The sequence below is a fragment of the Ptychodera flava genome, chromosome 13 (genome assembly GCF_041260155.1).
Source record: "Ptychodera flava strain L36383 chromosome 13, AS_Pfla_20210202, whole genome shotgun sequence".
Taxonomy (NCBI): Eukaryota; Metazoa; Hemichordata; class Enteropneusta; family Ptychoderidae; genus Ptychodera; species Ptychodera flava.
Genome location: NC_091940.1, coordinates 19,152,641 through 19,296,819, shown reverse-complemented (window position 1 = coordinate 19,296,819; position 144,179 = coordinate 19,152,641). Strand labels below are relative to the sequence as shown.

Here is a 144,179-nt window from a genome sequence, read left to right as displayed (position 1 = left end):
GAGAGGTAAAAAGGATAATTTATATAGCGAATAATGATAAAAAATGACAATCATTACCATATTTCGCAAATAGAATCAAAGATCCTCAAAGTTATTTGACTATATGGGTATGCAAAGTATTAAAGAACCTTGATATAGGATACGGAAATTTGTACGTTCAGAAGCGCACATTTGGATTTAACCTGACGATCGCTTTTGAAGTGAATTTAGAGGTCTGATCGTATTTTAACCACTATGGGCGACGTTCTTAAGTGTTGGCGTCGATAGACCGAAGAGCAGTACATATCATACATCCAGCTGGTTATATTCCTTCACAATTACGCCTACCGCAGTGCAACGTACATCGGCTTACTAAAATTCCGACTGTAATCGGAAAGTTTTTCGTGAGAAAAAAAATCAGGTCATTGCCTTCGAAAACAGTTTAAATCAACGTAATTATCCTTCTCTTGTTTCTTGGTCCACTTCAAAACCGAGGATCGTACAGCGAAGCTTGACCTTGCGACCACTTCCGTCTTCATTTGTTCATCGACCATTTTGAGTTGAGCTAACGACGGCCGACAGGTGTAGTATGCACGTTTTCATTACCGTATATAAAGGTCACCAAATAGGAATCAGCAATTCAGGTAGCCAATAGAATCGTAAATTGCAATTCCGATTTTTATTGAGGCAGTATACGCAAGACCGTGCTGCATCGTAGTACAAGGCGATCGTAGTAGTCGCTCGTCTTCTAAATTTTGTTTCACATAAAAGCCGTTGAAAAGTTTGATTACACAGCTAGTGAAACTTGTCCGTATCATTTCAGAAGGTAAAAAAATTTTAGCTATGAAAGAGTTCAAATTTCCAAAAAAGTAGCCGGCGAAATCGTGAGAGTAACCGGTCAATTTCGCCGGCTGCCGGCTCTTAATGAAACCCCTGTAATTGGGGAGTGGAAAATTTTCGAAAAAAAAAATTCCCCACAAATTTCAATAAAAATAATCAGCCAAAGAAACTTGAGAAAAACAGATGACGCACTTAGGAAAAAGAAAAAAAAATTCCGTCAAAAGTTACTTTCTGAAACACATTTTATTTTAGTCTGCATCAGATATACTATGATTCTTTGGCCAAGAGGAGGGGGGGGGGGGGCGATCTGAAGGGTATAATCGTGGCCAGTAAATGAAGTAACTTTTTTATTTTATAACTTTTTGTTCTGTTTATCACATTTTTTCTTTCACTGAAGTTTGGCATCGTAAAGTAATTCGAGATATAAGATAATATAAAAATCATATCTGTGATATCGATTGTTAACAACTGTATTGTGGGTCTTTACACTATGATTAATTAACAAGAATCAACAATTTAGGCAGCTTGCATCGGTACATAAAATGGGAAATATTCACCAACCATATGACAAACAATCAGTTTCCCACCACAGCCCTGCTGACCGCCATAGGCAAAACCAACCACTGGTTGCAACGCGCAGTTTCTCCACCGAAAACAATCGGTTTTTTCACCCAAAATCGTGATCGATCTCCTATTTTGAGCACGCTCAACTTGTCTAGATGCACGATGAGCTAAGCTGTGCTTTTGAACTTACACAAAGCCCACTTTCATCTCTCTATGCGATGGGACCATATCCGTATCAGACGCCATATAGTAAGGGGAGAACCATTTGATTTCTGGGGGGGGATATGGAGGATTTTGAGGAAAAAAAATTGTCACCAGGTGAGAGAGAAGAAAAAAAAATTGATCCTGTCATGGCCTGAGAAAAAAAATTGTCATAACAGACAGAAGAGAAAAAAAAAATTGTCACAATGCACCAGAAATAAGCAAAATTTGGAAACCTTATTCTCATGTATTCTTTGCCGGCGCGCCGCCATAGGCGGCGCAAATGTTTTACCACATGCAATTCTTATGTTTCTTTCCCCAGCACTTATGATATAAGCATGCACTACATAGGTCTACTTTACACCTCAGTACACTCAATGTTTTCCTTCCTTTTCTGACCCAAGAAATCATATTTCAGGATTTCTGTTGCAATATCTCAATGGCATAGGCACTATCTAAAGGGGACTATTTGACTTCTGTAAATTGTGAAAATTTAAAACACAAGACAGGAGTCGATAAACTAAGTGTTAAAACCAATATATTATTTTCTCAATATAAATTTGTCAGAAAGATGTACCTTGACAATGAAAAATTGAGGAACAACAAATATAATGAAATACAATGTGTGAGCCTTGTTTTTCTTACCACAAACACCGGATCGCAAACATATCATATTCAGGTTTTCATTAGAACCTGGCAGCTGGAGAAATGACACAAGAAGGTCACAGATTTTCTGTTCCTGTATATTCATTTGTCTTCAGTCTCTGGCAAACAGAACTGTTTTTCACAAATGTATTGTCATTGTTTGGTTGTTGAATATTGTGACTCAAAAACTGATCATGCATAAAATGTAAAAAAATATTGCAGTGTTCAATGTCATTTTCAAACAGTTTTACTGAGTGCAAAATAAACGAGTGCAAAACAAACTGAAACTCCTCTCAGATTGCACTATTAAACACATCAATTTCTCAAATTTCCAATACGAGAGGGGAACCCCTCTCTTGCTCTCCCCCTTGGGTATTCTAACAGTTTCACTTAGTAAAAAAATTAAAAAACACCTCTCAGATTGCACCAGACTGCACCATTGCACACATCAATATCTTAAAAATTTCCATGCAAGATAGGGGAAAGCCCCTGTGACACTTTCCCCCTAAGCCTCTCTCATGTTCTCCCCGTGTACTTTCAAATTCTGCCCGGTCAGATATCCTAGTGAAAACCCTGTCATAATATCCATCCAAATTAAACAATATACTATATGATTAGATACTGCGTGATCTTTTATATCTTTATTTTATTGTGACTTTGAATTTCATTTTGATGTGTTCACCTTTTTTGAACCATCATGAGATAACTGATGATAGTCTAGCAGGGTACATCAGGATTTGAAAGGTCTTAAAAAAAGACTTTACTGTTGCTGTATTTTGTAAATTTTACAATTTCATGTATTGGTATTTAACTTTTCTAAGTGGGGGATCAGTCAAAATTTCAGAGTTAGAGAGGGAGGTTACTCAAATTCATCATGGTTGGCGAGGGGGGAGGGGTCACTCGAAATTTCGGAGTTTCAGGCCGTAAATAATGACAGCTCCCTTATATACAACGCATTACAAACTTGATGACCAATAAAAAAAAATTTGCACTGCTACTCCATTTGAAAAAAAAAAGAAATTGATGCAGGTCTGACAGTAGAAAAAAGAAATTGCTGTCACTCTGACAGGAAAAAAAACTTTGCTCCCATACCCACTTCCTCCATACCCCCCCCCCCAGAAATCAAATGGTTCTCCCCTAAATTTCTTTCACGATAAGCCTCCCACGCACGGTGCACCATAGACAAAACTGCTGATTGCAGCGCGCAGTTTCTTTTCCAAAAACAGCCAATTTTTAATTTAAAATCGTGATCGATCCTAGTTTTCGAGCACGCTCATCTTGTTTAGATACACAATGTGCTGCTGGTCTTGTGCAAAGTTCGCATTTCTCTCTCTGTGCGAGGGGACCATTTCACGTCCGCCATTTTGAATCTTGTTCGATAGCCAGTAACACTGCCCTGCTCCGCAGAGCTAGGTTTAGAATGGGATGTTGAGTTGTGAAATAGGATTTGGAATGGCATGATGTGTTGTCAAATGAAATTCGGAAGAGCATGTTGAGTTGTGAAATAGGAGTATGTGTTGTCAAATGAAATTCGGAAGAGCATGTTGAGTTGTGAAATAGGATTTGGAATGGCATGTTGTGTTGTCAAATGAAATTCGGAAGAGCATGTTGTGTTGTCAAATGAAATTCAGAAGAGCATGTTGAATTGTAAAATAGAATTCGGAATGGCATGTTGTGTTGTGAAATAGCATGTTGAATTGTAAAATAGAATTCGGAAGAGCATGTTGTGTTGTGAAATGAAATTCAGAACAGCATGTTGAATTGTAAATAGAATTCGGAATGGCATGTTGTGTTGTGAAATAGCATGTTGAATTGTAAAATAGAATTCGGAATGGCATGTTGTGTTGTAAAATCAAAGTAGTAATTTTGGCATGGATTGGACACCATAGAGTGACCACCTATGAGTCAGGCCTGCTCCCGAAAAGATTCTATATCCATGCGAATGGGGAAATACAAGTATAACGTACAAATTGTTTTTTATCACAGTATTAAAACGTCAGCCTTCGTTCCACTTGCATTGAGCGCGTCAGGAGGAATGCGTGAGAGCATGGATGTAAAAAAGAAACACCAATAGTGAGAGCGACGTTCACATTACAAAGTTTAGGTTGTGCCTGCAGCGACGTCGATAGGTGATTGAAAGGTGGGAGATTCAAGTACAGTGAGAACGCGGACAAGGTAGTTCCTATCATACACTTGCGCTTGACCCAGATGCGGCTCTTGGAAGGAGTTTGAAGCTAGCACCTGTGGCGATAATTGGTAATCAAACCTTTCTATTATTATTACTGTTTTGTAGAATGTTCCACGTTACTGATATGCATCCCACTCTTGTCCAGGGATTGGTTGGTGGAGAAATCAGTGGTAAGTGATTTTCACAAAAACGCCGGAAGGTGCCACTGGGGGACGGCCCGTAACTTTTTTCAGTGGTCTAGACTTACTTCACAGTTCGTAGATTCTTTTAGTCAATATTTAAAATGTGCAATGAAGCGCTCAAAGTAGTGCACACTGCACAGTCGTATATTTTAGGTAAAATTGTCGTGTAAAACATGCTAGTCTGCTACATTTGAACCCGGTTAAAAAAGATATGTGTGGTTCGATAAAAGATAGAACTATACTCCGAGCCCGAAACTTTGAGTAAAAGACACTTCACAGTATCTTCCCCAATCCATGGATTTCTATCTCAATCAACAGATAATCTGGACGGGATAAATGTCTGGGAAGCAATTTCGACGGGGGCAGATTCTCCTCGAACAGAATTTCTCATCACTGTTGACACTGAGTATGCCGATCGGCCGAAAGACGACAAGATGGGTGCAAACATCAGCGCAATAAGGTAAGTGTTTCTGCCTACCATGGCATAACGACGGCCCGATCAGTGGGGTATCACTGTAAGTAGTGGCGGGCTGCGCAAACTTTACCCTTCCCGCTCGTCAGTCGACTTTGTGGTTAGATCGGTAACCGTGCCGGGAACAGGAAATGCGTTACACTGCGTACACCATCGAGTTTTTAATGATGTAAATGTATAGGGGAAATCAGTCTCAGCCAAAGTGCACGCGTAGGTGTAAATACAACAAGATTGAAGTTAAGGTAGAACGCGCCTCGGGGATAGATATTCGGACTCTCAGACTTTTACAATTCTTTTCTGATCTGACACTTGTGGGGGCGCATTTTAAAGCTCTTATAGTGTAAGAAAAAATTCCACCGTCTTAGCTTTTCGAAAATCGAAAATTTTATTTTTCTCCATACAGTAAACACTGGGATGGCGGCCATTTTGAATTTCAAATATCGGTAAATCTTGGCAAATTTGTCTAGCGCCAAAATTTACACACTCAATGATCACTGATTTTTATTCTTTATTTGGTAAGAAAACGGTTGAAAGTTTCATTGGGGAAAGTTTGAGTAAAAGTTTAAGTCTTTCACTTTCGAGGCGCATACTACAAAACAAACTTGTAGATGTCGCAAACATCTGGTCAGCCCCTTTTCGTTGCTAAATCTCACAACTTCTCTTACGACAGAGCATTATCTGAAGGAAACCGTTTACAACTCCAAAAAATATATGATTTTAAGGCATGGAACTAACCGTAGACTGTGCAGTAACAGCCAGTTCATTTTGCTATCACAGGACAGCACGACATTCTACATTAAAAAATTTGTAAGATATCAAATATATATATAGCATTTAGTATCGATACCAGAATATCGGTATCGATATTAAAGTCTAGTATACAGTATAAGGCAATTACATACAATGCTATAGATAATATGATACACAACTAGTATCGGATATTATGGTACTACAGCCTACGTTTTCAATACTACACTATTTGTACAGTCGTCTCTAATCTAAAGATGCCCATATATGGTCAAATGGGCGTTCCTTGGCATTCGAAATGCTCATGTGAGGTCGCAGTTTTTAAAAAGCGGCCACCCGCTTAAAATCTGTGATTGGTTAGATTTTCTCTTTCCATGGTAACTGTGGCAAAATTGGAACAGGTGACAGTATACCTTTAACTTAGTCTGTATCCGGACAATGTCGCACTTCAAAAATAACTTATAGTATCAAATCACGTCGGCAGTGTGATGTAGGCGACATTTTATCACAACTTTGGCTGGTCCTAACAATGTTACACCTCAAAAATGCCTGATGATATCTTTCCGATACGTATCATCTGGTATCGCCTACGGTTTCAAACTTGACGGTGTCCTATCACAGCCTTGCTTAGATCCCGACATTGTCGAAGCTCAAAAATATCCCGAAATATCGGATACAATCGATAATATCGTTTCGTACGGTCTTAAGTTTTTAGTCAAATAAACTAGAAGATACTAGATAGTAATATCGACAGTATCCGATAATATCGGATATTTATTGGCAGCACGTCATAGGAAATATCAGTCTTTCATTTTTAAAATTCAAAATGAGATGCATCGGGTTAATCAGTTCAATTTGCATTTCACTGATTTCAGAGTCGGTGACTACAAACTCATGGTAGGATTCCCGTCATTCTCATACGTCACACAGACTTGTAAGTAGGAGAGAGAGAGAGAGAGAGAGAGAGAGAGAGAGAGAGAGAGAGAGAGAGAGAGAGAGAGAGAGAGAGAGAGAGAGAGAGAGAGAGAGAGAGAGAGTACGGGGGGGGGGATTTGCGATTTTTGAACTAGACGATTACCGTACGACCAGGTCATCATCAGAAGTTGGAATCTCCACATGGTATGTAATCGTATAGACTGAGTCGTGTACTCTAATTTATCTTTACTTTTATTTACATAAATAGACGATGGCGATATTTCCACTGACTTAGATATGTTTTCTTAATAGCAAGTCTCTCTCTCTCTCTCTCTCTCTCTCTCTCTCTCTCTCTCTCTCTCTCTCTCTCTCTCTCTAGATCTCTCTCTCTCTACTGATCTCTCTCTCTCTCTCTCTCTCTCAGGCTCACCATGTTCGGCCGATGATGTTAGGCTGCACTCACACAAACTGGTTTGGGGAGCTGGAAGAATTCAGGGGGATTCGTAAATTCTGGAGGGGTGGGGGGTAGTCGAGGGCCCTATAGGGGGAGCTGAAAATATTTTGATTCGCAACATTTTGATATCATCCAATTGTTCTAATGTTAGTAATAATTTAACAAAGTCAGAACCCTTTTGTCTCATTTTATGACTTAAATCTCGAAAAAATCTAAAAATGTATGGATGCCATTTAAGTTCATAAAAACAACAAGTTAGCCTTGTAACGTGGCAGAACGTGCAACTGTTGATGATTGTTTTAAATATTTCTATGCAATGTATAAAATACTGTTTCTTGCTTTCTCTCTACAGCACGCTGAAACACACAATATTCAGTTTGCCAACAAAGCCTGTGTACTTCTAAATGTTGGTGACAACTGAATTAGAGTCCAGACTGGAAGTCATTTGTCGATGATACAAATGCACAGTACATCTACACAGGTTGTGTTTGCAAGCTGAATACTGGACAGTTCAACATGCTGAAGGGAGTAAAACAAGAACGCAGTTGTATAAACTGAACAAAAATATTGTCAAAATACAAAGTTGATACAGCTACAGCTACTGGCCTGCTACTGCCTATGGGCAGTGTCACTGCCATTGCATACTGGCAGTGACAGTGATAGCTCTGATGTAGTTGAAGACAACTGGGTCATATAGACAGTCGATTGACAGTGAACATACATGTACACAAGACCAGAGAGCAACGCATGGAAGACTATGAGACTTAACAGTTACCAGGGATTTTTGAATTATGGCATATGAGAATAATCAAATATTAGAGAAAAAGATGGGGTCACCATGTTTGATTTTCTTCAAAAGTACGATGAAAAATCACGTTTTTTCAAGAAAATCACTTAAAATCAATATATAAAGTCATTCCTTTCAAGTTCATGCAGTGAATGAAATTTTCACATCTCACCGTACAATGACACGAAAGTGAAACTTTGGACAGTAAAACAGACTAATTTAAATAAAAAAATATGTGACTAAACGGAATCATTTGTTTTCACCGAATTTGCCATTATTACACCCAATGTTTATTTGATGGAATATTTTAAGCTTCTAATATTGTCAATTTTGTAAAATATTTATAAGTAGCATCTAAGTCGTTTATCATGTCTGGTGCTATTGAAAAAAAATTCGGTAGGTAACTGTCCTGAATTTTTCACAATTTGGCAAAATGTAGCCAGGAATTCACAATTTGCATACTCTCTCATGACTGTAATTTTTGTGTGCTCTTCAGCTAGTGCCATTGACCTGGCCAGAGTTGGATTAACTCAAGTCAGGTTAAACTGATAATTCAAAAAGTCAATTGATGCATTTAAAAATAGATCAATTTCAGAACTTGCCTCGGGAATATGGCTCTACAATCTACTGATAAGATGTAGTGTTGAACATCTGCGTGCAGAACTACGCAATACATGTTTATTTTACTCTGCGCGCATACCTAATACATATGCGGCTATGGGGGACTTGAAAAATTTTGATCATAAGCTTATAGACGGGGGGCTTGAAAAAGTTTGAGGGTATTGAGGGGGGGGGGTCGTACGACAAAAAATAAGATTTAGATCGCGATTCCTCCAGCCGCCCCCCAACCATTTTTGTGAACGCAGCCTTATTGGATCTCAACAGCAACGAACGGAGGTTATTTAAACATACTGTTTCGCAGTAAAACCTAACATGCGCTAATGTGACACGAACGTGAACAGAGTTGTTTCGTGTTATATCTGTATAGACACCAATGCTATTGCAATAGCGCTGAATTGATCACATGCAAGTTTCGTTACATTGCAGTCGGTTGGTACCCACCGCTGAACACGGAAATTCCAACAGTGATACCGCCACCTGCCGGAGAGAAGGGAGCGGATGTTTTCTTATACAATCTCGCAGGTCAGTGGAATTTATTAAAAAAAAACACAGCAGATGAAATATATTTATTTTATTTATTTACAATGAAGGATTTCCCATTTACAATCACAAATCGGAAAAAATGACCCAATAAGGTTGTAATCTTCAATGGAGTCCTTTAAACAATAACAGCAAAAAATAAAAGTTAAAGTCTAAAAAACTGTAAGAACTAAAAATAATACAACTGCGAATAAAGCATCACGGAAAAGTTATTTTTCTACATTTGCCACCATAAAAGTTTTCAATTGGCTTTTAAAAACATTAAAATTAGTGCTACATCTTAAAGTGTCTGGTAATGAATTCCTGTGTTCTGCTGCAGGCATAGCAAACGTTCTCTGCCCACTTAAAGTACCGAATTTCGGAAGAAACAATTTTCTGTTCAATTCAAATACTTTTTCAATTCTTTTATTTAAAGTCAGTTTTAAAATTTAGCCAGAGACTAATATCACTGAAAAAGCAAAATAAATACATCCAAAAACATTTACAGAAAAACAGTTAATCTATCTCGATACAATGTAGATTTACACAAAGAACCCGTCCATGATTGTACCATAGTTTTGAAATCAGGTAAATCAGTACAATTTTTCATGTTTTGGGGTAGTGAGTTCCAAAACCTTGCACCGTAATTTGAAAAAGACTGTAGTCCATCCCACAGTTCTTGAGTTTTTCATGCATCGTCATAGTTGTGATTTGTTTCTTAAATTATACTTAACATGTTTGGTTTAAACAAATCCAACATAAAACAAGGAGACAATTTATTAACAATTTTAAAACTTCAGTGATGATCGAGCGCTTCCTTGATAATTCTACTTTCGCTAAAGCGGCCTTTTGTAATAAGGTACTAGAGCTTGAAGTAAAATCGTTGAAGACAAATTTCAAAGCCCTGTGTGGAAGCTGCACGTGTGTAATAAGCGTGATCATTTCTGAGTGGAACGATTGCTTCTATAGGATAAGATGGCGCTAAATTTATGATACACAGATTGAAATATCATCCCAAACCTTGTAGACCTAATGTGGGTGATTGATATCTCCAATGGTCAAATGACACAAATGAAAACCACTCTAGAATATTTGTATTTCCTTTCCAGACGACCCCTATGAGGGAACTAATTTAGCTTCCGAAATGCCGGACAAAGTTGCCGAACTTCGTGAGAAGCTCCTGCCCTACGAAGCTAGCGCGTGGACCTTTTGGCCCGAGGCAACAGATGCCGCCGACCCCGATAATTTCAACAACTTTTGGGACGTCGGCTGGTGTTAAAGCCGCTGATCAACTTGTCGTAGACCAGAGACGAGGCTAATTGACGACTCGACACGAGAATCCCGAATACAATACATCGATACATGAACATTTCGTTTTATGATAATCATGCGTGCTCCCAGCTATTCTCACTATCCTGTGTAGAAGACAAACGTATGGCACAAATTATTGACGTTGCCCAGCTGTGTGTTTAACGTAGTGGTGACGGTTTAGAATTACATTGTTTATTCCTCTTTGATGTTGAAGAGATCACGAAATAAACGACCACATTTATCAAGCAGCATATATTTTGTCATCAACTTTATAACCACCTACATCTCCTGAAAAAATAGGTTTGAAAATTTTCTCACCAGAACTCACCCAAGTGCCCAATCACTCCACTAACTAAAATATATCAACGGTCTGTTCCCAAAGGCACCGCCGTAGTTGACAAATCTTTTTAAATAGTGTAGTAGAAAGGGCCTTTCTGCTACACTAAAAGCGCTGTCAACGACAGCGGCCCCTTTATCTGTTCCCTACAGACAAGCACGTCTTTGAAGTCTGCCAAGATTCTGAAAACGTTAACATCAATGGCAATGCAGTCACAACACGACAACCCGGTTGAATCTTCTCTTTTCACGAAAGCAAACTATCGATGAGTGCCCTGTCTAAACTCTGCAGCGACCAAAACAGTTTTCCGTTTGGTAAACATAAAATTACCATGATAGTAGACTGCCACTCTTACCCACAGGCGAACTAGGAGTAAATAGTATATGAAACATAATATTGTTTTCGCAATTGTTAAAAGATTATATCATGACTAGGAAATATTCATATCAATGAAATGGTATCAGCATTTCATCAGGATTGAGCTTTCTTTGTGCTTATCAGCATTCGGATAAGATCGCTTAACGTGTATGCATTACTAGTGTGTGACATGGGCCGGGTCGTCCAATACACGGTGAAAGTATCCTGTGATATTATCAGTGATTTTATCGAGTACTGTCAGGCAGAAAGGACCCTAGGCCTGATGAAATACAAAGACAGTTTTTATATCGATATTTCATAATCATGATTATCATTTTAATACTAACAAATAATGGAATATTTCTAACTTAGACTATTTACTTCTATTTCGCCAGTGTGTAACAGCCCTCGAGGAGGTACCCGTTTACTTAGACGTACGGTAATTGCATATATACGTGTAAAAATGGTGAGTTTTACCCAAAAACGGGTCAAGAAACAACGACTGTAGAAAGTAGATACTTAAATGAAAGGTTACTATACGTAGCAGAAAGTATTCTTCCCATTCACAATTCCAGTTTTTTTACCGAGACATTGGTGGCGCCCGAAGAAAAATTCGTTGGGAAAGGACGTTCTGAAGTTGTCTTCAATAAAAGTTGTTCGCAACTGGCATCATTCTGCAATTTGCATTATGCCTGTTCCCCTCTCCCAACCCTCACCAGGAAATCAGGTCCCGTTTATCACTTTCCCATAACAAAAGTTTTCAATTATCTTTTCCCCGCACTCTCCATCGCTCTCTCCCCGCAATAAATTCCCTGTCCGTAGAGTTCTTTCCAACTTATCCACTTGGCAAGAGAATACATTTCCCTGTCCGCTGATGATAAATACTATTGCTCATCGCCCTTTTCCAACCTGCTGCGACGAATAAGAAACATTTGCCCTCTGCTCTGAAGCCATTGGTGAAAACAGTTTACGGTGTAACTAGCTCTGTCGGCCGCTCGCCATTCGTTTGTGAAATAGAAACGTGTATGCCATCACCATTCTCAAATAACTGCACACATAATAGATATAGTGTGTGCTATATTGCATAGTCATCCCCAACAGGTTCTAGCAGATTACACAGCCAAACTTGCTTCCCCGTAGGGAGGATATATGCTTATCTGAAAAGAAATTCACAAGATTTATCGTGCATATTTTTTTCAAGAACGACGTTCAGGTGAAGCCTGCGCATTTTATCCAGCATGTACTTCATTGAACACGTTATACAATACCACTGCGAGCTTCATTTATGTTCCTAAAACTGGTTATTAAGCCATATTTAGGAATACCTGTACAATTAGTTGACCTTTTGTCATTTCACAAATATCTGACAACAGATGTTTACATTGAATAGTTTGTCTGGTGCTGCATAGTAAAATTTATTCTTCTCCCTTGGTGCCCTACTTACAAACCCGCATATTTACAAACCTGTATTGCATATCATTGGCTAATATAACTTTTCTCCCTGAAATTACAAGCTGTCCATTACTCGATTTCCTCGGGCAAAATGCGCCAATCCCAAAGAGTCATAGTGGTTTTGATGAAAAATAGAACGAAAAATATAAGCTTTGGGATTTAATAATATCCTTCTCTATATAAATCATAGCTACGTACAGGTTCCACTTATTTTCACCAGCTCTTTATACAAGTTTGAATGGACTAACTCTTTTAGGACACCAGAGGGCTCTTTTACATCTTCTGGGCTTTCTCATTCAAGATGGCACAAGACGAAGCCAGGGCGCAACACTGGAATGAAAAAGTGCGTTTTCCATTGAACTTTCTTGATTAACGTCATACCTATCCGTACATAAATTATCTCAGATGCTGAAATATCCCGGATGTTGCGAGAGTTCAAGGGGTTGATATATTATCAAACTCTCCACTCCGCTTTCCACTGGGTTTCCTGTAAACAATGATATTTATCTTCCGTCAGGTCAAAAAACTACATCCATGCGTTATGTTCAGTCAGGCGTTCTTTTATAACGAAGTAGATTTTACATAGAATGTGGGTCTCCATAACATTTGCCGCATGTCGAGACACCGGTAAAATCATTCGACTGCTTTTCCCGTCATGCAAATATCCGTTAATAATTAGGAGTTTGCTTGAAAATGAATCGTAATATTGAATCCTTTCGTTTCATTCCTATGCAGCATATTTAAGACAGTTTTCAGCCAAATGTTTATATACATGAGCCATACAAATTTTGCGTACGTGTGTCTCCTGTCTGTTGACTCCAGCTGATATCTGATTAGATTGTCAATTGATGAAATCTGTAATGTAGATGCATTATGGTATTATAGTTAGATCTCATCAGATTTTAACAGCCCATGGCTAGCCTGATAGTGTAGTTATTAACAATGAAGGGTTTTTACGATAATAGCCCTATGGGTAGAATTTGAGACCACTGCCTTTGCACCTCAGGGGTATCTACTGCGTTTGCACTGTAGCGGACATGTTTTTACATTGATCAAGTATGGCGGCCTATAGCGGCTATATGTTTTTTTTTTATTTCCGCGGCCATTACTCAGACATATGAAAGGCAATTTTATTCAAAGATGGTGCAAAGACAATTTACGGTGACACTGAAATAAGTTGGCTTTGCAATTTGATCTAGCCATTTCTTTCCGTTCTTCTGATGTTTGGAACCATCTCTCAGACATGCTTTAGCCGACTGCTCAAAAACCGGTCTCGGTTACCCAGACTGCTCTGCGGGGTTCTCATCCGGGCGCCCGCCGGATGAAAGGATGAAAGGCCCGTATTGCAGCCAGGGTAACCAAGACTAGTCAAAGCATAAGAAACACCAAGTATGGCGCACACTTGCATGTCTATTCAATTTGTGGTATGATCCGATATGACCGCCCACAAAATGTTTTACGTCACAGTTTTTTTTATATCAAAGTCAAATATCAGGGTCAACAATCGGTCAAAAATAACTCGTCAGCCAGTGATTTCACACAAAGTTCACGACAGACAACTTACAATACAGAAAAATACAACATTTTAACAGAAACCTACAACATAAAAACATGTTGACGACAACATATATCTATCTCTCAATCTAGTAAACACAATATGAACAGTATCTTGAACACAATAAAACAAAATCCTTGCATCCAGGATGAAAGAAAAAACTTCCAGTGGGACAACATAGGAATACATACAATCTGCCTATTATTCCACACAAATTTTCCACTGAAGACAGTGAAGATGAACTTGAGGCGACTGATGAAGAAAGTCTGGCAAAAATTCGAAACAGCGTTCAAGAATCGTAGAGTTGTAAGCAGTCTCTCCACTCTGGAGTACAGACTGGCACGCACATACAGTCGAGTCTCGCCGTGCCTCATAGGTTCCATACGCAAGACAGTGAAACAAAAAATACTCTACATACTACCATACATTAAACGCAAACAACCAATATATGAACAGTGTGTTGGGTTGCTTTCCCTTAATAGCTAAAAATGAGATAATGGCAGCACCGATTCCGTTCAAAGTTTTTACCAAAACATATAGCATGATAGAAATGTCAACTTAATTTATAAGATGTTCGCATGATACTTCAACGCCGCAGCATATTCCATTTTCCATTTTCGGTCATCAGTACACGTGTACGTTTCTGTTGATTGATGAAAACATTGCACAATAAACTGTGACGTATGTATGTCAATCAATTTTAGTAAGAACGTATAGCCGGCAGATGGTCATTTTCTTACACATTGATTTATGTATAGGAAATTTGATATGTATTATTGTTAATGTTTTCTTCAACAACGCGCCGCTACGACGCGCGCAAAAGTCTACCAGTGTCAGCGGTTGTCAGAACCCGCTTATAAAATATGCCTTTTGTTTACAGTGATAATCAAATCCCGTCACTCAGATCTCACCATAATCCACGGAAAAACAAGCCCTTTCCATTCAACTTTCTCGTGAAATATCACCGTTGAAAAATATTCAATTCGCATTTACATTATCCTAATCATCTAAAGTTATGGGCAATTTTTCTCTGTCAACAAAATGGGCGCTGATTCCCCTTGTGCAATTTATACTGCATAATGACGAAAAATATACTTTGATTATGGAGACTGGAGTCTTCTATGTTGTCTGTTGAGATAAGTTATTTTGTTATCTCCGACAAAGTGAGACGAATATTTTACCTAACTCTTGGAACATTCTGTTAAGCTTTCTCCTTGGTAAAGTATAGGTTGTTTTGTTTCAGCAGCTTTGGCGGCTTTTACGTGTGGGTCTGTGGCAACACCTGTTACGATGTCGACGCTGATAAGGTTTGCAGATGAAATGTCTTTTTTCTCGACCTAAAACAGAGTATGGCTCAACTGCGAAAAGGCTGAGGATAAAGTGGAAAGACCTGTCGACATCGTTGAAGTTTTATTCAAAAAGAGTGTGACTCGCATTTTAAAATAGTGACGATGACAGATGTTGCAAAGAATCTTTTTAGATGAGCAAGTACCAGGGAAAATACGAGTTTTGTAATTGCTGTTCGGCGAAGTGTCGGAAAACGTCGTGCCGCGTCGGCTTTAGTACCGACGTTGAAGGAATCATTCGATCAAAAGTCTGAATGATGAAGATATACAGTATTTTCAAACGTTGAGAGACATCCCCATGCTTCGTTCTCAGGGCGGCCTTGTATCTATACTTACCCTTTGTACACGTATACTTGAGATGTACAGATAGCTCCTAGTGTTGTTCGTAGCGTGGTTTGGTAATAGCGGATGAATAAAATTGCACACGTCTACTGATCTGCTTGTATATTTTCTGTTTATTCTGTCTGTAATTTTGATACAACGTTTCGTCCTAAAAGTAGGACTTCATCAGGTTGAAGGAGAATACAGACAAATACAGAACAATGTAAGGCTAGTGTTGATCCTAATTAATTTAGGATCAACACTAGCCTTACTAGCCAAACTGCTTTACTTCGCATGTAGATTTTGCCGTCAGTTTTTGCTGCATTCAGTGTGTCTGTGTGTTGAAAATGTGAGCCTTTCAAACATCACCCTGTGTTGGCGATACGCAGGTGAGAAATGTAGGTGTTCAACATCTTTCTAACATCATTGCGATGGTTGAATAAAACATGAGTTCTCAACAACGGCGAGGCAAATACCAAATACTGGGCAAATACTGAGAAAAAACTAACTTATGCGACTTCATATCGACTTACACACATATACATATGCCATAGAATGCCAGTTGATGAAAAAAATCATCAAACGATGAACATGATGGAACTCCAAACGCATAAATAAATAAATAAAAAGATAAATATATAATGACATGAATATTGAGAAGCAATACCAAATACAATATACGTTTGCCATGTCACCTGTCATGATGTGTCCTTTTTCTTGTATCGGACTGGATCATCATTCATATTGAATGTCGACGGCAAACTTTTTCCGTTTTATAGTTGATGTAAGGTCTCAAATAAGACGACTTGTGAAATATGCTATTTGAATGCTAGGGTTTATGTTGAACAGTTTTCGTATATGTCTTGCCTCATTTTTACAAAACGATTCCCAGTCGATGAAGGGCGATAAACGATGCCACGTCGAGAACTTCTGCGTTCCTAATTCACAAATCAATCGAAATAAAAGTGGTATACAAATTAAAGATTTAAAAAAGTAGTTTGCGGTTGTTTTCATCACACACCTTAGATGGCATCATAAGCGTCATTTCACGTCATTACCGCGTTTCGTGTTTTTAATTCCTGGTCCTCGCAAAGGTTAGTAATTTGTACACTTTTACGACCCTCGCAACGATCTGAGTATGGAAAAGAATAGCTGATAAATTTCACGTTTGAAAACGCTAAAAATACATCTTGCGACAAACTAAATAAAAAATTCCCTCATAAAATTAGAATGTGCCAGGTTAATGGACTTTAAAATTATCTGAACACTTTCGGAAGTGCTTTTTAAGGTTTTTGTACAATTTGAAGGGCAGTTCATAAGGTTGCATGATTTTGAAGGGTCTGTCTTTATCTCTCTGTCTAGTGAAGATTAATCAGACAGAAGTCAACTCCTTGTCAAGGACGAACGTGCCATGCCTTTGACCAACCCGCGTTTTACGCTATGTGGCGAAAACGTTTTTCAGAAGTCGGAAACGACGTATGCAAATCATAGTAAAATTTAGAAAGTGCAGAGCTATGCAGACTTTATGCAAATAAGTTGATTCTGGATCGTTCTTAAACAGCGGTCGCGGTAGAAGATCGGCACAGCTCCTCCGGGAACTCCGAACCCCACAGAGAAGATTCAACGTCAGGTAGGTAGACCATTGTCAGTTGCCCTTCGCTGCTGCACAGACAAGCGGATGTCACGTACGCGTGAACAAAGAGAAACTGTCGACTTTGGAAAGTCACCCGTTCGGAAATCCAGTTGTTATTGCGTATTACATTGGACGATGCGTTTTCAAAAAAGTAAGGCTATCGCTCTTACACTAAAATATTTACACTATTTTTTCAAATGTGTAAATAGATAACAACCCATTGATAGGACCAAGTGCCGTTAATGCCACATATTTGGATTCTTCTTCAAAGTTCACCTCCGGGAGAAATCGCTTTGCTGACAGATTCTATGAAAATCATCCAGAACGGATAGAAACTTAATGCCACAAGAATTATTGAGTATACAGTTGCGGGCTTTTTTTCGAACCATTTTTGTTTCAGCACTGTTTTTTTTCTTCCCCTATAAGATCTTATTCTACACACCGTCGGCCGAGAAAATTCACCATGCGGGTGCTATTGGTTTTCCTGTTATCCGTGAGCATTCAACAATGTAAGAATAATTTAGTTGACTGTCGTCTTTTTATGCGAATTTTTTTTCAAAAAACTGTTTACATTACCTTAACTTAAAATTTTCGTATTAACATCTTTTTGTCCCAGTTACTCGTTTGATCATTTACCAATTTGCAAATATCGTTTTCTTCAAATTTCCAGGCTTATGCGACACACCCCATATCATATACCTGCTCGCTGACGATTTAGGTAAGTTGAAATATTTCTTTTCAGGAAAATAAATCTAAAATGTGACGACCATTTGACTTGTGGATTCAGCAGTTGCTTAACTGTTTGTTTTCCTCCTTTCCCACACATTTCGTCATTCTTCACTTTTTTATGCCTCTTCTCTGTTTCTCTTTCCATTGTAGGTGATTTTTCTGTTTTTGTGCATTGCTCTTTTCCTTTGTCGTTATTTTGCTGTTTTCTTCCCTCCCTTACCAATCTCTGTTTGTCTGTCTATCTGTCTGTCTATGTCCGCCTGTCCTTTTGTTTGCCCGTCTGTCTGTCAGTCTCTGTCTGTCTGTGTCTGTCTGTCTGTCTGTCTGTCTGTCTGTCTATCTATGTCCGCCTGTCCTTTTGTTTGCCTGTCTGCATGTCTGTCAGTCTGTCTGTCTTTCTGTGTCTGTCTGTCTGTCTGTCTGTCCCTGTTTGTCTGTCTCCCTCCCTCCCTCCCTCCTTCTCCCTCCCTCTCTCTGTCTCTCTGTCTCTCTCCCTCCTTCCCCAGGCAGTCTCTGCCTGTTCTGCAGTAACTCACTCTTACTCTTCATGTCTATCTGTATGTCCTTGCTGTATGTAGTAACATGCAAATCGTTGCCATAACCCTAATCGATTGCAACAAATAGTCAAACCTGTGTTTCCCTTCGCCTAGGATACAACGACGTGAGTTGGCAGGACGAAACCATCCAAACCCCAAACCTGCAAGATCTTGCCGATAAAGGTGTCATCTTGAAAAACTTATACGGCATGTCCGCATGCAGTCCGTGAGTATTGATGGTTTGAGTTCATTTTTAAATCAATCTCTTTTTCACCGATCGACACAAAACTTGACACGTAGTCTGTAGTTTTTAAAGATCTATCCATTCGATTTGTTTATAAAATTTGCAAGCTTTTGAATTGTCACGTAATATTTCAAATTTTCATTTAGATATTGCACGTTTGATTCGTGGAAAATGTAGAACATCTAATGCAAGTCCGTGTTTATCGTCTAATTCCAGGACCCGTTCTTCATTGCTGACCGGAAAGTACGCTTCCAGCATTGGCTCACAGGTACATAGTCTCATTCATCGCTGGTTCATAAGACTCTGCTGTCAATACCAGAAAACTTCTTGATCAGCCTTTGAGATTTTCTTTTCCCAAACTACCCGTATCAAGTTAAGTGAGCGTCCATGCAGCTTGAGCGGACCTGTGAAATATCACAGAAAGAAGTTGTGTAGATTGTTGAGAGCTTTGCATACAGCGTTTTCCTTTATGATTCACTACAGTATACTTGAAGTCACTTTATGAAACATACGATAAACTAAATAGACTAGTGTTCTTTATACATCAAATGGTCTTATTTGTCTTACCTCGTCTTGCACTACCGAAAAGTGGTTCATACTGTCCTGTTGGTAATTTGGGTGTTCCATTTTGCTCGTGCAAAAGTGTTCTGAGATGTCGCATTAAGCAAAACGTCATTTGAAGTCAGAGATTTTCTTCTGTACAACACCGCTGCAAATATTATGGAATTTCACTATATACAAAACATAGGCTTACGCCAAAACGTGTCGGGAGAATGTAACAGAGTAAAATGAGTGTTCTCGGTATGGTTTCATCATCTTTACCTTATTTTCAACTCATTGATGGAACGTGTTCTGTTCGTTCATAGCATCTGGTATTCATGGGTAACGTCCCCCACGGTGTGCCCACAGACCTACCATATTTACCGAAGAGACTGAAGGACAACGGCTATGCAACATACGGAGTCGGAAAGTATGTAACACTGAATGTTTTGAGTGTGCAAATATTTATAAAACATTAGTCTACAATAAATCAATCATCCATTTTTCTCACGACGCTCACAATGCCAGTAAGTGTTTACCTGTCATGAGTTCATATGCTACCTCAGGTCTTTCGCACAAAATGTACATAAAGTAGAATGCCATTCGCATTGCATTGCAGCACGATTGCCTGACACTGTTAAAGAAAAACCTAGAATCTGTTCAGGTTTTGTTCCCCAACATGCTCCTCGAATCTCGCAAAGGGTAACGTCAAAGTAAATTAACATATACCATTGATTGTATTACTGTCGTATTAATAAAGCCTAACCAAGACTAACTTGATGTGCCATTTACGTCTGTCCACTGTACACGTGAAATAAATCTGATGAACACGACTCAAAGATATGCTATGACTTTTTGGTCTTGAGGATACCGATAAATGACTTCTCTTTACCAGATGGCATCAGGGATTCTGTAATGAGTCATTCATACCGACGGGAGAAATGCGTGGGTTTGATCACTACTATGGATTCTACCAAGGAGGCGCTTACTACTATTCCCACACCACTTCAGAAGTCGGTAAGAACTAAGTTCTTGTATTCCATTTTCTGACAGTTGGTGCTTATTTTGTCTAGCAAATTTGAAAGACATCAGGCAATTGGGCGAAGGAAAAATATTACATAAGTTGGTCGACGTTCCCGATTTTCAACAACGGTTTAACGACACCTTTTGTAGGCGCTAATAGTATATTGAGGGTGTTTATGATATTCCGCATATTTTGACATCGTGTACGTTAACAGGATTCCGCACACGTGTCTGCAAACGCCACGACGATTTCACCGTTTTGTCCACCACGTTCAGCAAAGCACCGGTGGCCCCTTAACTGAACTGTATCCTCGACATCCAACAACAACCGACAACTATACAATCTTCTTCAAATGTATCATAACGTTCACTACAGGCTACAACTGTATGGTGACGACCGCCATCACTCCCGTCTGCATGCCACAATATCGCCCTCAAGTCTGACAACCGCCATTATTTTTAAATATCCGTTTACGCCGCTTCTCTTTAATACTTTATTTTACTACAATTACCATAATATCTGACTAGTACCATCTGAAGTGTCACTGAAATCTAACTAGTAATAACTCCATATTATTTGACAACTGCTAAATGAGTTGACTACCAGCAAATCTATGAAAGCAACAGTTACTGTTGCTGTGGTATTAAACAGCTACCGACCGCCACTCTCACATTCAAAATCTCGAATTTTCTTTCTGCTAAGGTCCAAAGAGAGATGGTATTAAAATGTTCGGATTTGACTTGCACGATGATGGCGAACCAGTAGACAATGCCGAAGATGCCTGTATTTACACTTCCGTAAGTATCTTTCTTTTCTTTCAGGGAGTCGGCTCTTACTAATAAAAACACTGCGCTTCATGTCTTCTTACACCAAAGCTTGCTTGGACATAAAAGCTCCACACAGGCGCCGATATGTTAGGAAAGAATTAGGCCTATGTGCGACAGGGTAATTCGCGCCTCGAGATTGAAAGACTTTAGCTTTTGTTAAAACTTTTCTCAAGGAAACTTTAAACCATTCCCTTTCGAAAGTAAGGATAAAATCAGAGGTCACCGTGCAAAATTTAGTACCAGAGAAGCAAGTTGCCCAATATTTATCGACACTTGAAATTCAAATGGCCGCCATCCCGGTGTTATCTCTATGGGGAAAATAAAATTTCGACTTTCACAAAATTAAGCTGTTGAAAACTTTATTCACTCCATTAGCTTTAGAATGAGCCCCTACAAGGGGTGGACCAAATTTTTATTGTTACAGTAAAAGTTTGAGAGAACGAATATTTGTCCCTGGGGGCGCATTCTACCTTAATTCTAGACACAGTCCCTCCACTGGGACTGTGAGGGCACTGTGTTCTAGACAATCGCAGTTCTTATTTGACACGGTTTGTATGGGTTCACAACTCGACAACTTCTATTGGACAGCTGCTTCGTTATCTGTAGCTTCGGCCCATTTCAAATGATTTCTGACTTCTCTTTGGAAATAAAGTGGTTGTTCCTGTCGAAATGCCCTTGAAAAGGTATTCGGACTCTTAATTTTTACAATCCTCTTCGGAGTACCACTTGTCTTAGTTTTGACGAAAATTGAAAATAATGCACAGGGTATAGCGGCCATTGCGAATTTGAAATATTGGTGACCCCCCTGATTAATATTCTTAATTTCGTAAGAGAATGGTTGAAAAAGTTTCACCGAGGAAAGTTTGAGCAAAAAGTCTAAATCTTTCACTTTATAGGTGCGTACTACTTTAATGTATGTCTTTTGAAACCATGAGGTACTCAGTCATAAATCATAATTCCTTCCCTCTTTTTGTGTACAGTCTCCATCCGGGTACTTGAACGACCTTTACTAGTGTCCGACTGCTCTACTATTAATCTTGTATGTAATTTCACGTCTCCAAGAAAACTTCTAAATGAACTTTTTGTAACGAACCAAACATTTGTTCTTTAATCATTTAGGCATTGTTTGAGAGGGAGATGCTTGCGAATATCAACAATCATGATCCATCCATTCCCATGTTCCAGTACTGTGCCTTCCAGCTGCCACACGCCCCAAGAGACGTAAGAACTGTCTTTTATTTTGCCACAAGTGAACACACCTTTGTTATCAAAACGATTCACTCTGTTTGTCAACATATACGGCGCCCTTCATATTCCATAAGCCTGGAATGACCGAGGTCGGTATGCCGAGGAATGTTTACAAAATCAAATGGAGGGACCACTAAGGGATCGCTACAACGACCCTACACAACTCAAACGTTGAAGGGTTGCGGTCTCGTCTCAGTTTGATTTTGCATGCTCACGCAAGCGACTCTGCTCTGCGGCTCTCCCGATCATGTTCATGATATCTTTTACTTTTCCAAACTCATATGTTTTAATCACAGTCACAAGATGGCATGTGGTTCAAATCAGATGGGGACTAGGGGGGGGGGGGGCGCTTGTACCTTGCTTGTTATCAAACCTTGTGATTCACTTGTATTGCCAACATGGCACAGCTAGAACATACGAAAATATATTGAAACACCAATGTTTGTAAATTTCTACTTTTATATTTCTTTGCCCTTTATTTGAGCTGGGCTCACTCCAGGTATGTAAAACAATTTTGTCATTCATATTGATAATTTTGATTTTATTTTATGACGCAGGTACCAAAGATGTATTATGACATGTATCCGACTATTGTTGATAACAACCGAAGGACTTACTACGGTACAAGTTTAATCTATTTTATTCTTCGTACTCTGTGTAACCTTTTCTGGTCCTTTAACGATTTCCTCTTTATAAAGCTTATTTGAGCTTTTGGTGTAAAGACGCATTTCATCCGACCACGTTCACGTTTGTACTCATTGGTCACATAGACAAGATAGTCACATTCACCGTTTAGGTACATGTAATTACTTGATCACCGAAAAAGTATTATTTTGACAATAAGTCGTACACAACGGCCTCAGTAAATCTCATTGCATGTCTGCCTCTTTGGTGTGTGAGCTTCTATAATACGCCTTTCTCCCCTTTGTTAAATATCGGTAACTTTCTGCGCATGTGTTTTGTTTGTCGAACGAAAACAAGGGACAGATGATGATGTAGAAGTGATAGAAGATAAAATAAAATTTCATTTGCATTATGCAGGACAAATTACCTACATGGATACGATCGTTGGCAACATTGTTGACGCGCTGACTGAAAAGGGAATGTTGGACAACACTTTATTTATCTTCCATTCCGATGTAAGTCGTCAAAAATTATTACTCTCTTCTCACAAGCGCTCAGTTCAAAGGACGGCCCACTAACAATATCCTTTTAGTGATATTGTAAATTATTGTTACCGTGTATTTAAACGACGGAAAGAGGAAACGAGCTCTTGGTAGTAAAACAAGAGCCCCTTCAGGTGCCTTTAATTTCGCATGCATATTCCATAATTGTATCGAAATGGAGCCTATCCATTTTACAATGATCCGTTTTTAGATGTCAGACTGATAATCAATATAAAAATGACGTTTTATTCTTCTCGATGACGATAATAATACTAATCTTAAGGTAGTTTTTGCCTCGAAAATGAAACATTTTAACTTTTTGCTCAACCTTTCCTTGGGTCAATTTTCAACCACTTTCTTAAAGCATCAAGAATGATAATCAGGGGTGCAAAATGTGGTACTAGAAAAACAAATTACCCAATATTTACCGATATTTGAAACTCAAAATGGCCATCATCCCCTTGTTAAGTCTATGGGGAAAATTAAATTCCTAATGTTCACAAAGCTAAGCTGTATTTACTCCATAAGCTTCAAAATGAGCCTCCACAAACGATAGACCAAAAGAATAAGCTTATTGTAAATGTTTGAGAGTCTGAATATCTGCTCTGAGACTCGAGCATGTCGAGGCGCACTCTACCTGAAGCTTACAGTCCGACGATGAGCACTCTCCTTTCCACTTATTCATGTACAAGTTTCACAACCACTGGGTATCCCAATGTTCTCCATGCCCACAGGGACGTGTATTCTTTCGAGTGTCGCCACATTTACATGATTTACGCGGATACGTTACGGCGATACGTGATTGATGACGAATGTTGGTACTATGACTATCAGTACTCACTTTCAAGCTCTATGACGGGATCTTTTACGACAGTTATTTTCAACGTTTGCGTGTTCATAATAGCATATTAATTATAATTAAATGTTCATATTTCCATCTGGTGGTAAAAAATAATATTTCAAGATTAAGTGTATTGCCGCTGTTCTTATATAAAATGCTCTTATGAGTAAGAGTGTGTGTACAACTATTCATAGTACCCAAATTCGTCAGAGGTTGCAGCGCCCGCGCCTGACAGAACTCGGAAGATAACGCGTCCCTATGCCCATGCTCTTCGTCACTGTTTAGCCCCTCCTGACGATATCTTTGTCTGGTTCAAAATCGTTTAGAACGGAGGTGACACCAGTGAAGGATGTTCCAATCATCCATACAGAGGAAACAAAGGCACATACTTCGACGGTGGAATTAGACTGCAAGGATTTGTCTCCGGCTATGGCATACAGAAGACTGGATACACCCATGAGGGGTAAGGAACGATTCAGAATTTACTTCCAGGGGGAGGGTGGAGGATTTTCTATTTTCTGGTGATTTTTTTCCACGACCCCCCCCCTAGTAAATTATAGAAAAAATCTATGGCCCCCCTCATCTTTCCTGGGTTTTTTCCATGCCCCCCTAATATATACATGCATGCTTACACACCATAGACATATCCAGTCTAACTTGTTGCAGGAACTGTAGTGGACATTTAATAGATGATCAGATATAACAAATCATTTCAGGGTTATGTGACTATAAAAAGAATGATTTGCAGGGACTGCAAGAAATCGGGTGATTTGCGTACGTTTGCATAAATTAACACTTCTTTATCACACAACTTTCAACTGCTTTACAAGCTACAAGGTAAACCCAACCTTAAAAAGACATTTGCTGTAATTTTTAGCATTTGTTCAATGTTCATCTCTGTGTATCAGCATTTGTTTGTTATTCTATCACTACATAGAACACCCAATGCTGTATTTAGCAACATACCATTGTGAACATAAATGACCATTGTTATTGTTGACACATTAATTCTTGTCTGGACTTGATCTGAGATCTCTTTTCAACAAAAACAACCCTGACTGTTCACTGTATGGTTTGTGTTGACATGTTAAATACTGGACATATTATGACGCTTCAGGGAGGAGAACAAGATACTGCAGTAGATGCATAAAACAAACCACTGTGAATATTACCGAATTTGGCAGCTAAACATGTTGAGTTTATCTATCACCCAGGTAGCGTCTATGGTTCTCTTTTGTAGAGATCAGAAATTCTGGGCAAATATTGAATTGATGTTTTTTTTCCTTGTCCCCCCTAAAAGATTGTGATATTTTTGTCTGCCCCCCCCTAATTTTTTCTTGAGAAAAATGGTTGGCCCCCCCCTGAAAATCCTCCACCCCCTGGAAGTAAATTCTGAACCGTCCCCAATGTCGTTTTTACCATTAAAATAAGTGTTGCTTAAGAGTATGTATGTATGTATGTATGTATGTATGTATGTATGTATGTATGTATGTATGTATGTATGTATGTATGTATGTATGTATGTACATGCGTGCGTGCGTTGCTTGAGTTGTTGTTTTATTGAACAGACATTCTGTCTCGTTTTCAGCATGTTCCATGTAACTGATATGTATCCTACCCTCGTCCAAGGAGTTGTTGGAGGAGAAGTTGGTGGTACGTATGTCCATCTTTCTTTGGTGAACATTTCGCACAAATGCTAGTGGGGTAGTTTTCTTATGCTTGCCTTTTGTGTTTTCAATGCATAAGACTAATAAATCACGTCTGGAAGCTTACCAAAACGAAAACGGTATTTCTTCAGGTGAATAGTTATGGATACGATTGATCACGTAAATTGGACACATTTGGGATGTTTGAATTGGACACAACCATGGTACAGCCATGGTTTCTTAACAGTAGATTGATATATATATATATATATATATATATATATATATATATATATATATATATATATATATATATATATATATATATATATAATATACACACACAAAATGTATACAATGTGCCCTCCCGGTTATCACCATAATGGCTTTATGGCAACCTCTGAACTTGGGCACCTCGAGTACAAACAGAGACTCTAGAAAGATTTTATTCTTGGTTGGAAAGGGAATGCTTAAGTTTGATGAAAACTTTAAATCTTACAATTCGAGGGGCGTTCTACTCATCTAATTGACGAATGCAATATCTCAATTACAGATATTGATGGCATGAACGTCTGGGAATCATTTTCGACGGGTGCAGATTCTCCTCGCACTGAATTTCTCATCGTTGTCGACACTGACTTTGCCGATTTGCCGAGGGATAACGGAATGGGTGCCAACATCAGTGCAATCAGGTAAGTCGTTCTGTCAGCCTGTCAAAGTGGGTGCACGATGAACACTTCTGTGTACACGAAGTCCGGAATTACCTGCGGGGCTCGGCTGTCGTGAGTGAAACAACCGTCAGTAAATCCCTGTGATGCAACTTTGTATGCAAACAACTGCATGCATCGTTTAGTGCACAGTGATAAATGCTTCGGCATTCTTTGGTAAGATTTGGTGCGAACTTGAATGCAGGCAGATATGTGGACCTACCATCAAGGTAGTATTGCTGTAATGTTCATGGTGAGAATAAACCATGCAATCTATGCCGGAAGAAAAACTAATTCTGTGTTCTCGCAAACATTTGATTGTCATTGATTACAGGAGCTACTTCCTCCAACTAAGTTTACCCCAAAGCACTGTCGAAACCGTCTTTCAACCTTTTACAACTGTATGCTATCAATACACATAGTCAAATCTTTAATACGTGCCGGTTTATTAGAGTCACTGCGCATCAAATATGCCAATACTATAGAAAACCATTAAAAAGAGATGCATGATTGTACAGTCGTCACAGATACCTACTCGAAAGCTGATCAATCCGTTCTATTTCGCTTTTCAGAGTCGGTGACTACAAACTCATGGTAGGATTCCCGTCATTCTCATACACCAACGTAGATTGTAAGTATTTATTGATTTATTTGTTGCAACCCTTTTAAAGCGGGGACTCACTAAAAACAATAGGAGCAGCAAATTACACTGGGCATTGGAAATGAAAATAAAAAGTTACAGAAGAGCTAGCTGAATAAATCTAACAAAGAAAACAAGCCATTATTATCAACTAAACCATACTGTTAGTGGCTAAGCTGAAAAGAAAATGTTAGTTAAATTAAAAATTACTTCGTACTATCGAAAGGAGAGAGAGAGAGAGAGAGAGAGAGAGAGAGAGAGAGAGAGTCACTATAAGTCACTACAACACAATATTTATTAATTTCAAAAAAAATTACGGCCATTAATTCTAGATATTGTATATTATTTCCACAGTCGGTTATTACCCACCACTCAACACTGAAGAGCCAACGGTGATAGAGCCGCCCGAAGAAGAGGAAGGGACGGACATATACTTGTACAACCTTGCAGGTCAGTTGATAACTCACAAAGCGCAGTGAAGTAAATACACTGAAACTCGAAACTTCTCATTTCAAGATACACATCTTCAATGGGTCGGTGACACAAATATAATTGTTCAACAAATATTTGCTTTCATTTCTAGATGACCCCTTGGAGAAAACGAATTTGGCTTCCGAAATGCCGGACAAAGTTGCTGAACTTCGCGAGAAACTTAAGCCTTATGAAGCTATCGCATGGACCTACTGGCCTGACGAGACCGAGGCTGCCAATCCCGATAATTTCGATCATTTCTGGGACGTCGGTTGGTGTTAAGCACTTGTCGTTGACCAGACACTGGACTGTTAGATGACTGGACACGTGAACCCGGATACGATAAATGAACACTTCATAATAATGCGCATGCTTGAAGTTATATTGGCATCGACTCCGTTCGGTGTAGAAGTAACTGAAATCGCTTACCTATGTAAATGTTTAGCGTAGTGGTGATGGTTAGGGGTGTTTTAATTGTAGGCAGTCTTTCGTTCCACTGGCTATGCTGTACGACATTATAAAAGTCCATTTAAATAAACGTTATCGTTCGCCCAAGCAGCATATCTGTATTGTCAGACGCTTTATTAGACCACAGTCCCTCAGTGAGTGGAGGGACTGTGATAACACACACCAATTGTGTTATCACAGTCCATAAAAATTGTCAATCATCATTTCCGGTCACCTCTTGGGTACCTCCACTTTACTGACGTTGGCGCCGCCTACCCATGAGGGGTGACTTATTCCTGGCGCAATAAAACTTGGAACACCGAAGTCCCTATAAACATAAGGAAACCGCTGGGAATATCCCTATATCGGCAAGTGATTAGCTGACAGCACTATCGCTAGTGCATAAGATCATCTTACACTTTGTTTATCGAAACACTGCTGGGTGTCTCATAAAGCAGAAGCCGTTCATCTTGCATGACCGATGGTAAATAAACAAAACACTGCTGGATGTCTCATAAAGCAGAAGCCGTTCATCTTGCATGACCGATGGTAGCATTGACTTTGTATGAACAAAGTTAAATTGCCTTTGCTTATGTGTATCACCACGTTTTTGTTGGATTGCTGCGGTAAATTTCCTTTATTCCCTTTTTTCCTGAAGTTTTGATGACCGTTTTGCACGAATGATTATTAAGGGAGCATTCGTTATTTACGGGGAGGGGGGCCGGTGGTAATCAGGGGGGTTGACTTTTACAAAACCGCTTTTTAGGGGGGGTCAAATTTTACAATCAATGATTGAAGGGGGGTCAAATTTTACAAAGGTTTGTGTTGAGTTATGGAAAACAAAATTGACTTTGGAATTTCACCGAAATGTTGCTTGTGTAACCGATGTTTCGAGACGGCAGAATAATAACCGACCGAAGCTCAGCCAAATTTATTTCTCCAGCAGGGCCAACAAGTCCAAGACTGGCATTAACTCTCTAGAGCAGCAACAGAGCATGTAGCCCTGAGTACAGGTCTGTGTGTTCCTGGCGTATACGGCCTCCACCACAGCCCTGCAACAGGCTGTGGAGATAACTGGGGCCTCTGCAGCGAGATTCAGAATAGGGATCTCGATGGGTAAACAACTTGTCGATTATGTTATGTTTCAGAAAATGAGCGGTTTTGGACGTAAGGAAAAGTCAATCGCATCTTTTCTGGGATTGGTTAGGAGGTAAAGGTAGGCAGGGAAAGGATTTTGCCCCAATATAGCAGAATTTCGGCCAAAAAGACCGTTTAGTCTTCATTGCGGTCCAGATCCAGGCCACAGAGACCTCAAGTCTGTTCAAAGACCATTGCAGGGCTGTGGTAGAGGCCATATAATGCTGGGAACACACGTGCACACACCTGTACGAAGGGCTACACAGCATGGGGCATGAAATGAGGAACCAACACACACAGTCATATAATGTAACAAACAACTTCTGTATATTACTATATTGTGTCAAATATCGGGGTCTACATATAAAATAGTAAAACCGTACTTCAAAACTATAAATATTACTCCATGGTAACAATAACCGTACTGATCGACCTCCCGATGGCAGGAGTCGAACACACTTGCAGAACAAAAACTCTGTTCAAACCCTTTCTAAATGCTTAACAATTTCTATGGAAAACTTAATGTTACCGCAGAGGTACCTCAGACTTGACCACGCGGCTGGGAAACACAAATAGTTCACACGCGACTTTAACTAATGTTCGATGATGAGCACAATTGTAAGTCCCGTGTAATGTCTGCACATGAAAGTCGGCGACAACACACGCAATTCACTGCTAAGCAGCGTCCAGTTCAGCTACCACGGGAGCAGCCATCTTAGATCTTTGTTTACTTCCGGTCGGGACATGCCGAACTAATCTGAAGTCTTCCTCTGCTAACTCCGCGCATCAACAAAAGTTCAGTGGAACAATCATAAATAATGTTCTCATGATAATCTCAGACATCTGACTGAACTCATAAACGGAATAAAGTTCACAGTTAACACACAATTTGCTGCAGAAAGATCAGCTTTCAACTTGTGGTGATATTATCATCTTAGGGAGCCGTCATTATTTACGGCCTGGGGGGGTCGGAGGAATTGCTTTCGAAAGTCCAAAATTTCGAGTAACCCCCCCTGCCAACCATGACGTGTTTGAGTAACCCCCCCCTCTCTGCTACAGAAAATTTGAGTGACCCCCGCCCCCCCAAAAAAAATTGGGAAAGTTAAATATCTGTACAGTAAAATGGATTGCTGCTGCGACAGGCCCTGTACAGACCCTGATTAAACCCTGTGGTATAGGTCTTTGTCGGAAGGAGGTTCCGATTGCTGTGGCAGGGGCTGATGTACAGGTCCTGTATCCAGTGCTCTGGTGACATGCAGTTATTCTGTAGGATTTTTTTTCAAATGGGGAAAGATGTGGTGCGAAAGCACCACAAAAGACCGCATAAGCGGTCGCGGGGGAGGTCAGGAGGGGTTGTCCCCCTCCTGCCATTGGAGCTTTTGAGAAATAGAGATTAAAATGGTGTTATTTGGTGGCACTTGGGGAGTATTTTTTTTCGTATAAAAAACTCAAAGGAAAATAAATCTGAGACAGTATTCCAAAACTTATATTTCAGTTCACTGATTTCAACTATATTTTTTGAAACCGAAAAAATAGCGACAGACATACATTTATTCACATTTATTATTTATTATTATTTTCCTGCAATAAAAGATGGGTTTGTTGTCAAGGCATTCAACTGGTTTTAAACTTTATAGCATCAGAATAAGCTTGCTTTACACATTTTCCCCTATCGGTAACCTATACAATGTAGAATATAGAAAGCAGACGTTTCTCATTAATGATCAGGCAAGTATATCAATCTTTAATCAGGAAATACTGAAAAATGTACTCAGTACTAGCCTCTAACATAAGGCTTGCCACGTCGAATAGCTGATCATTCTCATCTGAAGATCACAATAACGTGAAACACATAGTGTAATGAGATTTTAGTTTCTACTTGAAACCACCTGTATTATGATTTATATACATATATATATTATGTGTGTGTGTGTGTGTGTGTGTGTGTGTACACAAATACCGGGTATGAATATACATATCTTTACTATTATTGTTGTATTAATTCGTAACTCCACTAAATGCTTCAATACATGTCAACAAAATTGAGTAGCCCCCCCTTTCTTGTTCTCCACTTTTGAGCAACCCCCCCTTGTAGCTTTCGATTTTTTGAGTGACCCCCCCTCAGATTCCTCCGACCCCCCAGGCCATAAATAATGACGGCTCCCTTAGCGTGCAGTGCGTATATTGCAAATATACGGCACGGCTTTCACTTGTGTGAGCAATGTTCGTGCCATCGACTAAAGTAGAGGATGGCGTAGGGTTTAAATAAACAGTCCGATCCGCATAAAATTCGATCTCTGCCACTCACCGGTTTCTTTACATATCTGCTGACTTGAGTAAGACTCGATAGAGAAATATCTGACTTAAAAAGCACACGCTGACACTCAAGCCTTCCAGTGCCAGTGCAGCATGCAACGTAAAACACTCTCTGGAAAGTTCCCGTCTTGGACTCCCTAGGTATATAGTGATAACACACAAGAACTCCCAGGCAAAATAGAAAATACACAGGTCCTCCATACATAATCTATGAGAAGCTATGAATGATTTCTTTTAAATACAAAACTAGCTAAATCTGTGTATTTATAGACTCTTGATTATTGATATTAATGTACTTGATAAGACTAGGGTAGTTACCAGTGCATGTGTGAGCAAGAAATTTGATTTTGGAATTTCACCGAATTGTTAATTCACTATCTTGTCAGAGGAAACTATGAATAATTTTTTTCCATTACAAAACTAGTTAAATCTGTGTATTTATGTACGCTTGATCATTGATATTAATTTACTTGATTAGACTAGGGTGGTAACAAGTGGATGTTTGTGCAAGAAATTTGATTTTGGAATGTCACCGAAATGTTGATTCACTATCTTGTCTACATGGAAACTATGAACAATTTTTTTCCAATATAAAACTAGGTAAATCTGTGTATTTATGTACTCTTGATTATTGATATTAGTGTACTTGATAAAACTAGAGCGATTACAAGTTCATGTGAGTGCAAAAAATTTGATTTTGGCATTTCACCAAAAATGTTGATTCTCTAGTATGTGAGGAAACTTTTTCAGCCCGGGGCCACAGGGTGCGAAGGGTAAATGAATCAAATCTGATGAATTTTTTTTTTCATGGGGGGGGGGGGGGGTCACATTTTACAATTGATGAATTGAGGGGGGTCAAATTTTAGAAATTTGATTTGGGGGGGGGGGTCGCTTTTTACGTTTCATTTGTCGCTCAAATTTCACCGGCCCCCCTTCCCGTAAATAACGAATGCCCGAAACCAACTCGCCCCGTTGTTTGGGATGTACGCGTTCGTACCGCGTACCTTGTGTTGTAAACTCTATGCACCCTCTGTTGTCGATATAGTCTGTAAATATCAATTATGGATGGTAGAATCGAGACTGTCTATAATTTTATCAATTGCAACAAAAATATTTCGATCGATTGACTAACACAACCAAAATTTTAAGCATTTTCTTCAACTTTAAAAAATAAGTCATCGCCTTTCTTTGACATCGCCGTCTGAGTGCTCTGTCCCATGGCCATAGTCGTAGTCGGTATGAACGCTCAGGTTTGCCTCGGTCGTACTGACTGAGAAATGGCTCCTGCTTTGAATAGCTATTTCTTCAGTTTCGGAAAAAACATTTCGGAAAAGATAATCCTTTCAGTGCACAGTACAAGTCTAAGTATCAAAATTTGCGGGAAAAATATATCGTTGCCTCGCCCAACAAACTGAATTCGTGCGAGTTGGTATCGGGCGAGCTGAAATCGGGCCAGTTGAGTTGCAGTTGGTTCTGGCAAGGTAGCCTTTTTGCATTGGGTAGATTTAGTAGAAGCAAAATGTATGTTATCAACACCATTGATGATATGCCTTTTTTCTCATCGTGTTATCTCATTTCTCTGTAATATTTTGGTGATGACAATTTGAAAATAGTAATTTCTTGTCCGCTGATCGCGGCGATTTGATGTAGCTCTCAGAATTGGAAGTACGAAACGTCGACGTCACTGGCTGCGGGCCGGCCAGGCAGTGGGAGACTAGAAAACACATTTTCAAACTGTGGGTCAAACCAAATTTACTTTCCCAATTGGATATGTTGAGGTTAAAAAAAACCAACTTTGCCATAGCGATTAAAAGCTGCAGCATTTCAGCATTCTTTGCAATTGATGATGTGCTTGAAACATTTTTATTTAGACTGTCCTTTTTCATCGTACGTTTCTTGAGAATACCATGTGCCCACTTCAACTGGATACCCCTATGAATAGTGATATCATCTGTATGACGCACGCAAATAAATGCGTCTGAACTATGACTTCTTGTGTCACGTCATCAGGCCTAGACTCAGACAGGGTGTACGAGAAGACATCGGCTTTGCCTCTGGGGAGAGGTTTTCATAAATAACGCCGAGAAAAAAGGTCTTTCTTTATCTATGGTTTACTATATTCTTCAAAAACACGAAAGCCGTCGATGACAGCTGTAGAGGATATGGCCGACATAGTTGAAGATTCCCCGCCACGCCGTGCGCCAGCAGCAACGAGTCGGACTATAATCCAGGCCCGGCTTTATTTCCAGTTTATAATCAGCTGATACACTGAAACTGTCCGGAAACCGAAACCTTGTCAGTATTAGTTCTCACAGAATTTCGCGACGACATGTCGGATAAAAGAACGTCGAAGCCTTGAAGTTTTACCTGGCAACTTTTTTAGACACACTAGTACCAATGGTTATTTAGCTATTCCTCAGTCACTCTAAGAATATGCAACTACTTTAAACCGGTCGACAAATCGGTTTCTTCGAAACGACACTAGAAATTTAGCGACTTTGAATTTCATTCAAGGAAACACTGTCGGTTTAATGGAAATTGTCGAAGTACATGCTCGAGGTGAAATGACATCGTGCGATGGGTGTAAAACGTGAAAAAGGTTCATCATGTACAACATATAGTATAAGGAAAGAGACGCACATTGTAAACGTAAGCTGATCACTTTATAAAAATAGAAGTTAAAAATACAGATTTCATTTCAATGCCGGGCGTAAATTACAATTTTTGTGAGAAAGTGGGAATGACGGCATTTATGATGACACGCCTGCACAACGAAATGAAGCCAAACGATATTAAACAATTATGGGAATTATACCTCCATTACTGTACCTACCGTTTTTTCTCCTGTACTTTTCCTTCATTTTGAGGGAAAGTCTGTCAAATTCGGTTGCTTCAACAGGTCCCTGGTCATTGAAATTTACCACAGCTGCTCATAGGCAAAAGCAATCTAACTTTACTCAAAAAGTCAATCCTTTATTGTACCATCGTTCATACAAAATGAACGGCCTCTGCTATGGTGTTTTGTCTATGAGACACAGCATGGACACCCCGCAGTGTTTCGATAAACAAAGTGCAGGATGATCTGATGCAATAGCGATACCGCTGTTGGCTAATCACTTGCCGATATAGGGATATTGCAAGCGGTTTCAATCCGTGGCACTTTGCGGCCAGTCCATTTTCTAATTTAGGTATTCCATTAGAAAATAGAAATTAGGCTAATAATCAATTTTTAAACGTTTCTTCACGTTGATGAAGCGCATTTTGGTCCTTTTCGAAATGAACAAGTTTTCAACGGTGGTGAAATTATGATAAATTGGTAAAAACCCTTGTGAGGATGGTACTTTGCGGCCAATCAGTATTTCATTTACAAACGTCATCGTAAATGCTAGTTGTCTTAGAAACGTGCCTATTATGTTAGGTAACTCTGTGCAGTGCGGTGTTCACCTTTCAAAACTGCAAGTGGGAATTGGCGACTGCAACCTAATTTCCAATTTGCCATTTTCCAATTTCCTATTTAAGTTTGGGTGTGGTCTATGCTAAGGAGAGGCGGACCATGACATGAGTTATCATGGTATCTAAGTTGATACATGTTAGCTGTGGAAACGCAGCTATCAGTTGGCAGGGTAGCGTGCGTCACTATGCGGGTCATACCCGCCACGGCGGGGTTGACCTTTTTATGACCCACATAGCGACGCACGCTACCCCGCCAAGAGATAGCTGCGTTTCCACAGCTAGATACATGTCTAAGCATTCCCGTGAATATTATGATTAGGCTAATCATAATTCAGTTCACGGCCTAATTACGAATAAGCCTGTTCTTGTACGTTTTTTGGAAGTATTTCTGACAGAAATAAAGGATTGACATGATTTAATTATTCATTTTCTCCACCGTTATAGCATGGCATCCCCATACAACTACTCCGGTGGCAAAATTAGATTGTATTCAGCCACTGGAAGTTGTCCTAATTGCTGAGCGGTAACATCAGCCGACCATCAAAAATCTAAACTTACTCTACGAAGTTCATGAAGTTGGAACATTGTCTGGTGCGAGGTCAGAGTTAGAGTCAACAATGACACGACCACCAGATCCAAACACTCAACGCTTGCTGATATGCACGCATTCTTATTAAATTACCTCGTTAAATAAAACATAATTCTCCGATGAAGACGTCGCATTGGAATTTAATTTACATGTAATATATGTACAGTGTCTCAGGGCGGTTGATTCCACAGGCTCTTGACTCAATGCAGGCGAACCGCCAGCCGTCACTGATACAATAGAATCGGTGACGGCTGGCGGTTGGCCTGCATTAGAGCCTGTGGCTGATTCGCTTATAGCTCTGCATGGCAGGGCTGTGTGTTACCCGGCGTTATATGGCCTGTAGTGGGAGGCAGTATAACGCTGGTAACACACAGCCCTGCCATGCAGAGCTAATTTGCTTAAAACTTTCACTATTGACCATGCTCGCCACAGACACAGCCGTAGTTGACAGCACTTTTCAACTACGTCGGCGCCTATGATGCCCGCGGCGCGCACACCCACTGAGGTATGTATGTAACTTTGGTGTTGGACAGGTCTAGCCAAGGAAAGGAAAGTAGCAAAACGTTTAACCATGGAGCTAGAAACGGACTAGCTCCATGGTTTAACAAAACATTCAACACGCAGAGTATGTCACAAACTTTTGTGATTTGTTGGGTATCCCTCCGTACAAACGCCGTGAAATTCGCTGCATTGCTGATGACCCCCTGATTACCATTCATCATGTTGCCACCTGCTATTTGGTTGGAGGGAGAAAGCACATTTGGCAGCGACCGAAAATTCAATTCAATTTAAAAACATTGACAAAGAAAAGTATAACTTTGTTGAAATATTTATTATAAGTGATATGTCAATCGTCACCTTGTCATTGTTTGGTTCAATCTGATTGGCTGTTTCGAGATGTCCATCATTAACGTCAGGGGGAATTTCAATAGACCACGCCTAAACTCAAATAGAAATTAGGATTTTGGATCGAATTTGCAGTTTGCTCTTCAACATGGCATATGGCCATTCGGACATTGATAAAGGGAAATGCGATTTGACAAACGACTTTCGGAAAGTTAAAAGGGAAATAAATAGGTACTAGTTAAACAGAATTTTGAAAAAAGGTAGGATTTTCAAATATCAAATGAAGCTTTCCAAGCAAAATTCTGATTGGCCGCAATGTAACATCCTCACAAGGCTTTTTACTTATTTCTCACACTTTAACTTTAGGCAAAATCTAATATATTTAGAAAAGGGCCAAATGCGCTTCATCTGCTCGCCTAAAATATTTGAAATTTGATAATTACCCTTCATTCTATTTTTTAATTGAATACCTAAATTAAAAAATGGAGTGGCCGCAAAGTGCCACGGATTGGTTTCCCTATGTATATGGGGACTTCGGTGTTCCAAGTTAAATTGCTCGTTTCGTGTGATTTTCGGCCGAGTTCAGAAGACACCTCGCCAAAACATAAGACGTGAGCAACCTTCCAGTTACCCCTCATGGGTACGCGGCGCTAACGTCAGTAAAATGGAAGTGCCCAACGTTCACTGTGAGGTGACCAGAATGTTGCTCACACTTATGTTTTGGCGATGTGTCCGTCGAATTCGGCCGAAAATCACACGAAACGAGCGTTTTTGAAGCAAATTAAGTACCAGGTATGAATTTTGAGAATGATAGGGAACGATCAACGGTTACATGATAGATGAACTTGCTACTTTTCACAGTAAAATCGAACGTCGAAGATGACATGGTGGCATAATCCCTATGGGAAATAGCCATTTGGTTTCCTGACTTTGTTTTTCTCAGGCATATGTACGCACGTCTATGGGGCATAGACGCCGAGCGGAATAGACCGATCACAAGTGACTGTGGCTGGAATGTTCGAAATGACTGCGCCCTTGACAGTCACTCAGCAACAAAGCAGGGAGGGCAGTTACATGAACATTACACAAGTCTTCAAAAATCAATCTGTTTCATTCACAGTCACTCGTGATATATTCAGCTCTTGGACTATTCGCTATAGACGTGTGTACATAAGCGAGTTTTTCTCGCTTATGTACACCCGTCTATACTGAATAGTCCCAGAGCTGAATAGATCACGAGTGACTGTGGTTTCATCACAGGCGCTCCTTAGCTGGGTAGTCTGCTAAGTAGATCGATTTTCGGATCGATCTATTGATCCCGTAGTCGATAAGCCCGCCACTGCAACCTAAATACTCACTAAGGAGCTAAGGAGCGCCTGTGGGTTTCATTATGCAAAACATCGTACGAGGTGATTTATTTGTGAAAGAGAGTAGGCCTACTCCATCTGAATGACAGAATTGAGTTAGTTTTTTGTTTGTTTTTGAAATTTGAAACAACATATAACATTGCAGCGGACGCAGCAGACGCAGGTGCTCCCCTTAGCCAATCAACATGTTCCATAGTGTCGTCCAATCAGTGCCGTGAATATAATGGCGCATACCTGACCCTTTTCGTAGAAAGGGGGCAGGAACCAGACTACTGCCACTCCGCGCTTCAATCAGACCATAGACCCTCGAGAGGCTGCTCCCATTCTTCGCGTAGAGAGCGCCCTCGAGCGACGGATCTTTCAGTCTATAGCGATGTGTGCTTCTACCGTGACTGTTTTGTCACACAAAGCCTTTCTCCTGGTTTTAATTTTTCTCTCTCGATCTGACATCTTGGTCCCGTCTCGTGAATCACTATTCCTCCTGTGAGCTCCGATTTCTGTTCTAATCTTGTTCATGCAGTGTCATTCATCATCGTTCAGCTCCATGGCTGATCATTCAATATGGAGGGAGTAGGAAATTTATGGTAGGGGAGTTGAACAGTAAACTTCTTTTAAAAAAATGACGCCAAACTGGATCAATAGATTGAAAAGCACTCCTGCATGGCACTGGCACTCTATTAATTATTTTCGGTGCTTGATTGGGACATGACTATGTGAAACCCTGGCGTATGTCCCACATACACGTTCACTGATCGAGTGTTGTGCCTGCTGAGCAGAAAGGAAGCTTAACCCCGAAAAAAATACTTTCAGAGTTTTATTGACATCGACATTTCATACAGATCATAATCATTATATTTTTGAATAATTATGAAAATGTTATCACATTTCTTAGACTATTTACTCCTAGTACGCCTGTGTGACACTTCTCTACGGGGTAGTCTGCCATTATACTCATTAGCATAGTAACTGTACATTTATGTGAAAGATGCATGCTGATATTTACCAAAAAGAGCCGACACACAACCACCGTAGAAAGTAGACTTACTAATTAAAGGTTTCTGTACGTAGCAGAAAGTATTCTTCACATTCACAATTCCAGTTTTTTGCCGAGACATTGGTGGCGCCCGAGGAAAAATTCGTTGGGAAAGGGCGTTCTGAATTTATCTTCAATAAAAGCTGTTCGCAACTGGCATCATTCTACTATTTCAACAATGTCCTCCCGCCCACCTTTTCCCCTCTCCCAACGCTGACCAGGAAATCATATCCTGTTTGTAAGTTCCCAATAACAAAATTGTCAATCATCATTTCCCCGTCATATAAATTGCATTTCTCTTGTAACTCTCCCTAAAAACAGCTATCCGCTAGCGTTCTTCCAAACTTATCCACTTGGCAAAAGAATACCTTCCCCTGCCCGCTGATGATAAAGACAATTGTTCATCGCCCTTTTCCAACCTGCTCCAGCGATAAAAATCCTTCTACGCCGCCGCTCTTGACTAGTTTGCGAAGTAGAAACGTTTATGCAATTACCGTTCTCAAATACCTGCATACCAAATAGATGTAGTGTTTCATAGTACATTCCAAGCAGGTGTAACACAGTTACACAGTGAAACATGTTTCCCTGTCGAGGGATATGCTTATCTGAAACGATATCTGATGAACGCACATATTTTTTCACCAGAACGACGTTCAGTAAAGCTTGCATTAGAACCAACATGTATTTGATTGAAGACGTTTTATAATCCGATGCGATTGGGGGCTTCATTTATGTTTCTAAAGCTAGTTATTGAGCCATATTTATTTGTCATTTCACAAATATCTGATAACAGATGTTTACATTGAATAGTTTTTCTGGTTCTGTATCGTAAAATTTATTCTTCTCCCTTGCGCCATATTCACAAACCCGCATATATACAAACGTTTGTTTCATATCATTGTCTTTTCTAACTTTACTCCCTGATATTGCAAGCTGTCCAGAACTCGATATTTTGCAATAAAACGCACCAAATGCCAGTCATAGTACTTTCGAAAAAAATACAACAAACACATAATCTTTGGGACATAATAGTATCCTTCGCTAAGTACAACATAGTAACATAGGTTACGCTTAGGGACTGGTCAGTTTCTTTGGCCGGGGGGGGGGGCGGTGGATTGTTTTTTGCCGACGTCAGAAAATGGCTGATCCCCATTCCAACTTTCGAAAACAGGGTGACCCCCGCGCGACAAAGGCAAAACCAAAGGTTGAATATAAATTATAGTTATATAATACATACATGTAGGTCTATACATATATTAAACATTCAGTCATTCTGTGTTTTAATGAAATTGTTGACATACTAGTTATAGGATAGAAATTTCAAAGTTTCAAATTTAAAGTTTGAATACAGTATTCAACACTTTCTATGCATAACCAGATGTCCAGAACTGTTGTACATAAATGGATGTCAATCATTAATATCAAAGAGAGAAAAGCAGTAAATCAAAAACTTTGATGGGTGTTTAGACTTGCCAGCCATCCAATTACATCTCCCGAGAAGCCACAGAGAGCTATTTGTATAAGTTGTAATCAAATCTGATATGCGCATTGTCTGAGAGGATTTTTCTTGAAAGCACAGCTATAATAATGACAAAAACTGCCTTTTGTTAACTATTATTTTAGTCATGAAAAAGCGCCTTTTAACAGAAAACCAGTGACACAAAGGAAAAAAGTGGCATTAATGAGAATGAAATATATCTTGTCATTATTCTTTTTCTAAAATATGTCACTGTATCAAATATATTGTGAAATATTATACCACTGCCTTTGTATGCTTGAAGGGTACCTGATGCAATTGATGCCCATGGCTTTTCATGCTTCGATCAAGTATGGCCGCCAAACGGCTATTTTGGCTGTTCTTATTTCCAAGGCCATCACTCAGACATTATAACAGGCAACCTTGTTCAAAGATGGTACAAGCTGTGAGAAGTCAATTTGCTTTGTAAAATGATCTAGCCGTTTCTTTCCGTTCTTCTAATGTTCGGAACCATCACTCAGACATGCCTTAAGCGACAGCTCAAAAGCTACTCTCGGTTTCCATGACTGTTCTGCGAGGTCCCATCCGGCCGCCCGCCGGATGAGAGCCCCACAGTGCAGTCTGGGTAACCGAGAGTATTCAAAAGCATAAGAAACACCAAATGTGGCGTACACACATCTATTGATTTTGAGGTATGGTCCAAACGACCACCCGCCTGATGTGTTTGCTTCACATTCTTACATATCAAAGCCTAACTCCGATCGAAAATCTAAGCTTACTGAAACAGATATGATGGCACAGATTTCACCCAAACACTATACTATGATAGAAATGTAAATTTTATTTGGAAGATCATTCCATGATGCTTCAACGCAGCATATTCCATTCCATTTGCGTTCAACATCACACATGTACGTTTCAGCTGATTTGATCAATTTTTTGTACAATAAACTGTGAGTTCAATGAGAACATAGAGCCAACAGACGGCCATTTTCTCACAATGAATCAATTCATATCCTAGGCCATTACTTTCGCATGTATCAATTGATTCCTTCAACATCAGTGCGAAGCACGCACCTTTCCATCCAAATCTTGAACTCGTGAAATTTCACTGTTGAATAATATTCATTTCGCATTTACATTATCCTATTTAACCTATTCTATGTACTAATCAAAAGTTATATGCAGGTTTTCTCTATCAAACAAAAGAACGTTCATTCCTTAATTTACAAAACAGACTTTGATTATGTCGACCGGAGTCTTCTATGTTGTCTGTTGAGGTAAGTTTTCATCCCTGACAAAAGTGAGATGATATCTTATCTAACTCTTGGAACATTCTGTTCAGCCGTCTCGTTGATAATGCACTGGTTTGTCGTTTTGTTTCATCGGCATTGACGGCTTTTACGTCTGTGGCAACAACAGTAACGATGTCGATACTAGGGTTTGCAGGTGAAATGTTCTTCTGTTATGAAATTGATAGGGGCGCTACCATTGGAATCACGATATATGCACTGAGGATGAAATACGTAAGGATACTCAGCTGCTTTCAGTACGAAGATGGTCCTGTCTCTCAACGTATGAAGGACAAGTGACGTATTGCAAAATTCGTATTTTCCCTGGTATGTGCTCATCTAACAACATTCTTTGCACCATCTGTCATCGTCACGACAGTTTTTAATATGCAGGGTCCCTCACTTTTTTGAATCGAACTTCACCAATGTCAGTAGGTTTTCCGCAATTATCTGCAGCCGTTTCGCAGTTGAACCATATACTCTGCGTTTAGGTGGAGAGAATGTTTGTTCCTTCTGACATTTACTACAACTGTTCGTCAGTTATGGTTGACCGAAAAACAGGCATCAATCCGTTTGTAATTAATATACCTCAACCGGTTGTAAACTGCAATGGACTTTCGGTCAGCTGATCATGACATGATATTGATCGGTTAGAGAAATATTCAAACTTCCTTTATCGTATTTTTTCCATATGGAGCGATAATTCACATTTTAAAACTTTACCTTTAGAATTCAAACGGAATAAAGCAGACACTGTACATAGACTTGATTTTATTCGAGCTTAAAGTTTCTAGGGGTATTAGGATTCTCTTTTCCGTGGGTTCAGTAGTTGCGTCCTCGAACAATTCCCTCCACAGTGCATAATAATGATTTGGGAAATTGCGAGCATCGTGTTAACCTGGTTGTAAGAGGAACGCTGTAAAGGTTATGAACGGTAATGTGACACAAAAAGTCCTGTTGGAAAAATTGATGAAACCTTCGCTTGTTTTTGTGCACCTTGAATTGTGGTCGATTATGACGTCATCCGCTAATTTGTCTGTGACAACAATGGGTATGACATACATGTATAGTCCGTGCCAACAAGCTGAATGTATTAGCTATTTTTTCTATATTATTTTATTTTGAAGTGGCGCAGCAACAGACACTTGTTAGGGAGACATTGCAGACAAGCAAACCTTGTTTACAAGCTCAATTTCAAGACTGTTTCAATATGGTTTTGGATTTTGTACTAGTTCAAGCTGAGAAAAACAAAACACGTTATATTGAAACAAATTCTATTCGACCTTTACTCCCTTCGTTTGCATGTCACCATTTCAACGGTGGACCGAGGAAAATTTACATTGGAAGTGACTTTAATATCTTTGCAAAAACGGCGAAACGGGCGATGTTTTGCGGGTATCAAACCACAAGCCGGCAATATCTCTTAACACTGGCATATGTTGTGCCCGGAAATGTAAACAATTTTATCGGTGCTTCCAGCTCATCATGTGTTTATCGGAGATACATATACGTGATTGTAAAATGAATTGATTCTATGTGTGACTGAATACAAATTGCGGGGGAGAGTTGAACAAATTAAACATTTCGACCTTAACAAATATAGGTGCCACAAGGGGTGGATGTTTTGACTCCAGATCCCCGCTCCTGTTGTTTTGATTCAGATAATTTATATATTATGGACTTAAAGTACGAATTGCACATATTTTACATACCGATCACTGAGTACACTATGGAATTAGCAGCTCTTGGCTGAATATATTCACCCTATTATTTGTAGCCTAGTTGTAGTTTTTAGCTCACGTGTTCACATACGTGAGCTTATGTCGCAGCGATGTCTGCTGTCTGTATGTATGTCTGTGTGTGTCTGTGTGTTTGTCTGTCTGTGTGCCCGATATCTCAAAAAGCGCTCATCAGATGGGAATCCAATCTGGTACATAGATTCAGTTTGCAAATGGCAGGAACTGATTAATTTTTGATGGGTGTAGCATGCTTATTTTTGGCTCATTTGCATAATTAATGATTTTAGAAAAAAACGGCATTGAGAACAACTGTACACAATTTGATGAGATTTGCTACAAATATTGATCCCACAAAGATATATCAGCCGTGAAAGGTCTTAAGGGGTGACATGAAAGATAATGGCTAATTTGTATATTTAATGAACTTTCCTAATTAGGGATATATATCTGAATTGACCTGATCAAAATTGACGAAACTTGGTATGTATATTGAAGATACTATGACTTAACATTATTGAAAGTCATTAAGCATTTTAGGTTAAACCAATTCGTAATTTGCATATTTATTGAACTTTTCTAATTAGGGATATATATCTGAATTGACCTGATCAAAATTTACGAAACTTGGTAAGTATATTAAAGATACTATGACTTAACATTATTGAAAGTCATAAAACATTTTTACTTTCGCCAATAATTTTGCGTATTTAATGATATCATTTCTGTCAATTCCTTATTTGCATATTTAATGAACTTTCCTAATTAGGGATATATACTGGGATTTACTTTATCAAAATTGGCAAAATATGCTATATAAATTGATGATTATACCAGGTTATACCAATATTGAAAGTCATTTTGCATTTTCATGTCAGCTAATTTATAATTTGCATATCGAATGAGCTTTCTCGCTTTGGCATATATAGCTTGAAGGACTTGACTAAAGGCAATTATGCTTGCTATATAAAGTTGTGATACAATTACAGCAGTCAAAGAAATTAGTATTTTTATTTCAGCTAATTACATATTTGCATACTTAATGACCTTCAGAATTAATCTGTGGTCAATATTGTTCATTATGTTGCTCGTAACACTTTCAATTAAGTTTGCAAACATTTGGCAAAGGTTCAAATTTACACATAACTGCAATAGATAATGAAACACGTGAGCATTTTCAGTTCATATCTGGTAGTTTCTGTCAACATAGAGCGCGCTGGAGGGATAGGTATGTGGACTCTCGGATTTTAACGTCAATCATTTCTGATCTCCCACTTGTAGAGTAGCATTTTAAAGTTACAAAGATGTACACAGCTTCAGTTTTTCGAAAATTGGAAATTTTACTCAGTTAACACAGGGATAGCGGCCATCGGTAAATGTTGGGTAACTTGTTTCTCCAGTACCAAACCTTCCACGAATGAACCCTGATTAGTATTTTTGATTTTGAAAGATAGTGGTTGAAAGTTTTCTTGGGGAGGGTTTAAGAGTTCCATACTACCTTAAGATATGGAGTTTTGTATACTTTTCCAAACTTGCATCAACCCGTTTGTCTCTTTGCTTACTCAGTTTTGGACTGCAAATTCAAAGGACACTGTGTACAAATGTTTGAGTATAGTAATGTAAGTGTGAGAGTATGCGTAAGTGCAGACGGCATCATCTGTATTGGAGACATTTTATACTAATGACATCACATCTGTTGTTATACCGTTTTCATTTGATTAATCTTTGACTACATGGAATATGATTAATCATAACAAATAATAATAATAAAACTGAATTGTTGAACTTTTGTATGGCATGAAGGGGAAACAGAGATGCTTTTCCACATCCATTGGATTTTGCATAGCGAAACAAACTGACACCATGTATCGTATTGCGTATGATCACAGCAATGACGTTGAATGAAATTGATGTTGCAGGGACGGTAGTGGAAAGAACGTTGGAGGGGCATCATCCAATAAACGGTGTACCATCATTTATTCGGTTCCCACCTATTTTGTTGTACATATTTTTAGAACATAAGACTCGAGCCTGCAATAAATTTTTCAACAACCGAATTTTCTCGTTTCGCGGATAACTTGAAATCCCAGCACATTATACGGCACGCGATTGTTAGAGGCGCAAGTACAAATTTGTGGCAAAACATCACAGCGTATCTTTTGTATGTTCGGCTGTGGTGTACCGCGACCATCGTTGACGCATCAGAAACTGCTTGTATTTACTTCGCATGTAGATTTTGCCGTCAGTTTTTGCTGCCTTCAGTGTGTCTGTGTGTTGGAAATATGAGCCCCGCAAACTTCACCCTATGCAAATGATTAGCAGGTGAAAAATGAAAGTGTTAGACATATTCGTAACAACATCGTGATGGTTGAATAAAATCATGGTGGACTGAGTTCTCAACAACGGTGAGGCAAATATTGAAAAGAAACTTACGTTTGCGACTTATACACATAAAATATGTCACTCGATGACTTTTGATGAACAAGTCATCAAACGATGAACATGATCAAACTCCAAACACATGAATAAATGAAAAGATAAATAAACAACTAAATGAACTTTAATATTGGCGTCTTGGTGTGGAGTAATATTTTTGTTTGGCATGTCACCTATCATTCTTTCTTTTGATATCGGACAGGATTATTATTCATATTGAATGACGACGGTAAACTTTTTCCGTTTCATAGTTGATGTATAGTCTAACATAACACGGCTAGTGAAATATGCTATGTAAATGCTTGGGTTTAGCTTTATTTTTTGTTTTTGTATTGTGCCTAACTTTTACAATGATTCCCATTCGATGAATTAATACAACAGGCGAAAAAGGTTGCCACGCCGAGAAGCTGTGTTTTCCTAATTCAAAATTCGGCCGAAATAAGTGGTATAAAAATTTAAGACGTAAAGCGGTAGATTTCTTTTGATTTCATCATGCACCTAAAATGACGTCATAAGCGTCATTCAACGAGATACCGCGTGTTAATTTCTGGTCCTTGCAGAAGTTAGTGATTTTTACACTTTTACGATCCACGCAACGATCTAAGCGTGGAAGTGAAAAGTTAGTAACTTTCATATTTCAGAATGCTACCAAGAAATCTTGCAACAAACTAAATAAAAAGTTCTCTTATAAATTTAGAGTCACTGTACCAGGTTTATGTGCATTAAAAACATCCGTGCACTTTCGGAAGTACAATTTTGTTTTTTATAAATATGAAGGCAGTTCTTACATTGTATGATTTTGAAGGGTCTGTCTTTATGGCCACCTCAGAGAGGATTAATCAGACGGAAAGCGAGTCATTCTCAAGGACGAACATGCCATGTCTTTGACCAACCAGCGTTTTACACTACGCGGCGAAAGCGTTTGGCAGAAGTCGGAAACACGTATGCAAATTATACTAAAAATTAGAAAGTGCAGAGCTATGCAGATTTATGCAAATGAGTTGATTCTGGATCGTTCTTAAACAGCGGTCGCGGTAGGAGATCGGCACAGCTCCTCCGGGAACTCCGAACCCCACAGAGAAGATTCAACGTCAGGTAGGTAAACCATTGTCAGTTGCCCTTCGCTGCTTCACGGACTAGCGGAAGGTATGTACGCGTGTACAAAGAGAGACTGTCGACTTTGGAAAGTCTCTCATTCGGAAATCCAGTTTTTGAGTATGACTTGTGGCTGATACGTTTTCATAAAATGTCAGACTACCATTATAACACCAAAATATGTTAAAATCATACTTATGTGAGGACTATACTTTTTTAAATGTTAGCACAAGGGTAATTATATAGATAATAACCCATTAATAGGACGAGGTGCCGTCATAATGCCAAATATTTGGATTCAACTTCAAAGTTCCGTTAGCAATCACCTTTGCTGACAAATTCTATAGCAAAATGAAAGTCATCCCTAACGGATAAAAAGTGCATTCCATAAGAATATTTAATTATGCAGTTGAGGGCTTTTTCAATTCATTTTTGATTCAACCTTGTTTTGTCTTTCCCCAGTAGATCTTATTCCACTCACCGTCGGAGAAAGTCCACTATGCGGGTGCTATTGGTCTTTCTGTTGTCCGTCAGCATTCAAAAATGTAAGAATAATTCAGTTGACTTTCGTCCTTTTTATGATTTTTTTTTTGCTAAAACCATTTACATTGGCTTTAACTGGAAATTTTCGTATTAACACATTTTTGTCCCAGTTACTCGTTTCGATCACTTACCAATTTGAAAATATCGTTTTCTTCAAATTTCCAGGCTTTTGCGACACGCCCCACATCATATACCTGCTCGCTGACGATTTAGGTAAGTTGAAATATATATTTTTTAAGGGAAAAAATGCAAACGTGAGACCATTTGACTTGTAGTTTCAGCAGCCGCCTAATTATCTGTTTGTTTTCCCCTTTTCCCACACACCTTGTCATTTCTGTAACTTTTTATCCAATCTCTGCTCTTTTGTCTCTTTCCAGTTTAGATGACTTTTCTGTTTTTGTCGCTCTTTCCCTTTGTCATTATTTATCTGGTCTCCTCCCTCTCTGTCCGTCTGCGTGTCTGTCTCCGTCTGTCAACCTGTCTGTCTCTGTCTCTCTGTTTGTCTGCCTGTTTATCTCTATCTGCCTCTTTCCATCTGAATGTCTGACTATATGTTTGTCTGTCTCTCTCCCCTCCCCCACAGTCTCTGCCTGTTCTGCAGTAACTCAGTCTTACTCTTCATGTCTATCTTTATGTCCTTGCTGTATTTAGTAACATGCAAATCGTTGCCATAACCCTAATCGATTGCAACAAATAGTCAAACCTGTGTTTCCCTCGATACGCATAGGATACAACGACGTCAGTTGGAAGGACGACACCATCCTAACCCCAAACCTGCAAGCTCTTGCTGATGAAGGTGTCATCTTGAAAAACTTATACGGCATGTCCGCATGCAGTCCGTGAGTACTGATGGTTTGAGTTCATTTAAATTAATCTCTTTCTCACTGATCGAAACGAAGCTTTACAGGTAATCTGTAGATTTTAAAGATCTATGCATTAAATTAATTTGTAAAATATTCGGTACTTGCAAGATTTCGACACACGGAATGGTCACGTAATATCTCAATTTTCATTTAGATATTGCATTAACATTTACTTATATATACATTTTATATTGAACAGCGTTGTTTTGTGGACAATTCAGAACATCTAATGCAAGTCCGTGTTTATCGTCTAATTCCAGGACCCGTTCTTCATTGCTGACCGGAAAGTACGCTTCCAGCATTGGCGCACAGGTATCCACTTTCATTCATTGCACTGCTTGTATGTCTGGCTCTGCTGTCACAACCAGAGATTTTCTTTTCGCAAAATTCCCGGTATCACGATATGTGGACGTCCAGCTTGAGAGGTCTTACGTTATATAACAGAAAGAAGTCACGTGATTTGTTGTCAGCTTTTCATAAAGTGTGTTCTTTTATGAATCAACATAGTAAACCTGAAGTCACCTCTTGAAACATATGAAAAACTAAATAAACCAGTGTTCTTTGTACATCAAATGGTCTTATTAGTCTTACCTTACTTATACCGAAATGTTGCTCATATTGTCATGTTGGTGATTCTCTTGTTCCGTCATGTTCGTGCAAAAATGTTCTGAGGTGTCGCATTACAAGGCAAACGTCATTTGAAGTCAAAGGTGCTCTTCTATACAGGGCCGCTGCAAATATTATGAAATTTCAACACTCTGTAAAACATAGGCTTACGTAAAACGTGTTGGGAGAAGGTATCAGAGTAGGATGGTAGTGTTCTCAGTAGGGTTTCATCATCTGTACCTTATTTCCAACCCATTGATTGAACGTGTACACTTGGTTTACAGCATCTGGTATTCATGGGTAACGTCGCCCACGGTGTGCCCACAACCATACCATATTTGCCGAAGAGACTGAAGGACAACGGCTATGCAACATACGGAGTCGGAAAGTATGTAACAGACTGAGTATTTTGAATTTAATATATCTATAAAATTTTAGTTTACATTTTTAAAAATAAATCGTCTATTTTTCTCAGGACGCTATCAATTCCGATAAGTGTCTACTGTCACGGATTCATATGCTACCTCAATTTTTGCTTTCCTGGTCCTTCGCACAAAATGTAAAGAGTAGAATGCCATTCGCATTGCATTGCAGCACAATTGCCTGACACTGTTAAAGAAAAAACCTCGAATCTGTTCCGTTTTACAGCAACCTGCTCCTCGAAACTTGCGGGGTAATATCAAATTGAATTAGCGCATCCTTGATTATATTAGTGTCGTATTTTCCAAAGTCTTACCAAGACCGCTTTCCTAAACTTTGCTGAAATCTCTTATCACCTTAACCTTTTATTCATTTATGTGTTGCTATACGGAAGCATCCAAGCACTATTGAAAACTTAAAGGCTGTGATTCACATGGGTTAGCCAGGTGTACCATTTTCGTCTGTCTACTGTTCACGTGAAATAAATCTGATGAACATGACTCAAAGATATGCTATGACTTTTTGGTCTTGAGGATACCGATAAATGACTTCTCTTTACCAGATGGCATCAGGGATTCTGTAATGAGTCATTCATACCGACGGGAGAAATGCGTGGATTTGATCACTACTATGGATTCTACCAAGGAGGCGCTTACTACTATTCCCACACCACTTCAGAAGTCGGTAAGAACTAAGTTAAATTCTTGTATTCCATTAATTGACAATTGATGCTTATTCTCGTCTAGAAAATTTTAAAGACAGCAGGCAATTGGGTGGGGAGAAAAAAATCTCACCGAAGTTGGTCGACGTTTACGATTTCAATAAAGGTTTAACGACACTATTTGTATGCGCAAAAGGTACATTGTCGATGTTTCTGATTTTCTGCATGTACATTATGTACGTCATCAGGACTCCGCACGTGACTGCAAAGTGCTACGACTGGTTTAATGTCCCTCCACCCCGTTCAACAGTGCATCGCTGGCTCTAAGCCGTATCCGCGACATCCGACAAGAACAATCTACTTGCACCCGACTTGTACCATCACATTCGCAATAGGCAACAACTGTATGATGACGACCGCCATCACTCCCGTCCGCATGCCACCATATCGCCCCCAAGTATGACAACCGCCATTATTCTAAATATCCGTTTAGGCCTACGCCGTTTCTAATGCTGTCTTTTTTACGACTACAATCACCATAATATCTGACCAGTACCAGCTAGAGTATCACTGAAGTCTAACTAGTAATAACTCCATATTATTTGACAACTGTTAAACGAGTCGCTGCAGTGGTATTAAACATCTACCGACCGCGACTCTCACATTCAAAATCTCGAAATTGCTTTCCCCTAAGGTCCAAAGAGAGATGGTATTAAAATGTTCGGATTTGACTTGCACGATGATGGCGAACGAGTAGACAGTGCAGAAGATGCCTGTATTTACACTTCCGTAAGTATCTAGACCTTTATTTATTTCTTTTTTGGGGGGGGGAGTCGGCTCTTACTAATAAAAACACTCTGCACTACATGTCCTCTTACATTTAATGCTCCAAAGCTTGCTTGCAAAGAGAAGCTCCAGGCGCCGATATGTTAGGAAGAAATTATGTGCGTTAAGGGAGAATGCGCCTCTCAAACTTTTATTTTTGTTCATATTAAAGTTCTTGGTGTGTGAATCATTTTCGCTCTCTTTAGTTTTCCGAAATCGCAAATATTATTTTCCCCCATAGAGTTAACACTGGGATGGCCCCATAGAGTTAACACTGGGATGGCGGCCATTTTGAGTTTCAAATATTGGTAAATCTTTGTTAAGTTGTTCATCTAGTACCAAAATTTGCACGGGAAACCCCGATTTTTATATTGATTTTGAGAGCGAATAATTGAAAGATTCCTCGAGTAGTTTGAGCAGAAGTTTAAGTTTTACTTTCGAGTGACTGGTATTCGGACTCTCAAAATTTTACAATTCTTTTCTGAGTACGAAAAAAAAATCAAATGAATTCACAGGGTATGGCGGCCATTGTGAATTTAAAATATTGGTCCATGTTAGGTAATTTGTTTCTCTAATACATAACCTTGCACGGTGACCCCCTGATTAATATTCTTGATTTGGCAATTGAAAAAGTTTCATTGAGGAAATGTTGAGCAAAAGTCTAAATCTTCACTTTCGAGGTGCTTGCTACTTTAATGTATATCTTGTGAAACTATGAGATACTCATTCATGAATTATAATAATTCCTTCCCTCTTTGTGTGTACAGTCTTCATCCGGGTACTTGAACCACCATTTCTAGTTTCTGACTGCCCTACTATTAGTCTTGTATATCATTTCACGTCTCCACGAGAACTTTTGTAACGAACTAAACATTTGTTCTTTACCTAATCATTTATTTATTTATTTAATTGTTCTTCATTTAATCATTTAGGCATTGTTTGAGAGGGAGATGCTTGCGAATATCAACAATCATGATCCATCCATTCCCATGTTCCAGTACTGTGCCTTCCAGCTGCCACACGCCCCAAGAGACGTAAGAGCTTTCCTTTATTTTGCCACAAGTGAACACACCTTTGTTATCAAAATGATTCACCGTGTTTGTAGACATATACGGCGCCCTTCGTATACCATAAGCCCGGAATGGCCGAGGTCGGTACGCCTGATGTTTACAAAATCACATGGAGGGACCATGTAGGGATCGTTACTACAGAAATAACGGACGACGCGCTGACCATTAACGTTTATTTGTGGGCAAGGGCGAGAGGAAAGCCAAAAATTAACGGGCGAGGCTGGCCGAGCGGAGTCTGTTATTTCCATTATATTATCAGCGAACCTAAGAAAACCGTCAAAATTTCCGAAAATTTCGGGAGCGAACGACAACTGGACCCCAGAAACTGAGCGCTACGCGACGCACTGTTACACGCGCTGAAAAAATTGGCAAATCCGGAGATGTTTTCAGAAAAAAATATCTCAACTTGACCTACAAGTGCTCCATTTTATTTTGTGATTCATTATAATTTACGTTTGAGCTGTAAAGTTACGATACTTCGAGTTGTTAATCTTATTATTCATATTCACGGGCATGTAAACAAACCATTACTGTGTATTTGTGGTCAGTCACGTGGTTCAGCTCGACCAATCAAAATGCGACGGGTAGGGCATGGTAATATAAAGTGAAGTTAAAGCTTCCTACACAAACGTTGAAGGCCTAGGGTTGCGGTCTCGTCTACATTTGATTTTTGCATGCTCATGCAAACGACACTGGTCTGCGCTGCGGCTCACACCATCCATGTACATGATATGTTTTACTTTCGAAACTCCATTTTTTTTAAATCACGGTCACAAGATGGCATGTGACTCAAATCATTGAGGGAATATGGAGGGTGCATACACCTGGTTTGTTATCAAACCTAGTGATTCAATTGTATTTCCAACATCGGACAGTTAGAACATACTCAAATATAGTGAAACACCAATGTTCGTCAATTCATATTAATACTTTTCTTTGCCCGTGTCATTTTATTTGAGCTAGGCTCACACCGGGTATGTAAAAAAATTTGTCATTCATATTGACAATTTTGATTTCAATTTATGACGCAGGTACCAAAGAAGTATTATGACATGTATCCGGATATTCTTGATGAAAACCGAAGGATTTACTACGGTACAAGTTTAATCCGTTTTATATATTCTTTGTTCTTAATCTGTGTAATATTTTCTTGGTGCTTCAACGATTTACACTTCCGACTACGTCATTCACAAATGCCTATTTAAGCTTTTGGTGTAAAGACGCATTTCATCCCACCAAAGTTCACTTTTGTACTCATTGGTCACATAGAAAAGATGGTCACATCCAACGTTTATGTATATGTAATTATTATGTTATACAAATAAACCGTACACAACGGCCACAATAATTCTCATTGATTGTCTGCCTATCTGGTGGGTGAGCTTCAAGAATACACCATAGCTGCCTTTCTCCCTCTTGTTAAATATGGGAAACTTCCTTTTTTGTCGACCAAAAATAAATAAATAAATTAATACAATAAAGGGACAGGTGATTATGTAAAAGTGATCGAAGATAAAATAACATTTCTTTTGCATTTTGCAGGACAAATTACCTACATGGATACGATCGTTGGCCACATTGTTGACGCGCTGACTAAAAAGGGAATGTTGGACAACACTCTATTTATCTTCCATTCCGATGTAAGTCATCAAATATTATTTCTCTCTTCTCATACGCGCTCAGTTCAAATGACGGCCCGCTAATTATATCCTTTTATGATATTGCTACCCAGTATTTAAACGCCGGAAAGGGTAAACGAGCTCTTGTTAGTAAAACACGAGCCCCGCCGAGTGTATTAAACCTTGGTCTATATATCAAATACAGGCTTCCAGTGAATATTCAATAACTGTCACGGTATTAACAAAGAGCATGTCCATTCTACAATGACTCATTGTCATTCAGATGTCAAAACTGATAATCCACATAAAAATGACGTGTCTTCTTCTCGCAGACAATAAGAATAGCAACCTTAAGGTTGTTTGCGCCTCTAAAATGAAATACTTAAAGTCAAACTTTCGTCAAGCAAAGTTTCAACCATTCACCTTCAAAATCAAGGCTAACAATTAGAGGTCACGGTGCAAAACTTGGTACTGCAGATTTAACGATCTTTGGAATTTAAATCGGCAATCATAACTGTGTTATCTACATTTGGAAAATTAAATACCCATTTTTCAAAAAGCTAAGATTCACAAAGAGCCCCCACAATTGCTAGACAAAAACAATATTGTAAAAGTTTGAGAGTCCGCATCCTCGAGGGGCATTCTACCTTAAGCTTACACTCCGATGTTGAAAACTTAAAGGTCTCTACTCTCCTCTTATTCATGTACAGTTTTCACAACCACTGGTCATCCCAAATGTTCTCCATGCCCCTCGTCACTGTTTAGTCCCTCCTGACGATATCTGTGTCTGTTTCAAAATCGTTTAGAACGGAGGCGACACCAAAGAAGGATGTTCCAATCATCCATACAGAGGGAACAAAGGCACATACTTCGACGGTGGAATAAGACTGCAAGGATTTGTCTCCGGCTATGGCATTGAGAAGACTGGGTACACCCACGAAGGGTAATGTCGTTTTTACCATTTAAATTAGTGTTGCTTAAGAGTATGTATGTATGTATGTATGTATGTATGTATGTATGTATGTATGTATGTATGTATGTATGTATGTATGTATGTATGTATGTATGCATGCATGCATGCATGCATGCATGCATGCATGCATGTATGTATGTACGTATTGTACGTGTTTATGTACGTACGTAAGTATGTATGTACGTACGTACGTATACGTACGGACGGATGGATGGTTGGATGGATGGTATACACATTTCTTTCTATCTATCTACCATACATCTTTGAATATTTCTTATCACATCACAATAACAAATAAATTTGGAACTTGTGCTAGTTTAAACAGTTGATATCCTTCAATGCATGCTATGAGTGTAGCCAAGTTGTTATGTTGAATTTTATAGTACAGCTTATGTGTGGTTGTTAACATATTGTTTTTGCGATGAAAATTTATATGGGTGACTTTGGTGCGTATCTGTATACGATGTCAGCAGTAGCAGTAATGAATACCAACTCAAACAGCAATGAAAATGTGTGTGCATTATAAAACATACGAAATTGTCTGTAAAATGGAGGGGGGGGGGGAAGAGAAAAATCCGTGACAAATTGCGTCCATCCTTTCTAATGCTCTGATACTTGATATGCCGTATTAAAAGAACCGTTTTGACATTTTCGATTTGTTATTTCGATCATTTAAATCGCAAAAATGCATAAGCCCTCAATCGTTAAAGGCTTGAATAAAACAGAAGGGAGATGCAAGATATCCATCTTTTCGTAGGTTTTAAGACAACGGCATCGGCTTTATATTCAATGAATCAAGTTCTAAAATCTGTGGTTGATAATTCTCTGATCTCTCATCATGTACATTGCGTATTCTTTCTACACTCTGCAAATATAATAAGCAATAAGGTCAACTCATAATCGGTTCTCGCATATGAGTTTGACCCCATTTGTTTGACCCTACGCGCACACCCTTTGTGATATCAGAATTTTAATACATACAAAAACCCTGGCATTACTGGCGTATCCGAAAGGAGTGTGTAACAGGCCTGGTATTTATCATTACAACACGCGAAGAACTTCATGAAACAGTTGCGATAGCTGAAACGGAAATTTGCTTGTCGATACAGAAGGAACTGTGACCTAGTTGCCGCGAGCAAGATGAGCAACCCAATGATCAACGATATGAAAATCCAGGCTCACCCACTAGCAAAAAAGCACTCATCTTTTTAAGGAGCATGGTCCTGTAACCCGGTGTCAGCTCCGATCAAACGAACGCGCACGCGCGCGCATCAGGTCATACCAATGGGGTAAGACCCGTATTATATGTGATAACCGATTATGAGTTGACTCTATTGAATATTACATTTGTAAAGTGCAAAAGGAATAAACTTAATAGTCACGATGTTACAGTTACTCTGTGAATTTTCGACAAAAGATTTCAGATTTCACATCACCTAGACGTGATTGATCAACCCCAAACGACAATTTGACTTATTGAATTTAAAGTTGGTTCCATTGTCTTGAAATATATGAAAAGTGGGATATCTTGCCTCTCCCTTCTGTTTTATTCAAGATAAACGATTAAAGGCTTGTGGATTATTAGGTTTAAGATGATCGAAATTACATATCGAAAATGTCAAAACACGTCTTTTAGAATATGGTATATCACGTTTTACAGCATCGGAAGGGGTGGACACAACTTGTCACGGATTGAGAAACACAAACCGGCTTGCGGAGTTGCTTTATTGAAACACATCATTCTGTCTCGTTTTCAGCATGTTCCATGTCACTGATATGTATCCCACCCTCGTCCAAGGAGTTGTTGGAGGAGAAGTTGGTGGTACGTATTTTCATCTTCCTTCAGCGAACACTGCGCACAAATGCTAGTGGGGGATCAGATTCATAACTTCAAGTAGCAGACTGAGTCTTCTTATATTTGCCGTTTATGTTTTTAATCCAGCCGCAAGTCTCACAAATCACTTCTACATGCGCACCAAAACGAAATTTCTTCGGGTTAATAATAATGGATGCGGGTGACCATGTAAAGTCGCAATCATCTGTTATGTTTGAACTGGTCGCAAACAAGATACAGTCATGGTTTCTTAGCAGCAGATAGATGTATAGCATTTTTTGAAATAGATGAATTAAAAAAAATAAGCTTAATTGTGCATAGGGGACATATTTGGACTCTGAAACCTTTACGATCCTTTTTAGAGCCATCACTTGTAGACGCTCATCTTGAAGCTTATCTTTACCGGCTTTTTTGAGAAAATTGAAAATAATATACATCCTCATGAGACACAGGGATAGCGGCCATTTTGAATTTCAAGTGTATGCAAATAGTGGTTAACGTGTTTCTCTGGTACAAACATAGACTCTAAAACGATTTTTATTTTAAGTTCGAAAGGGAATGGCTTCAAGTTTACTTATGGAAAGTTTGAGCGAACTTTAATACCTTACAGGTAAATTTCTAGAACCTCTTATCTAATCGATAATTGTAATACCTTAATGACAGAAATTGATGGCATGAACGTCTGGGAATCATTTTCGACGGGTGTAGATTCTCCTCGCACTGAATTTCTCATCGTTGTCGACACCGACTTTGCCGATTTGCCGAGGGATAACGGAATGGGCGCCAACATCAGTGCAATCAGGTAAGTCGTTCTGTCAGCCTGTCAAAGTGGGTGCACGATGAACACTTCTGTGCACATGAAGTCCGGAATTAGCTGCAGGGCTCGGCTGTCGTGAGTGAAACAACAACCCGTAGATCCCTGTGATGCAACGTTGGACGGGAACAACTGCATGCATCGTTTAGTGCACAGTGGTAAATGCTTTGACATGTTTCGGTAAGATTTGGTGCGAACTTGAATGAAGACAAATATGTGAACCTATCATCAAGGTAGTACGGCTGTAATGTTCATGGTGAGAATAAACCATGCAATCTATGCTGGAAGAAAAACCAATTCTGTGTTCTCGCAAACATTTGATTGTCATTGATTACAGGAGCTACTTCCTCCAACAAAGTTTACCCCAAAGCGCTGTCGAAACCGTCTTTCAACCTCTTACATACATGAATGTACATTTTCAAACTGCAACAAACATGATCACTTAATAAATTACGTGCTGGTTCATTCGATTTTAAGTCATTTCGCATCATATATGGCAATGCTGCAGAAAAACATTAAAAATGAGATACATGATCGTATTAGTCACAAAAACGTACTCAAAAGCTGATAAATCCGTTCTATTTCGCTTTTCAGAGTTGGTGACTACAAACTAATGATAGGATTCCCGTCTTTCTCGTACACCCACAAAGACTGTAAGTATAAAGAGAGAGAGAGAGAGAGAGAGAGAGAGAGAGAGAGAGAGAGAGAGAGAGAGAGAGAGAGAGAGAGAGAGAGAGAGAGAGTGTGTGTGTGTGTGTGTGTGTTCTGAATTGGGCGGTTGTGACGACAGGTCACCATAAAACAATATTTATTGATTACTCGACATCTTTATGGCCATAAATTCTTGATATTGTATATTACTTCCACAGTCGGTTATTACCCACCACTAAACACTGAAGTGCCAACGGTAATACAGCCGCCCGAAGAAGACGAAGGGACGGACGTATTCTTGTACAACCTCGCAGGTCAGTTGATTATTTTACTTAACTTACGAAGTACAGCTCAGTAAATAATCTTCAATGGGTCGATGACACAAATATAACTGTTGAACAAATATTTGCTTTCATTCCTAGATGATCCTTTGGAGAAAACGAATTTAGCCTCCACAATGCCGGACAAAGTTGCTGAACTTCGCAAGAAACTTGAGCCCTATGAAGGTATCGCGTGGACGTACTGGCCTCCAGCGACCGACGCTGCCAATCCCGATAATTTCAATCATTTCTGGGACATCGGCTGGTGTTAAAGTAATCTTATGCCGTTTGTTGTTGACCAGACACAAGGCTATTAGATGACTGGACACGAGAACCCGGATATGATAAACGAAAATTTCAGATGATATGATTGATGTGCATGCTTGAAACTATATTCGCACACGGTCCCTCCGTGATTTGCACTGACTCAGTTAAGTGTAGAAGGTAGCTGTATAACACAGCGTGCTGAAATAACTCATCTATGTTTATGTTAAAGGTATACTGTCACATGTTCCAATTTTGCCACAGTTACCATGGAAAGAGAAAATCTAACCAATCACATATTTTAAGCGGGTGTCCGCTTTCTAAAAAAGCGCCCTAACATGAACATTTCGAATACCAAGGAACGCCCCTTTGACCACATATGGGCATATTTAGATTACAGGTGACTGTATACCTTTAAGCGTAGTGGTGATGGGTAGGGGTATTTAGAATTATAGGCAGTCTTCCGTTCCACTGTCTTTGCTGTAAGACATTGTGAAAGACCATCTAAATAAACTTCAACGTTCGCCAAAGCAGCACACCTGTATTGTCAGACCCTTTGTCCACAGTCTCCCCGTGAGTGTATGGATGAATACATCCATGGTGAATTGAGGGACTATTATACGTACCACATCTAACCTTTGAACGCTAACCTTCTGAAATATTATATTGTGACCCTATTCCCCAGTACAAACAAGGCATACTTTGGTCCGGGAAGAAACTTTAGTACCGGGAATCCGTTCATTGTTTGTAACCATATCGTAATCTCCAAGGTGATCTATCATTGGACACGACAATAAATAGCAATCAGCATCTTCCATACAGCCACCTGTCCAATTTTGTAAAGCTGGTAATTTCCTGCAACGAGTAACTGACACTGCGACGAAACAACGATGGCTCTAATTGTATCTTTCGACTTATACTATGGTAATTTGACGCAGGAGTAAAACAAGTGATTTGACATCTTGACCACTAGTCTGCCTTCATACAGGTGTAGGCTCCTCTAAACTCCAAGGGATCTCCCGAATGCCGGAAATTTCAAAAATGGAAGTTTTAAAGGAAAGACTGAGTGAAAAAAATCCTTTGCGTCCACATTAGTAGCATTTGGACGTCTACCTGGTGGTGCGTGCTTCTACTGTTTCGTCATAAGACTTTGTTTTCGGTTTTCAGTTTTCTGTCGATCGTATTTGCCATCTTGGTCCTGTCTCGTGAATCAGTGCTCCCCCGCAGAGCTCCAAATTCTGTATTAATCTCGTTCATGCAGTGCCATTCATTATCGTTAAGCACCAGGGCTGATCATTTAATATCCAGGGGCTGGAAATGTATTGTACGGGAGTTGTACAGTAAACTTCTTTGAAACAAATAATGACAAAGTGGACCAAAAGAGTATACTCTTTTGGTAGAGAGCACTCCTGTAAGGCACGAGGAAAAAATCAATCACACAAATGGCACGTACCTTGTGGCACCTGGTTATTTTCGACGCTCGATTCAGACAGTGCTTTGTGATAACCAGTCATTCTATTTTTTCTGTGCGCAGTTAATGATGCGTCTGCTATCAGAGCCTTTCTCTTCTATCAGTAAATCATGAATACCCTAGCATTAAAGAAAGGTATTGTAATGGATTAAGGGCGTTTCAAAATAAATAAATTTTCACAATTTGCCTAGAAACTTGGTGCGTTGTTCGAGTTTCATCCAAGAGTCTTTATGACAATCAACACTTGAACACAGGTTTCATTTTTCAGACGCGTTGACCATATAACAAGTTCACTTGCTATGATTTCAAGGGTGGTGGAGACTCGTTTACAAAGGAAAATTCTTATTTTGAGACCCCTCTGATATCTCAGACCTGTGACAAATAATCTTCAACCTCGACACTGCCTTTATGACGAACGTAAAAAGAGAATGACCATGTCCATATCGTCTTTGGAAGCGGTACGAGCAAACTGGCAGATGGAAACCAGTCGCATGCGGTATTTTCAGAGTAGAAATTGATGTAGAACAATAACGTATTGCATACCTGACAATACTAACCTCTGAAAAATGCTGAGGGCTAGTTTGATGACAAACAGCGACGAGACGAAACTATGGTTGTGGAAATGCCATAGTCCGATCTGCACGATTTGATTAGATAGGTCTCACCTCTACTGTTTATAGGCCGGCGTAGCATAGTCTTGAGGGAGGGTCTCTGCCCGAAGAAACACCCTTGGCTCGCTAAGTCGTGAAAGTACCTCATTTGATCATGCACAATGTGTGGAAGGACTCCAAATAATATTTGAATCACAAAGTTGGTGTTGACATCCATGCAGTAGAATGACGCCCTGAAAGCGACTCAGAAACTTTAAAGACCCCTCCTTAACCATTGCTCATTGTGGGCTGTAAATCTAGTAACTTGCATTAACGACCAGCAGCGAGCTGGAATCAGCAATAACGAGCTAGACTAGATAGAACGAGCCAATAATGAGCGATAACAAGACAGAGATATATGATCTGCCCACAATCGCTGTTCCCGCCAATCCTGGAAATCACTCCCTCCACGATATGTTTGGTACTTACCAGAAACCTCTGCGACAGTGCTCATAGAGTGAACACCTGGAGTACGAAATGAAAACTGAATAGAACTTTTTAAATAACAAGAAAAAATGCATATATATTTAAATGGTATTATTGATGCGTGGAACTGACAGAAGAGTCACTTCCACTTGCCCGTGTATGGTATTCCCTTTGCATTCATGAACAGCATTAGCCTGAACTCTAACCCTTGTCCCTGATCTTGGCGAGGGACTAAAAGGAAATTATAGGGAAGGGCCACCATATTAAATATCAAATAAAAAAACATGAGATTCTATTGGCAAAGTATTAATAATTCCCTCTTACAAAACAAGCGATATCTGTACATTTACATATGTTTAAATATATGTACTGTAATTGAAGTGGGAGGTAAGAAGTGCAGGTGTGTACATGAGATTTAATATTTTGACTTTTTTGAATTTTACTGACACAGTAGATCTGCTATACATGGCGGTCAATGAGAAAACCATGAACTTTTCCCCAGTACAATACTAATTTTATCTCGGTATTCGTAAATGTTTGTCGTTGATATGAATGTTCTTGAAAGTACAGAAGTGAACAATAAATGTAGGGTCACTATTTTTTGAGCATGCAAATTGGTGAAGGTGTCTATTTTTGTTGCAAAAAAGTTCTAGTTCTAGCTCGATATTGCTGATTACTGCTCGTTACTAGTCGTTATTGCTAGATACTGGATGTGCAACCTCCCATTGCTCTTAGTATGGTTATTATCAAGAAAAATATTACAGCACAGCGCCATTCTCTTAGAGGCTGGCATCCAAAGGAGTTCAGAATTGAATCTGGTACATACCCCTTCTGAAGAGGTTACAGTTGGTGTACAAGATATGGTGAAGGAGTTTAAATTGAAAATCACGAGTTTGTGTGTATATAGCACAGTTTAGTCTAGTAGGTTGCAATCCCGCTCTACGCCTATACAGCCCATAGACATGTGGTGATACACGTCAAACCAACATGCTATACACAAGTCTAGTGTTGGCGTTCCATACACAGGCGCAGAGCGGACATGTAGCCATCAAGTAACTGCGAATGTATAGCTACTTCTAAAGGCAATGCGTACGTAAGGGGTGGACCATTTGATGTCGGGGGAAGGGGCTGGAGAAAATGTGTATGCAACAAATTTGTTTTCACCCATCATTGCAGCAATTCCTTTTTCAAAGGTTACGTTGAAGCAATTTTTGTCCCAGTACCTATAGATTCAAAGCAATTTTTTTTCAATAAATACAAAAACATTCAAACACAGTCTATGTAAAATACAATCAGGGTTTTCACTAGGATATCTGCAGGGTTTGCTCAGGCTTCTCAAGCTGATTAGCATTTTTTGTGAACGCAAGTAGCCAGATTTTTTGGGGGACGGGGTGAAGGGTCACATATATTAGAGGATCAATGGTCATATAATTAAACACATAGAGTAATGAGCAAGAGTGATGATAAAACAAAACATTTCAGAGGTCAGCCACTTTTTCATCAATATGAATCCTCAGGCTCCGTGCTGCTTACTTCAATAAAATGAATACTTCACAACAAAACTTATTGAACGCCACTCTAACTTTCAATCACTTTCAAAAATTAACCAGCAAATTGTAAAGGACAGAAAAAATTACACAAAAAATTAACATTCTCATGATCTTCATGAACTGGCAGGCCATGATCACATTGATACCGATTGCAACCCTGGCTGCAAGAGAGTAAAACTCAGCAACGATTTCCAAGCTTAACTGACACAGTATTTTATAATGCCGTTCAAATCAAACTGACTAAACAATTCCTCGATACAGAGGTGACCTTTTTGTATTTGACGCAAAATTGTTCTAAAATACGCAAAAAAATGACGTCTTCATAATTTAATACTCATTTTAAAAAGCCGTCGACTCCCCTTGTGACAATGACGTACTCAGCCTGCAAACATTGTATTGTTTAAGGCGTGAAGCGGTTACGTAACCCATCCATGTTCGCCTTCCCTCAGGTTGCTCTCGCCTCTCTTTTCCGAAGAGTGCCGACCATGCATCCTTCGGCAATTTTCGGATTTTCGCCAATTGTGAAGCGAAAGTATCTTCGGCAAAGTTTGTGTTGTTGTTGTCGTGTGGTGCTGAGCGGAATTGACGTGCTGGCGAAAACGGGAGTTTTTTGAGCTTCAGGAAAGTGAGTTTTACCGTTTTAAAAATTCGTCTCATATTTTTATGAATATATAATGAGTGTGTTTGAACCAAATTTGAAAGTCTTTTATCGATGCTGTCTGGTTTTACTCAATGGTTTACGGTCAGTCATACCGTCTTTTACATGTGCGTCAAGGAAGGACATGTTTATGAAACTGCTGGCGTGTTATGTTTTGATTGGCGTGAAGCAGTATTTCTGGCCTGAGAGCTCACAAAGTAACTATGGTTGCTACGCGACTGGCAGCACGATGCCATCTCGTCGTATTTTTCGCATAATCTCGTGCTATTATCAACCACAAACAAAGTCTCCAAAAGGTTTAACACCTTTGCAGCTCATTTTAACATGAAAAGCCAATAGTCTACCGAGACGACCATGTAACAAAAGGCATGCCGCGTTGCAAGTCTGTATCTATATTTGTCTGTGATCCAACTCACTTCAGCTGTACGGACTCCGCGTTAACTTTTTGGAAACGTACGCAATTTTGACACATTTTACGCAAATAAAAACCCACTTGCGTACAAAGTTTATGGCAAAAGACTCCCTAAGAAGTCAAAAATTTACCGCAATGCAACATAACATGGAAGAACCGAGAACCATAGAAGCGAGACTGTCTATGGTAGAACGTAGTGAACGAAGTCTACAAATTTCGAGTCGCCAGTCTGGCGATTGCTTAGACCGTCTGAGTCGTCAACAAGTCAATCAATTCCGATCCTCCATTTTACCGTCTGGCGAGCGGTAGGGCGAACACTGTTATCTGACAGGGGGAGAATTTGAAAGTACAGGTAAGGACAATGGAAGAGGGTGAAGGGGAGAGTGCCGGAGGGGGTGTACCTTCTCTTCCGTGGAAGATTTTGAGAAATTGATGTTTGCGATGGTGCAGTCTGGTGCTGTCTGATAGGTGTGTTCAATTTGTTATTCCTAGGTAAAACTGCATGAAAATGACATTGAACACATTTTTATTACATGTTTCGCATGATCAGTGTTTGAGTCACAATATTCAACAATATTCTTCCCTGATTGCTTCAACTTTGAACTTTTGTTTTCAGATAGCAAATATTCAAAGAAATGTGCTGTTTTAGAAAACGTTTATAGACAATTATTAAAGGTGCATGTGTTTATCAGCTTTATCTCTGAGCAAATTGACTAGCTGTACACAAATTTTGAAGGGAAACACTAGTACAATTAGTTTTTTGTTTTAAGAAAGTTAGCTGTAATGCATTTGTAAACGATTTGCAAGTAAACATAGTATTAGTACACATCCACGCATACTGAGGTTTCTCGTCATTCGTAGCATATATCCTATGCAGCAGATTAATTAGCAGCTTGAATATCAACTAATCTATGAAAGCTTGGCCATAATTAACCACCGTAGGCGGCAGCTCTGGAGATGAACGGAGACACAATCCAATCTATTGTCTCAAGGAACATGGAAACAAATTTTATTTGCACAGTCTTGAAGCAAATTTATTTTCCACGTCCACGTGGTGGACAAATTGTTTTTTTCCAATAAATAGCCAGCAATAATATTTTTTTCGAAAATCCTCCAGGCCCCCCCATCTCCCCCGTGATTGAAGCCCACTTGGTTTGAGAATTGACTTTGTTGGGCCACTTCAACGTCAAGTTAGTGATCACCGTGAAGTCAAAAAGTACACATAAATTCGCTCATCTGGATAGGCTGCAACTCACCCACTGACTTATCTGTACATTCAGATTGCTCACATTCTCGGGCTTGAATGTTGAGTGTGATGCAACTCAACGATGATGTCAGTGTCAACTGTGAGGGCGTCCTAATACTATTCTGGGGTGCGTTTGATTTACATGATCATGATTATGATATATGTGACATCATTTTCGTAATCGAGTTTGTAAACAAAACTGACTATCATTCATCGTTGAGACATTTCTGCAGAGCTGCAGCGTACGTAGTGACGCAGTACTTCTATCGTTAAAGTTTATCGGTAAACGTTTCCAGCAAATCTTCGTCATTTGGAATTGTTTATTGTATACCTACTGCATGCACTCCTCTACTCGGTAGTGCGCCAAGCCTGCATGCTATGCTGCACTTTGTTCTGAACAAATAAACAAATATTTTTTTCCGAATCTCGTTGTAAATCAAGCTATTTTATTTTTAATATAAGACAACCGATTAAACCGCCATCTGGCGACTAAATTCATTTAAAAATATTGCTTTAAAAATCAAATTTTACAATCTGAAACTTCAAAATTACCGCCGTTTCTGCTCTCATTACTGACAGCAGTGTTTACCGCCATCTTGTAATCATACCAATCACGCCCTTGGGCATGATTGTTGAGATAGTCAATCATGATTATTATTGGGCGTATTCGAACGCACGATCACGATCATGATTGTATTATCGAACGCGCCCTCGGTGCGTTTGGGCGTACAGTCTGTTCCCTGACCCATTTCTACTGCTGGCTGCGCTGCTAACGAAAATAGGGTCAAGTATGGGCTAAGGAAGCGTTCAGTTATTACGGCCGGGGGTGGGCCGGCAAAATCCTAGGGTGTCACCTAAAATTTGAAAATTGCAAGGGGGGGGGGTTTCATGTATTTTTCAAACAGCAAAGAGGGTGATCACTTGATTTTCATAAGTATCTGTCTAGTCAAAATGCAGTTTCAGTTTTCAGAAATATCCTGGGAAATAAAAATGATACTCTGCATGATTGATTTCATTCTCTGAAGTCACCGATTGAAAACTAGCCGTATCACTTAATGGTAAATCTGAATAAAAGTATAATTTTCTGTCACATAAACATCTTGCCTTAGCAACTTTGAAGCTTGTCTTCTTGTAATTTGAGCTCGCTAAGGGCAATGAACAATGCTTATTACTTACATTTTAGAGACAGAGCAAGTTTTGCCAACGAAAATATTGAACAGTTACCTGTAGACTACCATGAAAAGTGAAATAATACTTTCAGGTGAAATGCTAAGATCATTGTTGTCCATATCTGAATTTTCAAACACCCTATTTGAATCAAATACTTTTGTTTTAATTGTCAAACATTTATAGAAGCACAGATTTAGTTTGTTTAGTATTGTAAAAAATATTCGTAGTTTTCCCATAGACTCAAATGTAACGGTATAGTGAATCTACATATCGGTGAAATTCCACAATCAAATTTCTTGCACACACATCCACTTGTAACCAGCCTAGTCTGATCAAGTGCATTTAAATGAATTATCAAACATCTATAAATACACAGATTTAGCTAGTTTTGTATAGGAAAAAATTATGCATAGTTTCCCAATAGACTACTATGTATAGTGAATCTACATTTTGGTGAGGTTCCAAAATCAAATTTCTTGCACAAATCAACTTGTAACCACCTTAGTCTAACCAAGTGCATTAAAATGAATTATCAAACATCTATAAATACGCAGATTTAGCTAGTTTTGTATAGGAAAAATATATTCATAGTTTCCTCATATACTAACATGTTCGAATCCAATTGAAACCACTGTATGTATAGTGAATCTACATTTCGGCGAAATTCCAAAATCAAATTTCTTGCACACGTCAACTTGTAACCATCGTAGTCTAATCAAGTAAATTTACATCAATTATTAAACGTCCATAAATGCACAGATATGTTAGCTTTATATTTGAAAAAAAAATTCATAGTTGTCTCGTTGACTACCATGACGTATAGTGAATCAACATCATCGATTAAATCCAAATATCAAATTTTTGTGCACGCACTGTTTACTTGCCTCTGCAAGCAAAGTACATTTACACGAATCATCACACACATTTAAATGTACATATATAGAGTGCATTTTTATGGGAAAATGTTAATAGTTTGTCCAATAGACTCCAGTGTATTATGATTTGATATTTTAGGACGAAGCACTATATCAGCCACATCTTGCCTTCTAACAGTTGCGCCCAAAATGATGACCCTCCCAAAAGGCATGCGTGGAATTTCATGACACTTCAAAAATGCTTGCGCCGAAAAAAATCCGCGACCCATCTGTTTTTCATCCTCGCACACGTCAATTAAAACCCGCTGGGTCAACTTTTTTCCTCTCATGAGGAAATTCAATGAAAAAGATAAACGCCAAAATACGCGTTTATATGCATAACACAGTGCTGTTAGTATAAAACAGAGCTGTAAACAAAATAACTGACATTAACATTCCATTCAGAACTGTACACATATGTCACTGTTATATTAGGCTGCTAAAACTGTGCATTGCAGCACTAAAAGTCAAACCGCAGAACTGTTTCCATACAAAAATACTAAAGCAACACTGTTGTGTATTTATCTCTGCGTGCATTCCTATGTTGTTTTCATGTTTTGCGCGTTCTTGTAGCTTGAAGAATACAAAAAAAAATTGAGAGAAAAAAAAACCGCGTCACTACATCATTTTTGGAATATGTCTAGGATGAGAAACAAACTTTTTATTTTTCTTTACCTAATTCCTGTCCAATCCCTTTGAGCGGGGATTGCAAAATTACAGCAAGTCACAAGGGGAGTTTTGAATACACTGTGAGTTTGTTAGGGGGGCATTTGAAAAAATCTGACCATCCTTTTATGGATTCTATCGCCCACCTCCAGAGGTGTTTGTGTGTGTAGCTTTACTCAACTTTTTGTCATCTTAAAAGGGGGTAATCACATTTTTGGTGCAATGGGTGGGGGGTTAACTTATTCTGACTGATGCACGGGAAGAATTTGCCGGCCCACCCACGGCCATACTAACTGAACGCTCCCTAATGTTTCAGTCAGAATTTTGACTGCACATTAATGACACCGTCACCTGATAAGATAATGTGATCAGCACATCTGTACAGTGCAAGTGGCAAGCTGGGAAATTAGATGAAAAAACGCCAAACGTTGAAGTTTTTTGCACCCGTCGGTCTTCTATGATGGTATTCAATGTTGAAATGACTACTGTGACGATTATCGTCTACGATTTTTTTTCTCAGACGTGACCTGGTGACCATGATGACTTTGGTTTGTACGGCAATGACTCAAAAATAAATGATTGTTCGTTTTTCATTCAATGTAGACATAAGATGGTTGGTTCGGGAAACTATGAAGGTAAAATGACTCCATGGGCATACGAAATCTAAGTTCGAAGGTAGCTCAAACTTGGAAATAAATTAAACGCCATCGCTGCAGTACTATTAATTATGATAGCCGGCCATGCTTACAATAGCCTATACCTGACCCTATTTTCGTTAGCAGGGCAGCCAGCGGTAGACTAGAAATGGGTCAGATGACTATTGGGCGTACCGTCGCGTTCGTAACAAACACGAGAACCATGCCTACAGGACGATTAGGCATTATTTTTGATGATTTTTCCTATTATTATCAAAAAAATAATTATGAATATTAATAAACTATTAAATATGAATGTTACAGAATATTAAAAGTGTTTTTACAGACAATGTCGTCTACTTTGTGTAAATACCGTCTGGAAACCCCAGTGTATACACTGTCACAGACAAATAGAAGAAACAGACTAGCAACGTGGTATGGTTTTTGTTCCATGGTCGTCTCTGTAGACTATGGCCTTTTCATATTAAAATGAGCTTCGAAGGTGTTAGATTTTTTTTGAGACCTTTGTTCGTGGTTGATAATTGCACGAGATTATGCAAGAAGTACGACGAGATGGCATCGTGCTGCCGGTCACATAGCAACCATACTTACTTTGTGAGCTCTCAGGGCAGAAACACTGCTTCACGCCAATCAAAACATAACACGCCCGCAGTTTCACAAACACGTCCTTCAATGACCATCTTTTACTAGACGATATGACTGACGGTAAACCATTGGGTAAAACCAGACAGTTTCGATAGAAGATTTTCAAATTTGGTTGAAACACACTCATTATATATTCATAAAAATGTTAGAGGAATTTTTAAAATGGTAAAACTCACTTTCCCGAAGCTCAAAACTTTCCTGTTTTCGCCAGCACGCCGATTCCACTCAGCACCACATGACAACAATAACACAAACTTTGTCGAACATACTTTCGCTTAAAAATTGGCGAAAATCCGGAAACTACTGAAGGGTGCATGGTCGGCACTCTTCGGAAAAGCGAGGCGAGAGCTACCTGACACTGTGTCTGTGTCTGTGACACTGTGTAGTAAGTCTTGCCGTAGACTGAACCTGGGCAATGGTGTCACTTGTATATTTTAGCATAGATTGTGAAACTATATAAGGATTTCCAGAGGGTTGTTCACATAAGCAGATTACAATGTGTAAAATATGATTTTATTTATCATAATCGTAATTTATTAATAATCATAATTATCACAACAATGGGGTTCCAGACGGTATTTACACAAAGTAGACGACATTGTTTGTAAAAAAAGTTTTAATATTCTGTAACATTCATATTAATAATTTATTAATATTCGTAATTATTTTTTATGATACTCATAGGATAACTCATGATGCCTAACTGACCTGTGCCATGCCCTGACATGCCGAGCGGACTCGATTCAGCGGATCTTCGTTCCGAGGACGGAGAACACAACCCTTGTCTGATCCGGGAGCAGATAAGAACAAGGTGGCGGCAACCAGCGGCGTGAAAATGAAAATATTAATACTAAGTTGCTATTGTACGAAAAACTTGTCTGGATACAAGTCGATATAGATAAATTCTACAAACGTCTTCAACGTAATATTATGTGTATGTGGGGTAATGTATGAACGATTAAAATATAGCGCTACCACTATAGGAACAGGATCTACTTCTTGACAGTTGGTCGCCGAGACTACTATTACATTTGTACCAAGTTCTGCCAAAGCGAGGCTGTGTTGTTTGGTCGTCAAGAACAAGAACAACCATCGGAAGCTCGCTCGTCGGATATTCTCCTTAAGAGAACGGTATGCCCAAACGCACCCTACGTGTTTCGATAGAAGGCTCACGCAGTGTCCCCCACGCGTGTTGCGGATTGACTGTGGTGTCAACGAGTGCCCACTACACACATTTGGTCCGCTTGACCGTACTTTGACCCTCATCCCAAATTAGCCTCGTACGATTGCTCGATTATTACGTGACTTTTACATTAGAATTTATTATTTAAACACGACTGGAACTAATTCGGGATAATTGGATAGTGAAGTAATGTCGGTTAAATCTAACAATATAAATTCATCTGCTTTTCTTTTTAAGCAAAACACTTGTTTTAGGAGTAATTTGTAATATTGCAACATTCAGCTGTAGGGCACCTAACATTTTTAAAAATGTGAAAAATATAGAGATCCAATTCTCCCAAATTAGTTCCAATCGTGTTTTATCACTCTTTATAGCACGGTTACTCTTCCTTGGGGTAGAGTTATCGTGTTTATAGTTTCAAGGATTACATTAAAATACAATCATTTGGGTTTCAATTATTTGAAAACTTGTCAGCTCTTCAAAATCTGTAGACTCAATTCTTCCAATATTCGTTGAACCAACGTGAATAACGGGACAATGAAACGTTCTCGGAAAAAACCGAGTAGTTTCAGTGCCCCTCACCCAACAAAAGACGCCTTTCAGGGCCACCACACCCTACGAAAGAGATCAACTGTGAATATGTCAGTCGGTCTGTCTGTCTGAATGTCTAAATCCATCAGTCCCGTCTGCAAGATTTACATGTTAATCTTTTCAGTATATCTATTGCTTTCGATACAAAAGACACTGCTGCAGTCTCTCCTGTTTGAGAGCTCGGCAGGCGAATTGGACATATTGACCACTGCAATGCTAGACAAAATAGCGTGCCGCGCATTTAATAGCATTTCATTTAAAGATAGATATGGGTTGATCATTAATGAAAAAGCATGGCAAAAATTTCAGTTTGTGCATATAGCCGAATACTTAATAAAGAAACACCAACGTGCCACTTCAATAATGCGGATTGTGTAAATTTACATGCGCGATTGCTCAATTTGCTCGCTGCCGAAGGCTTTAACCATAAACGTAAAAATATACAAAATTAAATTAATGCTTTACAATTTTCACAGTCGATTTTCATTTAACAAGCAATGTCTGGTAAATCTTTGTCAGCAAGGCTGTAAGGACAATAAATATGTGGAGTGATCATAAAATCCGCCCTTTTTCGGTCACATATTGACTGAAGGTGTCAATCGGACAAAATTAAACGACCCTTTCAGGACTACAACTGCCTACAAAACGGTAACGGTAAACATCCTGTCTATATCTATCAGGCCTGCATGCATATCTTGCTCAAAGCTAACAAATTAGCGATGTATTCGATAAATATTGCTTTCAAAAACGACTTTAGGAGCTAAATATACAGGCACGAAATAACAATTGCAGGTATGAAGTACAACAATTACAGGTATGAAATAAAAATTACTTCTGTGGCCTTATTTGGCCACCGTACGATAATTTGCAAGATGGTACACAATCTGTGGCGGGCAATCTCCCAATATATTTTTTGGTTCAATCTTTGGCCGTAAATAGGTACGCAAACAAACTAGAAAACGGTAGCCTTTACAAATATTGGATTGCATAAGAAAAAAGCGGGCACAAATGTGCAACGCTAAAATACGCCTTTATGAGTAAGCTTACAATTTCATCATTGCCTTAGCGAAAAAAAATTAAAATGGTAAATGGCGATGGCACTTTTATTTAAAAACAAAAAACAAAACCAGAAAATGAAAAAACAGAGGTTGTTTCTTGTTATGGGCTTATTGTCATGGGTTTCTTGCTGTTGGTCCCTTGTCCATAAATATGCTGACTTGCTAGGTAACAGCTTGTATACTACCGACATTATTGTCCATTGAACGATGCACTTAATTTAATAATTAGAAAAACCTTACTAACTTTGGATATACTTCATTATATTAGGTCATAGAGGAACCTTTATCCTCAATCCCGAGTTGAAGACGGAAAATTGCAGGAATTAGGAAAGATTAAATACCGAAAACTGTATTGATCCATTTGTCAATATGCATCATATGGCGATCCACAATTACGTCGTGTTTATAATAAACTAAAATGTATACATACATTGGAGCACATTCGAACATTTATCACTGTGTAAAAAACTCTTATACATGATAACGATACATTTTTATCCGAAATAAATTGTTGAGTACTCTTTTCCATGCTCTTCTGGGATAATGTTAAAGTGTGCATCCGTATCCGTTTTTAATGTGCATTAGTTTTCAATTAATTTGCATTACCGTAGTTTGACGGGTTTCCATATTATTACTATAGCAGGTCCTTAGTTAGCCGTATTTAGAAAATATGCATATTCTATCTTGTTATGTTAATCTGTTCCACAGTACATGTTTATCTTACAAAGTTTGCGTGGCACTGGATCCAAAAATTGATTCCCTTCGCTTCCTCATGCGTCATTATGCTGATAGTTTCAGTATTTTCGATGCGGGCATTTACACTACAGCTTTCCAGCCTTCCATATCGCCTTGTTGTTAAGCTATACATGTTCAGAAAGATTGTAAAATCGTACATCGAAGCCAGTATTGGGGACATATCGGTTTATCCTACACCACGACGCTGATTCCTTTAAAGTATCCTTCTTCAAACTTACATTATTGAAACTCTTCAGATCTCACATACTTTCGAGCTCTAGAAACGAGAAACGAAACGAGACGGATAAAATGAAACGTAGTCTCCGTCAAAGGTTCTTCGACATCGTAAAATATATCTTCCATAAAATATGCCAAATGTTGAACATTATGTTTAGTATTTTATCAATATATTCCTTCACAGTTAAAAGACTTCGGGAAATGTTTTCTCTACCCTTGATGTAATACATCTATACGAACCAGACAACGTATACACACACCGTGCAATTCCTATAAATAATTTGACTCTGAGTACCGGGTGCTAATGTATGTCTACCGTTTGCGATGTAAACAGTTTCACCTAATACATCCGCCTAGAAAAACTTCTCCTACAAATATCAGGGTACCATTGCTCCGATGCTATGTTTATTATGGTGATCCAATCTATTACATTTTCCCGAAAGTATACGTGTGCCGCCCAATTCATAACAACTTCAACGACGTCAGCATTTTCGCCTTAAAATAATTAATAAGCTCTAAATATATTCATACCGTAAGTGTCTGTGAGTCGGCAGCATCGTTTCGCTAACACTTGCTGCGACTTCTCGTCCGTCGTGAGTAAATTATAGGCAAACAACAGGCAGCATGTTATTCATTGTTTTATATCGACGTTTTGAAGCTGTAATTATCGAGTTTTAGTCAGTCGATCATAATATGGTATAAAGGACAGTGTATTAAGGGACTAGTCAGTTTCTTCGGCCAGGGAGGGCGGTTAAATTTTTTCAGACATCCAAAAGTGGCTGGATCCCCCATTCCAACTTCCGATAACAGAGTCCCCCTGCTAAAACTTTCGAAAATATGACCCCGAGTCAGGGTAAAACAAAGGGTGATATATATATATATATATATATATATATATATATATATATATATATATATATATATATATATATATATATATATATATATATATATATATATATAATATATTTAAAGCATTCTGTTTTTCTCTGTTTTGGTGAAATTGTTGACATGTCATTTGTAATAAAGGAATTTCAAATTTTCAATTTAATATTGTGAATACTGTACTTTCAGCTGTGAATGTATTTCAAAGTTTCTTTGCATAACCAGATGTCCAGAACTGCTCTACATTAATTGAAATAAATCACTCATATCAAAGACAGAATAGCAGTAAATCAAAACTCCAGGGGCATTCATACTGTTGCCAGCCATCATATGAAGTGTTTATGAACCCGTGCTTGGCTCACTGTATTAAAGTATGTTTTCCCTCATTTGGCGGTAAAGTTTAATGTATTTAAGGGACAGTTAGCTGTATCTCTTGACAATTTTTTATGATTTTTATTCTCTTTGCCCGAGTTAAGCTTAATGTATTTAAGGGACAGATAGCTGTATCTCCTGACAATTTTGCATGATTTTTATTCACTTTGCCAAGACTTAAGTTTATCAACATCGCATACACATGTGTATAAAAATACATACAGGTCCTATAATCAGTATCATACAAGGTAAATAAATACATTGCCAATACATTAATTTTGGTTTAGGGTGAAAATTCCCTTTTTGCTTATACATATGTAGGATATTTCAAGAAGCTTAACACTGGGTAATGCAATGTACTTTTAATCCTTTCACCATGATCATGGCGGACCTCTACAGAGGAAAATGGGAGTGAAAAGGTTCAGAGAGTACATGACACTTTAGCTGATATAGAACAAGAAATTACCAAGAAGTTGTATTGTCATAAAATAGAGCCACTCTTCCTAAAAGGAGAACTAAGTTTTATTCTATGTTTTCATGATAATTTCGGCATAAAAGTTTATTTCAGAAACAATGTATTATTACAGTTCTCTGAACCTGCCCTTTAGTAGTTGTCCTTGAACTAGCTTCCAAGGTATTGAATATGAATTTTGGTTTTCGCTGTTACCTTTTAAATGACGAGTGCAGAAACTTCATGAAGGAAACTATCACTACCTGTACCAGTAGTATTAACAAAGTACAATCACGCCTATTTGTAGCCAAATCTGATGAGCACAGTGTCTGTGAGGATCTTTTCTTTTATCATGGGAACCGTAAAAGCAAGCTAGTAATGATAAAAACTGCCCTTTGTTAACTATCATTAAATTTCAGTTCTGACTAGAATTCATTTGTTATCAATGATTACGGTCTTTACACATGCATAAAATGCATAATACATAATATTTGCCAAACAGAATAATGTTATTCTAGCATGCTGTTGCGAGTAGAACGAGAAACTGCAGTTGATACACAGAACAAAATAGACATGATTGGCCGAAAGGTGCAGCTTATGTCCTTTTACACTGTTAAGCTTATATTAATTATGTTCAGTCTTCTTGACAGGTAAGAACAGTCATCCTGTTTCCAAACCTTTGTTAATATGCGATCGCAAAAGGCACGATGGCTGTAATGTTTACCTCCATTATAGTTTGACTTGTAATTATACAGAGAGCTCGATTAGTGTTTATCAAGAAACTTACCACTGTAACATCCCCAAAGTCAATATTTAACAAAATTTACATATGAATGCACGGATATAGCAAGTAATGTTAGGGAAAATATTTAGTAGTTTACCCATAGACTACCATGAGAACGAAATCATTCCAATATCATATTTGTTGTCCACACCTTCCCTTTCAAACACCCAATTCTAATCAAGTACATTTTTATCAATTGTCAAACACTTAAAAAAGTAAAGCTTTAGCTAGTTTAGTGTTGTTAAATATTATTCATAGTTATCTCATAGACTGCAATGTATAGTGAATCCACAATTTTCGGTGAAATTCCAAAATCACATTTCTTGTACACAAGTCCACCTGTAACCGCCCTGTTCTATCAAGTACATTTATATCAATTATCAAACGTCCATAAATGCATTGCTAGTTTTATGTATGTGAAAAATTGTTCATAGTTTTCTCTTAGACTGCAATGTACATTGATCAATCCTGTATGAGTTTTGGTGAAATTCAAAAATTAAATATCTTGTACACACACGAGTTGTAAAAATCCTATTCTAATCAAGTACATTTATGCCAATTATCATACGTTTATAAATGCAAAGATATTGCTAGTTTTATATTGGAGAAACATCATTCACACTTTTCTCATAGACTATCATGTGTAGTGGATCCACATTTTTGATTAAATTCTAAAATCAAAGTTCTTGTACACATATGCACTTGTGACCATCCTATTCTAATCGAGTACATTTACATCAAGTAACAAACATCTATAAATGCACAGATATTGCTAGTTTTATGTTGGAAAAATATTGTTCATAGTTTTCCCATAGACACCCATGTATAGCAAATCAACAATTTCGATGAAATCCCTCGAAACTTTTTTGTACACACATGCACTTTTTGCCTGCAACATTTACATAAATTATCAAACATATATAAATGTACAGATAGATTGAAAATTATTAATAATTTGCCCGATAGACTCCGTGTAGTATGATTGGATATATATGGATTAAGCACTATATAGGCCACATCTTGCCTGGTGAGCAAAAAAATGGTGACCGTACCTCAAAGCCATGCTTGAAATTTCATGACCCTTGAAAAATGCTTGCCAAAAAATTTACAACCCAACCCCCCAAAAAATTGCCTTCCCTGTAAATTATAGCAAGTCAGAATGGGGCACTTGAACGCACTTTTAATGTATTAGGAGGGTGTGAAAAAATCAGGCAATTTTTTGGATTCTCCCGCCCCTCCCCCCGTCCCCGAGGTGTTTGTGAAAGCATAATTTTCAGCTTGATATCCAGCGGAAGCACTCCAAAGATGGCCAGGTATGGATGCTCCTTTCACAAAATATTAAGATACCATTTCCTGGAATGCTTACAAAATCCCACCTCCTGTATTTCTAACCCTAATTTGAACAAGTCGTTAAAATAGGAGGCTCAAGCTTTACTTTGACGTGTGCTTGGTCTCTAATCCTTTCACGGGACATTTCGTTTTTGGAAATGAATCTTTTTTTCTCTTTGGCGAACAATGGTGGCGAACAAAAACACGTCCCTTTGCGTGAATTTTCGGAACACCAATTTCCCTTACAGTACCACCACGGGGGTTTGATTAGGCGCTGGAGGGCAAGCGAAGGACCATCCTTCCGTAAATTTGGCGAGTGTGATTACAAACGTGGGGAGTGTGTAGGAGAGTGCTAAAAAGTTGTATTCACATGCAAGTGCTCACAACGACAATAATGTCGAAATAGCAAATATAGCCGACATAATAATCAACACAAGCTGTAGGCCCGATGCTATCCTTTAATTAACCATTACGATAAAAATAACTGATTTGCCAATCATTATGAGCTTTCATGCCTGGTCGATGGTGGATGTGCTCCCCTGAAGGTGCCTAACCCCCCACCCTGCCCCGAAAAAAACGTTTTCCGACTGTTAGCAGATGTTGTCTTTTCGTAGCAATGACTGTTAGTTGCTTTTAATTTAATAGCTTTAAAGGGATAAAGATTCAGCAAGCAAGTTTGGTTCCATACTGGCTTCCTGTGGCGATTTAGCTTTCTTGAATTTGAAAGACAATGGGCATTAAAAAGGAAATGCTATTCATCTTTCACACCTGCCAAAAAAATAATGCAAACTCGCCATGTTGAGTCGATGTTTTGTCGCCTTCTTTCTTCGTGGCTGATTGAAATGATGTGGAACACTTGAAACATGCAAACATACAAGCCCAGTAGTTATATGAGGAATAACGAGTCGTGTAGATTGACATGCCAGTTCTCGGGAGTACTCAGTAGTCTGAAGTTGTAGTAAATAAAGGCTGGCCAGCCAACCACTCCACGATCTACGTCACAGTCTGCCAAAATACATTACTCAAATTTCGAGATCACCTGACCACCAACGCGACAGTCTTCCGGAGTGCATTTCTTCAAATTTCTCTGTTTCGATATTTAGCTGCCAACAAACTTAGGGTCAAGTCTACGATTCTTGCACACCTGACTGAAAAATAAACAATGAGTTTGCAGTTCACATTATTTTTAGACGGTGTGTTTGGACTACAGATTCAAATGCTTAGCCCTCTGTGTGTATTAAATCAATGTTTCAGTATACCATATAATAGTAATATAAGTGTTGGAGTATGCGTAAGTGCATATGACATCATCCTTATGAAGGCAGAGTGGAGACATTTTATGTTATTGACATCATATATGCTGTTATATTATTTCCATTGATTAATCTTTGACTGCGTGGACAATGGTTAATCGTGGTTAAACAGCCTCGGTAATATCCTTCAAATCCGTGTTCGGGAGTTTCTTTATATGCCTTACATGCCTTTGTTTTTTATTTTGCACCTTTGAAGGTGTCAGACTCATGTGCTTTTCTAGGAATTGTAATTGTCGCGCCATAAAAAAACTGAATGGAGACTGGGAGAATAATCAAAAGGTATTGCTAACTGAGAACAAATAAAAATCTGAAAGTGTCTATTTGGTACGTAGCAGTTTGGCAGTTATAATCTCAGACTGGTGACATCGTCCACAGATTAATAACTTAGTCTTGCTTGCTTTGGCGCATTGGGCAATCAAACGCATCAGATAATAGACGCAATGTTGTGATAAAACTTTGCTTGAGAGTGCCAAAGAACAAATGCATGACAAGGTGAAGAAATATTTGTAAAACCAGTGCTAACATAAGACCAAGACACCAAAAGGTTGGTAGAGTCAATCTTTATCGGCAATACATATCATTGTCTACCTTTTTAACTGTGTTGAGACAAAGACACACCAACCCGCATCCCTGCGGACGGACTTTTCATTCAACTGTCCCTATGGTACAATTCTCTCCATACAGTACTCGCCGATCCCTCCTGCGGCGGGGGTTATTGCGTAATTATCATGGCACTAACTTCGATGGTTGTATGACACAGGAACGGTAGTGAAAAGAACGTGGGAAGGGCATCACCCAATAAACGGTGTACCATCATTTGTTCCGTTCCTAGAGCTAATTTGTTGTGCATATTTTTAGAACACAAGACTCACAATAAATCTGTCAAAAATGGATTTTCTAGTTTCGCTGATAAAGCGGCTCATTGTATTATACGACGCTCGGTTTTAGAGACGTCAGTAAAAAAAGATAATCAAACAAAACGCGTACGGCATATCTTTAGTATGTAAGATTGAGGTGTGCCGCGACCACCGTTGATGAATCTGAAACTGCTTGTATTTACTTCGCATGTAGATTTACCGTCTGTACGATGAAAATGTAAGTCTTGGAAACATCACCCCATGAAGGTGATAAACAGGTGAGAAATGAAAGTGTTCGACACGTTCGTAACACCATCGTGATGGTTGAATAAAACGTGAGTTCTCAACGACTGTGAGGCAAATAATGAAAAAACAACTAACGTATGCGACTGCATATCGAGTTATACACATATGCATATGCCGTTGGCGGCCTTTTGATGAAAAATCAGCAAACGATGAACATGACCAAACTCCACTGGCAAACGCATGAATAAATAAAAAAGGTAGATAAATGAACATGCATATTGACGTCATGGTATAAAGCAACACCAAATACAATATTTTTGTTTGACTTGTCAACTGTCGCCATATTTCTTGTATCGGACAAGTTCATTACATTGAATGATTGAATGTCAACGGTAAACCTTTCCAGTCTACTTGATATATGGTCTTTATGGCCACCTTTGTGAAGGTTAATCAGACAGAAGGTTCCTTCTCGAGGACGAGGGTACTTTGTCTCTGACCTACCAGCGTTTTACAGTGCGTGGGGAAGTCGAAACACGTATGCAAATCATAGCAAAAATTAAAAAGTGCAGAGTTGTGCAGACTTTATGCAAATGAGTTGATTCTGGATCGTTGTTAAACAGCGGTCGAGGTAGGAGATCGGCACAGCTCCTCCGGGAACTCAGAACCCCACAGAGAAGATTCAACGTCAGGTAGGTAGACCATTGCCAGTCGCCCTTCGCTGCTTCACAGACTAGCAGAAGGTATGTACGAATGAACCAAGAGAAACTGTCCACTTTGGAAAGTCTCTCGTTCGGAAACCCAGTTTTTGCGTATGACTTTGGCTGATACGTTTTGAAAAAAAAGACTATTGCTCTTACACTAAAATATGTTAAAATCAAACTTATTTGAGGATTACACAATGTTTCGTTTTTGTTTTTGTTTTCAAATGATTGCACAGGGCTACGTCGTGTGTAAATAGAAGATACGCCATTGATCGGACGAGGTGCATGTTCAATAAGTGCCGTCAATGCCTTGGATTATACTTCAAAGTTCACTTCTGGTAGAAATCACTTTGCTGACAGATTCTATAGCAAATGAAAATCACCGGATGGAAACTTAATTCCACAAGGATGATTAATTATGCAGTGGGGAATTTTTCAAACAAATTTTGTTTCACTCATTGTTTTTTCTTTCCCCCGGTAGATCTTATTCTACACACCGTCAGCGGAGAAAATCCATCATGCGGGTGATATTGGTCCTCCTGTTGTCCGTGAGCATTCAACAATGTAAGAATAATTCAGTTGACTGACGTCTTTGATGTTTTTACGAATGGCGTTTATATTGGTTTTAACTGAAATATTTGCAGTAACATCTCTTTTGTCGCCGTCACTCATTTACCGAGCTGCAAATATCATTTTCATCTAATTCCCAGGCTTGTGTGACAAACCCCATATCATGTATCTGCTCGCTGACGATTTAGGTAAGTTGAAATATTTCTTTTCAGACAAAAATTGAAAATTTGACGACCATTTGACTTGTAGTTTCAGCAGTCGCTTAATTATATGTTTTTTCTCCCTTTTCTCCACACTTTGTTATTTCTGTAACTTTTTATCCTGTCTAGACTTTTGTCTGTCTTTCCATTTTGGGTAATCTTTGTGGTTTTCTGTACGTCGCTCTTTTCCTTTGTCATTATTTTAGTTTTCCTCACTAATCCCTGTCCGTCTGTCTGTCTATCTGCCTGTCTCTATCTGCAAGACTGTATTTTTGTCTATATAATTTTGTCTGCCTGTCTGTGTCTGTCTCTATCCCTCTCTCCTTCCCCCAGTCTCTGCCTGTTCGACAGTAACTCACTTTTATACCCTTTATGTCTATCTTTATGTCCTTGCTATATGTAGTAACATGTAAATCGTTGCCATAACCGTGATCGATTGCAAAAAATATTCAAACCTGTGTTTCCTTTGATACGCCTAGGATACAACGACGTCAGTTGGCAAGACAAAACCATTCTAACCCCAAACCTGCAAGCTCTTGCTGATAAAGGCGTCATCTTGAAAAACTTATACGGCATGTCCGCGTGTAGTCCGTGAGTACTGATGGTTTGAGCTCATTTAAATTAATCTCTTTCTCACTGATCGAAACGAAGCTTCACGGGTAGTCTGTAGATTTTAAAGATCTTTGCATTTGATTAAATTTGTAAAAATATTCGGTACTTGCAAGATTTTGACACACGGAAGATACTGCACGTAAAAGTTTGATTCACACTTACTTTTATACATTTTCACACCGCATTGTTTTGCGGAAAATGCAGAAAAACTATTGCAAGTCCGTGTTTATCGTCTAATTCCAGGACCCGTGCTTCATTGCTGACCGGAAGGTACGCTTCCAGCATTGGCTCACAGGTACATAGTCTCATTCATCGCTGGTTCATAAGACTCTGCTGTCAAAACCAGAAAACTTCTTGATCAGCTTTTGAGATTTTCTTTTCCCAAACTCCCCGTGTCACGTTAGATGGACGTCCAAATTGAGCTGACTTGTGAAATATCACAGAAAGAAGTTGTGTAAATTTTTGTCAGCTTTGCATATAGCGGGTTACCCTATGATTCAATTTAGTAAATCTGGAGTTACCTCAACAAACACAGACAAACTAACTAGACCAATGTTCTTTATACATTATTAGTCTTACCTCGTCTTGCACTACCGAAACGTTGCTCATATTGTCCTCTTTGTAATTCGGGTTTTCTGTGTTGCTCATGCAAAAATGTTCCGAGGTGCTGCATTAAAAAGCAAAACGTCATTTGGAATCAGAATGTTCTTCTATATAAAGCCGCTGAAAATATTTTGGAATTTCAACACAATATAAAATATAGGCTTACGTAAAACGTGTTGGGAGAAGGTATCAGAGTAGGATGGTAGTGTTCTCAGTAGGGTTTCATCATCTGTACCTTATTTTCAACCCATGTTCTTTTCGTACGTAGCATGTAGTGTTCATGGGTAACATCCCCCATGGTGTGCCCACAACCATACCATATTTACCGAAGAGACTGAAGGACAACGGCTATGCAACATACGGAGTCGGAAAGTATGTAACAGACTGAATATTTTGAGTGTACATATATTTATAAAACGTTAGTCTACATTAAATCAATCATCCATTTTTCTCATGACGCTCTCAATGTAAGTAAGTGTTTACCTGTCATCAGTTCATATGCTAGCTCAATTGTTGGCTATCCTTGTCTTTCACAAGACACTGCACAAAATGTAGAATGCCATTTGCATTGCATTGCAGCACGATTGCCTGACACTGTTAAAGAAAAACCTCGAATTTGTTCAGTTTTTGTTCCCAACATGCTCCTCGAATCTTACAAAGGGTAACGTCAGAGTATATTATCAACGAAACTTACGAGCGGTAATGTCAAGTAAATTAACATATCAGACATATACCCTTCATTACTTTTGTATTTAACAAAGTCAAACCGAGACCGCTTTCTTGAACTTGGCTGAAATATATTACCGCCGTAAGCCTTTATTCATTTTTTTGATATATTCATATTAAGCATCCAAGCAAGATAGGAACAAAGGGAAACAGTCGTCGAAACTGCGCCTGTGCGAGTTTTTTGTTTATCATTATAGCTGCAACATTTAAATTATACGATGTAGATTGATAAAAGTTAAAAGATGTATGTCAATCTACATCGTATAATTTAAATGTTGCAGCTATAATGATAAGGTGAATGTAGATATCGTACATCTTTTAACTTTTATCAATCAGCATCGTACCTGGGGTATACAGTGTTTACATTGGCCTTGTGGGTCCGATACGACCTTTGAGCCCAGTTCCGACGACTGTATCCCTTTAAACGTTGTGATTTACAGGGGTGAGTTTGATGTGCCATTTTCGTCTGTCCACCGTACACTTGAAATAAATCTGATGAACATGACTAAAAGATATGCTATGACTTTTTGGTCTTGAAGATACCGATAAATGACTTCTCTTTACCAGATGGCATCAGGGATTCTGTAATGAGTCATTCATACCAACGGGAGAAATGCGTGGATTTGATCACTACTATGGATTCTACCAAGGAGGCGCTTACTACTATTCCCACACCACATCAGAAGTCGGTAAGAACTAAATTCGTGTATTCCATTAACTGACAGTTGGTGCTTATTTGTGTCTAGGAAATTTTAGAGACAGCAGGCAATTGGACAAGGGGGAAAATATTACATAAGTTGGTCGACGTTCCCGATTTTCAATGAAGATTTAACGACACCTTTCGTAGGCGCAAAAGGTATATCGAGGGTGTTTACGATTTTTCGCATGTTTTGACATCGTGTACTTTAACATGATTCCACACACGCGTCTGCAAACGCCACGACGATTTCACCGTTTTGTCCACCACGTTCAGCGAAGCACCGGTGGCCCCTTAACTGAACTATATCCTCGACATCCGACAACTACCGACAACTATACAATCTTCTTCAAATGTATCATCACGTTCACTACAGGCTACAGCTGTATGGTGACGACCGCCATCACTCCCGTCTGCATGCCACAATATCGCCCTCAAGTCTGACAACCGCCATTACTCTGAACATCCGTTTACGCCGCTTCTCTCTAATACTTTATTTTACAACTAAAATTACCATAATATCTGACTAGTACCATCTAAGGTGTCACTGCAATTGAACCACTAATAACTCAATATTATTTGACAACTGTTTGACGATATGACTGACCGTAAACCATTGAGTAAAACCAAACAACAACAAATCAACTGTCGATGTGGTATTAAACATCTACTGTCCGCCAACTCACGTTCAAAATCTTGAAATTGCTTTCTCCTAAGGTCCGGAGAGAGAGAACATTACAATGTTTGGATTTGACTTGCACGATGATGGCGAACCAGTAGACGGTCCCGAAGATGCCTGTGTTTACACTTCCGTAAGCATCCAGACAGAAAATAAAATATTCGTATACTCTTATTTTAAGTGAAATGTTATACGTCAGAAAACAGTGTAAATTTTTTTACTTAAATTATTATTTTATCACTCATACTCAAAGTTCTCTAGTACATAACCTTTCACGGTGACCCGCTGATTAAAATTCTTGATTTGGTAAGAGAATGGTTGAAAAGTTTCATTGAGGAAAGTGTGAGCAAAAGTCTAAATCTTTCACTTTATAGGTGCGTACTACTCTAATGTATGTCTTGTGAAACCATGAGGTACTCATTCATAAATTACAATTCCTTCCCTCTTTGTGTCTGCAGTCTCCATCCGGGTACTTGAACGACCTTTACTAGTGTCCAACCACTCTACTAATACTATCAATCTTACGAATGAACATTTTGTAACGGACCAAGCATTTTTTCTTTAATCATTTAGGAATTGTTTGAAAGGAAGATGCTCGCCAACATCAACAATCATGATCCATCCATTCCCATGTTCCAGTACTGTGCCTTCCAGCTGCCACACGCCCCAAGAAAGGTAAGACCCTTGCTTAATTTTGCCAGGAGTGAACAGACGCTTATTATCAAAATGATTCACCGTGTTTGTACATGTTGATATATACGGCGCCCTTCATATTCCATAAGCCTGAAATGACCGAGGTTGGTACGCCCGATGTTTACAAAATTACTTGGAGGGACCATGCAAGGACCGTTACAATGAAGTTAAAGCTTCCTACACAAACGTTGATGGGTTGCGGTCTCGTCTACATTTGCTCAAGCAAGCGACATTGCTCTGCGGCTCACACCATTCATGTTCATGATAAATTTTACTTTCCATACTCCTATTTTGAAATCACGGTCACAAGATGGCATGTGACTCAAATCAGTTAGGGACTATGGAGGGCGCTTGTACCTGCCTTGTTATCAAACCTAGTGATTCACCTGTATTTCCAATACTGCGCAGCTATAACATACTCAAACATATTCAAATAATGTTTGTAAATTCCTACTTTTATATTTCTTTGCCCTTGTCGTTTATTTGAGCTGGGCTCACACCAGATATATAAAAAAATCGGGTCATTCGTATTGACAATTTTATTTCAATTTATGACGCAGGTACCACAGCAGTATTATGACATGTATCCTTGTATTCTGATGAAAACCGAAGGATTTATTACGGTACAAGTTTAATCTGCTTTATTCTTTGTACTTAATCTGTATAATTCTTTGTGCTCCAACGATTTCCACTTCCGAATACGGCTTTCATAAATGCTTATGCAAGCTTTTAGTGTAAAAACGCATGTCATCCGACCAAAGCTTTCACTTTTGTACTCATTGGTCATATATACAAGATAGTCACATTGGACGTAGACTTGGAATTACTGAACAACCGAAAAAGTATTGTTTTGATAAATAAAGCGTACACAACGGCCATAGCTATTCCCATCGCTTGTCTACTTCTCGGGTGGGTGAGCCTCAAGAATACGCCACAGCTGCCTGTATCCCTCTTGTTAAATATGGGAAACTTCTTTTTTGTCGACCATAAATAAATAAATAAATAGACGGACAGATGTTTATGTAGAAGTGATAGAAGATAAAATAATATTTCATTTGCATTATGCAGGACAAATTACCTACATGGATACGATCGTTGGCAACATTGTTGTGACGCGCTGACTAAAAAGGGAATGATGGACAACACTTTATTTATCTTCCATTCCGATGTAAGTCATCAAACATTGTTTCTCTCTTCTCACAAGCGCTCAGTTCAAAGGACGGTCCACTTATAATATCCTTTTAGTGATATCGTTACCATGTATATGGCTGAACGCGACGGAAAGAGCAAACGAGCTCTTGTTAGTAAAACATGAGCCCCGTCATGCTTTTAAACTGGGTCTATATATCCAATACAGGCTTCCCATGCATATTCCATAATTGTATCGAAATAGAACCTATTCATTTTACAATGACCGTTGTCAGTCAGATGTCAGAACTGATAATCTATATAAACATGAATGACGTCTTCTTCTTACCTTAAGGTAGTTTTCGCCTCGAAAATGGAATATTTAAACAATTTGCTCAAACTTTCAACCATTCTCTCTCAAAATCAAGAATGACAATCAGGGGTCACCGTGCAAACTTTGGTACTGGAGAAACAAATTACAAAATATTTACCGATATTTGAAATTCAAAATGGCTGTCATCCCTGTGTTATCTCTACGGGGAAAATTAAATTCCCAATTTTAACAAAGCTAAGCATTATTTACTCCATAAGCTTCAAAATCTGCCCCAACAAGTGACAGAGGAAAAGAATATTGTAAAAGTTTAGGAGTTCGAATACCTGTCTTCGAGGCACATTCTACCTTAAGCTTACAATTCGACCATGGAAACTTAAAGGTCTCTACTCTCCACTTATTTATGTACAATTTTCACAACCACTGGTCATCCCAAATGTTCTCCATGCCCCTGGTCAACGTCTAGCGCCCCTGACGATATCTGTGTCTGTTTCAAATTGTTTAGAACGGAGGCAACACCCACGAAGGATGTTCCAATCATCCTTACAGAGGCAGTAAGGGTACATACTTCGACGGTGGAATAAGATTGCAAGGTTTTGTCTCCGGCTATGGCATTGAGAAGACTGGATACACCCATGAGGGGTAATGTCGTTTTCACTCAAATTGTCGTAGCTTCTAGATATGAATGTATATCTATGTGTGTAAGTACATACGTATGTACGTATGTATGTATGTATGTATGTATGTATGTATGTATGTATGTATGTATGTATGTATGTATGTATGTATGTATGTATGTATGTATGTATGTATGTATGTATGTATGTATGTATGTATGTATGTATGTATGTATGTATGTATGTATGTATGTATGGATGGATGGATGGATGGATGGATGGATGGATGGAAGTAGGTAGGTAGGTAGGTAGATAGATAGGTCGGTGCCTTTCAGCTGTTGAGTAGGTTGGAAGTTGGTTTGACCTCAGCCTACAGTTGTGCTTGAAACCTACCTACCTGACTTCCTGCCTGCCTACCTACCTACCAACTAGGTAGCAGGTGGGCAGGAAGGTAGGTGGGTAGATGGGCAGGTAGGTAGGTAGGTTTCAAGCTTAACTGGGCACAGGTCAAACCATCTTCCAACCTACTCAACAGCTGGTGAATTCTGCGACTACTTTGTACAGAAGATTGTAAACATTCGTATCAAACTCAATAGGTCAACCCAAACAACCATTCGTTGCCCATCAATAAGCAAGTCTCATCAACTTAGGTTCCTCCAGTCCGACGATGGTTGAAGAAGTCAGGAAAATTACGCCAGTGAATCACAATCTAAATCGTGTCATCTTGGCCTTATTCCAACAACTTTACCTATGGGATTCTCAACCGTGTCTTACCTTCAGTTACAATCATCATCAATTTATTGCTATGATGAAAAAGTACCTGAGTCATTGAAATCGGCAGTAGTAACACCACTTCTGAAAAACCCTTCACTTGATTCTAAAATACTCAAGAACTAAAGATCAACCTCTAATTTACCATTCATATCCAAAGAGACAGAAAAAGTTGCTGTAAATCAACTAAATGAGAATCTCACCAGCAATTTACTACTTGAACCCATTCAGTCAGCATACAGAAAGTACCACAGTATGGAAACAGCACTTCTCAAAGTCCACAACGATATTCTAATGTCACTTGATTTACGCCAACACGTCATACTTGTTTTACTCGACTTATCTGTTGCGTTCGACACTATTGATTATAATATCCTCCTGGGGAGATTAGCTGATCTTGTCATTAAAGACATAGCCCTGCAGTGGTTTCATTCTTACCTCTTCAACCGATTCCAATAAGCTATCATATATGGGAAAGTGTCGACAAACAAGATGCTGCATTTCAGGGTACTCCAAGAATCTGTTCTCGGCCCACTAGGACAAAACTCAGATCATACGAAGACCGGTCATTCGTGTACTCTGCATGCTCCATTCTTATGGAACCAACGACCCCATGAGATTTGCTCTGCTTCAACTCTGGAAAGTGTTACGTAAATTTAAATATACCTCTTACAGGGAGCTTTTTGTGATTAAGTTTATTCAGCGCCAGTGAGCATCCTGATGGAAACTGGACGCTATAAAAAGTGTACTGTTATGTATTATATGCATTGGAAGTAGGTTGTAAACATTATGTTTCGCGGGGGAAAACATGTGCGTGGCTTTGGTGATTATCTGTAAATAATGTTCTTGTCTTCTTGATTGAGTTGACGGTTTATAGAAACACACATTCTGTCTGCTTTTCAGCTTGTTCCATGTCACTGATATGTATCCTACCCTCGTCGAAGGAGTTGTTGGAGGAGAAGTTGGCGGTACGTATGTCCATCTTTCTTCGGCGAACATTACGCACAAATGCTAGTGGGGTAGTCTTCTTATGTTTGCCAATTGTGTTTTCAATCCAGTCGTAAGTCTAATAAATCACATCTAGACGCGCACCAAAGCGAAATGTGTAGTAAAGTAAATTAATGGATACGGTCGATTATGTTGTGTTGGACAAATCTGTGATGTTTAATCTGGACGAAACCAAGATACATTAATGGTCCCTTAACAGTAGATAGATATATGGCAATTTTTTCTTGAAAAATGATGAATTTCAAATTGTGCCTCGGGAACAGATATTCGGACTCTAAAACCTTTACGATCCTTTTTTTGGTCCATGGTGTACCATTTGTGAACGCCTATTTTGAAGCTAATGGAGTAATTAATAGTTCATCAGCTAGTTTTTGTGAAAATTGAACATTATATATTGCCTAATTGAGTTAACACAGGGATGGCGGCCATTTTGAATTTCAAGTACCCGTAAATATTGGGTAACTTGTTTCTCTAGTACAAACAAAGACCCTAAAAATATTTTCATTCTTTGTTCGAAGTGGAATGGTTTCAAGTTTGATAAAAACTTTAAGTCTTACAATTCGAGGTGCGTATTACTTATCTAATCGACAAATGCAAAATCTCAATGACAGAAATTGACGGGATAAACGTCTGGGAAGCATTTTCGACGGGTGCAGAATCTCCTCGCACTGAATTCCTCATCGTTGTCGACACCGACTTTGCCGATCAGCCGAGAGATAGCTTTTTGGGCGCCAACATCAGTGCAATCAGGTAAGTCGTTCTGTCAGCCTGTCAAAGTAGGTGCACGATCATCACTTCTGTGTACACGAAGTCCGGAATTAGCTGCCGCATAACTCTGTTGTCCTGAGTGAAACCACCACCCGTAAATCCCTGTGATGCAACGTTGGACGCGAACAGCTGAATACATCGTTCAGTGCTCATTGGTAAATGCTTCGACATGTTTTGGTAAGATTTGGTGCGAACTTGAATGCAGGCAGATATGTGAACCTACCATCAAGGTGGTACGGCTGTAATGTGATGAGAATAAACCATCTTATCTAAGCTGGAAGAACAACAATTCTGCGTTCTCGCAAATTATCAATTGTCATTGATTGCAGGAGCTACTTCTTCCGACTATTAAATACTGCTAGTTTTCAATCGGGTTCGAACCGACAACATACGATTGTGACGATAGGTCACTATAACACAACATACGTTTAAAGTTTACCCCAAAGCACTGTCGAAACCGTCTTTCAACCTTTTACAACTCTTTGCCATCAATACTCATTGTCAAAATTTTAATAAGTAGGGTCATTTAACATTACGTGCCCGTTTATTAAAGTCACTGCGCATCATATATCATGTATACTGTAGAAAACAATTAAAATGAGATACACAATTGTTCTAGTTGTCACAAAGACCTACTCTAAAGTTGATCAATCCGTTCTATTCTGCTTTCAGAGTCGGTGACTACAAACTCATGGTAGGATTCCCGTCATTCTCATACACCAACACAGCCTGTAAGTATAGAAAGAACGGTAAGACGGTAAGAGAGAGAGAGAGAGAGAGAGAGAGAGAGAGAGAGAGAGAGAGAGAGAGAGAGAGAGAGAGAGAGAGAGAGAGGGGGGGGGCGAACGAGGGGGCGGTGAGAGATTGCTGAACTTGGCGATTGTGACGATAGGTCACTATAACACAATATTTATTAATTACACAACATCTTGACGGGCATTGATTCTATTTATTAAATGCCTCGAGGTGACTGCAAATCAGTGCATTGATTTGAATAGGAACATCCGGGATGTTAGCGGGCTGGTGAACGATGTACTGACCGGTTTCCATGGTTACCCGGCCAATGAAGCCTTTCGATGTTTTCGACGTCAAAGTAGACGCTTAACGCTAGATGTAAAATATCCATGCGCGCACTGCTATTTGGACTTGCATTAAAATCTGTTTGATGCTGGTCGATAATGGTAAAATTGTTTGAAAATGCCCTGCATGTAACTAAATGTTATATAGCATTGTGAAGAGGCGTAATAAAAATATTATTGCCTGAATACATGGGTTATGTGCCCTCGCAGCAGGAGACAATTTGCCCTCCTCACGTCGGGCAAATTGTCACCTGCTCTCGGGCACCTAAACCCATGTATTCAGGCAATAATATATAATATTGTATGTTGCCTCCACAGTCGGTTGGTACCCACCATGGAATACTAAAATTCAAACAGAAACACTGCCACCGGCGGAAGACAAAGGGACGGACGTATTCTTGTACAACCTCGCAGGTCAGTTGGCTATTTTACTTAACTCACAAAGCACAGTGAAGTGAACAAAGTCAACACCCATACAACTTTTCATATCAAGATAGGAATCTTCAATCGGTTGATGACGCAAATATAAATGTTGAACGACTATTTACTTTCATTCCTAGATGACCCCTTTGAGAAAACGAATTTGGCCTGCGAAATGCCGGACAAAGTTGCTGAACTTCGTGAGAAACTTAAGCCCTATGAAGCTATCGCATGGACCTACTGGCCTGAAGCGACCGACGCTGCCAACCCCGATAATTTCAATCATTTCTGGGACATCGGTTGGTGCTAAGCACTATTCGTTGACCAGACACTGGACTGTTAGATGACTGGACACAAGAACCGGATACGATAAAAGAACACTTCATAGTATGATTAATGTGCATGCTTTAAACTATATTCGCATCGACTCCGTTCGGTGCAGATGTAACTGAAATCGCTTACCTATGTAAAAGATTAGCCCAGTGGTGATGGTTAGGGGTGTTTGGAACCATAGGCAGTCTTTCGTTCCACTGTCTATGCTGTAAGACATTATAAAACTCCATTTAAATAAACGTTAACGTTCGCCAAAGCAGCATATCTGTATTGTCAGACGCTTTATTACACCACACTCCCTCTGTGAGTGGAGAGACTGTGATTACACATGCCACATCTAACTACTGAACGTCAATCTTGTTAAAGTTTATTGTGACCTATTCCCTCCATCATAACGCCCCGGCACAAACAAGGCATACTTTTGGCAAATATACCTTGAATCCGGGAAGAAACTTTCGCACCGGAAATCCGTTCATTGTTTGTAATCATATCGCAATTTCACGATGATCTATCATTGGACACGAAAATAAATAGCAATCAGCATTCTTGTCAAACATCTTTTCATTCAGCCTCCTATCCGATTTTGTAAAGCTCGTAATTTCCCTTACAGAGTGAGTGACACTCTGCGACGAAAACGATGGCCCTGGTAGTATCTTTCGACTTATTACTATGATAATTGTACGCAGATGTAAAACAAGTGATTGACATCTGGTGAGCAGGAGCAGTAGTCTGCTTAACCGGCCTTCACGCAGGCGTACGCTCCTCGAAACTACGCGGGATCTCCCTAACACCGGAAATTTCAATAATGGAAGTTTTAATGGAAGTTTCAAGTCATTTGCGGCGACATTAGTAGCATTTGGTCGTTTACCTAGCGGTGTGTGCTTCTGCTGTTTCGTTTCAAGACTTTTGTTTTCGGTTTTCAGTTTTCTGTCGATCGTATCTACCATCTTGGTCCTGTCTCGTGAATCAATGTTCGCCCCGGAGAGCTCCAAATTCTGTATTAATCTTGTTCATGCACTGCTATTCATTATCGTTAAGCACCAGGGCTGATCATTTAATATCCAGGGGCTGGAAATGTATTGGGGGAGGTGTGCAGTAAACTACTTTGAAACAACTAGTGACAAAGTGGACCAAAAAATATAGAGTACTCTTGTAGGGCACAAGGAAAAAATCAATGACACAAATGGCACGTGGCACCTGGTTATTTTCGACGCTCGATTAGGACAGTGCTTTGTGATAACCAGTCATTCTAGTTTTTCAGTGCGCAGTTAATGATGCGTCTACTATCAGAGCCTCTCTCGTCTATCAGTAAATCATGAATACTCTAGCATTATAGAAAGGTACTGCAATGGATTAAGGGTGTGTCAAAATGGATTACGTTTCACAATTTGCCTAGAAATTTGGTGCGTTGTTCGAGTTTCATCCCAGAGTCTTTATGACAAACAACACTTTGCGATTGAGCGCCTGTTTCATTTTTTAGACGCGTTAACCATATCAACAGTTCACTTGCTTGTGGTGGAAATTCGTTTAGAAAGGACAACATGTACTTTTAGACCCCTCTGCTATCTCAGGCTTCTGACAAATAATCTTAAAACTGGAGACTTCCATTGTAACGAACGTAACAAGAGCTAGAACCATCATGTCCATATCGTCTTTTGATGCGCCACGAGCAAACTGAAAGATTGAAACCAGTCGCATGCGGTATTTCGAGAGAAGAAATTGATGTAGAACAATAACGTATTGCATACCTGACAATACTTACCTCTGAAAAATGCTGAGGGCTAGTTCGATGAGAAACTGCGACATGACGAAACTGTAGTGCTGGAAATACCATCGTTCGTGTTGACATTGATGCAGGAGACTGACGCCCTGAAAACGACTAATGAACTTTAAAGACCCCTCCTTAACCATTGCTCAGTAGGGGTTGTAAATCCAGTAACTAACAATAACGGCCAGTAACGAGCAGTAATCAGCAATAACGAGCTACAACTAGACAGAAAGCAAATAAAGCGATAAGGAAATAGAGCAACATGATCTGCCAACAACCGCAGTTCCCACCAATCCTAGAAATCACACCTTCTACGATATGTTTGGTACCTACCAGAAACCTCTTCTACAGTGCTCATGGAGTAAACAACTTAGTACGAAATGGAAAATCGATAGACACTTTTCAAATAGCAAGAAAAATTCACATTTATTATTATATTAATGATATTATTGACATGGAACTGACAGAAGAGTCACTTCCACTTGCGCGTGCGTGGTATTCCTTTTGAATTCACGAAACTGCATAAGCCTAAAACTCTAACCCTAGCCACTGATCTTGGCAAGGGACTAAACAATAATTATAGGGGAGGGCCCCCATTTTAAATATCACATCAAAATACATAGGATTCTATTGGCAAAGTATTTAGAGAGGTGATAATTTCACCATAATATGCTAATTTTCATCAAAGAGGTCTAATGTAAGCGACCAAATATCCGAACGCGCCCTTTATAATCTGATTATAATATGTTAAAGTAAAATACAAGTGAACAATGTTGTTATTTCGGACCGGAGTTGGAACGAGGGTTCAGTAGCCCAGCTGCTACACTAACTCCAAAAAGATCGTTTCAGAATGTGCGCGCGTACACAGTTGATTCCATACCATATGGTAACGCAACGCATCCATATCGCGATGACACATCGAACTTGAAGAATTTTACTTGAAAGAAGTCATTGTTGAAGATACAGTCCCCGTTTGTTAATGGGTACTTTGATTACAAGTCCTTGGAGAGGATAGAATCCTATTCATTAATTCGGTCTGTGATTACAAATGAGTTCCATGGTGGTGAAAACGTGAACCAATATGGGTTGCCACCCTAATTACAAAAGGTAAATTAAATAAGTCAATTAGTAATTAATGGACAGGATGTTGCCAAACATTTTTGCATTCTATCATAAAACTGACTGATTATTACGTGTACCGCATATACGATACCACCAAGTGTCAATGAATTGTATTACGACACTGTGAGATCAACATCTGCACAGTTTCATCAAAAACGATCAAGTGTTTCTGGATATATCAATCTAATTAGAAAAGTTCATTAAATGTGCAAATTAAATATTAATGAACATGGCACTGCATAGTTTCTTTATTCAATGTTACAGCAATGTGAGCTCAACATCTGTACTAAGTTTCATGAAATTTGATAAACCATTTCTTGCCATATCAGCCTAATTACGACAGTTCATTAAATATACAAATCAGCAGTTAATTGTCATGATACTTGTACATATCTCTCCGTGCCATAACACTACTGGAAGATCAACATCTGTTACCATGTTTCGTCACAATTAATGCAGCATTCCTAGAAAATTCATAAAATATGCAAATTAGCAATCAATTGACATGATACTGCTTAATGTCTTCGCACAGTATTACAGTACTGAAAGATTAACATATGTATCAAGTTTCATCAAATTTGATGCAGTATTTCTGGACATAGCTCCATAATAAGGAAAGTTCATTAAATTTGCAAATTAGCAATTAATTTGAATGACACTGATAAAAGTCTTATTCAAATGTTAAAGAAATGTGAGTCCAACATCCGTACCAAGCTTCATGAAATTTGATGAATACCTTCTTGACATATCAGCCTAATTACGAAAATTCATTAAATATGCAAATAAGCAGTTAACTGACATGATACTAACACTTATTAATGCAAGCCATTAAACCAACAAAGGTCGACATTTATGCTACGTTTCATCAAATTTGATGTTACATTTCCGGACATATCAAACTAATTACAAAAAAAAATCATCAAATATGCAAATAAGCAATGGTGAAGAAGTTTAAATTGAAAATCACAATTTTGTGTATGTATAGCACAGTATATACTAGTTCGCTGCAAGTCCGCTCTACGCCTACTAGTCAGGTGGCTTAGCAACAAAAAACAGCAAGATCGTTACACGGATGACAAAAGTGCCAAATTTGGTACAGAGGTTCACATACATGTGTAGATCAAAATTAGCTATTGCTCCAAAAATTTGGGCCACCGGAAAGGCTTGATGACGTCATAAATTCAAAATGGCCGCCATTATATTGCTTAAAAATGGTAAAATACGATTTATTCGGCCAATTTTCAATATTTTTTTAATAAACTACACAAACATTCTAAATTATAAAACATTAAATTGACGCAAATCAATTATCATGACGTCATAATCCAAAACATTGTCTACAATTTTAAAGCACTGTTAATTAAGCCTGTTTCAGCATTTTATCGCCTGAACTGAAATTAACAACCCAAATTACAGACAAAACATATAATTGATGCAAATTAATTATTGTGATGACGTCATAAAACCAAAATGGCAACCGAAAATTATGAAATGGCCGATTATGAAGTTAACTATGCTTGTTACAATAGCCCATTTACGTAACAAAATGATAGTTTCAAGGTATTGTACAATTTGTATTAATATTCCATAAACTCAAAATAAAAGATAAATGTACCAAAACTTAGCCGATAAGTTCAACACAAGTAAAAACTCTTATGAGATTATTTATTATTAAACAATGATCTGTGTTTGTCGGAAAAATCGAATCGATATAAAAGGAAATGAAGGCAACTTCACACACTGGTTCAACCTTGTTTATGATACGGTATAGTGATTAAATCAATGTGGTTTCGTGATAGGGAAACATGGTGAGAAACCAGTGAATCGATAGTGCTTTGACCCTGGTAATGTGACCTTAGTCCCAGAGAAAAGGTTTTATGATTGTGATTCCTCCTAGCGGCGTTTCGGGCCAAAGTGGGATCCCTTCTTCAGTCACTTGAATGGTCTTGTATTCCAACATGCTTAGTTTGATGGTAGCCATTAAAGAGAGATGCTAAGATCATTATGTTGTGGTCTGATTGTTGCATGAATTGTTGCTCAGACCGTTCATTTGTACTCTCCTTGTGTTTGAATTTTGCTTAAAGGAGGATATCTTGTATGTTTTTCTTCCTTTTATACGTTATTACAGGTTTTCTGGAAAACCATGGCCAGCGTTTAATCGCCCTTCATTATTTTCCAGTTTCTTTATCACGTTGTTTGATTAGGCTGGTTTTGATGAGGTTGTGCTGACAAGTTTTTTTCATTACTCTTATTTTTGTTGATGAAGGATAGCTGACATTTTGTTACATTAACTTCTTTTCGATACAAGCTATGTCTTTTTTTTTCTAATCTCGTTGTTGAAGTTTTTGCGTCGAGAAATTGACCTTTTTTATGAAGTCCATATTGTTGTTGCATGTGCGAACATATCTGAGTAATTCACCTTTCTTTAATGAATCATTTGAAGATTGGTGGCAGATAATATCGTCAGATGGTTTGGTGTGGGTTTTGCAGTCGAGCAAACTCTCTCAATTGCGTCTCTGGCATTTGAAGACCACAAGGTCAGGGTATGAGATTTGTCGATAAAATGTTCAATTATGAATTCCCAAGTTGAACGTAGGGTACATGGTGTTGCATTCCTCGACAAATGTTCTGAATGTTATAGGTTTATGTTCTGTTCCTGAGTAAATCGTTAAACGTTTCCATACGATTATTTGACTGGATTGGGATTTAATATAACTTTCTCCGTTTCATGGTATGTGATATCAGCTGTTTCTGGTAAGCCCATGCTGCATCCATAGATATGTTTGTAATTTTCTCAGTTGAATTAAAATATGTTGCGATTCAGAATAATCAGCAGTAAGGCTTTCATGTACGTTGTTAGTTGGTTTTTGTATCGTATCAGTTGGCTGGTACTGTTTCAGAGTCCAACGCTATGATCGCTGCATTTATGGCTTCATTTTTGGCATGTTTTTCTACATCGATACAACGTCTAATGTTACCAGAATAGAGTTTGCTTGTATTTTATTGATTCTAACTGGTTAATTAAGTTTTTTGTGTCCCTGACATATGTAAGTCGTCTTTGCGTGATTGGTTTTATGACAAAGTCTAGAAATTCCGAGATTTGGTTTATTGGGCTCGAGCAGCCATTTCTATTGAGACTTTGGATGATGATTGTTCCTTCTGCTTGGGTTCTGTGTATGTTTGGCAGGAGATACCATCGTGGTGTACAAATTATTTTACTTATGGGAATGGGGAAACTGTAAATCACCTCGTCAAGGATCTTCGTGTCGCAGATAAATGATTTCATGTACAATATCAAAAGTATATTAATGTTGCCAAGTGTTGCCTAACTTTCTTTAATGTCATTTGTCGTATTCACAATTGCTATGCCTCTTCCTTTATTGATGGGTTTTATTGCTATTTGTTTGTTTTCAGTCAGATTGTTCAGAGCAATCTTTTCTATTAGAGTTATGTTCTTTCTGTTGTTGGTTGCGAATAGAATTTCCTCTATCGATCTAAGTTGCTTCTAGACAGTTTTACAATTTTGGGTTTTCCGCTGTTAGTAGTGTCGACATTGGACTTATCTTAGAACAGCTGTCTGATTGATTGATTGATCGTTTGTTTCTCATGATATTGCACAATCTTATGATGCGAATAAATTTGTTTATATCTGATTGGACAATTTTTCTGTATAGGCACTTTTGAATGGAAATAAATTTCAAGCCAAACACGAAAGGCAAAGACGCTTTTCATAAAATTCACGAAAGCTGCAAAAAAGCAAGGTAAGCTACCTTCAAAAGGCAAAAAAGTATTCTCTTTGTTCTTATAACTCTGACAAAACGGTCTTTTTAGGCCAGCACATCCTCCGAAAAGAGAAATACTGTAGTACAAAATTATGTGTCTGTCACCACACATCGAGATATAAATAACAGAAAATTCAACAAACGAAAAAGGCTATACTCAAATAAAGGAAGCAAAAGACCCAAATCACAAACATAACACCTTTTTTCGGGTACCAAGGTCACATGACCAATGTCAAGGCATGATTTCTCGCCATGTGTTTTGTTATCATGAAATCACACTACTATAATTGATCTACTCACTATATCGTAACACTTTCAAAGGTAGAACCGATGCGTAAAGTTGCCCTCATTTCCTTTACATTGATTCAGTTTTTCAGACAGAGGCCATTGTTAAATAATCAATAATTTCATAACAGTTTTGTAACTTGCGTTGAGGTTATTGGCTGAGTTTTGGTACATTTATAATTTATTTTGAGTTCATGGATCATTAAGACAAATTGTACATTACCTTTGAACTATCATTTTGTCTCATAAATGGGTCATTGTACTAAGCATAGTGAACGTCATAATAGGCCAATTTCTAATTTTCAGTTGCCATTTTGGTTTTATGACGTCATCACAATAATTAGTTTTCATCAATCATAGGTGTTGTCCGTAATTTGAGGTGTTAATTTCAACTCAGGCACTAAAATGCTGGACACAGACTAAACTAAGACTATTTGAACATTATCACACGGTATTATGGGGGATATTTTGAATTTGGTCGGCCATTTTGGCTTTATGACGTCATCACAATAATTGATTTGCATCGATGTCATGTTGTATTTGTAATTTGGGATGTTTCTGTCAGTTTATTCAAAAAAATATTGAAAACTGCCTGAATTAGCCGTATTTTATCATTTTTAGGCAATATAACGGCGGCCATTTTGAATTTATGACGTCATCGAGCCTTTCCGCTGGCCCAAATTTTTGGAGCAATAGCTAATTTTGATCTACACATATATGCAAACCTCTGTACCAAATTTGGCACTTTTGTCATCCGTGTAACGATATTTTTGTTAAACCACCTGACTATACGCAGCCCATAGACATGTGGAGATACACGTCAAACCAACATGCTATATATACACCTCTAGTGTTGGCGTCCTATACGTACGCGCAGAGCAGACATGCAGCCAACAAGTAACTGTGATGAGTGGCTGCTTCGAAATGCAATGAGTATGTAAGGGGTGGACCATTTGATTTGGGAGGCTGGTAGGAAATGGGTATGGCAACAATTTGTTTCACCCATCCTTGCAGCAGATTATTTTCCAAAGATTATGTTTAAGCAATTTTATGTCCAGGAGTCCAAGTTTCATCAACTTTGGTCAAGTCTATCAAAATACATATTAAATCCTAATTAGGAAAGTTCATTAAATATGAAAATTTGGAATAAGCTGCAGTAAAAATCCCAAACGACTTTCAATACATAGCAAGTTTCGTCAACTTTTGTGAAATCAATCAAGATATATAACCCTATTTAGGAAAGTTCATTTGATATGCAAATTGGTAATTGGCTGAAGTAAAAATGTTTAATGGCTTTCAATAATGTTGTATCATAGTATGCTTCATGTCCATAGCAAGTTTGGTCAACCTTTGTGAAGTCAATCAAGATATGTAACCCTAATTAGGAAAGTTCATTAAATATGCAAATTAGGAATTGGCTGCGGTAAAAATACTTAATGACTTTCAATAGTGTTGTATAATATTATCTTCTATGTACAAAGCAAGTTTCGCCAACATTGGTCAAGTCTATCAAAATACATAACCCTAATTAGGAAAGTTCACTAAACACGCACATTAGGAATAAGCTGCAGTAAAAATCGCAATTGTCTTTCAATAATGCTATATCATAGTATCTTCAATCTACATAGCAAGTTTCATCAACGTTTGTGATAAGTCAATCAAGATATATAACCCTAATAAGGAAAGTTCATTTAATATGCGAATTAGTAATTGGCTGAAGTAAAAATGTTTAATGATTTCAAATAATGTTGTATCATAGTATTCTCCATGTACTTTATAGCAAGTTTGATCAACTTTTGTGACGTCAATCAAGATATATAACCCTAATTAGGAAAGTTCATTAAATATGAAAATTACGAATTGGCAGTGGTAAAAATGCTCATGACTTTCAATAGTGTTGTATAATAGTATCTTCCATGTACATATCAAGTTTCATGAATTTTGATTCAGTCAATTCAGATATATCCCTAATTAGCAAGTTCATCAAATATGCATGTCTTTCATGGCCGATAAATCTTTGTGTGATCAATACTTGTAGCAAATCTCATCCGATTCTGTGCAGCCGTTCTCAATGTATGTCTGTTTTTTCTAAAATCATTAATTATGCAAAGCATGAAATATGCAAGCAACACCTATCAAAAACTAATCAGATCTTGCCATTTTCAAACTGAATCTATGTACAAAATTTGATTCTTATCCGATCAGCCGTTCTTGAGATATATAAATTTTACTATAACCCATACGGGACCCGAACCCCCTCACACCCACGGCAACATCGCCTAGCTGCCAGGCCTCACACAAAACCAGTCGGCCACTGCTTCCAACCCAAAAGAGTTGGTCACAGTAACCGACTTAGATGTTGCAATTCTGTGCGCGACCGAGCAACACGGTGCGCGTGGAGCAGACACCACACAGACACAGCACACAGCACACAGATATCACGCCAACAGACAGACAGGTGCACACACAGACATACAGTCATCTCTGCGACATTAGCCCACGTGTGTGAACATGTGAGCTAAAAACGGCACTGCACCGGAAACACTTGCACGAGTTGAACTACATGCTCACCACACATTCCTTTAGCATTTAACTGAAAAAAGTCCAGCAAGACTCTCACACCTATGTGACACATGTCCTAATCTGTGAGGCTAGTCAAGGTCATCTAGAAGCATGGACCAACTGCCACTAACGTCGTCACCATGACGTCATCCGTGTCAAAATAACTTCGGGGTCACCAAGTATTTGGGACTTACTTGCTTCATTATATATTGCAGTTGTGTGTAAATTCACACTTTTGCCCCATATTTACAACTTCATTGAAAGTGTTATGAACAACATCATGAACAACATTCACTGCAGATTAATTCTAAAGGTCCTGAAGTATACAATATGTAATTAGCTGAAATAAAAATACAAAATGTCTTTGACTGCTGTCATTTTATCATCACTTTCTATAGCAAGTGTAATTGCCTTTGGTCAGGTTATTCAAGCTATATATGCCAAACTGTGAAAGCTCATTAGATATGCAAATTATAAATTAGCTGATATGAAAATGCGAAATGACTTTCAATATTGTTTTAACCTGGTATCATCAATGTACATAGCATGTTTCGCCAACTTTGATCAAGAAAATCCTGGAATATATCCGTAATTAGGAATGTTCGTAAAACATGCAAATTAAGAATTGACTGCGGTAAAAATGCTTAATGACTTTGAATAATGCTGTATCCAAGTATCTTCCATGTCCATAGCAAATTTCGTCAACTTTGGTCAAGTCAATCAGGATATATCTCCTTAATTAGGAAAGCTTATTAAATATGCAAATTAGGAATTGGCTGAAGTGAAAATGCTTACCGACTTTAAATAATGTTATATCATAGTATCTTCAATATACATAGCACGTTTCGTCAATTTTGATCAAGTCAATTCAGATATACATCCCTTATTAGGAAAGTTCATTAAATATGCAAATTAGCTATTATCTTTAATGTCACCCCTTAATAACTTTCACGGCTGATATATCGTGGTGTGATCAACATTTGTAGCAAATCTCATCATATTGTGTGCAGTTATTTTCAATGTATATCCGTTTTTTTCAAAAACCATTAATTATGCAAATGAGCAAAAAGTATGCAAGCCACATCCACCAAAATCTACCCAGTTCTTGCCATTTGCAAACTGAATCTATGTACCCAGATTTGATTCTGATTTGATAAGCTGTTTTTGAGATAACGGGCCAACAGACAAACAGACAGACAGACATCGCTGCGGCATTAGGTCACATGTGTGAACACGTGAGCTGAAAATGAGAGTTCAAAAGTTGAAAATATGTTATACGAATCCAAAATGGGAGTTACTCAAAATGGGAGTCAGACAAAAATGAGAGTTCGAAAGTTGAAAATGCGATATACAAATCAAAAATGTTGAGTTCGAAAGTTGAAAATTGGGATTATGAATCCAAAATGTTGAGTATGAATCCAAAATGTTCAGTTCGAATTTTGACCTTGATTACGCGCCACACAGGTGCTGGGTTGCCGGTGTACACACAGGGTACACAGGCTTGTTGTTATTTGGTCTGTTTGTTTGTGTGTATGTTTGTGTTTGTTTATTTGTTATATTTAATAAAATAACAGCGAAAAGCTGTTTTGTTAATATTTGTATAATAAAGAGCAGTTTATTTGTTTATTTGTTATTTATTTATTTGTTTGTTTGTTTGTTTGTTTGTTGATACGTATTTCCGATGGTTAGGGTTAGGGTTAGGCTTAAGTTAGGGTTAGGGTTAGGGTGAGGGTTAGGGTTAAGTTAGGGTTAGGGTTAGGGTTAGGCTTATTCACTCCCTCTATATATTGAGACAAGGGGAGCAACTGGGATTCCAACATCTATATTTTCAAGTCAAGAAAAACACACCAAATAAATACCGGACAATTGAAATATTGGGTTTGTGGCAGCTTCATGTCCTGTACTTACCACACCTATCCTTTAATTCGATGGAAAGGGCAAAAATCGGCGATATTTAGCATCTTTCTCCTTTGATTCGTACAGTTTGTACGGCAAAACGTAAGTGTCACACTTTGGCGGGTTAGTACGTCAGAGAAATTCAAATCGGACCAATCAGGCAGCTTGTTAGACTCACAGCAGTATACGCGAACGCCAGTTCTCAAGCGACTATACCACAGCAAGATGCAGTCGTGCCTGTGACTAATACGTGTTCGCAGATATCGAGAATGCAACAAAAAAGTCGTTGATTCACTGTTCATGACAACGGATCATACTTTAAAATAATAAAGTAACCACTAAAAGATGTAAAAACAATGGGAAACTCAAGTTCCCTTGACAGCAACGTAAGGAAAATGACACGTTTTTCCAGTACTTTCTTGATTCTTTGACCCTGCTCACCCCGTCGCCTAAATAGAATAGTCTCACACACGTCTGCCATGGTTTATTTTCATTGACGGCCACGATGTCTGTTTTCATGTGAACATGCAGTTGCTTTTGTTTGAAGCAATTATCCTTTCATTTGTGAAGCTTTTTTCCTGGTGACTATTACAATCACTGCTATGTTGTTGTTTTCACAAGATGTATACGGTTTGATACAGGAATATTGAGTTGCCTTTCCGTGTAGGCAATATGCATGCCATGCCAGTTCACATACACTCAGATCAGCAGCATACATGTACATGACGTCTTTGTTTCAAGTTTGGGTTTTTTTTCGACGCTGAAATTTTACCAAAATGTCACTTCTGTATTCAGAGATTGTGTAATCAATACCTTTGGATAAAGTTGATTTGGAAAGCGATAGACACATCCAGAGGAGTTGAAAAAATCGTGCTAAAATTAGCATAAGTTAAGCGACCGTGGCAGAAAAAAATGGGATACTCGAGCCCCTCCAGTTTTTACCACCGTTCCTGTAGTGTTGCCGAACCGGGGGCTTATAGTATACTCGGACGAGTACAGTATTGTTCGTAGTTGGAAGGTTACTGCCCGTAGTTTACTTTCGATAGCTAGAAAACTATTAGAATTGAACCAATACCAAGAACAACTTTTCCAGCCGCGGAAATTCAACCGTGGCGTGGCGACGGTCTCTCTGTATTTGTTTACTTCCGGGTTTACGCTCATGTTTTTTTTCATTTAGGCTCGTATATCTCACGAACTGATTGGAAATGAGTGCGTTTCGCACAGATGTATAGTTGAAGTACTCTAGTGGAACCTTCTTCTCATAAGACCAAAGTGAATGTTGCGGCATACAAAGTTGTCGACGATTCGTAAAGGGAAAATGAACATGGCAAAATGCGCCAAAGTAAAATCATCCTGGTTCGAGCCCCACAACGGTAACGTCTCCAGTTCGGGCCAAGGCAGGGCTAACAAGCTATCTGATTGGTCAGATTTGAATTTCACTGACGTACTAACCCGCCAAAGTGTGACACTTACGTTTTGCCGTACAAACTGTACGAATCAAAGGAGAAAGATGCTAAATATCGCCGATTTTTGCCCTTTCCATCGAATTAAAGGATAGGTGTGGTAAGTACAGGACATGATGCTGCCACAAACCCAATATTTCAATTGTCCGGCATTTATTTGGTGTGTTTTTCTTGACTTGAAAATACAGATGTTGGAATCCCACTTGCTCCCCTTGTCTGAGTATATAGAGGGAGTGAATAAGCTTAACCCTAACCCTAACTTAAGCCTTACCCTAACCCTAACCCTAACTTAAGCCTAACCCTAACCCTAACCATCGGAAATACGTATCAACAAACAAACAAACAAACAAACAAACAAATAAATAAATAAACAAACAAATAAACAAATAAACTGCTCTTTATTGACAAATATTAACAAAACAGCTTTTCGCTGTTATTTTATTAAAAATAACAAATAAACAAACACAAAAATACACACAAACAAACAAACAGACACAAATAAACAACAAGCCAGTGTACCCTGTGGTGTACATGCATAGAGAGAGATGGGAAGGTTTGACACGATTTTTGCCCTCCGGAATGAAAATCCAATAAAATACGGGGTTTACAGTCAAAATAAAGGTCTACACCGATATCGAAATACCTCTTGCCTTTAACGCTCAAGTTTCAAGAGGGCAAACTAGCATTTAGTCTCAATATCGGCCCAAAACTCTCTGGTAAACCCGTTCATCAGCTGTTACGTACGGCAGCCATTTTGATAACTACATTCTTTCCCATAGTGCAGTGTAGGTTCATTTGCATTCCACATGTATCCGTTACCCGCAACCGCTAAATTTAAATCCACTATCAAACAGGCTACAAGTATTGGTGCACACAACGTCCAGCCTTGCGTTTTGCACAAACTCAAGTCATGGGAAAGTTTACCATTGTTATGTTTGTTTTGATCGTGCAAAGGTCCCGATTCATCACTTATGTGCGCTGAACCATGGTAATTTGTCCGTTCAAAATGGCTGACGTACGTAACCACCCTGAGGATGTACGTAACCAGGAATTTAGGGCCAAGAGAGAGACTGAATAACGATTAACACGTCTCAGGGTTGGACATTAAACGTCAAGGTATTTATCTGTCGGAGGAAGGTAGTTTTTTTGACTGCATGCGTTGATATACGTGGATTTTTATTGTCTTACAGGATTCCGGAGGGCAAAATCGTGTCAAACCTTCCCATCTCTCTCTATGCATGTACACCGGCAACCCAGGCACCTGTGACGCGCCATAGGCCAAGGCTGATTGAAGCCCACTTGACTTTGGAGGGTCATCTTTACTAACTGCGGGTCCATAGCTGTCGTGTTTTCGGACGAGATTTCTGCCTTGTACGGACTGGTTTTGATTTTAATGTTTTTGACCCGTGGGGTTAAAAACCTAAACGTCAAAACCAGCCCGTAAAAGGCGGAAACCCCGTCCGAAAACACCACAGCTATGGACTCACAGCTACATCTTAACATACTTTACAGTCAAAGTAACGTCAAGATACATCACCATGAAGTCAAAAAGTACATATACACACGCTAAATTCATCCGGAGCGACTGCAACTCACCCGCTGACTTACTGTAATATCTTTACATTCAGGTTGCTAAAATTGCCTGGGCTTGCATGTTGAGTATGATGCAACTACTCAACAATGATGTCAGCGTCAAATGTGAGGGCGTCCTGATACCGACGTGTCTCGACAGAAGGTTCACGCGTAGTCTGGTCCCTCCACGTGTGCGGAGGGACTGTGTGCCAACGAGTGTGCTCACATTTTGATATTTTATAGCGGTTCGTAGTTAAGGGGTGGACCATTTGATATCCTGGGGGGGCTTGGAAGATTTGGGGAAAAAAAAGATGCCAGGTGGAGTTGCTCGAAAAAAAAAATCTGGCTTTAAGTGGCTGATGGAAAAACAATTATGGACCATTGCGACTCGGAAAAAAAAATCTTGGCAATTGTTCGATGCACACTGCAGCATCAATAAAAATCAAGCAGTAGCTCTGGAGTTTTATAAAGCATAAACCATTTCAAGCTTGAGGAACAATAACTGAGTTTTCTATATACGCATGTTTTATTCGTAAATGCGAACACTGTTATAGTGAATTATCTTCCAATGTTTTTCTTAACAAAAGCGAATGTGTTTTGATTAGAATTGAATGAGTTCAATGGTTTTGGGGAAACTACTATGTGGTAATGAAGAATGGGAATGGGCAATGAAATGAGCAGACAGCAGGTGATTTAAGATTAAATGTTACATCTTCACTGCAAATAAACCATAAGTGTGTCATAAATAATACAAACAAAACAAAATCATGTTTGTTTGTTTTTGTTGTATGTGAGCCACTTCTAAGACACACAACAAAAGTACTGTTTCAGTCTGTAAATGTCACCTCAGATGCCACCAGAGAAAACCATTTTCACTCCAAAATTTCATTTTCGCCTTGCGAGAGGGGGGACACCCCCTCTCGCGCTCGCTCCCCCCCCCTCGTTCGCTACGCTCACTCGCCACTCAGTCGCTTTGCTCCCTCGCAATCCACCCGTCTACTTTCTTAAATTACCCGGCTACTTTCAATATAAGGACAACACTAACAATAGACTTGGTTCAAGTCTGTGATTTGTGAATGTTTGAGTGGAGTGAACGCAATGATTTGTATTTTGCTTTCATGTGAAACGCTCGCGTGAGTGGACGCGATGAGTAGGGTGAACGCGATGAGTGGAGTGAACGCTATACAGCTGAGTTTCAACCGGAATCACAGACTTGGCTTTCTTGCAGGGTTTGCGTTGCTATAAATTATTCATGAGATGACGTTTTCTTTACTCATATATTATTCATAAGATGACATCACTAAATTTTACACATTGGGAGGAGTTACCAATTGACCCAAACGAGACATGCATAAAACTCACATGGCGTTGTTGACAAAATGTCGAGTGCGATCACTCCCACAAAAGTCAGCACGACCTCTGTTCTATCACCGAAAACGCGTGAAAATATGTGTTGTTTGTGGGGCCCATGTTACAAAATGCGAAAATCGTGGCCGGTTATTCAAGGATGGAAAAAGACACCGTCCTTACAGTTGGAGCCTGTTCTCTTACGTGCCAGAAGCGATGGAAATCAAAACAATGTGGAGCGACTTCGTATGTCAGTGATTTTCCGCTGCCGGTTGGTGTGCAGACGAACACATCTTTTCCCTCAATGTAACTCTCAACAAGCTTTCTTTGGTAATCTCGCATGATTAGCGGTGGTCGACTGATCAGTTGTAAAACGCGGTGGATGTACGAACTTGATGCTATTATTCGCCCAGATATAAAACGTACTCGATGTCTAGCTTTGCACGGAGATGACAACAAACTTTTTAATGCATGCAGAGGTTTATTAGCAAGCGTTCTTCTTATTGGCCAGAATAACGGCGGGGGCTGTCAATCATTTTGTATTTGCTCTACGTCACTGTGTACACAGTCCGTCTCACCGCCAGTACTTTGCAAGAAGTCCAAGTCGGTGAATCCGGCAGAAACTAACTCACTACTGCGCAGACTCAAACGTGACGCATTCAATCGCTGGGAAAACCTGGCGTGAGCTGCCAAATTCCGGATAGGTTTGTACGAAATAGGAGAGACATAAGAGAAACTATTATAAATGATTTTATTTTTTTTAAATTCACCGACTTGAACCAAGTCTACACTAACAAGTAAATGCCATAAATGTACATGATTTTACAAATAAGTTTTTGTAAAGTGAATCAAAAATGTACATGTATTTACATATCTTTATTTAGTTTCTTGAATATAGTCTGTTTGCGATAGAACAGCATCTTGTTACTGGGTGTGAAAAACCAGGCAAACAAACATTGCACCGAAATTTGGTAAAAAAAAAAATATATCTCGAAGAAGGAAAGTGAAAAAAAAAGTTGCCAGCATATGCCCTGTAGAAAAAAAATAATTCATGGTGGAGCAGGTGGGAAAAAAAATAATGGCTCTCCACCAATCTTCCAAGCCCCCCCCCCCAGGATATCAAATGGTCCACCCCTAAGCATTAAAATGTTGTTTTGTCGGCGGCAGCAGATGTAGCCATTTTCGGGCCTTTGGCGGCCAGTGTATGATTGTTCATTTGCTACAAATGAAGTAAGTTAGAGGCGGGAAGTTACTGACAAGCGATTGGCCAGAAGCTTCGGAGGAAAAACTTGTAGATGCGTGATTGGTTACTTTGGTGAAAGTGGCTGATGACTTTCTGACAGACAGACTTTCTGCAAGCTTAAACTAGGAAGGGCACGTCGTACTACTTGAGGTCTCACACCATGGATTTTTCCTGTCGTAAGTCACTCACGCTTTTCAAGAGAGCTTTTCCTAGCAAAAATTGAGGAGTGGTGTTTTTATCTCTGGTTTTTAGTGTGTGGTGTGAGCCACTGTAACATTTCTCTCTCCGCCAAGACTGTTTCTTTGGATTCAAGACCACACCAGAATCCAGAATAAAGCTTGTAAACCACCTTCCCTGATATAGATTGTGAGTTAGGTGACGAGAGTGCAGCAGACAAAACTCAAATGCATATTATGTCCGTTTGACCGCACTTTGACCCTCACCCGAATTAGCCTCGTTCGAATATGCTCTATTATTATGAGAATAGTATATTAGAATTTATTTTTTATTACTCTTCAGAGCACGGTTATTGTCCGTCGGGAAAGAGTAACCGTTTCTAGAGTTGTATTTCAAGGATTAGATTAAAGACACAATTTTTCGGGTTTCAGTTATTTGTAAACTTGTCAGTTTTTCATATCTATAGACTCAATTCTTCCCGTATTGCTTAACGAGCTTGAGTACTGGGACAATGAAACGCTCTTGGAAAAAAACTGAATACCAGTAGTTCGAGTGTACCAAAAGGCGTCTTTTCAGGGCCATCACACCCTACAAAAGAGAACTACCGTGAATGTCTGTCTGTCTGTCTGCCTGTCTGTCTGAATGTCTAAATCCATCAGTCCTGTCTGCAAGATTTTTGTTAATGAATAAGCTTTACATGTAAATCTTTTCAGTATATCTATTGCTTTCGATACAAAGGACACCGCTTCAGTCTCTCCAGGTTATTTCGGCAGGCAAATTGGACACATTGGCCATGCAATACTCGAAATAATCATCAGCGTGTCGTGCAGTTAATACACTTTCATTCTACGACAGATATTGGTTAATCATTAATGAAACAGCGTGGCTAAAATTTCAGTTTGTACAAATAGCCGAATACTTAATAAACAAACGCCAACGTGCCCTTCAATAATGCCGATTGTGTAAATTTGCAAGCGCGGTTGCCCAATTTGCTCGCTGTCGAATGCTATAACCATAGAGGTAAAAATATACTAAATTAAATAAATGCTTTACGATTTTCACTGTCGATTTTCATTTTACAAGCACCGTCTAGTAAAAATGTCTGTCGGCAAGGCTGTAAGGACAATAAATGTGTGGAGTGATCATAAAATCCGCCCTGTTTCGGTCAGGTACTGACTGAAGGCGTCAATCGGACTATGGAGGTATACTACTACCTCCATGATCGGACAAAACAAAACGACCTTTCAGGACCACCACTGCCTACAAAACGGTTACAGTAAACATCATGTCTAGATCTATCAGACCTGCATGCATATGTTGCTCAAAGCAAACTATCAAGCATAACTAATGTTTTCAAAAATGACGTTAGGACACCAGTCAAGTCTCTCCAATTGGAGCAGATGGGACCTGCATGCTGAACTTCGTGGGCGCGATAATGTTTGTCGCAACTGCTCAGTGTGCGGAGGGTCTATGCTTGATAAGGCACGGACAGAAGATGTCAATCACGTCGGAACGCGCGGCTTGGACTGTCACTCATGTCGGTCATGTTGTTCAAACTGATCGGTAGTTTCTTTAATCAAGGGTTGACGACTGGGGCGATAATTTCACATGGCGGAAATTTTCCGCGATGGCGAATCAACGTAGGTACACGATCTGTGCCGGGAAATCTCCTCATGCAATTTTTTGTTCTATCTTTGGCCGTAAACAGTTAAGCAAACAAACTAGAAAACGGTAGCCTTTACAAATATTAAAGTAGGATTGTATTAGTGAAAATGCGGGCACAAAGGGGCAATGCCAAAACTCGTATTTATGAAATATTAAGGTTCAACACTTTTGCCATTGCGTTAGCGAAAAAAAACCGTGAAAATGATAACTGGCGATGGCACTTTTATTGAAAAACAAAAACAAAAACAGAAAATAAAAAAGAGTGGTGATTTCTCGTTATTAGCTTCCACTTTTTTGTCCCTTGTCAAAAGATACAATCACTTGCTGAGTAACAGCCTACATGTTCGTCCATTAACGATACACATATTTTCAAATAAGAAAAACCTTACCAACTTTGGATATACTTCACGATGTTAGGTCATACAGGAGCCTTTATTGAGAAGCCTCAATCCTCAATCCCGTGTTGAAGACGGAACATTGCAGGAATCAGGAAGTGTTAAATACCGAAAACTGTATTGATGCATTTGTCAATGTAAAAATATGCATCGTATGGCGTTCCACTCGTGTGTATAATAAACTACAATGTATACATACATTCGAGCACATTTGAACATTTTTCACTGTGTAAAAATCTTATACATGAAGACGATACAATTTTATACGAAATAAATTGTTTAGTACTCTGTTCCACATTCTTCTGGAATAACGTTAAAGTCTGCATCCGTTTTTAATTTGCATCAGTTTCAATTAGTTTGCATTAGTTTCCATATTGTTGCTGTAACTGGCTTTTAAGCCGTATTTAGAAAATATACATTTGGGTGACCTTTATCTTTATTGTTATGTAAATATCTGTTTCACAGTAGATATTTATCTTACAAAGTCTGCGTGGTATTGGATCCTAAAATTGATTCCCTTCGCTTCCTGCCGCGTCATATTCTGATAGTTTATTTTTGATCCGGGCCTTTACCCTGCAGCATTCCAGCCTTCCATATCTCCTCATTGTTGGATAAAATGTGCTAAAGCCATATATTTTAAGAAAGATTCTAAAATCGTACATCAAAGACAGTGTTGGGGACATAACGGTTTATCCACCATATAGAACATAGCTCCGTCGACGCTGATTCTTTTCAAGAATCCTTCAAACTTACATTAGGGAAACTCTTCATACTTGAAATGTTTTCGAGCTCTAGACGGTGTTCGTGAAGCTCGTAAAAAGGATATGAGATACATAAAACGAAACAAAGTGTCCGTGAAAGCCTCTTCGACACCATACAATATATCTCCCATCAAATGTCCCGGATGTTGAACATTATGTTTAGTGTTTTATTACGGTAATATACTCCTTCACAGTTAAAAGACTGCGGGAAATGTTTTCTCTACCCTTGATGTAATACATCTATACGAACCGGACAATGTATACACACACCATGCAATTCCTATGAATAATTGGATTCTCTGAGTACCAGATGCTAATGTCTTTCTATCGTTTACCATGTGAACAGCTTCACGTAATACATCCGCCGAGAAAAACTACGCCTACGAATGTCAGGGTACCACTGCTCCGATGTCGTGTTTATTATGATGATCAAATCTGTACATTTTCCCGAATGTTTTACGTGTGCCGCTCAATTTTGTATAAAAATTCAACGACGTCAACATTTTCGCCTAAAAAAATGAAGCTGGTCAATATACACATACCGCGAGTGTCTTTGAGTCGGCAGCACTTGCTGCAACTTTTTGTCCGTCGTTAGTAATCTTACACAAACAACAGGCTGCATGCTGTTTATTGTTTTATTTAGACTTAAATTATAGAGTTTTAGTCAGTCGATCATGATATAGTTTGAATTGCTGTGTACTAAGGGGCTGGTTAGTTTCTTCGGCCACGGAGACATCAAAAAGTGGCTGATCCCCCTGTTCCAACTTTCCATAACAGAGTGACCCCCTATTCCAACTTTAGAAAACAAGGTGACCCCCGAGGCAAAGGTAAGACAAAGGGTGAAATATAAAAATAAACACAGACACATACACATATATATGTATATATATATATATATATATATATATATATATATATATATATATATGATATATATATATATATATATATATATATATATATATATATATTTCAAATTTTCAATTTCATAATGTGAATACAGTATTGTGAATGAGCTGTGAATGAATTTCACACCATCTAGGCATAACCAGATGTCCAGAACTGTTGTACATAAATGGATGTCAATCATTGATATCAAAGAGAGAAAAGCAGTAAATCAAAAACTTCAGTTGGTAATTAGACTGTTGCAAGCCATCAGAGCCCACCCATGCTTGGCTCACGTAAATCCGTTTTTCCTTATTTGCGGGTAAAGCTTAATACCAGTATATTTACAAAAGAAAGGGACAGTTGGCCGGCTGTATCTTTTGACAATTTTTCATGATTTTTATTCTCTATGCCCAGACTTCAGTTTGTCAACATAGCATACATATGTATAAAATAGACATATAGGTCCAGTAATCAGTATCATTAAAGGGAAATAAATTGCCAGTACATTAATGTTTAGCTCCGCTGTCAGCGACGCGGAGCTTATCAAATAGGTTGATTTTTGCCATTTTTCTCAAAGAGTACTGGTCTGATAGCTTTGAAATTTGGTATAAAAGTTTCTACAGATGAACTAAGTAATATCTATTGAATTTCTAATGAAATCTGTAATTTTGTATTTTTGGGGCATTTTTTGCCATTTTTGGTCAAAAAATGTGTATTTCCAAAACTACTCATCTGATAGCTTTGAAATTTGGTATATGAGGTTTCTATAGAAGAACTAAATAACATTTATTGAAATAATGATGAAATCTGGAATTTTGAATTTTTGGGGCAATATTTGCCATTTTTGGTCAAAAAATGTGTATCTCAAAACGTACTGGCCTAATAGCTTTGAAATTTGGTATACAGATTTCAACAGATGAACATAGTAAAATATATTGAATTTCTGATGAAATCTGTAATTTTGTATTTTTATGGCAATTTTTGTCATTTTGGTCAAAAAATGTGTACTTCCAAAACTACTTATCTGATAGCTTTGAAATTTAGTAAACAGGTTCCTACAGGTTCCTATTTTTGGGGCAATTTTTGCTATTTTTGGTCAAAAAATGTATTTCTCAAAAACTGCGAGTCGATAGCTTTGATATTTGGTATACAAGTTCCAAAGGATTATTTTAATATATGATATATTGAAATTATGGTGAAATCTGCATTTTATTTTTGGGGCAATTTTTGCCATTTTTGGTCAGAAAATTTCATTCTCAAAAAACTACTCATCAGATAGCTTTGGTTGAAATGTTCTCAGGGATGATCCAATGTGATATATTCAAATTATGATGAAATCTTCAAGTGTGTATTTTTGCTATTTTAGCCACTTTTTTCTGGCCATTGAAATGAGCTATCAAAATTTCCACCTTCTTCATCAACATGTGTCAAAAATAGTTATTCTCTACATAAACACAGCAGAGCTATATCGGCCGTTAGGTCGCTTGTTATTTACGGTCTGGTCAGTTTCTTCAGCCTGGGGAGGGGACGGTGGACTATATTTTGCCAACGTCAAAAAGTGGGTGACCCCTATTCCAAATTTTTAAAACAGGTTGACCCCTATTCCAAATGTCGAAAACAAAGTGACATCCCCAGCGCGACAAAAGTAAAACAAAACGTGGAATATAATTTATATATAACTGACCAGTCCCTTGGGGTGAACATTCCTTTTTTTGGCTATACATTTGCAGGCTATTTCAACAAACTTAACACTGGGAATATGCACTATACCTTTTATCCTTTCACCATGATCATGGTGGACCTCTACAGGGGAAAATGGGAGTAAAAAGGTTCAGAGAGTACATGACACTGTAGTTGATATTGAACAAAAAAAACAAAGAAGATGTATTGTCATAAATTACAGCTACTCTTCCTTAAAGGAATAATTTAATTCTGTGTTTTCATTATAATTTAGGTATAAAAGTTTGTTTTCAGAGACAATGCATTATTTCATTTCTCTAAACCTGTCATTCAATAGTTGTCCTTGTACTAGTCTAGCTTCCAAGGTATCGAACATGAATTTTGGTTTTCCCTGTTACCTTTTTAATGACAGGTTCAGAAACTTTATGAAGGAAACTATATCACTATCAATACGGCTAGTTTTCAATGGGATTCGAACCCACAACATACGGCAGTATTAACAAAGTACAATCAGGCCTATACCAAAACAATGGACAGGAGCAAAGAAAACTTGGCTTTTTTCGAATCACATCCTTTGAGAAGCCCAAGAGAGCTAAGTTGGAGCCAAATGTGATGAGCATAGTGTCTGAGAGGACCTTTTCTTTTATCACTGGAACCGTAAAAGCTAAGCTAACAATGATAAAAACTGCCTTTTGTTAACGATAATTTTACTCAATAATAAACACGTTATTTGAAAACCTGTGACAGAAAGAAAAATAGTTGAAACAGCGAGAATGAATAAAAAACCTTGTCATTTTTCTCTTTCTAAAATATGTATCTATGTATTGTGAAATATTATTGCATGTTGCTTTCTCATACATAGTTCTCATGTAGAAAACAGTAAAAGAATCAAGTATTTGTCATGCTTTGTAGCTGAACTGCAGATTTCATAATGATAGTACGCTTTGCAAAACAGACTTTCAATTTACAAACATCGAGATATCTCTTATGTATGTATCTGTGATATATTAAAGTTATGCGCCCGAAGGCCGCGCTGAAAACTGTAACTGAATGATGCAATTTGTGGCTGGCATGGTGCTTTGCAAAACAGACTTTCAATTTGCAAACATCCAGCTATCTCCGATAATACATATCTCTGATATAATAAAGTTATGCGCCCGAAGGACGCGTTGAAAATTGTGACTGAATGGTACAATTTGTGCAGTTGGCATGATGCTTTGCAAAACAGACTTTCAATTTGCAAACATCCAAATATCACACTCTATTGAGCAATTAACAAAAAGGTGACCCATCACCAAAGTCAAAAACAGGGTGACCCCGATGAATCCATCTCCCCCCTCCCGGCTGAAGAAACTGACACATCCCTAAGCTGATGGATAATCTTGTCAAATGCCATTTCATTCAGTCTTGGTATCGGAAATGAACTTTCAACCATTTTCTCATATTTGACTTTCAAGACCAGATGCTCACTAGACAAAATAATCTGGACATCAGGCCTATATTGTATAGAAATGGTATTCACTCGCCGTAATTTGCAAGTTTCTGAGCGTATTTAGGATTTTATTTCTTCTGTTTACTCGCGATGGCGGGATTAAATTTTATGATTTTGTGTTTGGTTAAATATTCTTTTATTGCGGTAGTATATTGCTGATTTTCTTTTCAATTTTGCTTTTTCACCTTTTCTTTTTAATATTGCAATGTTTCGTCGCACAATTACTTCATACACCAACAACGATTTATATCGGTTTACGGCTTTCGACAATAGGTCTGCACTGCTATGCCTAAAAAGCCTGGTTTAGTGCATGTGTGCTATCGAAAACCTACATGGTATCCTGGTACACGGTAGTTTGTGAGGGACCGTGCCCTATACCACGGGTGCTTGGCACATTTTCGGGATAATAATCATATATGATATGAAGAATGTCTATATGACTTATTTATTCAATTTGAATCATGGTACACAATATTACTGCAGTACACGTCGGCTAGCAGAGGCGAGTGGCCATCGCTGCCGGGCTTGGACTCGGCGAACACGCTGCATCACAACTACTGTACACAGGATTTGTGCACGCACTGCAGCTTCTTGTTCTACTCCCTGACGTGTGCAGTCAGTATTGTTATTGTTTAAAATTGAATTTAAGTTCTCAGTGGAATTCATTTGTCATCGATAACAATAAATACTGTCTTTACACATGCATATACAGACTATTTGCTAAACAGAATAATGTTATTCATGCTGTGGGGAGTAAACCGAGAAACTGCAGTTGATCCACAGAACAAAACATACATGAATAGCCAAAAAGTACAGCTTATGTCCTTTTACATAATTATGGTAATTGCGTTCAGTTTTCTTGACAGGTGAGTAAAGTCATCCTGTTTCCAAACCTTTTTATGCGATCGTAAAAGGGACAATAGCTGTAACGTTTGCCTTCATTTATAGTTGGCTTGAAATTGTACAGAGAGCAATATTAATTGTTTACCGAGAAACTAATTACAGCCTAAAAGTCAATATTTACCAAAATTTACATATAAATGCACAGATATAATGAGTAACGTTAGGGAAAATATTTAATAGTTTACCCATAGCCTACCATGAGAAGTAAATTATTCCAATATCATGTTTGTTGTCCACATCTTCACTTTCAAACGCCCCATTCTAATCAAGTATATTGATATCCATTGTCAAACACTTATAAAAGCAAAGATTTAGCTAGTTTGGTGTTGTTGACTTTGTGAAAGTTAATTCAATCATAATCTGGTGATAGTGTCCAAATATTAGTAACTTACCCTTGCTTACTTTGGCGCATTAGGCAATCAAAGGCATCAGATAATAGACGCAACACAGTGATAAAACTTTGCTTGAGATTGTCAAAGGACAAATACATGACACAGTGAAGAAATCTTGGCAAAAGCAGTGCTAGTATAAGACCAAGACACAAAGGGGTTGGTAGAATCACAATCTTTATTGGCAAAATATATTATAGTCAACCGTTGTAAGGCTGCTTTCACAAAAACCGGTCAGGGGGAGGGCTGGAGGAATTCAGGGGGGATTCGAAAACTTTGGGGGTAACAGAGGGGGGACTTGAAAATTTTTGGTTCCCTTTTGTGTTTTACGTTTTCCTATTCCAAGTTTTTGTAGGTAATTTAATGAAAAATGAGTACCATTTTTTATGTCATCAAAATGTTGTAATGTTAGTAATAATTAAACGAAATCTCGAACCATTTTGTCACATTTCATGACTTTTATCTCGAAAAAATCTAAATGTGTGATTTGTAAAAAAACAAACTTGAGCCTAGTAACAGAGCAGAAGCTGCAACTGTTAATGATTTCTGCAATATTTCTATGCAATATAACAACTACAGTTTCTTGCTATCTCCCTACAGCATGCTCAAACACACAATATTTAGTTTGTCGACAAAGCCTGTATATATAAATATAAATATGTATTTGGTGATAATTTAATTGGAGTCCAGACTGACAGTCAGTTGTCAGTGATACAAATGCATGGTACACATACATAGGCTGTGATAGCAAGCTGAATGCTAGACAATTCAACATGCTGTAGGGAGTACAACAAGAACACAGTTGTAAAACTGAACAAAAATATTGCCAAAATTATCAAAGTTAATACAGCTACTGCCTATGGGTAGTGTCACTATCATTAATGCTCTGCTACTGCAGTGTCACTGTCACTGCATACCTGAACAGTGACAGAGATAGCTCTAACTCTGATGTACATGGTAGTTGAAGAAGAGTTTGGGTCAAATGATGCTCATGACAGCGAAACATACTTGTATACAAGATCAGGCCAGAGAGCAACACATGGAAGAACACATAGAAATTTTGAATTCTGGCATATGAGAATCATTAAATATTAAAGAAAAAAGATGGGTCACCATGCTTGATTTTCTAAATTTTCACATTCTTGTTATAAAATGACAGAAGTAAAACTTTGAACAGTAAAAACTAAAAGAAAAAATATGTGACCAAATGGAATTATTTATTTTTAACCAAATTTGCAATTATTACACCCAAAATTTCAGAGATTAAAACATTTATTTGATGGAATATTTTAACCTTCCAGTATTGTAAATTTTGAGTAGCATCTAATTCATATATGTGTTGTAGTAATGAAACAAATTTTCGGTAGGTCACTGTGCAATATGGCATTTAGCCAGAATTCACAATTTGCCTACTCTCTCATGATTGTCATTTTGTGTGCTCTTCAGCAGGAGCAATTGACCTGGCCAGAGTTGGATTAACTCAAGTTGGCTTTTAGACCAATAAATCTAAAAAATTCACTGATGCGTTTCAAGAACTTGCCTTTGGAATATGACTGTTCAAAGTGCTAATACAGGTATTGTTGAACACCTGTGAGCAGAACGGTGCAATACATGTTTATTTTTTCTGCGCTCACATCCTTTACAAATATGCGGGCCTGTGATAGTTGGGGGGACTTGAAAAATTTGACCATATAGAGGGGGGCATTTGAAATTTTTTTAGGGTACTTAGGGGGGATCTGAAAAAAAATAAGATTTCAATCGAGATTCCTCCAGCCCCCCCCCATCGTGATTCCTCCAGCCCCCCCAATCGTTATTTGTGAACGCAGCCTAACTGTGCTGAGACAAAGACACCGAAAACCCCGCCCCACCCCTGCGGACGGACTTTTTAACTGTCCTTATGGTACAATTCTCTCCATACGATACTCGCCGTTCCTGCCTGCTGGGGGAGGCTATTGCTTAATTATCATGGCACTAACTTCGATGGTGGTATGAGGCAGGAAAGGTAGTGAAAAGAACGTGGGAGGGGCATCATCCAATAAACGGTGTACCATCATTTGTTCCGTTCCTAGAGCTAATTTGTTGTGCATATTTTTAAAACACAAGACTCGCAATAAATCTGTCAAAAATGGATTTTCTGGTTTCGCTGATAAAGCGGCTCATTGTATTGTACGACGCTCGGTTTCAGAGACGTCACTTCAATTTGATAGTCAGACATCACAGCATGCCTTTGTTATGTAAGATTGTGCCACGACCATCGTTGACGCATCTGAAACTGCTTGTATTTGCTTCGCATGTAGATTTTGCCGTCGATTTTTTTTCTGGCTTCAGTGTGTCTGAACGATGAAAATGTGAGTCTTGCAAACATAACTCCATAAAGATGATAAACAAGTGAGAAATTTAAATGTCAGACACGTTCGTTACACCATTGTGAGGGTTGAATAAAACGTGAGTTCTCAACGACTGTGAGGCAAATACTGAGAAAAACTAACGTATGCGACTGCATATCGAGTTATACACATATACATATGCCGTTGGATGTCTTTTGATGAAAAGTCATCAAACGATGAACATGACCAAACTCCACTGGCAAACTCATGAATAAATAAAAAAGGTAAATAAATGAAACATGCATATTGACGTCATGGTATAAAGCAACACCAAATACAATATTTACTTGTCTTGTCACCTGTCGTCATATTTCTTGTATCGGACAAGTGCATCATTTAAATTGAATGTCAACGGTAAACCTTTCCCGTCTACTTGTAATAAGGTTTCAAACACTTGACTAGTGCAATATGTTAATTAATTGCTAGGGTTTACATTTGACATTTTAGATATCTGTCGTGCCTTATTTTTACAAGGATTCCTAGACGATGAATACAAGACGCAAAAAACGTTGCAGCATCGTTAAATTCTGTGTTCCTAATTCGCATTGGGCGAAATAAAAGTGGTGTAAAAATTCAAGACATAAATCAATAGTTTTCGGTTGGTTTTATCACACACCTACAATGGCGTCATAAGCGTCATTCCACGTGATTGTCGCATTTCTTTTTAAATTTCTGAGCCTCGCAGAAGTTCGTAATTTTCACAGTTATACGATCCTCGAAACGATGAAAAGTTGGTAACTTTTATATTTCAGAATGCTGAAAAGATACCTTGCCACAAATGAAATAAAAAATTCCCTCATAAATTTAGAATGCGCCAGGTTAATCCACTTTAAAATTATCTGAACACTTTCAGAAGTTCAAATTTGGTTTTTGTATAATATGAAGGGCAGTTCATTAGATTGCATGGTTTTGAAGGGCCTGTCTTTATGGCCACTTTAGTGAAGATCGCTCAGACAGAAGGCGACTCCTTCTCGAGCACGAACGTACTATGTCTTTGACCTACCAGCGTTTTACAGTGCGTGGGAAGTCGAAACATGTATGCAAATCATAGCAAAAATTAGAAAGTGCAGAGCTGTGCAGACTTTATGCAAATAAGTTGATTCTGGATCGTTCTTAAACAGCGGTCGCGGTAGGAGATCGGCACAGCTCCTCCGGGAACTCAGAACCCACAGAGAAGATTCAACGTCAGGTAGGTAGACCATTGTCAGTTGCCCTTCGCTGCTTCACAGGCTAACGGAAGGTATGTACGCGTGAGCAAAGAGAAACTGTCGACTTTGGAAAGTCTCTCGTTCGGAAATCCGGTTTTTTAGTTCTATGATGACTTCAGCTGACACGTTTTGAAAAAAACTAAGACTATCGCTCTTACACTCAAATATGTTAAAATCAAACTTACTTGAGGATTACACGTTGTTTTGTTTTTGTTTTTTCAAATGATAGCACAGGGCTAATTCGTCTGTAAATTAAGCAAGAAAGAACACCCAGCGACGGTATATCACGAGATTTTGACCAGTTCGCTTCATATATGCACTCGCTATCAAAATCTCGTATACCGTCGCTGGGTGTGATTTATTGCTATTATATCATAACAGTATATTGAAATTCTGGCATGGAACGTCAAAGAGGGCTTTTTGCTCAAGCTGAGAGCTCGTGCGTATGCCAGCCGTGGTATATCGCCAATGTACCACGGTTCTTTTCACGTCTCGACCAATCAGATCGCTGCATTTGCGCTGTCAATATACTGGTATGATATAATAGAAGATACGGCATTGATCGGACGAGGTGCATGTTTAATAAGTGCCGTCAATGCCTTGGATTGTACTTCAAAGTTCACTTATGGTAGAAATCCCTTTGCTGACAGATTCTATGGAAACTTAATTCCACAAGAATGATTAATTATGCAGTTGGGGATTTTTCAAACCATTTTTGATTCAACCTTGTTTTGTGTTTCCCCCAGTAGACCTTATTCCACACACCGTCGGAGAAAGTCCACCATGCGGGTGATACTGGTCTTTCTGTTGTCCGTCAGCATTCAACAATGTAAGAATAATTTAGTTGACTGTCGTCGTCTTGGGTAATGTTTGTTTCGAAAATCGTTTATATTGCCTTTAAGTTGAAACATTTGTATTAACATCTCTTTTGTCCACGTCACTCATAAAAAAAGGGTTGAAAATATCGTTTTCTTCTAATGTCTAGGCTTGTGCGATAAACCCCATATCATATACCTGCTTGCTGACGATTTAGGTAAGTGGAAATATTTTTTTCAGACAAGAATTGAAAATGTGACAACCATTAAACTTGTAGTTTCAGCAGTGGCTCAATTATCTGTTTGTTTTTTCTCACTTTTCTCCACAATTTGTAATTTCTGTAACTTTTTATCCGGTCTCTTCTCTTTTGTCTCAGTCTTTCCATTTCGGGTAATTTTTGTGATTTTCTCGATGTCATTCTTTTCCTTTGTCATTATTTTGTTTTCCTCCCTAATCTCTATCTGCCTCTGTCTCTATCTGCCTGACTCTGTATTTATGTATATCTGTATTTTTGTCTCTGTGTGTCCGTCTGTCTGTCTATCCGCCTCTGCCTCTGTCTGCCTGACTGCGGTGTATTTTTATCTGTCAGTATTTTTGTCTCTGTCCGTCTGCCTGTCTGTCGATGTCTCTCTCTATCCCTCTCTCATTCCCCACAGTCTCTGCCTGTTCTGCAGTAACTCACTCTTACTCTTCATGTCTATCTTTATGTCCTTGCTGTATGTAGTAACATGCAAATCGTTGCCATAACCCTGATCGATTGCAACAAATATTCAAACCTGTGTTTTCTTTGATACGGCTAGGATACAATGACGTCAGTTGGCAAGACAAAACCATCCTAACCCCAAACCTGCAAGTTCTTGCTGATAAAGGCGTCATCTTGAAAAACTTATACGGCATGTCCGCATGCAGTCCGTGAGTACTGAGTGCTTGAGTTCATTTTTAATTTAATATCTTTCTCACTGATCGAAACGAAGCTTTACAGGTAGTCTGTAGATTTTAAAGATCTATGCATTAAATTAATTTGTAAAATATTCGGTACTTGCAAGATTTTGACACACGGAAGATACTGCACGTCAAAGTTTGATTCACACTTACTTTTTATCATTTTCCGTACCGCATTGTTTTGCGATTCCAGGACCCGTGCTTCATTGCTGACCGGAAGGTACGCTTCCAGCATTGGCTCACAGGTACATAGTCTCATTCATCGCTGGTTCATAAGACTCTGCTGTCAAAACTAGAAAACTTCTTGATCAGCCTTTGAGGTTTTCTTTTCCCGTACTCCCCGTGTCACGTTAGATGGACGTCCAAATTGAGCTGACTTGTGAAATATCACAGAAAGAAGTTGTGTAACTTTTTGTCAGCTTTGCATACAGTGCGTTCCCTTATGATTCAGTATAGTAAACCTGGAGTCACCTCAACAAATACACGACAAACTAACTAGACCAGTGTTCTTTATAAATCAAATGGTCTTACTAGTCTTACCTCGTCTTGCGCTACCGAAACGTTGCTCATATTGTCCTGTTCGGTGATTCTGTTGTTTGTTTTGCTCATGCTAAAGTGTTACGAGGTGCCGCATTAAAAAGCAAAACGTCATTTGAAGTTAGAGATTTTCTTCTATACAAGACCATTGCAAACATAATGAAATTTCAAAACACTATAAAACATAGGCTTACGTAAAACGTGTTGGGAGAAGGTATCAGAGTAGGATGGTAGTATTCTCAGTAGGGTTTCATCATCTATACCTTATTTTCAACCCATGTTCTTTTCGTACATAGCATGTAGTATTCATGGGTAACATCCCCCACGGTGTGCCCACAACCATACCATATTTACCGAAGAGACTGAAGGACAACGGCTATGCAACATATGGAGTCGGAAAGTATGTAACAGACTGAACATTTGAGTGTACATATATTTATAAAACATTAGTCTACATTAAATCAATCATCCATTTTTCTCACGACGCTCTTGATGCCAGTATTTACCTGTCATCAGTTCATATGCTACCTCAATTGTTTGCTATCCTGGTCTTTCGCACAAACTGTACATAAAGTAGAATGCCATTCGCATTGCATTGCAGCACGATTGCCTGACACTGTTAAAGAAAAACCTAGAATCTGTTCAGTTTTTGTTCCCCAACATGCTCCTCGAAACTTACAAAGGGTAACGTCAAAGTAAATTATCATCGAAACATACAAGGGGTAATGTCAAAGTTAATATTATATACCCTTCATTACTATTGTATTTAACAAAGTCTAACCGAGACCGCTTTCTTAAACTTTGCTGAAATATATTACTACCGTAAGCCTTTATTTGTTTAATTTTTTGATATATTCATAAGCATCCAAGCAAGATAGGAATAAAGGGAAACAGTCGTCGGAACTGCGCCTGTGCGAGTTTTTGTTTACAAACAATGTATTTCGTGTACGATATCTACATTCACCTTATCATTATATAGCTGCAACATTTAAATTATACGATGTAGATTGACAGCCATCTTTTAACTTTTATCAATCAGCATCGTACCTGGGGTATACAATGTTTACATTGGTCGTGTGGGTCCCATACGACCTTTGAGCCCGGTTCCGACGACTGTAGCCCTTTAAACGTTGTGATTTACAGGGCGAGTTTGATGTGCCATTTACGTCTGTCCACTGTACACGTGAAATAAATCTGTTGAACATAACTCAAAGATATGCTATGACTTTTTGGTCTTAAGGATACCGATAAATGACTTCTCTTTACCAGATGGCATCAGGGATTCTGTAATGAGTCATTCATACCGACGGGAGAAATGCGTGGATTTGATCACTACTATGGATTCTACCAAGGAGGCGCTTACTACTATTCCCACACCACTTCAGAAGTCGGTAAGAACTAAGTTCTTGTATTCCATTAACTGACAGTTGATGCTCATTTTTGTCTAGAAAATTTCAAAGACAGCAGGCAATTGGGCGAGGGGGAAAATATTACATAGGTTGGTCGACGTTTCCGATTGTCAATGAAGATTTAACGACACCTTTCGTAGGCGCTAAAGGTATATTGAATGTGCTTATGATTTTCCGCATGTTTTGACATCGTGTACTTTAACAGGATGCCGCACACGTGTCTGCAAACGCCACAACGATTTGACCATCTTGTCCACCCCGTTCAGCAAAGCGCCGGTGGCCCTAAACTGAAATGTATCCTCGACATCCGACAACTACCGACAATTATACAATCTTCTTCAACTGTATCATCACGTTCACTACAGGCTACAACTGTATGGTGACGACCGCCATCACTCCCGTCTGCATGCCACAATATCGCCCTCAAGTCTGACAACCGCCATTATTCTAAATAGCCGTTTACGCCGCTTCTCTTTAATACTTTATTTTAAGACTACAATTACCATAATATCTGACTAGTACCATCTAAGGTGTCACTGAAATCTAACTAGTAATAACTCCATATTATTTGACAACTGCTAAATGAGTTGACTACCAGCAAATCTATGAAAGCAACTGTTGCTGTGGTATTAAACATCTACTGTCCGCAACTCTCACATTCAAAATCTCGAAATTGCTTTCCCCTTAGGTCCAAAGAGAAAGAACATTACAATGTTTGGATTTGACTTGCACGATGATGGCAAACCAGTAGACGGTCCCGAAGATGCCTGTGTTTACACTTCCGTAAGCATCCAGACTTTTATTTCTTTCTTTTTTCGGGGAGTCGGCTCTTATTAATAAAACACTCTCCGCTTGACGTCTCTTGCTTGGACATAGAGGCTCCACAATAGACGCCGATATGTTAGGAAGAAATTATGTGCGTTAAGATAGTTCGCGCCTCAAGAAAGACTGAAACCATTGCTCACCTCGAGAAAGACTGAAACCATTAATATTGCTCAAACTTTTCTCAAGGAAACCATTCCTTTTGGAAATTAAGGATAAAATCAGAGGTCACCGTGCAAAATTTAGTTACCCAATATTTTAATCGACCCTTGAAATTCAAAATGGCCGCCATCCCTGTGTTATCTTTATGGGGGAAAATAAAATTCCCGACTTTCACAAAATTAAGCTGGTGAAAACTGTTATTACTCCATCAGATTTAGAATCAGCCCCCACAAGTGGTGGACCAAAATTGTATTGTAAAAGTTTGAGAGTCCGAATATCTGTTCCCGAGGCGCATTCTAGAAAATCGCAGTTCTTATTTGACACTGTTTGTATGGGTTCACAACGGGACAACTTCTATTTGACAACTGCAAATTTATAGCTTCGTTATCTGTAGCTCCTGCCTATTTCAAATGATTTCTGTTTTCTCTTTGAAAAGTAAAGTGGCTGTTCCTGTCGAAATACCTACTGTTCAGTTTCTCTGTTCAGTTGCGTATGCAAAAGCAAACGTTGTTGATGATTAAATTCTTTGGTACCGACTATAATTCATTTGCCAACGATGACATTGCAAAAAATATAATAGTCAAAATAACTAAGGAAAGAGAATGAAATAATATACTATATGTTGATTCAAGATACCGAAAGTGTTATCTGTACTACAGCTTGTTTCCCTTGAAGGGGGCGCTGTACCCAACACGGCGTATATTTGCTCAAAATCACTTTTTTTGCAAGTATTCATTCAATTTTAATTAATTTGTTAAAACATTCGTTGGGTTCACCTTTTAGCTTGTCAGTCAGTCCTACGTTGCCTGATAAATAAGTGTTAATTTAAGTGTTACTTTATGCAAATGCATGCAAATCACCCGATTTCCTGGCTTCCCATTCTCCCAATTTCAAGATTTCCAAAGAATTTAACTTCACTCTGGCTTAGTTAATTTTCTGAAACTTTCACATTATCACATTATTATTTCACATTATGTTTTTTAAATGCTATGATATAGAACCCCTATTATGTTTGGCAATAAAATCTTACATTTTGAATAAGAGACATTTTAATTTTGCTAATAATGTTTTTAATGACTTTTAGTGTCAGTCTTTCAACCCATATCATTTTAGAATGGGGACAGATAATGCAAAATGAAATAGTCGTATACTCTTATTTCATGTGAAATATTACACTTCAGAATAGAGTAACACGATTGGAACTAATTTAGGATAATTGGATGGTGAAGTAATGTCGATTTAATCTGCAAATATCATCTCATCTGCTTTTCTTTTTTTAAGATACACACTGTTTTATTATGAGTAATTTGTAATATTGTAACATTCAATGATAGAGCACCTAATACTTTTGAGAAAATTGAAAATTATAAAGATCCAATTATCCCAAATTAGTTCCAATCGTGTTTAGTGTAAAGTTTTTTACTTAAATTAATTTTTTATCATTCATACTCAAAGTTCTCTAGTACATAACCTTTCACGGTGACCCACTGATTAATATTCTTGATTTGGTAAGAGAATGGTTGAAAAAGTTTCATTGAGGAAAGTTTGAGCAAAAGTCTAAATCTTTCACTTTCTAGGTGCATACTACTTTAATGTATGTCTTGTGAAACCATGAGGTACTCAGTCATAAATCATAATTCCTTCCCTCTTTGTGTCTACAGTCTCTATCCGGGTACTTGAACGATCTTTACTATAGTGTCCAACTACTCTACTAATACTATCAATCTTACGAATGAACTTTTTGTAACGAATCAAGCATTTTTTCTTTAATCATTTAGGAATTGTTTGAGAGGAAGATGCTCGCCAATATCAACAATCATGATCCATCCATTCCAATGTTCCAGTACTGTGCCTTTCAGTTGCCACACTCCCCAAGAAACGTAAGAGCTTTCCTTTATTTTGCAAAAAGTGAACATACGTTTGTTATCAAACTTCACTGTATTTGTAAACATATAAGGCGTCCTTCATATACCATAAGCCTGAAATGACCGAGGTCGGTACGCCCGATGTTTACAAAATTACTTGGAGGGACCATGCAAGGACCGTTACAATGAAGTTAAAGCTTCCTACACAAACGTTGATGGGTTTCGGTCTCGTCTACATTTGCTCAAGCAAGCGACATTGCTCTGCGGCTCACACCATTCATGTTCATGATAAATTTTACTTTCCATACTCCTATTTTGAAATCACGGTCACAAGATGGCATGTGACTCAAATCAGTTAAAGACTATGGAGGGCGCTTGTACCTGCCTTGTTATCAAACTTAGTGATTCACTTGTATTTCCAATACTGCGCAGCTTTAACATACTCAAATATATTGAAACAATGTTTGTAAATTCCTACTTTTATGATTATTTCTTTGCCCTTGTCGTTTTATTTGAGCTGGGCTCACACCAGATATATAAAAAAATCGGGTCATTCGTATTGGCAATTTTGATTTCAATTTATGATGCAGGTACCACAGGAGTATTATGACATGTATCCTTGTATTCTTGATGAAAACCGAAGGATTTATTACGGTACAAGTTTAATCTGCCTTATTCTTTGTACTTAATCTGTGTAATTCTTGGTGCTTCAACGATTTCCACTTCCGAATACGGCATTCATAAATGCTTATTTAAGCTTTTGGTGTAAAGACGCATTTCATCCGACCAAAGCTTCCACGTTTGTACTCATTGGTCACATATACAAGATAGTCACATTGAACGTTTATGTACTTGTAATTACTTAAACAACCGAAAAAGTATTGTTTGACAAATAAACCGTACACAACGGCCACAGTAATTCTCATTGCTTGTCTGCCTCTCTGGTGGGTTAGCTTTAAGAATACACCACAGCTGCCTTTCTCCCTCTTGTTAAATATGGGAACCTCCTTTATTTGTCGACCATAAATAAATAAAGAAATAGACGGACAGATGATTAATATGTAAAAGTGATAGAAGATAAAATAACATTTCATTTGCATTTTGCAGGACAAATTACCTACATGGATACGATCGTTGGCAACATTGTTGACGCGCTGACTAAAAAGGGAATGATGGACAACACTTTATTTATCTTCCATTCCGATGTAAGTCATCAAACATTGTTTCTCTCTTCTCACAAGCGCTCAGTTCAAAGGACGGTCCACTTATAATATCCTTTTAGTGATATCGTTACCATGTATATGGCTGAACGCGACGGAAAGAGCAAACGAGCTCTTGTTAGTAAAACATGAGCCCCGTCATGCTTTTAAACTGGGTCTATATATCCAATACAGGCTTCCCATGCATATTCCATAATTGTATCGAAATAGAACCTATTCATTTTACAATGACCCGTTGTCAGTCAGATGTCAGAACTGATAATCTATATAAACATGACATTTTCTTCTTACCTTAAGGTAGTTTTCACCTCGAAAATGAAATATTTAAACAATTTGCTCAAACTTTCCTGAAGCAAACTTTCAACCATTCTCTCTCAAAATCAAGAATGACAATCGGGGGTCACCGTGCAAACTTTGGTACTAGAGAAACAAATTACAAAATATTTACCGATATTTGAAATTCAAAATGGCTGTCATCCCTGTGTTATCTCTACGGGAAAATAAATTCCCAATTTTAACAAAGCTAAGCATTATTTACTCCATAAGCTTCAAAATCTGCCCCAACAAGTGACAGACGAAAAGAATATTGTAAAAGTTTGAGAGTCCGAATACCTGTCTTCGAGGCACATTCTACTTAAGCTTACAATTCGACCATGAAAACTTAAAGGTCTCTACTCTCCTCTTATTCATGTACAATTTTCACAACCACTGGTCATCCCAAATGTTCTCCATGCCCCTCGTCAACGTTTAGCCCCTCCTGACGATATCTGTGTCTGGCTCAAAATTGTTTAGAACGGGGGCAACACCCACGAAGGATGTTCCAATCATCCATACAGAGGCAGTAAGGGTACATACTTCGACGGTGGAATAAGATTGCAAGGATTTGTCTCCGGCTATGGCATAGAGAAGACTGGATACACCCATGAGGGGTAATGTCGTTTATACTGAAATTGTCGTTGCTTCTGGATATGAATGTACGTATATGTATGTATGTGTGTAAGTACGTAAGCAAGTAAGTAAGTAGGTATGTACAGTATGTATGTATGTTGATAGGTATGTGGGTAGGTAGGTAGGTGCATATCAGCTGTTGAGTAGGTTGGAAGCTGGTTTGACCTCTGCCTATTTGTGCTTGAAACCTACCTACCTGATTGCCTACCTACCTGTCTACCTACCTACCAACTAGGTAGCAGGAAGGCAGGATGGAAGGTAGGTAGGTAGGCAGGCAGGCAGGTAGCTCGGTAGGTAGGTTTCAAGCATAACTTGGCAGAGGTCAAACCAACTTTCAACCTACTCAACACATGATGACCTCGGATAATCATTTAGCGATTACTTTGTGTAGAAGATATTAAACATTCGCATCAAACTCAATACGGTCAACCCAAACAACCATTCGTTGCCCATCAATAAGCAAGTCTCATCAACTTTAGGTTCCTCCAGTCCAACGATGGTTGAAGAAGTCAGGAAAATTACGCCAGTGAATCACAAATGAATCTAAATCGTGTCATCTTGACCCTATTCAAACAAATTTACCTAAGGGATTCTCAACCGTGTCTTACCTTCAGTTACAATCATCATCAATTTATTGCTATGATGGAATAGTTAGTACCTGAGTCATTGAAATCGGCAGTAGTAACACCACTGCTGAAAACCCCTTCACTTGATTCTGAAATACTCAAGAGCTACAGATCAACCTCTAATTTACCATTCATATCCAAAGAGACAGAAAAAGTTGCTGTAAATCAACTCAATGAGAATCTCACCAGCAATTCACTACTTGAACCCCTTCAGTCCGCATACAGAAAGTACCACAGTTTGGAAATATGCACTTCTCAAAGTCCACAACGATATTCTAATGTCACTTAATTTACGCCAACCCGTCATACATGTTTTACTCGACTTGTCTGCTGCGTTCGACACTATTGATCATAATATCGTTCTGGAGAGACTAGATCTTGTCGTTAAAGACATAGTCCTGCAGTGGTTTCATTCTTACCTCTTCAACCGATTCCAATCAGCTATCATTGATGGGAAAGTGTCGACAAACAAGATGCTGCATTTCGGGGTACTCCAAGAATCTGTTCTCAGCCAACTAGGACAAAACTTAGGTCATACGGAGACCGGTCATTCGTGTACTCTGCTCCATTCTTATGGCACCAATACCCCATGAGATTTGATCTGCTTTAACACTGGAAAATTTTAAGTAAATTAAACATACCTCTTACAGGGAGCTTTTGTGATTAACTTTATTCAGCGCCAGTGAGCATCCCTGATGGAAACTAGACGCTATAAAAATGTACTGTTATGTATTATATGCATTGGTAGGTAGGTTGTAAACATAGTGTTTCGCGATGAAAATTTATGTGCGTGGCTTTGGTGTTTATCTGTAAACAATATTCTTGTCTTCTTGATTGAGTGGGTGCTTTATTAAAATACTCATTCTGTCTGTTTTTCAGCATGTTCCATGTCACTGATATGTATCCTACCCTCGTCAAAGGAGTTGTTGGAGGAGAAGTTGGGAGTAAGTATATGTCCATCTTCCTTCGGCGAACATTACGCACAAATGCTAGTGGGGTGGTCTTCTTATGTTTGCCAATTGTGTTTTCAATCCAGTCGTAAGTCTAATAAATCACCTCTCTAGATGCACACCGAAACAAAATTTCTTCGGGTGAGTAGTAAGTAATGGATATGGCTGATGATGTAAAGTTGGACAAATCTATGATGTTTGATCTGGACGAAACCAAGACACAGTAATGGTTTCTTAGATATATTATGACAATTTTTTTCTTAAAAATGGATGAATTTCAAATTGTGCCTCGGGGACGTACATTCGGACCCTACAACACTTACGATACTTTTTTTTGGTCTATGGTGTACCATACCATACCACGCCCATTTTGAAGCCAATGGAGTGATTAACGTTTTCATCTTCTTGTTTTTGTGAAAATTATATATTTGCCTCGTTCGTTGAGTTAACACAGGGATGGCGGCCATTTTGAATTTCAAGTACCCGTAAATATTGGGTAACTTGTTTCTCTAGTACAAACACAGACCCTAAAAAATATTTTCGTTCTTGGTTCGAAATGGAATGGTTTCAAGTTTGATCAAAACTTTGTCTTTCAATTCGAGGTGCGTATTACTTATCTAATCGACAAATGCAAAATCTCAATGACAGAAATTGACGGGATAAACGTCTGGGAAGCATTTTCGACGGGTGCAGAATCTCCTCGCACTGAATTCCTCATCGTTGTCGACACCGAATTTGCCGATCAGCCGAGAGATAACTTTTTGGGTGCAAACGTCAGTGCAATCAGGTAAGTCGTTCTGTCAGGCTGTCAATGTGGGTGCACCATGATCACTTCTGTGTACACGAAGTCTGGAATTAGCTGCCGCAGGACTCCGTTGTCGTGAGTGAAACCAGCACCTGTAAATTCCTCTGATGCAACGTTGGACGCGAACAGCTGAATGTATCGTTTAGTGCACAGTGGTAAATGCTTCGACATGTTTTGGTAAGATTTAGTGCGAACTTGAATGCAGGCAGATATGTGAACCCACCATCAAGGTGGTACGGCTGTAATGTGATGAGAATAAACCATGTTATCTAAGTTGGAAGAACAACAATTCTGCGTTATCACAAATTATTGATTGTCATTGATTGCAGGAGCTACTTCTTCCGACCAAGTTTACCCCAAAGCACTGTCGAAACCGTCTTTAAACCTTTTACAACTGTATGCCATCATTACACTCTTTGTCAAAACTTAAATAAGCAGGGTCATTTAGTACATTACGTGCCGCTTTATTAAAGTCACTGCGCATCATATACTGTAGAAAACCATTAAAATGAGATACACGATTGTTCTAGTTGTCACAAAGACCTACTCTGAAGCTGATAAATCCGTTCTATTTCGCTTTTCAGAGTCGGTGACTACAAACTCATGGTAGGATTCCCGTCGTTCTCATACACCCTCAAAGATTGTAAGTATAGAAAGAAGAGAGAGAGAGAGAGAGAGAGAGAGAGAGAGAGAGAGAGAGAGAGAGAGAGAGAGAGAGAGGGAGGAGAGAGCGAGAGAGAGAGAGAGAGAGAGGAGAGAGAGAGAGAGAGAGAGCCATTACCGTCGTTGTCATACACTCACAAAGATTGTAAGTATTTATTTGTTGCTAGTTGCAACCGTTTTAAAGCAGGGGCTCACTAAACATAATAGGAGCAGCAAATTACACAGGGCACTAGAATGCAAATAAAAAGTTACGGAAGAGTTAGATGAATAAATCTAACAAAGAAAACAAGCCATTATTATCAACTAATAAACCATATTGTTAGTGGCTGAGCTGAAAAGAAAATGTTAGTTTAAAATTTCTTCCTACTATGGAAAGGGGAGAGAAAGAGAGAGAGAGAGAGAGAGAGAGAGAGAGAGAGAGAGAGAGAGAGAGGCGGAGAAAGACGAACGAAGGGGGTTTGAGATTGCTGAACTGGGTGATTGAGACAATAAGTCACTATAACACAATATTTATTAATTACACAGCATTTTACGGCCATTAATTCTAGATATTGTATGTTGCTTCCACAGTCGGTTGGTACCCACCACTGAATACTATAAATCAAACAGTGATACCGCCACCGGCGGAAGACGAAGGGACGGACGTATTCTTGTACAACCTCGCAGGTCAGTTGGCTATTTTACTTAACTCACAAAGCACAGTGAAGGAACAAAGTCAACACCAATACAACTTTTCATTTCAAGATACTATCTTCAATGGGTCGATGACACAAATATAACTGTTGAACAAATATTTGCTTTCATTCCCAGATGATCCCTTGGAGAAAAGGAATTTGGCCTGCCGAATGCCGGACAAAGTTGCTGAACTTCGCGAGAAACTTAAGCCCTATGAAGCTATCGCATGGACCTACTGGCCTAACGCGACCGACGCTGCCAACCCCGATAATTTCAATCATTTCTGGGACATCGGTTGGTGTTAAACACTTGTCGTTGACCAGACACTGGACTGTTAGATGACTGGACACAAGAACCCTGATACAATAAAAGAACACTTCATGATATGATTAATGTGCATGCTTGAAACTATATTCGCATCGACTCTATTCGGTGTAGACAGTAGCTGCCGAACACAGCTTACTGAAATAGCTCATCTATGTTTATGTTAAGCGTAGTGGTGATGGGTAGGGGTATTTAGAATTATAGGCCCAGTCTTCCGTTCCAATGTCTTTGCTGTAAGACATTGTGAAAGACCATCTGAATAAACATTAACGTTCGCCCAAGCAGCATATCTTTATTGTCAGACGCTTTATTGGGGAGCTGTCATTATTTACTGCCTGGGGGTCGGAGGAATGTGAAGGGGGGGGGGGGGTTCACTCAAAAAATTGAAAACTTCAAGGGGGTCACTCAAAATATGGAGAGGAAGAAGGGGGTACTCAATGTTTTGCGCGAAATAAATTGAAACAACTCTCAGATTGCACCACTGCACATTTCTCAAACTTTTCGATGCGAGAGTGGGACACCCCTCTCTCGTGCTCTCCCCTCTTGGGTCTCCTAACAGTTTTACTGGTAAAAGACAAATTGAAAACACCTCTCAGATTGCACTACACAGCACCATTGCATACATCAATTGCTCAAAATTTTCATGGGATCTAAGGACAAAACTGAACTGTGAATTAATCCTTTATTATCACAGAAACACGTGTTTTAATTGACCTCAGTTCAATGACCATTTTGATAGTTAGATATAGTATTCAGGCTTTCATTAGAAGCTAGCAGCTGGAGAAATGACACAAGAAGGTCACAGATTTTCCATTCCTGCATATCCAGTTGTCTTCAATCTCTGGCAAACTGAGAACTGTTTTTCACAAAATGTATTGTCATTGTTTCGTTGTTGAATATTGTGACTCAAACACTGATCATGCAAAAAATGTAAAAAAATATCAGTGTTCAAAGTCTTTTTCAAACAGTTTTACCGAGTGCAAAATAAATTGAAACACCTTTCAGTTTGCATCATTACGCACATCAATTTCTCAAAAGTTTCAATACGAGAGGGGGAACCCCCTCTCGTGCTCTCCCACTTGGAGTGTTCTAACAGTTTCACTTTGCAAAAAAACCCAAAAAAAAACCAAATTAAAAACACCTCTCAGATTGCACCAGACTGCACCAATGCGCACACCAATATCTCAACATTTTCCATGCAAGATAGGGGAAAACCCTCTCAGACACTTTTACCTTCAGCCTCTCGCGTGTTCTCCCCATGTACTTTCAAACTCTGCCCAGTCAGATATCCTAGTGAAAACTCTGTTATTTATGGTTAGATACTGGTTATAGCGTGAGCTTGTATATCTTTATTTTGTTGTGACTTTGAATTTCATTTTGATGGTTTCACCTTTTTCAACCGTCATGACATAACTGATGACAATCTAGCAGAGTACATCAGGATTTGAAAGGTCTTTACTGTTGCTGTATTTTGTAAATTTTACAAATACATGTATTGGTATTTAACTTTTCTAAGTTGGGGGGGGTCAGTCAAAATTTCAGACGTAGAGAGGGAGGTTACTCAAATTCATCATGGTTGGCGAGGGGGGAGGATCACTCGAAATTTCGGATTTGCCGATGAAATTCCTCCGACTACCCCCAGGCCGTAAATAATGACGACTCCCTTACACCACAGTCCCTCCGCGAGTGGGCAAGTCTATCGAGAATCTGGTAAGAAACTTTAGCACCGGGAGTCAGTTCATTGTTTGTAATCATATCGTAATTTCTCGGGTGATCTATCATTGGTCACGACAGTAAATGGCAATCAGCTGTCTTGTCCAAAATGTTTCATACAACCACCTGTCGAGTTCGTAAAGTGGGCAATTTCCTCGAACGATCCGAGTAACTGACAAACTGCGACGTAACAGCGCCGCCCCTGAAAACAATTGGAACTAATTTGGGATAATTGGATCTTCATATTTTTCAAATTTTCCAAAAATGTTAGGTTCCCTATAGTTGAATGTTGCAACATTACAAATTATTTATAAAAACAAGTGTGTAACGTAAAAAGAAAAGCAGATGAGGCTACATTTGTAGATGAAATCGACATTACTTCACCATCCAATTATCCCAAATTAGTTCCACTCGTGTTCCTGGTGATTGGTACCTTTTGACTGATCACTATGGTAATTTTATGCAGGTGTACATGGGTACAGGGCGACAGTTGGTAAGCTGGAGCTTACCTCACCGGTCTTCACACAAACGTGTACACGCTTCTTGAAATTCTGCCGGATCTCTCCAATGCCCAAAATTTCCATTCTCGCGAGCCAGAGTATAATTTCCGCTCCGCGGACCTATGCAAACATCTTTGTTGGTAGCGCCAAGCTGTTGCCGCAAAGGAGCGCGTGGTTTACGACGATGGAAATTTCAATAAAGGAGATTTTACAGGTGGAAAGACTGAATGAGCAAATCACCCTTTGCGTCAATAATATTAGTATTTGGTCGTACTGTTTCGTCACGAGGATTTGTTTTCAGTTTTCTGTCGATCTTTTATTTTAGGGAGCCGTCATTATTTGCGGCCGGGGGTCGGAGGAATATCGAGTAACCCCCATTGCCAACCATGATAAATTTGAGTACCCCCTTCTCTAACTCAGAAATTCTGACTGACCCCCCCCCCCTCCCCAACTTAGAAAAGTTAATACCGATACATGTATGCGTGGAAAATTTTGAGAAATTGATGTGTGCAATGATGCAGTCTGGTGTAATCTGAGAAGTGTTTTTAATGTTTTTATTGAGTAAAACTGTTAGAACACCCCAGGGGAGAGCACAAGAGGGGTCCCCCTCTCATATCAAAAATTTTCAGAAATTGATATGAGAAGGTGCAATCCAAGGGGTGTTTCAATTGTTTGAAAATTATATTTTGAACACTGATGTTTTTATTTCATTTTTTGCATGATCAGTGTTTGAGTCACAATATTCAAACACCAAGCAATGACAATACATTTTGTAAAAATCACCATGAAGTCAAAAAATACACGTAAAGATGCACAAGTCATCAGATTCTGGAAAGACTGCAACTTACCCACTGACTTATCTGTACCTTCGTGTTGCTCAAAATGCGCTGACTGAACGTTGAGTACGATGTAGACTTGGTTCAAGTCGGTGAATTTCTAAAAAAAAATTTTGCAATAGTTTATCTTGTGTCTCTCCTACTTCATACAAACCTATTTGGACTTTGGCAGCCTAGGCCAGGTTTTCCTTGCGATTAATTGAAGGCGTTACCTTTGAGTCTGGGCAGTAGTTAGTTAGTCTCTGCCGGATTCCGGGAGAAACTTCCTGTATAGCGTTCACCCCACTCATCGCGTTCACTTGAAACAGAACACAAATTATCGCGTTCACCCCACTCAATCATTCACAAATCACAGACTTGAACCAAGTCTAAGTACGATGCAACTATACTCAACGATAATATCGATTTCGGGGGAAACTTCCTGTATAGTGTTCACCCTACTCACGCGTTCACATGAAAACAGAACACAAATTATCGCGTTCACCCCATTCAAATATTCACAAATCATTGACTTGAACCAAGTCTAAGTCCCGGTGGTCACAGTCTCGGAGCAGCCGGGTACGCACGCTCGTTAGAAATTTCGCGGAAAAGGTGGTGATTTTCGTCGGACATCACGGAGACATCTAGGTCCGTGAAATCGAGAAAAAGGGGACTTTTTCAGATCACCCTCCGAGAATAGGTCTGGTTCTTCTCCCAAGACGCTTTCCCAGCAGCGGTCCCCCAAGCCATGATCCAGAACCGTCCCGGGAGAACCGTACATCACATCGTGAAGGTGATTGTAAGTCAGCACACTTGCTTTGAAATTGGTAAATTATGGTATTCAAATGTCTTGGCAAACAGGTAAAATTTCCCAGATATCGGAAAAAAGGGGATGTTTTTCGCAGTGATTTTCTCCCAGATTTTCCCAAAAAAGGGGGTGTTTTTCAGAGAAAAATTCTGGGAAAAGGGGTACATTTCAAACTCTGCTAACGAGCGTGGGTACCCACCCATCCAGAGACTGCCACCACCGGGGTCTAAGTACGATGCAACTATACTCAACGATAATATCGATGTCATCTGTGAGGGCGTCCTCGATGGAAGGTACACGCACCGTTGGACGGTGGTACACTAGACTTGGTTCAAGTCGGTGAATTTTAAAAAAAATAAAATCATTTATAATAGTTTCTCTTGTGTCTCTCCTATTTCGTACAAACCTATCCGGAATATGGCAGCTCACGCAGTATTGAGTTAGTTACTGCCGGATTCCGGGTGAAACTCCGCTATATAGTGTTCACTCCACTCATCGCGTTCACCCTACTCATCGCTTCCACTCACGCGCGCGTTTCACATGAAAGCAGAATACAAATCATTGCGTTCACTCCACTCAAACATTCACAAATCACAGACTTGAACCAAGTCTAGTGGTACACGTAAGTGTCAGCTGACAAGACTGGTCCCTTTGCAACGAGGCAAAATTTACTCGACAGTCATATATATATATATATATATATATATATATATATATATATATATATATATATATATATATATATATATATATATATATATATATATATATATATATATATATGTGTGGTGTGTGTGTGTGTGTGTGTGTGTGTGTGTGTGTGTGTATATTTATATATGTATATATTACATATGAGAGAGAGAGAGAGAGAGAGAGGAGAGAGAGAGAGAGAGAGAGAGAGAGAGAGAGAGAGAGAGCGAAAAACCCACACATACAATGACTATATGCAATAAAACATGTTAAACATCTGCTCGTCATAAACAGGACGAAAAGCTTGTCGAGAGATGCGGGTATTGCACTTTTGTAAAAAATATATTTATGTTTTATTTTGAATCAAACCTTTCCAGTATGGATGCAGTGTTCTGATCAAGGGCGGTGAGCCGATAAATCTGATCATTACGGGAGTTCAAAAGACTATAATGCCTCCCCCTCTCGAAGAATTGGGCAATGGTGTCAGAGGGGAGAAGGAATATTGCGACAGTTCTCCGAATACCTTTATGTATTACTGTACCCTTGAAATATTGAAGTTTCTCTTGTTACTTACCAATCAATGGTTCCGTCACTCATGTACTATAGTTTGTCTTTGGACGAAAATTGATGAATAGGGTGTTGCCCTGTTTGCCTCAGACAACAACGAAATAAACACGTCACGTCTCTTGGTAACGCTTGACGGAAGCGACAGCCCGGTTTCGCGGGTGTTGTAGCGTAGAAGATAGAGTGCAAGAGCTCTTTAAGTTGCCTCAGAAACAAAGACGTGGTCACTCAACCTACACTGCAGGTGATCTTGATATTGAATTCATCATTTCGATCGTACAACAATGTTCAGCTATCAATTTTTATCTCGTAAAGGGAGGGTGTCGTCGGAACTGCGCCTGTGCGACTCTCTCGTTCACAAGCAATGTATCTCGTGCACGATATGATATCTGGATGCATCATCTCAACGTAGCTGCAACATTTAAAGTTTACGATGTACATTATGACAAACATGTTTTAAACTTTCATTAAACGCCAACTATATCTTTGATACTGATTTTAGATTGGTCGTATGGGTCCCAGGCGACCTTTGAAAGTAGCTCCGACGACCCCCTCCCATCAAACGAAAAACAATTTTCTTAAAAAGCTATTTGGCATTTCCTAATTTATTTATCATTAAAGTGTGTACAATTGTAGAATTGTCCTCGATACTCTTCAATGTAACGAAAGCTTGCAAATTCCCTCCTAAAAACATTTCTTCTTTTCGGCGGAACTCAGCATGTCAAGCTTGGTGAATGATACCAAATATGCTACCGACCCCTTCGGTAATGAGGGACATGGAGGGGGGGCACGCTCTATTCTTTAAAACACCTGGCCAGGTTCCAAATCGGAACTTTAATGTGATTTGCGGTCGATCAATCAAATTTATATGCCGGTAGAAAAGAAGTAAGCAACGCTATTTTTACCCGTGAACTCGTCAATTCGATGGGTGTGCCTCGAAAAGGAGACAATCCATCATTGCTTCGCGATGGCTGGAAGGAAATGTGAACGTTATCGCACAGCCTGTAGATAGCTATACGTGTCATCGGCCTTATCGGATGGGATTTCGAAACTTGTTCTGCGGGACGTCCTTAAAATCTGCAAATGCCTTCGTTCGGAATCTGTAAAGGTCGGCTTCAGGATAACATAACACAATTCTTGGCAAGGTTCACGCTCTTGGTATGTTCAGAGTCCCTTTTGACATAGTTGACTAATAAAGCCAAAAGCAAAGTCCTGTGGATAGAGGGACTGTCAAAAATTTGGGATAAGCGACTGTCGACTGACCGATTTCAAAATTCCTACAGGGAGTACTTTTACATCGTACCAACACAATTCCGAGGTATTTTAAGCCCGGCGGTGGCAGTCCCCGGGTTGGTGGGTACCCATGCTTGTTACCCGAGTTTGAAAAGTACCCCCTTTCCTAGAATATTTCTGAGAAAAACACCCCCTATTTGTGGCAAATCTGGGAGAAATTAGCTGTAAAAAACATACCCTTATTTTCGAAATCTAGGAGGTTAGTATGTTGACTTCCAGGGTTGACCCTGGAGGTTGACTTTGTATACATGTACATACATCACAAATGTTTGTCCTCACCTGATTTTAGTCACATTCATACACAATCATCTTCCTTATCCGTTTGGATTATGAAAGGACTACCCCTAATCTCGGAGGTTACTCTGAAAAAGTACCCCTTTTTCTCGATTTCACGGACCTAGAATCTCCGAGATGACTGAAGAAAAACACCCCCTTTTCCGTGAATTTGGTAACGCGCATGGGTACCCACCAACCCGGGGACTGCCACCACCGGGATTTTAAGCAACATCGAGATTTGAAAGGAAAGTGAACACTGATCGCATGCAACCACAGGGAACTCGGCCTCCTTGTTTGTTTGTTCATTACTTATGTAGTATTTCCGTATACAATAACAAATCAATAAAGAATTTATATTTATTCATGTTTGTCAATAAATAATGGTGTTTATTTGTATTTGTTTGTTTACTAGTCAATAAATGATACTTTAAGAAGTTTCTAATACAATTCCACATATACGAAATAAAGTGTATCTCGCCTTTGCCATGAGGAGTAACCGGGCACGCATGTGTATCCACCACTCTCTCTGAATATTCACCTTTCCAGTAAGAAATATGGTACGTAGTCTAGAGAAACACATTACCGAACGTTAACCGAGATTAAAATTCAAAGTAGCCGCCATTTCTGTGTTAACTATATGGGTAAAAATTCGATTTTCGAAAAACTAAGATGGTAAAAATTTTCCTTACACCAAGAGCTCTGAAATAAGGCCAAACAAGTGGTACAGCAGAAAAGTAATGAAAAATGTTGCAATCTACTATAATTTTCAAACTGAATGATCATAGCAACACTGTTAGCATCTGGAAAAGGACCAGTGATGATACTTTACATACAGGCTTTTTAAAAATAAATGCTATAATGGAAATTTAACACACATCAAATGTAGACGTACAGAAGACACAGTCATACATCTAGACAGCCAACCTTGACATTGGCAACCCAAAAATGGGGAAACTTAAATTACACCAGAGAAGCTACTCTTTCATGGATGAATACGGAAAATTTGAATGCACAACTTAAGGCCTTATTTGAAAAAAAGTCACCTTCTGGGCCACATTTTGATGAATATCAATGGACTTTCAAACAAAAACACTCAACAGGAACAGATTCATTCACTTGTTAACTTAAGACAGCAAAATTACAACTTACACACATAATTCATATAAAGACAGTTTATTGATCACGTCACAAAATCCAAAAGGTATGAGTACAAAGAGTAGTTTCATGACATCTTCTGCCAATAAACTCCCAAGACTTCATAAACACTGAAGTGCAATGTAGCAGAGGTCCCTTGTGGCTTACACGAATTGTTCACAAGTATGAGGGACAGTCTTTAGACGGCCTTCACAGCACCTAGATCAACCTGACGACTAAGTTTGGAAGCAATGTCTGATACATTCAGAATAGCTGGTTTACCAGGGGATATACATTTGAAAGTAAATATATGTTATTTTGATTAAGAATATTACAATCAATAAATAAAGACTATATTTGGTTAAAATTATTGAAATTTTTAGTAAGAGGTAATCATTAACTGTTGATTTTCTGAATTACAAAAAAATGGAAAGGTACGAATTATCGTGTGCCTGAATTTAGCAGGTCAAATGATGCCCTGTTAAGTATGTACAGGAAGGCTTTGCTAGGAAGGGACATGTTCCTTTTACCAATACTAGAGAAGTTCTTAGACCCTTTCTGTAAGGTGTGTCTCATTTCAAATCTACTCGGTTGGGTCACTTTCATGTTGCCATAGCTACTGGACAGGTGTCTCACACACACAAATACAAATGATATGCAATCAGAGGTTATTATTTGCTAAAATAGTAGGAGAAAGGATTGCAAAGCAAATTTTTGTAAAATTCTGCCTGGTGTGGATTAAAAAATGAATGGACTTTATGTAATACTAATTACTACATTGTACCATATCTATTCTAGGTGTGAAGACTTGACTCTTCACAGTCAGCTTAATATAAATTTCAACAATAAAATTGAAAAAAAGAAGAAGAGTAAACATACATATTATCCAGTATGAGTGAATGGGATGAGAATTCAACAGATTAGCTCTGAACACTCATGCAGCATGCAGCTGCAAGATGTAATGACATATAAATCTGTGCCTGGCTGAGAAGCTACACATCATCGATAGAGACAAGTCAAGCCTTGGCAACAAGCGTTTGGAGCTGATCTCTCAATGCAGACATGAAAATAAACATGGCATGTCGAATTTCCCATACCAATCGCTTATAAAAGATCTGCCAACCAAATACAAGGACTGGAAGTTGAAACACAAAATGACAGTTAGAAAGTCAGTTGAATCAAGTCACCTGAAGACTGCTGAAATCCATGAAACTCTGAGCTACAACTAAGCTTTGATCTGTACTCTCAATCTAATTACATAAAACATATAATATATATATATATATATATATAATTACACAAAGTTACTAAAAGTACAAAGTAATGATATTTGTTACTTAAGTTTCACGCATCCTGCAGTCATCAGACAGATGATTGTAGGATGCATGAAACTTAAGTAACAGATATCATTACTTTGTACTTGAAGTAATTTTGTGTTATTATATATAATGCTCTGCTTTGGCATTGAGCACTGTAATTTCCCACGAGGATATCTGTATATGTGCATATTATATATATATATATATATATATATATATATATATTATATATATATATATATGTATATATATATATATATATATATATATATATATATATATATATATATATATATATGCTGGATATACTACACTGTTGAATCACAGCTACTGTTTCACACATCTTTGTCAAGAAGTTGACCAGGTATCCTGGAAGTGTACAAAGAAACATGAAAACTAACTTAACCAATGTCAGGAACTTATGGTTATGTTAAGCTCAAGTTCTTGTTATCAAAAGATGCATTTCCACCTAGCACAGAATAAGTTAATGGAGAATGGTCTCTTCCTCGTCATCTGCTCTTTACCAGACAGAATAAATATGGGGGAAAAAATTGTAAAAAAGCAGATAAAGTTACAAAGATCTACATACGTGATCCAATACTAAAAAAATACTTTGATATCTCAACACAATATAAATGCCATGGTGAAACACTACACTGCTTTGCTTAACCATTTTCAGAGAGATAATTTATAATCAGTTATGCTGGTCTGAAATCTGGGTACTTTCAATACATGTTCTGTTCACTGACCTCACTGTGTTTATTTTTAAGGTAGTGTGTGCCTCGAAATTGAGAAACTTAATCTTTGCCCAAACTTTCCTAACAGAAACGTTGAACCATTAGTTATTGAAATCAAGAATAAAAATCAGGGGTTATCGTGCAAAAGTTGGTACTGGAGAAACAAAGAACTCAACATATTCTAACACTTTAAATTCACAATGGCTACTATCCTTGTTAGCTCCGGGGAAAAATAAAATTTTTTTGGATTTTCACTAAAATAAACTGGTGAAAAGCTTGGAGCTTTGTTCACTGAATGAGCTTCAAAATGAGCAAAAACATATTGTAAAAGTTTGAGTCTGAATATCTAACCCCGGGGCATTCTACCGTTTTTTTTTTTATCTCCTTAAAATGCTGGCAGTATACCAACCATAACAATTGGTACCTCTATTTTGATATTTTTAGATCTAAATTTACAGTTGAAAAAAAAGTACTGAACAAAAGCATGGCAAGGAACAGTTAGCCCTCTGAGTGCTGTAAATTTTCCCCCCAAAATTTTACCAATTTTTATGAATTTTTTGTAATTTTTTGACAATTTTGGACCGAATGGACATAACTTTTCATCAGCTGCAATTTTTGATCAAAACTGTGGAAGAGTTCTGAAAAAAATTGTCATGGTTACATTTCATAAAGGCGGCAATAATTGACTTTGGTGCTCAAAGGGTTAACGTAACGTCATTTCAAGGGATCATGATCAAAATGACTACAACTATTCTGCAAGTCAAAAATCTCACGCTTAGCAAGTAGCGAGAACACGCACTGTCATGGGTTACATTTTATGTCTTGGCTGTAAGCTGTGATCAAGAAAAGAAAGTGTAAAATTCGTCCATGAAAGTAGACAGTACAGCAAACATGCAGATCTGAATTAATGTTATCCTTATCGACAAGTCAGATTTGGCGGGAAAGTTCCATTATCTGTCACTTTAATGTATTTTCCAAGATTTTGGTTCTGTTTTGAAAATATTACTTGTGTTTCTACTCCTAAAATCTTTTTGAAATGCCTATACATGTGTGTAATGTCCGATATCATCATTGAGAGCTGAATTTTGATCTGAAGTATGGTAAAATTTGTTTCTCAACAACACTGCATATTGTGAACAACATACTGTATTTGCAAGGATAATGGTATATTTTCACCTTGGGGAGAAGAGCATGGACTTGTTTTCTAGAATAAAAATATTGAAAATATATTACAAAGCCACAGCTATCATTCCTTTGTTAATATTGGACAGAAATCAAAAGTTGGTATCAAAATATTGCATTTGAAACTTTCACTTGAAAAAGGCCATGGTTAAGAAAGTGATTTTCTTTAAATGTTGACAACTCCAGGCAGAGGCAATTATTCATAACAATTTTGCAGCATTTATAT

The 144,179-nt window shown here is 38.6% G+C and overlaps 5 protein-coding genes and 1 long non-coding RNA gene across 7 annotated transcripts in view; all 6 read left to right on the top strand.

The window, feature by feature from the left end:
* The window catches only part of LOC139147721 (arylsulfatase B-like), a 21,440-nt gene extending 10,764 nt beyond the window's left edge, over window positions 1-10,676 (top strand). Inside the window, exons 13-17 of the mRNA XM_070718887.1 lie at window positions 4,523-4,587; window positions 4,918-5,059; window positions 6,694-6,752; window positions 9,022-9,117; window positions 10,224-10,676. Coding sequence (XP_070574988.1) covers window positions 4,523-4,587; window positions 4,918-5,059; window positions 6,694-6,752; window positions 9,022-9,117; window positions 10,224-10,393 — 532 coding nt within the window. The 3' untranslated portion in view covers window positions 10,394-10,676. The remainder of the gene's footprint in view (window positions 1-4,522; window positions 4,588-4,917; window positions 5,060-6,693; window positions 6,753-9,021; window positions 9,118-10,223) is intronic.
* Window positions 10,677-17,257: 6,581 nt separating this feature from the next.
* Window positions 17,258-28,606, top strand: LOC139147716 (arylsulfatase B-like). The gene is made up of 17 exons (XM_070718882.1): window positions 17,258-17,423; window positions 17,853-17,935; window positions 18,097-18,144; window positions 18,806-18,917; window positions 19,152-19,203; window positions 19,802-19,905; window positions 20,371-20,492; window positions 21,202-21,296; window positions 22,446-22,547; window positions 23,132-23,195; window positions 23,616-23,713; window positions 24,908-25,044; window positions 26,170-26,234; window positions 26,781-26,919; window positions 27,507-27,565; window positions 27,929-28,024; window positions 28,158-28,606. Exons 2-17 carry the CDS (start codon window positions 17,890-17,892, stop codon window positions 28,325-28,327), a joined length of 1,509 nt encoding a protein of 502 aa, XP_070574983.1. The 5' UTR covers window positions 17,258-17,423; window positions 17,853-17,889; the 3' UTR covers window positions 28,328-28,606.
* Window positions 28,607-47,216: 18,610 nt separating this feature from the next.
* On the top strand, window positions 47,217-59,265 carry LOC139147717 (arylsulfatase B-like). Its single transcript, XM_070718883.1, has 17 exons — window positions 47,217-47,269; window positions 47,732-47,814; window positions 47,978-48,025; window positions 48,540-48,651; window positions 48,936-48,987; window positions 49,566-49,669; window positions 50,264-50,385; window positions 51,057-51,151; window positions 52,120-52,221; window positions 53,289-53,352; window positions 53,800-53,897; window positions 54,683-54,819; window positions 56,607-56,671; window positions 57,347-57,485; window positions 58,092-58,150; window positions 58,367-58,462; window positions 58,571-59,265. Exons 2-17 carry the CDS (start codon window positions 47,769-47,771, stop codon window positions 58,738-58,740), a joined length of 1,509 nt encoding a protein of 502 aa, XP_070574984.1. The 5' UTR covers window positions 47,217-47,269; window positions 47,732-47,768; the 3' UTR covers window positions 58,741-59,265.
* Window positions 59,266-79,824: 20,559 nt separating this feature from the next.
* Window positions 79,825-133,042, top strand: LOC139147039 (arylsulfatase B-like). The gene is made up of 17 exons (XM_070717891.1): window positions 79,825-79,926; window positions 80,420-80,502; window positions 80,649-80,696; window positions 81,188-81,299; window positions 81,564-81,615; window positions 82,192-82,295; window positions 83,217-83,338; window positions 84,064-84,158; window positions 84,599-84,700; window positions 127,302-127,365; window positions 127,819-127,916; window positions 128,724-128,860; window positions 130,385-130,449; window positions 131,104-131,242; window positions 131,845-131,903; window positions 132,494-132,589; window positions 132,734-133,042. Exons 2-17 carry the CDS (start codon window positions 80,457-80,459, stop codon window positions 132,901-132,903), a joined length of 1,509 nt encoding a protein of 502 aa, XP_070573992.1. The 5' UTR covers window positions 79,825-79,926; window positions 80,420-80,456; the 3' UTR covers window positions 132,904-133,042.
* On the top strand, window positions 85,292-91,432 carry LOC139147718 (arylsulfatase I-like). Its single transcript, XM_070718884.1, has 8 exons — window positions 85,292-85,341; window positions 85,787-85,886; window positions 86,683-86,819; window positions 88,469-88,533; window positions 89,185-89,323; window positions 90,014-90,072; window positions 90,739-90,834; window positions 90,981-91,432. Exons 2-8 carry the CDS (start codon window positions 85,851-85,853, stop codon window positions 91,148-91,150), a joined length of 702 nt encoding a protein of 233 aa, XP_070574985.1. The 5' UTR covers window positions 85,292-85,341; window positions 85,787-85,850; the 3' UTR covers window positions 91,151-91,432.
* On the top strand, window positions 120,061-121,192 carry LOC139148703 (uncharacterized). 2 transcript variants are annotated; one of them, XR_011555974.1, is made up of 3 exons: window positions 120,061-120,139; window positions 120,908-120,987; window positions 121,144-121,192. It is a non-coding gene; the product is annotated as an uncharacterized lncRNA (long non-coding RNA). The 2 variants fall into 2 exon arrangements; XR_011555975.1 differs by having other exon boundaries at window positions 120,063-120,139; window positions 120,905-120,987.
* Window positions 133,043-144,179: the final 11,137 nt, after the last annotated feature.

Coding starts and splice junctions, on each gene's coding strand:
- LOC139147716 (XM_070718882.1), top strand. CDS start 17,890: ATGCGGGTGCTATTGGTTTTCCTGTTATCCGTGAGCATTCAACAAT. Junction 18,145..18,805: donor CCTGCTCGCTGACGATTTAG/GTAAGTTGAAAT, acceptor CCCTTCGCCTAG/GATACAACGACGTGAGTTGG. Junction 22,548..23,131: donor TGCCACACGCCCCAAGAGAC/GTAAGAACTGTC, acceptor TTTATGACGCAG/GTACCAAAGATGTATTATGA.
- LOC139147717 (XM_070718883.1), top strand. CDS start 47,769: ATGCGGGTGCTATTGGTCTTTCTGTTGTCCGTCAGCATTCAAAAAT. Junction 48,988..49,565: donor CTTCCAGCATTGGCGCACAG/GTATCCACTTTC, acceptor CTTGGTTTACAG/CATCTGGTATTCATGGGTAA. Junction 50,386..51,056: donor CCACACCACTTCAGAAGTCG/GTAAGAACTAAG, acceptor CTTTCCCCTAAG/GTCCAAAGAGAGATGGTATT.
- LOC139147039 (XM_070717891.1), top strand. CDS start 80,457: ATGCGGGTGATATTGGTCCTCCTGTTGTCCGTGAGCATTCAACAAT. Junction 84,159..84,598: donor ATGCCTGTGTTTACACTTCC/GTAAGCATCCAG, acceptor TTAATCATTTAG/GAATTGTTTGAAAGGAAGAT. Junction 131,904..132,493: donor CTCATACACCCTCAAAGATT/GTAAGTATAGAA, acceptor TTGCTTCCACAG/TCGGTTGGTACCCACCACTG.
- LOC139147718 (XM_070718884.1), top strand. CDS start 85,851: ATGATGGACAACACTTTATTTATCTTCCATTCCGAT. Junction 88,534..89,184: donor TGTTGGAGGAGAAGTTGGCG/GTACGTATGTCC, acceptor TCTCAATGACAG/AAATTGACGGGATAAACGTC. Junction 90,073..90,738: donor CTCATACACCAACACAGCCT/GTAAGTATAGAA, acceptor TTGCCTCCACAG/TCGGTTGGTACCCACCATGG.